At 41.7% G+C, this 144,179-nt stretch overlaps 1 protein-coding gene across 3 annotated transcripts; it reads right to left on the minus strand.

Moving 5' to 3' along the window:
• Positions 1–28,705: 28,705 nt before the first annotated feature.
• Positions 28,706–109,473, minus strand: SGK1 (serum/glucocorticoid regulated kinase 1). Of its 3 annotated transcripts, XM_068938376.1 has the most exons (14): positions 109,390–109,473; positions 82,830–83,045; positions 58,426–58,501; positions 33,182–33,257; positions 32,638–32,713; positions 32,090–32,194; positions 31,519–31,602; positions 31,283–31,414; positions 30,888–31,000; positions 30,567–30,690; positions 30,131–30,226; positions 29,852–30,007; positions 29,664–29,753; positions 28,706–28,923 (listed from the first exon to the last, which is right to left on the minus strand). In XM_068938376.1, the coding sequence occupies exons 1-14, from the start codon at positions 109,456–109,458 to the stop codon at positions 28,756–28,758; spliced, it is 1,581 nt and encodes a 526-aa protein (XP_068794477.1). In that variant the 5' UTR covers positions 109,459–109,473; the 3' UTR covers positions 28,706–28,755. The 3 variants fall into 3 exon arrangements, with proteins under 3 accessions (XP_068794477.1, XP_009687153.1, XP_068794478.1); XM_009688858.2 differs by lacking the exons at positions 58,426–58,501; positions 82,830–83,045; positions 109,390–109,473 and adding an exon at positions 36,473–36,950; XM_068938377.1 differs by lacking the exons at positions 58,426–58,501; positions 82,830–83,045; positions 109,390–109,473 and adding an exon at positions 33,419–33,592.
• Positions 109,474–144,179: the final 34,706 nt, after the last annotated feature.

Raw genomic sequence — 144,179 nt, forward strand, 5'->3', positions numbered from 1 at the left:
GTTAAAGTAATAGTTTGCTGTTTGCAGGTGAGGTTCATGAGACAGCCTGCACAGACAATGAGGGAAGCTGAAATGAGGAAAGAAAGAAAAAGGCAAGGAGAGAAAAGAAAGAAACAGAGCAACAAAACAAATAAAAACATACCTTCTCTTTCAGAAAACAAGTACCGATCTAAAAAAGCATGAGTAGCCTTTCCCATCAGTGCTGACGCATTCACACCCACACACAACAGGGAAAATGTGCCAAAATTCTAATCGCAGAGACATGAAAAATAGATTAAAAATACAGAGAGAACTGTCTCAAGAAAATGAAGTAATCCATCCTTGAGAAACCATGAATATAGAGAAGATAATTTTTATTACTGTTATGCACTTAATTAATTTTAATTCTGGAGTCAGCTATACACAGAAGCTTTTAAAAATGTAAAGATGTAAGATAAATTTCATAAACCCAATATTTAGGCTATGTCGTTTTCCTCATTTTTCAAAACAAACTGTAAATACGTAAACAAATGCGCAATACTAAATAAATAAATATAAAAAAGTCTGATGTTGAATACCAAATTTATGTCGCAGCTGAGAACCCAAATTTCTTCATTCTGAGTCCTATGGTTTACTTACGAAGTCATGTGCTTTGTGCCTTGCCTCTCTTTTTGAGAGGCAGTGAGTTATACCCACGTATTTTTATCTGACTGTAAAAAAGTCTTTTAGAAAAGTTCTTAGCCTCTTTCAATAGAACAAATAGTAGACACAATCCAGAGTTCATCACACTTCACAACTCCCTTCAGTGCCTGAAAAACACCTACTGACTTGCTGCACAACTGCTTTTTCCTACTGCTCTACTGTTAACATCCTCTTTAAAAGTACTCTTTAAAAAATGTGGCCGGAGTCAGTAACTTTAAGAATTCTGTTTTGGCAAAAACTTAAAACCAAAAAGAAGTTAAGAATGGGGAGATTGGAAAGTATAATACACAAAGAATTGAGCTGAGAAAAGGCAATAAAAACTGAAATTTACTTCATGTTTTTACTTTCATAGCAGTGTAGCCTTTCCATCAAGACAAAGGAAAGGTCGTCTAGCTTCTGGGTAACCTGAAGTGCCACATATCATAGTTACTGAATAACATGTCTGTGGTTTGCCAACACGCGTTGTTCTTTCCTATTTGCTTCAGATATTTTACTTCTTTTTTTTTTTTTAATAAACCACAGAAACAGCAGTTCCATACATCTAAAAGAAAGCTGTCCATTTGAAATAGAAGCAGGAGCCAGTGATAACCAAATGTCAAAAAGTTTAGTAAAAATGACTAACCAAATTTTATTCTGTCCAAATTTTTTATCCAATTATTCTTGATGAAAAATGGCAAAACAGTTTCTCTCCTCAAACTGAAATTATTATGGGCTTGATTTTTTTCTTAGCTACCTTTAATACAACTTTCTGGAAGCGGCAGAGAAAGACTAGTACAAAACAATAAGAGGTATATCAGAGTCATATTCCAAATATCTTTATTATTAGCTAATATTCTGCTTTATATGATCAGAGTATTTTCAGCCAGCTGTTTCACTGGTAGAGGCAGATACTCGAGCCTGAGCTCAGAGAGGAAGCACTTCAAAGAGCTAGTAGGAGAGGCACAGTGGGCACACGGTCCTTATTTTTTCCTTTGGTTCCTTGCAAAGGTTAAGTGCGCTCTGATCATAGCCGCTTTGCAAGGTCTGGGCCTGGATGGGTGAATTAGTAATGTCATCCACTGTCTGGAATTAGGCAGTTATTAGAAATTTCAAAACAAGGTGCCAAAAATGGAAGTCCTTTAGATCACTGCTCACTGGGAAAAGGTTTCTGCTATGCCCTCATGTGATGAATTGTTACAAATGTCTAAGCTGTAATTCGCTTTGTCCATTCCTGTTAAAAAAAGGGGTGTATATTGCTAAGAAAAGTATAACTGCTAAAATGTATTTTTTGTTGCTGGGGAACATTTACTCCCGCATGGAGTATGTCAGTCACACAGGAAATGCAGTCATTTTAATTATTTCCACTGAGAAAGTGTTTTGTTTTCTCCTGAAAATCTTGTTGTTGTAGAAATAAACGATTACATGTCATTAATGTGGTGTTTCGGCTTCTTGTTTTTTGACCACAATTGGCAGCCTGAAAGGAATTCTCCATGCCTTCATTAATACCAAATGTCTGGATAAAGGTTTCCAAAGTCCACAAAATTTTCAAATCATTACAGGCAAACAGGAAATGAAACCAGCTTCAAATGCACAGGTCATTCCATGTTCAGTCAGTGCGTGTGAAAAAATAAGCAGTATGCAATCATGTTGTGCAATGGATGTTTAAAATCATCCATTTTTCAGAATGCTTCTTACCATGGCTTGTTAATAGGTAGCAAAGATAATATAGGTTTGGTTTTTCCCAGGGGAAGTTCAGTCTCCTTCAAGGTCTCAAGCTGGGCACTCAGAAACTTAGTTCACCTGAAATCACTAGCCACCTCTGAACATTTACAGCCGCAGTTTTGAAGAGCAGTTACCAGCACTCTGAGGAGAAGAAATAGAGCAGGGCAAAAGAGGCAGAGGGAAAAGCCCTGCTCTGCGCTGAGGTGGCAGAGATGCGAGTGCATTCGTCTCACTTTTAAAATGCCAAGAGAAGCCCCCTCTCCCTCCGCCCCTCTCTGCCCATGCTTTGCAGGAGCTGGCAGTGCCAGTTCCAGCTGGGGCCAGGCCAGTTACTGGTTAATCTCAAGGGAGGCAAGTGTTAGGGGCATCCTCCTCGCCAACGGAAAAAGGAAAGTAGCTCTTATTCATCCAGACTTGTCAAAATAGATTAGGAAGGATCTTGATATGATCATTCCCATTTTGCAATAGGTGAAACTGAAAGCTCACGGGTTGGAGAGATGTGTCTGATGCTACCTAGCACAGTGTACGAGAGGGACCTCCAAAGAAGTAGAGGCTTTCTGGCCCAAAATCACTTCTTGGTTTCTGCACTCACTGCAGAAATCCCACCATTTGAAATACCAGGAGGGAAAATACTGCACTGGCAGCAATCTCACACCAGGCCCCAGAAAAGTTTCCTTTTCTGACCGCATCAGCCCCATGTGCCAGCTATGCACTTTGCTGGCAGAGAGGCAAGGGGAGGAGCTGGGAAACGGTTTCTCGCTTCCCAATTTAAGCAAGAAGTTTTCTCTCAGTAACTATAAGGAGAGCCATTTGGCAACCAGAGATTTCAATTAAGGAAAGTATCCTTCAGCTTTTCTGACTTAGTTCCTGAAGGCAGGTTGTGTGTATGAGTAGTATCTGCTTTGTTATTCGACATGAATTGGTTGGGTGTGTGCCCGTGGGGCATATTGGGAAGGAAACTTTGGCAACACCGTGGCGTCAAACCGGATCCCCACTACACGCCCTCTGAAAACACTTGGCACCACTCACAATCTGCTGCAGTTCAAGAGCTGACATTTGCTGTTCAGTAGTTTGCATTTTTATTTGCTTTTCAAAAGCCCAAGGTGCTTATCACCTCTGGCAAAGCTGATTTAGTGATCTTCAGGGAAGAAGCAAACTGTCTTCAGGGAATATTAGTGTAATTTTCTATTTAGTTTGCTCGCATGATTTTTACAAGTGATTTCCCTGAGCTGCTGAGCGTGCCGGTCTGGAAGCTGATGTAGCCCCTCTCCCTGTCATTAACACAGGCAGACTTAGTCTACGGTCTGCACCTCCTGAGGAGGCAGCCGCCACCCCTCACAGTGATCACCAGCTGCTGAGCACGGCTGCTTGGCGGCATTATTTCTGTGGAACAAGAGACATCAGCTTCAGGGCTTGGTCCTCTCCTAGCATTATAAAACTCCTGGTAAACTCATTTGGCTTCTTGCTGTCTTGGCCTTCCAGCCTATGAGCAACTTTGTTCAAAATACACCCTTCTTCCTCCCTTCTCATTCAAATTCAGACTCTATGCTGCTAAACTTGGCTTAAAGCTCCCTATTTCAGATTAAGCACGGACGCATTAATTGTTTAAATACATATTGAAGAAATACACAGTAGCAAAGGCCAAGGTACTGTCAATGGTACGCTGCTTGCTCTGCAGGAGACACACGGTGCCTTGAAGAGCCACGATGTCCTATCTTAGTAGGAATACTCTGCTTTTCTTCTCCAAGAAGTGAGGTCTGAGATGAACTTCAGAGCAAAAAGGGTGCACATAGTGCTTTAGCCTTCTAACTATAGCTTCTAACTTCAGCAAGACTTTCCAAAGAAATGTGGGCAAAGCACCGTTTTGTAGTTATCTGTCATAAAGTTTAGTTAGCTCTTGCAAACTTTCCTACCATGGACATAACAAATGAGAAAACTTATGTACAGATGAAGTCTACAAGCTGGAGTTGTCTATCTTGACTGAAGGTTATTTTCTTACCACAGAAAGTAACCAGAAACTCCAGAGCAACACTAGGGCAGCTGCTGACTTGCACCTGCCTCTGTGAGAGCAAGGGAACTCGCTAGCCTCTTCCTGGCTTCTCCGGGAAAGCGATAGACCTATTTTTCTTCTCTGACCTCATCACAGAGAGATCATACAATTTCACTGGCTTTTCAAGAAGTTGCTGAGGAACTTTAGCACTCCCCTCAAATTCTTCCTGCTAGACAAGGAACTGAACATTTCCCTCATGCTCCACCTTCCTCTCCTCCAAATCTTACTCTTTCCTAGATAATGAACAATATGCATTCCACCACTCAAATGAAAAATCTTTTTCCGTGTTTGTGACTCTCCTGAGATTGCACCTTGTTATCTTATTGCCGTGGGTCTCTGCCCTCTCATGATGTACAGCTCTGAAATGTATTTTCATTGTGCTCCAGGGAACACATCCTCACATACACATGCCCAACGTCATACACACACAAATTCACGCTTTTTTACTCCTAGTTGTCTGACTCTTTTCCCTGCTGTCTTCATGGCTCCCTCAGCTCGTGCAAGAGAGCAGAGCAGCTACAGCAGTAAGAAAGGAAACTTACTGAAGGGAAACCTTCTGTTTCCTTCTAAAGAAAGTCCCGTTTAACTGGAAGGCATCTGACATTTACGTGGTTTCCCTCATCGTTTAGGGTTCTCTGTGACTAGCGTGTTTAGACATGCATATCTGTAGTTATTATAGCATCTGACTGCCTTGCAAATTCTAAAAGCGAACACACTTCAGCCAGCTATCAAACTGTTGGACACATGCCACTGCAATCAGGGGCAAACTATTGGGGCATTGTGATTATCACATCTGCACAACCAACCCTCTCACAGTTATAAAAACTGGAAAGCTTGAGTTAGTTGAGCCTCATTCGTAAAACCTCAAATATGAGAAGGTGAATCTAAAGAACTTCACATTATTTAATTTTGAAAGCCACATTTTCTAAGCCAATCTTTTAATTTTGAGGGTCCTGGCTCATGATTTCTGAACCCAGAAGGTTCGCTGCAGGTGGCAATTAAAAAAAAAAAGTTGTTTTTTATAAAGGTCTCAATAACTCTAAACTTGCGGTTGCTCAGAAAGACACATGAACAGTTTAACATTTCACCCTCAGCTTGAACATATGTTATTTTAAAATTGAGGAGAAGACGCAAGCTAATAAACAGAAGAGATTTAGTCCTTCATGTTTCTGACTGGCTGCTGGGAACAGCAGGGTAGTTCAGCCAGATCAGCCCCTGACCCGTTGGCACGGACAGGCCGGAGCTAGGCATGCATCCCAGGGACAGCACTCAAGTGTGCACTGCATTTGCAGCACCCCCTGACAGTCCATTTACTGTGAGGAGGAGGGCCTGAGAGCAGCTGGAAAACACTTCCTCCAGCTGAAATCCTCTCCCCCAGCTGCCACCGGCCGTGGTGGCAAGCTGAGCAGTGAGGGCTGGAGGACACAGCCACAGCGATGAGCCCTGGGTGCATGCCCTCCTCCCTCAGAGCTGGTCTCCTGCCTGCAGCCCTCTCACACTGCCTGGAGGCATGAGGAGCCAAGGGCAAGGAGGGAGGCCACCCTCCTCATGACTGTCCGAGCACCTTTGTCAAATCCTGCTTCCTCCTAGAAAAAGGGTGATATGGAGCAAGTGGGATATGGAGGAATTTTCTTGGAGAAAAAGTAGTTGGGCCATGCTGCGCTGTGTTGCACTGCATGGTAACTCCTCAGATGGCTAGGTGCAGCGTATAGCTTGCAGGTAAGAATCAACCATCTATGAGCATCTAGAGTTTATTATACCTACACAGGCTGCAATTACAGCAGTACGACAGTATTTTAGTTCTAGATTTGAGCTAGCTGCTTTCAGAAACCTCCTGTGCCGTCACTCCAGCTTTATTCCTGAGAGACTGGTGGGTCAAATCATGGCGATCCTGATTGCCATGAGTTCCAGAGAGGTGAGATTGCTGGATGGTCTCAGGCCCCCCGGGGCGAGTGGCGCGGCCGCATTGGTCCCAGAGGCCATCGCTGCCTCTGTGTGCCTGTGACGCCCGCCCTGGCTACGCCACCGCTACACAACTGGGCTGCTGCCATGGGAAAAGACGAACTTGGAGAGCAACCTCGTAGTTGTCTCGGCAACAGTTGTATAACTCCCCCTTCTTCGGCCCCTTTAAACAGAACAGGAAAAGGAAGCAAATAGCTTTTCTTGTTTAGGCTGAGTCTCTTAATGGTGAGACAGGTCTCTCTCAGTGAATTTTATATATATTGTTTGAATACTGCATAGCTTTATTTCATGCACAAAGATACCTAGTAAGACTATTATAAAAGCAATTATGCAGAAGTTGGGAAATCCCAAAAATAAAGGTTATTCGTAGCTCTGTAATACAGGCCTTTTGTGCATACACACAATATATTGTTTAATATCAGTATTTCACACAGTCTTTTTTGCATGCCCTCACCTTGTTCAGTACACAGAAGAGAGAGGGTTTAGTTAATAATCATTTCATAGTCTCTGTTACATTATAGCTCAGACGGCAAAACCACAGCAGTCACTGCTGCCTTTATAACCTACGGTTCTATTCAGTGTTTTGATTTTGTTTTGTCCCAATATGTGCTCCTAAGCCTAGAAATGGAGCTAATCTGCCATGGAGAGAGGACTAACATTTTCCTTATAAAATGCTAGATGGTACTGTAAAATATAAAAGTTTCACAAGCCTCAATTAATGTATCTTCACATCATGCTAGTAAGATGAGTGGATAACATTATCTCCACATTGAGGTTGGGAAACAGAGAAATATATAGTTTTATATCCAAAAACATCCCTAAATTTCAGGTGCTCTGTCTGAGAAACCTAGAATTTATACTTGTCATTTAACAATATACACGTCCTAATACATTCAAAGGCAGTTTCCATTGACTTTATTTTTTGCTGTTGTCTTCAACACATCTGAAAATAAAGCTTCAGGATCTGAGATTATGCAAAGAGAAAAAATAGGTCTGACAGCATCCTCTGTAGGCCACCTAGTCCATCTTCTTGCCTGAAAAAATGGTCAGCTTTATTAGTTTCCCCCGGATATCCCTACAACTAAATCATACCTTGTCAAACCAGTTCTTAGAAATCTGTTATGGGAGGAGTCAGTAGGCTGTGTAGCATCCGAGAAGATGAGCAAGAGTTAGGGTACTCTCAGAGACCCTGCAGCTCCAGGAGTCCCCACCCCACACAGCATTGGAGTTGCTGGAGGGCTTTGTACTGTGTGAAACGGTACATCGTAACACTGTTAAAGAAGGCTAGAAACTGGTTACTTCTCATAGAAGGAGAAAGGCTCTTGCTCCTCCTGAAGACTTGCCTTTGCGGAACAAGTTTAGTGCCCTCCAAGCTGAGGAGGAGCTGGGCATGGCTTCAAGGGAAGCAACTGGCCTGGCAGACCCTGTGCCGTGCAGGAACCCCCCGGAAGAAGCAGCGAGTGATTGTTGTGGGTGACTCCCTGCTGCAGGGGACAGAGGCACCTATCTGCCAACCTGACCTCTTGTCTAGAGAGGTTTGCTGGCTGCCAGGGGCTCGAATAAGAGATGTCCTGGAAAGACTGCCAAGGCTTGTCCATGCGTTGGACTTGCTGCTCTTCCATGTGGGCACTAACGACAGCAAGGGCAAATTGGATACCATCAAACAGGATTTCAGAGCTCTGGGGATGGTGGTGAAAGGTCTGGGAGCCCAGGCCATTTTCTCCTCAGTCCTGCCAGTGAGGGGAAAGGATGGGAGGAGGAGTAGACAGATTTTCCAAGTTAACAACTGGCTGCACTGCTGGAGCTGGCAGCAGGGTTTTGGTTTCTATGAACATGGAACCCTGTTTGAAGATCAACAGCTGATGGGGAGAGAAGGGATCCACCTCACCAAGCGGGGCACACGTGTCTTTGCCAACAGGTTGGCCAGCCTGGTAAGGAGGGCTTTAAACTAGGAAAGATGGGGGAAGGAGTGTTATAGAAACAGGGTAGTCAGTAAAACACCGCTCAAGTCAGGATGCCTCCAGCAGGTGCATGCAGCCAGGGGAGACAGCATGCAACATGGCTATGGAGGATCCTCTTGCACCTCTCCTGAGAAGCCTGCATGCTCGATTGGCTCTCTGTAATTCTTGTACACCAATGCACGCAGCACGGGGAATAAGCAGGAAGAGTTAGGGATCTGTGTGTGGTCACAGGGCCATGATCTCATTGCAGTTACAGAAGACATGGTGGGATAACTCACATGACTGGGATGCTGTCGTGGATGGCTACGTGCTTTTTAGGCAAGACAGGCCAGGAAGGCGAGGTGGTGGAGTTGCTCTTTATGTGAGGGAGCAGCTAGAATATATGGAGCTCTACTTAGGGGTGGATAAAGAGCAAGTTGAGAGCCTATGGGTAAGGATTAAAGGGCAGGCTAACATGGGTGACACTGCTGTGGGGGTTTACTACAGGCCACCTGATCAGGAGGAAGTCATCGATGAGGCCTTCTACAGACAGCTGGAAGAAGCCTCACGATCACAGGCCCTGGTTCTCATGGGAGACTTCAACCACCCTGACATCTGCTGGGAAGAGAGCACAGCTAGGCACAAACAGTCAAAGAGGTTCCTGCAGGGCATTGATGATAACTTCTTGACGCAGGTGCTGGAGAAGCCCACGAGGAGAGCTGTGCTGCTAGACCTTGTACTAACAGACAAAGAAGGTGTGCTTGGAGATGTGAAGGTTGGGGGCAGCCTTGGCTGCAGTGACCATGAGGTGGTGAGTTCAGGATCCTACGAGGAGGGAGCAGGGCAATAAGTAGGATTGCAACGCTGGACTTCAGGAGAGCTAACTTTGGCCTCTTCAGGGACCTACTTAGGGGAATCTCATGGGGTAGGGCCCTAGAAGGAAGTGGGATCCAGGAGAGCTGGTTAATATTCAAGCATCACTTCCTCCAGGCTCAAGACGGGTGCATCCCTCTGAGTAAGAAGTCCAGCAAAGTGGGCAGGAGACCTGCGTGGATGAGCAAGGAACTCCTGGCAAAACTCCAACAGAAGGAGGAAGTCTACAGAATGTGGAAAAGGGGACAGGCCACTTGGGAGGAATACAGGGAGAGTCAGAGTATGCAGGGATGCGACAAGGAAGGCCAAGGCCCATTTGGAATTAAATCTGGCAAGGGACGTCAAGGACAACAAGAAGGGGTTCTTCAAATACATCAATAGCAAAAGGAAGACTAGGGAAAACGTGGGCCCGCTGCTGAGTGGGGCGGGTGCCCTGGTAACGAAGGATACAGAGAAGGCAGAGTTATTGAATGCTGCCTTTGCTTCGGTCTTTACTGCTAAGGCCAGTCCTGAGGAATTCCAGACCCTGGAGACAAGAGAGGAAGGCTGGAGAAAGGAAGACTCTCCCTTGGTGGAGGAAGATCAGGTTAGAGATCTTTTGTCCAAACTTGACATCCATAAATCCATGGGCCCCGATGGGATGCACCCACGAGTGCTGAGGGAGCTGGCGGATGTTATTGCTAGGCCACTCTCCATCATCTTTGAAAGGTCTTGGAGATCAGGAGAGGTGCCTGAGGACTGGAAGAAAGCCAATGTTACCCCAGTCTTCAGAAAAGGCAAGAAGGAGGAGCCAGGAAACTCCAGGCCTGTCAGCCTCACCTCCATCCCTGGAAAGGTGATGGAACAGCTCCTCCTGGAGGTCATCACTAAGCATGTGGAGGACCAGAAAGGGATCAGGAGGAGTCAGCATGGATTCACCCAAGGGAAATCATGCTTGACCAATCTGATAGCCCTCTCTGATGGAATGACTGGCTGGGTAGATGAGGGCAGAGCAGTGGATGTTGTTGACCTGGACTTCAGCAAGGCTTTGGACACTGTCTCCCATCACATCCACCTAGGTAAGCTCAGGAAGTGTGGGCTAGATGAGTGGACGGTGAGGTGGACTGAGAACTGGCTAGATGGCAGAGCTCAGAGGACTGTGGTCAGTGGCGCTAAATCTAGTTGGAGGCCTGTGGCTAGTGGTGTCCCCCAGGGGTCAGTCCTGGGTCCAGTCTTGTTCAACGTATTCATCCATGACCTGAATGAAGGGACGGAGTGCACCCTCAGCAAGCTTGCTGATGATACTAAACTGGGAGGAGTGGCTGATTGATACAGCAGAAGACTGTGCTGCCATTCAGAGGGACCTCGAAGGGCTGGGGAGATGGGCACAGAGGAACCTCCTGAAGTTCAACCAAGGGAAGTGCAGGGTCCTGCACCTGGGGAGGAATAACCCCATGCACCAGGACAGGCTAGGGGTCTGACCTGCTAGAAAGCAGCTCTGCAGAGAAGGATCTGGGGTCCTGGGAGGGTCCTGGTACATAACAAGTTGAGCATGAGCCAGCAATGTGCCCTTGTGGTCAAGAAGGCCAATGGGATCCTGGGCTGCATGAGGCAGACTGTCACCAGCAGGTCGAGGGAGGTGATCCTCCCCCTCTGCTCAGCCCTGGTGAGGAGGCCTCACCTGGAGTGCTGTGTCCAGTTCTGGGCTCCCCACTACAAGAGACACATGGCACTCCTGGAGCGAGACCAGTGGAGGGCTACTAAGATGATTAGGGGACTGGAGCATCTCTCCTGTGAAGAAAGGCTGCGAGAGCTGGGCCTGTTTAGCCTGGAGAAGAGAAGACTGAGAGAGGATCTCATCAATGTGTATAAATATCTGAAGGGAAAGTGTCAAGAGGATGGGGCCAGACTCTTCTCAGCGGTGCCCAGCAACAGGACAAGAGGCATCGGGCATAAACTGAAACACAGGAAGTTCCATCTGAACATGAGGAAGAACTTCTTTCCTGTGAGGGTCTGAGCATTGGAACAGGTTGCCCAGAGAAGTAGTGGAGTCTCCTTCTCTGGAGATACTCAAAACTCTCCTGGATGCGATCCTGTGCAATATGCTCTAGAGGACCTTGCTTGAGCAGGGGGATTGGACTAGATGATCTCCAGAGGTCCCTTCCAACCTTGGCCACTCTGAGATTGTGTGGTTCTGTAAAGTTTAGACAAAATCTACAGTTTTATCTACAATCAGTAGTGCTACTAGTCCATCTTTTCTTGCTCTGTCAACAGTAGACATGGAGAACTGTATATACCTTTCCTCTTTGGACCTGCTGTTAAAATAAATGATGACCACTGTTATTTCTTACCAAAGTTTCTTTTCTAAAGCTTTCTTGCTAATACAGATTAGTGAGAAATTCTACTACAGAATTATTCCCAATTCCCTCAGTCTTTTCTAAAATACATTATTTTGAAGACGTGTGAATGTCTGCTGCTCGCTGATGGACTCCCTTGCTGGCTCACACCTCTCTTTAGGGACCGGTGCCCAGAACTGGATGCAATGGTCGTGCTGAAATCTCAGGGATGCTCAGTGAGGGAGGAAAATTTCCTCATGCGTCTTATGTGTTATTTTTCTGCATATGTGTCCCAGATGTGATTCTCACATTTTTTCACGTTTTTGCTCATGATTAACTGAGGGTCTGCTGTAAGCCTACATCCTTACCTGCAGAACTGTTATGCAGGATGACAGGCCCCATTTTGCAGTTTTGTAATTGATTACTCTTACTTCAATATAGACCTTAGTGGTCTTCCTAACTGAATTATTTCTCACTTTTTTTCAGCTTACTACACAAATTTGTTACTCTCCTGCCCTTCTGTGTGCCTGCACCTTCCCTCCCAGCTGGGTGTTGCTGTGGTATCCCACACAAATTTAAGATGCATATCCATTATGACGGAAGCAATGGAGTCAAACATGTGGAAGAGAAGTAGCCCCAGGACAGATCATTGTGGAAGTGACAGCGTATGTTCTTCCATTTTGACAATGCATTGTTAGTAATTCTTTAAGTAGATTGCCTACTATAATTATTTGTCACACGTCTAAGAAATGAGGCACATGCAAATGAACCAATTCCTGGGGAAAGTCTAGTTTAAGTAACTTGCCTAGAATCACGCAGCAACTCTGAGTCACACATTGGGGTTGGACCTTGGCTTTCATCCAGCTCTGTGATGACTTATGTCACTTCTTTTAGTTCACTACCTCCTGGGGCCTTTGGATAGGGGAGGCTTTCTCTCCCTGAGGAGAGAGAAGGGCAAGTTGCAGCCAGGTCGGCACCTGGCACTGGGAAGGGAAGGACTGCATTTGTTGAGGATAGCGCCTTTAGGGACTTCAGCTTTTAAGCTATAGCATGCCTCTACATGCCCTAACTCCTGATTTAACCAAACCTAGACAGGTTTTTAAAAGAACAGGAAAACATACAGGAAAACATTCTTAACACAAAGGTTACCCTTGCTAGATTTCAAGCAATTGGTATGAGGCAAAATAGGGGAGGAGGATGCTGCAGCAATATTTTAGAAAGTGAATATATTTTTTAGCACTGGCAAAATGTGATATTTTTCCTACCGTTGTTTGTGCAAAGAGCACTGTTTACACTGACATTTGCTGCAAGCGGGTCTTAAATGTAGTGCACCTACTGATCCCAATGGCTGCGGCTGGACCGGGTTTTTCAAAGCCAGGGCAAACAGAGGTTAGGGATAGGCGTATGCAGGTGTTGTATGAGGCTGACGGTCTACCGTCTACCCTGAAAATATTAAAAAGCCAGGACAGGAAACCAGAGAGTCCAGGACAGGATGGTCAGACAGAAGGAAGGATGACAGAAGCAAGAAGTCAGTGCTCAAAGGGTCGTAAAAGCAAGATGTAATATAGTTCAGCTACAACCAAATGGCATTTGTTACAGCTGTGGGCAACTACTGAGATTGCCTCATATATTTAAGAACGGGAGGAAAAATAGCCAGTCCCCAAATCTTCTGTTAAGTATGTTAGTCAGGTTGTTATGTACTTAGTCATCAAAAGCCTATCGCCAGCTGCAGCATGGCTCCTCAAAGCAGATATTGACAATTCACCTCAGGAGAAGTCTTTTTTACTTTTTTTTTTTTTAATTTCAACCAAAGCTGTTAACATTTGGTAAGACTACAAGCAGTCAGAAATAAGGTAGCTATCATAAAGCACTGGACTTAATACATACTGCCATTTATTGTGTACCAATTCAGAGTGTGTCCTTGAGAGACAAACTGTCCTTAAGTGCTCCACCCTCTGGTCAGATTGAAGAGCAGCAGCAAACATTAGAATTCCAAAGAGTCTTTGCACTTATTTTCCTTTCCAAGCTCTTTTGCTCAGATTCCATGATTAGATGTATTATATAAATTGTAAAAACCTCCTTTATGTTAATAATGATATCCTAATCTTAATGATAACATAAATACATCAGAACTATGAGCTCAGAGACAAAGGTTTTGTATTGTTGTTTCTGGGTTCTTAAGCATAGATAAGCAAAATAAGTTTCCATTTTATGGTGGTTCAGATTGGCACAATTGGAACAAAATTCCGCTGCTTTCGATGGGGATTTTTGACCCATATTTGGAGGTGCCTTGAAAGAATAGAGAATAAAATATGTCTTTTTCTTCCACTAGATGTCACCAGCACATTATTTTTGGTGAATCTGGCCGACTAGTCATTCTGGAATAACTATTTATTGAAAGCTACTTCAGAGAAACTTCTCACATGGATTTCTGCTTTGGAAGCTGAGTGTTCTTCTGAGAAAAAAAAAGCACTTTCTAAGAACGAGTGTTAAAATGAGATTTTAAATTTATATTCTATGCTCCTTCTTTCCTGCTGTCAGCACAGTAAAGGACCAGAGAGGATGTTTTGCGACAGGATTGCCCAGGATTGTGTCCAGACGGGTTTTGAATATCTCCAGGGAAGGAGACTCCACAACCTCTCTGGCCACCCATTCCAGTGCTCTGTCACCCTCACAGTGAAGAAGTTCTTCCTCATGTTCAGATGGAACTTCCTGTGTTTCAGTTTATGCCCGATGCCTCTTGTCCTGTTGCTGGGCACCGCTGAGAAGAGTCTGGCCCCATCCTCTTGACACTTTCCCTTCAGATATTTATACACATTAATAAGCTCTCCCCTGAGCCTTCTCTTCTCCAGGCTGAACAGGTCCAGCTCTCGCAGCCTTCATCCAGCCAGTCCCCTAATCATCTTAGTAGCCCTCCACTGGTCTCGCTCCAGGAGTGCCATGTGTCTCTTGTAGTGGGGAGCCCAGAACTGGACACAGCACTCCAGGTGAGGCCTCCTCACCAGGGCTGAGCAGAGGGGGAGGATCACCTCCCTCGACCTGCTGGTGACAGTCTGCCTCATGCAGCCCAGGATCCCATTGGCCTTCTTGACCACAAGGGCACATTGCTGGCTCATGCTCAACTTGTTATGTACCAGGACCCTCCCAGGACCCCAGATCCTTCTCTGCAGAGCTGCTTTCTAGCAGGTCAGACCCCTAGCCTGTCCTGGTGCATGGGGTTATTCCTCCCCAGGTGCAGGACCCTGCACTTCCCTTGGTTGAACTTCAGGAGGTTCCTCTGTGCCCATCTCCCCAGCCCTTCGAGGTCCCTCTGAATGGCAGCACAGTCTTCTGCTGTATCAATCAGCCACTCCTCCCAGTTTAGTATCATCAGCAAGCTTGCTGAGGGTGCACTCCGTCCCTTCATTCAGGTCATGGATGAATACGTTGAACAAGACTGGACCCACTGTAAGACTTCCTAGTACCCTGGCTGGATACCACTGTCTCCAGGCACTTCCGCTACCGTCCTCACTGCAGTGTGGGTATCTAGCCTGTTATTGCAGCAATAAGTTCAATTCACTAGGGACAAACTCAGTTGGTCCTCAGTTTTGATATAGTGCTGTGCCCTCTGTTCCCTGCTTCTTCAGTAGGTTTTGGAGGCTCAGCTATTTGTCATCACATCCCCATTACCAGTGGTACCTCAGCTGCTACTATCAAATTCACTGTGATATACTGTGTAACATACAGATGTTCAGAATCAGGCATGGCAGCAGCGGTGGTTACATTGTCCCAGTCTCTACACCATCTCTAGTGACAGGAGTATTCTAAAGACAGCATCTCACCTGCCTTTCACCAGCAGCAATCTGAGGCCTCCTCATAGCAACCCTTCACATTTCCCTGCAGCAAAATTGCAGCCTGTTTTTCATCTTCCAGAGCTGCCCCATGCAGTTATCTCTCCATGTTAAACTTTACTTAATCCATTATCCCTAGGTCTTTACATGGCCTCTCCTTGACACTTCATTCTATAAAAGGATCAGTTCGTCGCACAGAACCACAGGCTATGTATGTTGGTTCAGTTGCTAGCAGGTTGTATTTTTCCATGAATAATGAAATTTCAGGCTTGAGTGTGCTTTTCCAGAGGGGAGTAGGGCCATCACACATCCTGCTGCTCCATGAGATAAGGGAACACAACAATAGCCCGGAGCTGGCAGTGCACAGCCCCTCGCACATGACAGGGAATGGACCTTTGCTGCCGGACCAGGTCAGGGGCCAGTGAACGGGAAACAAAATGAGTCTTTTCCCAGAAAGTCATACATTGCTCATGAGTCACCTGATATCAAAGGCAAATGGAACTGCCACTGTATAGCTCCATGAGAAGTCTTATGTAAACCATTTAATAAGTTCATATGCATATTTGCAAACATTTCCCTCTTCCATGTTCTGCATCCAACTCGTTGCAAGGTCCTCCCCCAGTTATCTCCTTGTTGTTCCGTCAATTTTTCATTTTTGGATCTACCCAACCCATTAACAGCGCCCTCTCCGTGGGCACCATGCTCACTATGCTCCACCAAGGGACTTCAGGAGATGAGGGGCCATCTGCACCTGCCTGAAACTAGGTGCCACCACAGTCCCCATCAGCTATGGAGCAATTTGGCTTCTGTCTGCCAGAGAGCAGGACATGTCAGGCAGCAAGCGATTCATGACAAGGCACCAAGTGTGTTGAATATATTGCATGGGTAAATGGAGCATTTGCCAAAATGTAACAAGTGTCACTCCTTGCAGTCTTCAGCTGTGAGGGGCACATGGCAGAGAGCTAGAGAAGGTGGCTGCGAAACTTTCAAATGTTTCTGGGAGCAAATTGCATTGCAGTGGTGTCGGAGACAGTGAAATCCCACACCTGTTTAGCAGGGTCACTAATGTCTGGAATGGCTGAAGCAGGAATTACAGCCAATCTCTTTGCAGGGCTCCATGTGCACCATGCTTTTAGAAGGAACAGCTGAGCCACTGTATGTGTGAATAATTTTATTCTTCACAGCACTTGACAGGAATCAATTACTTTTGATCCATGGCAGCTAGCACCTCTCAGCAGTATTATCATCTGCAAAGAAGCCTATATACTTAAGGAAGAACCTGCCAAAGAACATGGCATCCTCCAATTCTCCTCTCAGTTGTTGCCAGCATTTTTTTTGCCCTTTGCTGTTTAGAGACAAAAACAATGAGCATGGCTTAAGTGAGATGCTAGGGTAGACCTTTCCCAAAATTCCAGATTTCCAGCCCTTTGGTAATTTGCTTTTGCTCAGCTCTAGCTGCCTGTTTAAAAATCACAAGTAGCATGGAGAAGGTGAATAGGGACTGATTGTTCACTGTCCCCTGAAATACATTAATAATTCTAGGACATCAAGGAGAAGAGAGAGAAACGGGAAATGTGGAAGAAGAGCTAGTCAAACGTTGGCACAGTCACCACTGCTGTCCTCCTATGACAGAAACTGACAGGCCAGGTGTGACCTGTGGTGTATGACTTCACACCATTTTTTCTCACATATCAGAAAAGAAAGTGAGAAGTCTGCTGCCAGCAGAAGGTGTGATGACAGGACAGGGAAATGCACCTGGACTACACTTAATCTAGCTAGCATGAATATCAGGGTAGTGAAGAACACAGCACATGTGGTTTCTGCATAGGCTTAATACCGAAGCAAACACCTTATATCCCCAACAGATTTGTGGAGCCTGACCCGAGCGCTGGGCTGTCACGTCTTGCTTGCTGTCACTGTCAGAGTTAACTAGACCAAGCATTGATCAAGCTGGCAGCGGCCCTGCAGCAGAATTTAACGCAGGCTGCCATCCCCTAAAAAGCAGAAAAGGCATTTGACCAGGTAACTGCCCTGCTAGCAGTCCCCGGCATAGGATGTGGGAGGTCTACGTGAGGGCCTTTGGTGAGAGCAGCGTGCAAATACTTTATACCTCGTCAGAGGCTACCTGTGCAGTTGCAGGCTGATTGCAGGGTGTAGATACGTGCCTCCTCCTAAACGAAGAACTGGTGGTTTGGTCATTTCGTTTTGGCTGAATCCAGAAGGGAAGAATATATTATCTCAGTTACCTGGAGTAAGGAGAACCTATCCTATAGAGTTCTGAATGCAACAAAGGTTGAAGATAGAAGGAGTATGCTTAGAATGAGAAAATATCAGAGTATATCTCTGCAAATTTCAAGATGCACCTGCTATTAATGTTTGGTTTTGTGTGTCTGTAAATTCACTTTTGTTATACTTGGATCGTAAGTGCACTTGTGACTCAAGTCGTTAAGGAGCTGTCATTAATTGGCTTAATTTGAGGAAATCAGAATATTTAAAACAAATGGAATTAAAATGTTTTTCTACTAAAGAATGTATAGCATGAAAGATCTATAATCATAGTTCCGGAATATATTGGCAAGCTGATGCTATATTCAAAGGAGAGGAAGGGAGTATGATTTGCATTTGCTGTCATGAATTAGCTTCTGAAGTGACTCTTCATTTTAGTAAACGTGCTTTTCCAGCTGTTTTTTTCAGAGTGCGGATTTCAATAATAAATCCAAAAGAAGGCACTCTATGGAGAATTAGGCTTCCTGGAAACACCACATTTGCACTCACAAGATTCTTTACATCCTTTTTATACCCCGATCATGTAATCATTGTATTCTTTGTCCTTAGCCACAAAGTAATTTAGCATTAGTGCCTCACCTGCAAAAGACTTCAAATTTATGGAGAACCTAAGTGGAGAATCTAAGCCTGTAAAGACAGACACTCTAAATTTAGGAAGGATAATGAAAAGCATTGTACTTAGAGCTAAAAATGAAAGTAGGTAGCACTGTAGGAACAGGTTAGTGTTAGGCTATCTGGTTCTTTAGCAGAGCTTGCCTACTAGCTAGTAATAAATACGGTGGTCAAATCTTGCTTTCAGTTTTACCTACGTAAAACCAAGTAAGCTCTGATGACTCATTAAGGTAATTTATGTTGACATAAACAAGAGCAGATTTTGCCCTATTTTTTGTATTTTTTCCCTCTTTTTTAAAAACTGGCCGGGATTAAAAGGACTGAAACAAAGTTTGCAGCCTTTCAAATAGGACAGGGTTTAGAGCATCCAGGACTAACATGTAACCTAATGATTCTGCAGCAAGTATCTTTTGATTCTGTGAATTCAAAATCTCAGATAGGATAAAAGCGTTCCCATAAATAAAAAGTGGATGATGTTCCCCACTTTTTACCTCTGAAAGCATATTGTTAGAGCATTTGTTTGCACTGATAAAAATTTGAGGTCAGGCTGTTGGGGCCTGCTATGCCAAGAGCAGTACAGGATCTGAATCAGAAGATTCAGAAAGCAAGCTGTATACTGTATATTTTAGTACCTTGTAGAGGAAACTAAGGCACTGCTTATGATGGGAAAACAGAAGGCATGAAATTTCCTGGCTGCAGAGGAAATACCCTGGTCTGAATCTGCACAGAGACAGGCATGTGGTAAAGGGCAAACAAATAGCGTCATGGATAGCTGGGTCGACAAGTTTTCAATTGTCATCCTTGCGGAACTGAATTACAATTACAATTTGCTACTCGCTGATGGATAAATAGAGAAGTATGATAGATCCTATTCTTAATATACAGTTACACAGATAAATGTTAAATATTAAACTATAAGCAGCTTACATTTTATCTCCACATGTAATGGGCTTGGGTACTCCATGTGCATGCATGACTAATATGGTATACGTAAGTGTCATCCATCTGCAACAAACACTGTGTCAGAAGTACGAGAGCACTGAAAATTGGGTTCCTGAATTCTCATCCAGGGAAGTGCATTGATTTCTATTTGTAAATGGTCTCTTCAAAAAGGCAATTCTGGGACCTATGCAGCCTTTCTATTTTTTCACTTGAAGAGAGCTTACAGGATGACACGATAATATAAAAGTATATTTTATATTAGTATAAAAGTCTGCTGCAGCAGACAGAAGAGCTTAACTGAAATGGAAGCACTGAATAGAAACTATATGCTTGGCTACACATGGGAAAAATATCCACTGCTTTGTTCATGTGCACTTATAAAATGCTGGGAAATAGACGCAAATAGTCTGTTTGTGCTTCCTCACACTTCATAAATACTTAGGGTTTGCGTTATATATGACAATTACCTGTGCTTTAAAACAGTCCCTCAGAAGTAAAAATTAGGTACTTATTGGCAAAAATTGTTCTTCACTATAACAACCTGTGTGTATCTTTAAAACTGTTACGGGCTTAATTTTCTTTTAATTAAACAGCATAAGCCCAGACTAATTGTAATGGAATCAGACTTGATGTGTCAGAATCGAACTGTCAGAAAAAGGTGAGAACGGGCACAGTCTGTTTTCTTTTTTTTTTCTTACTTCACAATCAGTGATCTTTCCAAAATAATTTTATCAAATTAAATTTTTCAAATTAAAATGTATGAACTGCATTCAGGCCCTTTAATTTGAGCATTCCCAGATTTCTTAAGTAAGTGACTTGAGACTTGACTACATAATGGGAAGAAAAAAAGAAGTATGAATATACGTAAGGGAAGATTACCTAGATTCAGTTTAGGCTTATTTGAAAGATTGAGTATTTTCTCTCAGAGCCTTTGTATGAACACTATGGCTCAAACATAAGACCTCTTCAAAATGTCGCACAGCTCACAAACATTGTAAGTATGTGCTGGAACATTGCTGTCATGGTCTGTAGTCCTGGGCCATGACATGCAGGGTTATGTACAGGCAAAATAACAAGAAAGACCCTTTTGCCCATAGCTAGCAGCCCACGTGCATCTTCTAGTCACCACCTGTAATCTGCAGTTATGGTCATACAACTCAAAAATGATCAGTTTACCATAGCCCAAGTGAGTGACCATTGCTGGCCCTGCCATATCTATAAGATACAGTGAGCTGAATTAAGTCTCACTTTTGCCCAAACTGGGGTCCTGCCACTCTCACATCTTCCCTTCTCCGGGTCCCTGCTGGCCATTTGCTCAGTGCCAATCCCAGGGCAGGACAGAAAGGGGCAGAAGGGGGACACCCTCCCATTTTGGTTAAATGAACTTCTACTTGGGCTCAGTTGCCTCTGAAAACACATCATCACTATTGGCCTGGTCCAGCTGTGGAGTAAACCTCCGTGTAGGTAGCTTGAACCTGAAAGTTTTACTTGGCAGCCTTGGCAAGGATGCATGGTATGCATGCAGTTCATTACCACTACTCTGCTGATGGGTAGTAACTCATTAAGGTGAGGTAACTTGTAAGTTTTGCGGTCACTTTTTCTTCTTCAGCTCTGATCAAGATGATGTAGAAATCAACAGAAATTATACTTCTGGACAACCAAATGTAACAAAAGGTGCATAGCTGAAATGGACTGAAGACAACAATAAACGGCATGAAAAAAAGCTCATCTGAATGCTTTGGCAATGTCTGTAGTAGACTCAGTGGCAGAGCAGGTATGCATTCAAATTAACTCTTATGCATATAAATAGTCCCACTGAAAAGAAAGGGAGAACTGGAGGGAATATGTGCCCACAATGTGCTGGAAACCTCTGTAACCTGGCTTAGAATGAATACAAATGTATTTTAGTATGAACATTTCATGAATTATTTTTTAACCCAGGTGGTAACATACCTTCATCAAATGTTTGGCTTGACCCATGTTAGCTGAATAGCTCCACTAACTGTGCTTTCATGTTGTATGAAAAAAATGCCAGGAAGAGTTTTACAGGTTTACATGATTTAATACAACTCTCTGTAGATTTTGGCCTTATTTCACGCAAGAACTACTCCTCCATTAGACGTTCTGCAAATAATTATCTAATGGAGTGTCCCGATATCTTATCTATTTCCAGCACTCTGACATTATCTGTCACTGTATTTTGCATGATGGTAACATGCCAAGAGATACAATGTTATGGCAATCATTTTTAATGTATTGTGTATATTTCAGGACAGACAGTCAAGGTGATAGGTGCTTTATAAATACAATTTTTTTTTCCTTTGCTTTCCGTACACTTCATTCTCCAGCATTTTTCATTCTATAAACTGCTTGCTCTTCTTCTGTCTTTGTTCTGAGCTGCTGAAATATTTCATTTTAGTGACCACAAAATAAGGAGCAATATATCATTAGTCATCTGTAAACCGTAATTTAAAAATCTGTGCTTTGAAAATTTGTTAATAGTTATATCCAATAAGCCTTCAACTGGCTTGCAGTGGTGTTTTAAACAAATATATTTTTTTCTTTGCTGATTTTTTTTAGTTGCTTGCAAGACTTATCAGCATCTGCAGAGGTTAAATACTTCAACTATCTAGTTAGCTGTGTGATTTTCAATTGGTTCTGCACACTTTGGTATCAATTCCATGTGCCTATGATGTTACCTGCTAAATATACATCTATGTTGAGCAAAATACGTGCATGGTAAGTGATCTCTTAGGAGCGATAAGTCTGCTTCAACTTCAGCCTTTACTAGTTGGTTAAAACTCCCTTGAGAGTCAATAGGAAGAAACCATCCCCTCCAGAAGTCACATTGTCTCTGTGTAATGCAGATGAGATCAGTTGCCCCCCAGTGGTACCTATTTCTTTCTATTGACTGAAAAGGGAGGCCGGCTGACTAGCCCATGTCTGACCCATATTTAGAAAGTGATATGATTTAATTAAGTTAGCCATAGACTGTTACCTGAAGTGTGGCTTGATGTGTCTCAGTGAGATGATATTCCATAATCAGGGTTGAATATAGTAGTGGCTGGATAATCACTTATTTATTGGGCAGGAGTGTCTCTTATAAGGTTTAACCTAAGTCTACAAATTTATTTTTAAAATATATCCACAAATTATAACCTTATAACTCACCTATCAGCTGTGCTTGATGGATAAAATTGCTTTTACCCACACCTCCACCAACCTCTGATTCTTCAATTTAAGGATGACCTCTCGCCCAGGCTATGCAGTATGACGAGACCCCTGAAGCTGATGCTTTCTAGTTCTAGAGTAACGAGAAACTTCAGACCCAGATCTGGAAACAAAAGTCACATCTGAGACCCTCTTTACCACTACTAAATGAAGCATGTCCCATAACTTGTGGGGCTGCCATCACTTAAAAGAAGCAAGTGGGTTATTTGTCTCTTCAGAAAAGGTAGTTATATCCACATATCATCTCTATTTCTTATTTCAGTGTAGCTCAGCACAGTCAATCATTAACTGTGCAAATCTACACAAAGGCTATTTTTAGCATGTGTAACTGAACTGATACAGCACAGGTCTCAGCAGAAGACTGCTCTATATGCCATATATGTTTTAACTGGAGAGAGATTAGCTGCAGAGCTATCTTCAGAGCCATGTGTGCATTTACTTGAACTAATGAGTTGGCTTACCTGGGAAAAGCAAAAATGGTAACTGACCTGCCATATATTTTTTAAACAATATATGACTATGTACTATATCTCTATTGAAATACACTATAAGGAATATTAAGTTTTCTAGCCTACGGAAGACGAGTATAGAAAATCTGAGGATATCACCAGAAAACAGTCACAAATATAGACTCTAAAGAGCAGAAGGAAGGATGTTTACGAGTGCTGAAAGAGAAGGATGAAGTCTAAGAAGGCTTAGGCTTTATCCTATAAACCACTTATTTGTGTGCTTCATATATTACATTCATAAGGGGTAGTTTGTTGGTTGGGATATCTCCTCTTTGTAAATGTGTGAGAGACCATTAACCGTACATCGAGTTTCTCAGATCCTCCCAGTGAACAGGTCTTTAGTGAACCGATTGATCAAGGCTATGGCCTTGATCATGGAGGCCATGGATGGCCATGGATGGCCATGGATGGGGGAGAGGGGAGGTGTTCATGTTGTTCTTGCCTATCGGTGCTCATTTGCTACAGCTTTGAGATGGCTCTCCCCACCTGCTAGAGGGAGGCAGTAAGTAAACAGTGAGGCAATCTACACAGTGAATAAGCAGTACTAGCGTAAACTACTGGAAACTGTTGTGTCAGCTGGGTGCATCTGAAAGGTCGGTGGATCCAGCGAGGGATGTTACAGAGGAGAATGCATTTGACAGAAGGAAGGGTTTATGACCCCTTGATGGGTTGATGAAGGGTTGATGAAGGCTCGCACAGCTTAAGGAAAGAAAACTGTCTCTCCCTGGGAAGTAAAGTCTGAGTGGAAGAGGAATTTGAGTTATGACATCATTCTTGTCTCATAATTAATAGCAGTTTAGAGCAATCCATATTGTAGATGCAGAAGGGCATCATTTCCCAGATATATGAGCTACCAGACCTTCATGTCACCAAGTACTCAGTCACTCTGTCTTCCTCCTCCAGAAGGAAGCTGAACTCTGCACTGCTGTGACCACACGATGTCACTCTTGGTCTAAACTGAATTTCACGAGCACATGCCACCTTCCTGCACTGAATCTCTGGATGCCTTCAAGGGGAATGAACCCTGGGTGATCAGAGGACTCTGAGCTGGGCAGTGCAGCAGGAGGGAGTCTTTCACCTGTAGGTAGCTATAGTTTGAAGATAGTAACTAGCAAATATTGCCACTACTAGTGAGAGCTCAAAGGGTTTTCAGTTCCAGATCAAATGTCACACATACAAGTGCCACCAACACAACTTTTGGGCAGCGGTACCCAGTAGAATGACTAGGGACTGAAAGGACATGGAGGCTGATTACCTTCTTTATCCCTTGCTGCAGGCCTTCAAGAGCAGAGCAAAGGCCCTCTGGCAAGGCAGTGAAACGCAAGTTTTGCACTCAGGCCATCTGTACTGTACCTATCCTGCAGACAAGTGGAGAGATCCACTCTTTTTTTTTTTTTCTATTTCATTTTATTTGGCCACGTAGGAGCAGGAGGAAACTCCTGAATAAACAAAAGACCTCTGGTCTCTTCAGGGCTTGTAAATATCAAAAGTTGGAAAGCTTACTTCACAAAACTACAGGTGACCAAATGGAAATATGTAATGATTATGTAACATTACTGTAGTACCTATATCTTTACAGAAAAGCCACCAGCTATTAAAATTTAGTTACTGGAAAAAAATTTTCATTTGGTGCCTTACCTGACAATAAAGTATTTCACTGGCCAGATTATCTCTGAATCAAAACATAAATGCAATGCATCTTCTGCACTGTTTAAAGTTTTCTCTTTCAAATGGCAAAACAACTTTTTTTTTTTTTCTTGGTCTGCTCTCATTTTGGAAGCATTTTGCAGAAACTTTCCACAGACAGTTCCAGCCAGCATGGAAAATTTTATCCTAGTTTTTATATGTTGGTCTTGGTACCAGAAACTATAAATGTGGGATGTGTCAGGAACCCTCTTTAAACCATTTTTATTAGCTCTGCAAGGGATAGCTATAGCCATGTGATAGCACATAAACATCCATAGAGCTTGTGCTAGAGTAAAATAGGAGCGTAATGCTGTGGAATATTTTAATTCACTTTGTAGCTTAGTGCAGATGGGCCAGGATTCATCTCACCTAACTGTTGGTACCTCAGGTGAGATGCCTAATTAGGACCATCATCCAGAGCTCTTTTCTGAGCAGTGTCCTTCATTTGAGATATTTTTCACTAGAGATGTAAAGCTGTACAAGAGTTCTGCTTTTCTTATTTAATTTTAATAGGCTTCTTATGAGAAGTGTACGGAAGAAGGGCACAGACTAAGGTTTGAAAATCTTTTGGTGGAGAAACAGGCACCTCCCACTTATGCCTGCTTAAGAGCCGGACTGCCTTATGCTGCTCTGTTGATTTTAGAGGGAACAGGAGAAAGATGCAGTCCTCACTTAGAAGCTTCACTTAACTTCTTACCGATCATGAAATGAATGTGGCTTGTAGTAGGCAGAGCTAAGTCGTACAGACTAAACAACATGAAATGCCTGAATTTGTGCATTTAAATGTTTATGTGTGTGTATCAATATACTCTTTCAAAGGTATATATTAGGGCCCATGGTCGTCCACCATACAATACACAGCACAATGTTAGTTTCAGTTTCATGGGGTCAGCTGTTCTGCTGACTAAAACTACCCAAGCTCTGTTACAACACTGCCACCCGCAGAAAATTTAGATCATTGCTTCCATCTTACAAAAGGGTGAAATTGAACCTGAGATGCAGCACTTAGTCAAAAACACATAAAGCCTATGACAGGTAGGGTTTCAAGAATCCTAGACCTTTGCTTTTGAGTCCAGAGACTCTTCTCCAAAGGAAACCTAGACCTTCCCGCCGGGCATGCTGTTAAAACAAACACACACACACACATACGCATCCAAAAACACACAACCCCCCTCCCCCCTCCACAACAACAACAAACCATGGACTACCATAAACTCAGCATCTCCCTTTCTGTGTGGCTGTACTGCGTTAGATTCAGAGATTTAAAATGTTGACAGATCACTCACCTTTCCGTGAACACACTGAAACATGGCGCTGTCATGTGCTGAATATTCATTGCTAATAGTGCAAACTTGTGCACAAAACAGCAACCGTACAATTAGTTAAGGCATGGTAAAAAAGTTAAAATTACAAATGGAGTGATTGCTTTTAAAAGTAACTCATTAAAATTATACCATTTACTTGTCATTCATGAAATTCATGAAGGTCGACCTCTGAGTCGCTGAAGTTCCACGCTACTTTATCATTAATGCTGCCCGTGTTTTTTTTCTTAAAAAACGTTAGAAAGTATTTAATTTTTTGCTACATTGGGGCTGCAGTTCTCAACTTGCATATCTACACCTAGCACCTTGCTAATGCCTGGGAAATGCTGTAGGGCAAAGATAATGGATATCACAAAATTTAGTCACTTAGCAAGTACAGTTTCATTTTCTGTAGGTGCAAATTAGTACTTTGAATTTTAACAACTCCGGCCTAGAAATCATCATGACAAAAGATGTTTCAGGCACATTAAAGCACTGGAAGATCTTGCATGTCTTGTCAGTACAGAATTAAAAGGTTTATTAACTCATGAATTTGGAGCTGTTTGAGGATGAGGTGGCTACCTCTCTTTAATTATACTAACATGACTGGAAAGCAGAGGAGTTTCTTAGCTGCTATAGATTAGTATTTTCAGCTAAAAATGTAGTCTTCCAGAGACATGATTTATAGCTGAAGGCATACAGTGTTTTTGTTCATATCTGCAACAGATAATAAAAGATGGGAAGTTGCTGTAAGCTCCTGTCTCAGAAATACAATGAACAAAAATCATCCGTACAAGAGCTTGGCTTACACACAGTATTGCAGTAGCCTGAGTTGCAGTTGATTCTCTGTCCAGGTTTTTCTGAATAAATCATCATTTTGATTCTCCAAATTGCCGATACCACCAACTGCACTAACCAGTGGATGGTGGGAGCTGTAAATAAGATGCTCAGTCCCGCAAAGAAAGAAACCATTCATCAGCATGCAGAAAAGGAAATTGAGTGGGCTCACCCAAAAGAAGTGATAATTTTAATTCCTGGCCAAAAGCTGATCCCAAGTCCCTCTTACAAACCACTCACCAGGACTCAGTAATAAAAACTTAGGGTTAACAGCTCGATTTTAAAACGAGTGTGTACCCTATCCAAGTAAGTATATTATTATTGGTCAAATCTGCTATCCCAATACAAATTTTGTTACCATTAGAAATTCAGGATGCAGCGCATTACTCCTGCTGCAACAGCTATAGCAATGGCCTGTGCTCCAGGAGGGACAGGGACAAAGGGTTTCTGTCAGCCTTATGAAAACCTGCTTTTATCATGTCTGCAGCATAACAGTAAAATTATATTGTATAACAAGTCTGTTATACAATAGCTAACTTAAGGACTTGATTCCACAACTGTAATTATGTTTTGTCTACACCAAAGAGCAGTACTATTGTTTTGTTAGAGGTAGAGAAACCCACAATAATAAGTGGGAACACTATTCTACTGCATAGAAAAGCATATACCCACACTGATATCCACGTCTGGAAGACCAAGGACTCTGGCAAGGCGCATCTGTGTTACGATTTGTATAGGTGTACCTCAATACAATAACTTTTACCTACCTAAGTAAAATTACACAGGCATTTTATCTGATTGGCAGCTCAGATTTGTTCTTAAAACTTTTTGAAAACACTACTTGAAACTCTTCATGGAAAAAAGGCTAAGTGAAAAATGTTTTAAAATGAAAAAAAATGACACAGTTTATGGCAATATTTTTCAAGATTTTACTGCAAACCAATGGGTTTGGTCACAAAAAATATGATACATATAACCATGTTAATTATATTACATTACAATGATGGTATACATTACAAGTAAGTCTGTAAGTTTAAATATACATCTAGAGTTACAACTGAATGTACAGATATATATATATATATATTTTTTTTTTACAGTACATACAATCAGGAATGAAAAACCCCCAAAACCATAAATAATGCCCATTTTACAGATGACATCTTTTAAACTTTAAAAAGAAAAAAAAAAGAAAAAAAAAAAGAGACCAACAGCTTTGACCGACTGCAGCTGGGGCATTTTGGTCCATAAAAACCCTTTCTAAAAATAGAAATCTTTTTTCATAGCAGCAATGCTTTCTTCAAGCATTTGGATACAAGTAATTGTGAGCCCATTTCAATAATTTTAGTTGACTGTATAGAATTACAAAAAAATTTCAAAATTACACTTAATTTATCTTCCAAATATGGAAGAAACAAACAATGCCCCACATTGTGGTATCCTGCAAGTGTCACATTGATGCTTTAAACTAAGTCCATCTGTAGTACGCAGACCACACACATACCATTTGTTCACATAGTAAACCCACATAAATGAACTGAGAAACACACTCTGCAACAGGGAAAGCTTTGGAGCTAACAAGATCTCATCAGAAAAAGGCACATTTCATAAATCCTTATCACGTTTGGATAGATCTTCAGGCAAGGCTTTTCAGAACATGATTTCAAAACGGCTTGTTCTTACTCCTACAATCTGCCATAGCAGTCTATGGCAGCAGTCACTTCTGTTTGTTTTTCTTTCCCAAGGAGAAAGCACCACTTTGGGGGAAGAACAAATGGAAATGAAAAGCCTGTAAAGCTCATTTAGAGAGAGATGTGCTCTTCAAAAAAGCTTCCAGCAAACAGTGTAGTTGAAATTAAGGCTGCAAAGCTGCCATGGTAGAAATGTGCAAATTCTGTTTCAAGATGACTGGTCAACTGGCAGTTCAACCAGAAGGCCAAACAAAAATAAAAAATAATAGTTATTATTATTCAAAAAAGAAAAAAACCACACAAAGTGTTCACAAGAATGAGTCCACAGGTGGGGCATACGAGAAGCCCAAAAAAGCCTCAGCAGCTTCTTTGACGCTGGCAGTAATGAGGATGCTGTCTGGAGACTGGCCAATGGAGTTGGGGACTGGCTCATCCGTAAACTCAGGATCAAAGTGTCGCAGGTCACTGGGGCCACTCTGTGGAACGAGCAGAGAAGGAAAGACAAAATGTTTAGACCAAACCTGCCTATCTTGCATGAGTTCACAGTTCAATTCAAAATGGGGACAAAAATCCTTGTATGGAGACTCACAGTGTTATCACCTCAGGCTCACTGTTTTACAGCCTTTGCCCGTTATAGTTTGACCTTTTTTGTATCCTGCTGCATATTGTCTCACTAAAAACAAGATGATTCAATTTAATACACTACCCTCCATCTAAGCTCATGCAACAAAAGCCAAATGCAAACATGCCACTCTCCCATGCAGCAGTTTACAGGGCAGGACTTTGATCTCTGGGCAAGTTGTTATATGTAGTTTTAAAAGCGCTCAGAAAATAGAAGAGAGTAACCTCTGCAACAGATCCCTGTTCTTGCATGTTAGATTTGACAAGCCAAATGTAACTCTATGGTTGGGAAGCCACTTAGTTTCTACACCTTATCTTCCCCACATTGGTAAAATGGGGGTGGCCAGGATTATTTTAAAATAGCCATGCAAATGAAGCATTTGTGTGAGGCCAAAAGAACAGCTAAATTTAGACTAGCCATCAACAAAGAGTCAGCTACCGCTTATTTTAACCTTGTCTGGACAGCAACAAGGAAAGAAAAAACTGTATTCCTTTAACACAGCAATACGGCCAGTTCCCTTTGGCTCCTAGGCACCTCACAAAGACAACAGAAAAGACACTCTTTATACATTCCATAATTAGAAGTGATACATACCACATTTGGGTTAAAAGGGGGTGTAATCTTCTTATTAATGAGATCATCCCAGTTAATTGGGGAGAAGAAGATGTGATTCTTAATCTCCATCTGTTATAGACAGAAAAATAGATTAATTCAACCAAAGCACTTTAAGTAATATGTCATCTTCATGCGCTACATACAGGAACTGGACAGTGTGCACTTACAAAGTCCTCCTTGGCACCAAGCCGCTTTGTCCTATCCTTTTGTAAAAGGCCTTCCAGGAGATGCCTAGCAGAGTTGGTGATATTTGGCTTCAACTGCAACGGCTTGTTCAAGATGTTATCGTACATTTCTGCTGTGTTCCTGCTGTAGAAAGGTGGCTGTGGGAAAGACAGAGGAGAGACTGAAGTTAATAAAGCTGACATGTGGGCACACGTTTCCTGACAGCACAATAACCGAGAGGAAGGTAGTGTGATCTGCCACTAGGGCTGTTCATTACTTACCAGGCCATAAAGCATCTCATATAAAACTGCTCCAAGGCACCACCAGTCGACAGTCCTGTCATAGGGCTGCTTATGAAGAACTTCAGGAGCAAGATACTGTATAAAAGAAGGAAGAGAGCCCTTTTAGCCAAAAGGGGCTTTGTAATTAGGAAAGCCACTATGTTCTTGCACTAAAGGGGACGCTAACTGTATAAGTGCAGTATCTAAGCTACTGGGAAGTTTTATGTTCTTCATATGCAGGGAGACAGCTTGAAAGCTGTTCTCTCCCACTCTGCCTGTTATGCATGCATTCTACACGTCTTCACCGGCAGTCTGGCATTGAGACCCATAATATCGTCCCCTGGTCTAGTCTGCTGTAAATCTACATCAGAAATGGCAGTTTTCGCTAACAAGGGCAAGGCTCGTTACCGCTGTGTGCGCCTAGGGCTGAGCCTACCTCCGGCGTGCCACAGAAGGTGGAGGTCGTGCCATTGTGCTCTATGTTCTCCTTGCAGAGTCCAAAGTCAGTCAAGACAATGTGCCCCTGAGAGTCAAGCAGGATATTCTCTGGCTTCAAGTCACTGTAGCAACAGATAAAGAATACAAGTGTTAGAAGAGCTACCACGAGAGTATTTTAGGTGTAGCTGTTGACATAACTTCATCAAGTTGCAAGTTACTCAAAAGCGAGCTAAAACTAAGATCAACTTTTTAATGCATATTAAACAAAGTATGCATTTTTTTTCTTTTTTAGTTTGACAAATTGAATGACGTTGCTTACCGATAAACTATGTTCAGGGAGTGCAGGTAGCCCAGTGCACTGGCTATTTCAGCAGCATAAAAACGGGCTCTCGGTTCCAGGAAGCAACGTTCCCTCTGGAGATGGTAGAACAACTACAGGAGACAGAAAGAACAAAGTTCTGTAAATGGCGCCAAAGCCTGTTAACAATGCATTTAATTAGACTCAACATATATAGCTAGAGAGAACAATAGCAGGAAGTGGCCTAATGATCCTTTGGTAGTTCAAAACTTGGCAGGCTGGAGACGGTAACTCTAATAACTTTTCCCCCATGACTTCTCCCCTGGGAACTCTTTATTTAAAAGAAAGGGAGAAAAGTCTACGCTACCATCATGTGCACACTGTAGGAAATACTACCTCATTTTCTTGATGCTTACCTCTCCACCATTGATGTAGTCTAGGACAAAATACAACTTGTCTGCTGTTTGGAAGGAAAAGTGAAGCCCGACCAAGAAGGGGTGTTTCACATTCTTCAGCAGAACGTTGCGCTCTGACATAATGTGTTTCTCCTGAAAACATAAGAAATCAGTATTTAGTGACACTATTTGCTTACCAACAGCAGTAAAAATTTATTTCACGGACATTGCAACAGCATCACTCAGAAGCAACTTACCTCCTTCTTTTTCAGGATTGCTTTTTTCTGCAGGACCTTAACAGCATAGAATTGTTCCTCTGCCTTATGCCGTGCAAGGAGAACCTGAAAGAAGTTAAAATCCCACAACTGAAAAACACTGAAATACAGGACAAATTGTAAACAGAACTGGAAACAATCCTTGATGTTAACTGCTGAGTACCGTTAGGGTCCTCTGGTTGAACGTGCAAACACTTTGCTGTAAATGCCTGACACTATTACCACCCTTGTGAATAAATCTAGCAGGGATTTATATGCCTTGTTTCCTTCTCTTCCAAAAGCAAGTCATATATTCTTCCAAGCTGAAGTACCAGTGACTTCATGCTCCCTTGCTCTTTTGTGACCAAGCAGGCACCTTGCTCTTCTGACCACCCCAGGGCAAACACCTCACAGCTACGAAGGGAGCCAGGCACTAGGGAGTAGGGGATGCTTTGGCTCCATTTTAAATGTTTTAAATTTCATTTAATAAAGCCCGTAAAAGCCCAACCCGCAAGCATGACATACAAGAGCTGAAGAGTGATTAAACTACAGGGGAAAAAAAAAATTGGTTTACCTTCCCAAAGCTGCCTTTTCCAATTACTTTTAAGAAATGAAAGTCTGATGGTTTGGCATGTGGGTTGGATGATGGGCCAAGATTGATCTGCTGTGAAGGACTAGGCTAGAAAAGCGAAGAGACAAACATTTACTAAAACAGCTCGGTAATAAGAGTCTTGACCATAGGTCTCTTTTTTACATATAAATCAAGTGATCTTGAAAGTGAATATGAGAACTCTGTTCTACTAAAAATGTAATCTAGGTCTCTGCCAGTTGCATTAAACTGTTTTGTACTACCTAAGAAGAGTATAACAGCAATAGAGTTTTTTTTTAAATCTTATTGAGCTCTTAGTGACATTCCATAATGAAGTTACAACCAATTAAACTTATTTTTTAAATATTGCTCTCAGTATGGGGAAAAATATTTATTCTAACCTGATTACTTCTTTTTTCTAATTGCATTAGTGAACTAGGAGCTGAACTAAAGTAACCCTTGTGATGCTAATTTAACTATGTTTCTACTACTGGTTCGTTCTAAAAATGCTTCACACAGTAAAATCTACTTACTGGAGGAGAAGGATTAGCATTCATAAGTTCAGGCTCTTGAGGCTGGGAGATTTTCAAGATAGACTGAACTTCAGGGCTGCAAGGATAAGAGCATCCATTATTAGAACAGTTACCATAAGCTTCAGACATGCAGATCTTTCCACTAGAGGGCAAGCAAGTATCGCACTTGCAAAAAAAATGAATTTCAGTTGCAAAAAATGAATTTCAGTTTGGTGTATTACAGAAGGCAGCTGAAACAACCTATTCGACTTAAGAAGTCAAATGAATCTGGTGAAGGTAAATTCCGCCATACAGCAAAATGTATATATACTGTAGGAATAGCTCAAATTAGGGGACTGAGCTCTAGAAATCCAGTTCAACTGACTGGTCCCAAACCGAGCCCATGAAGATCTGTGATGAAATGAGTAATACCTGAGGAAGAGCAATTACCTCTTCTGTAATAGTCATGCTGGAGGTATTACAGTAAGCAAACATTTTGTTGCTAGGTCTCACAATAGATAGCGATATTTGTTAGTGAAATCCAGCCGAAATTTTTAATACTTACTGCTTGCATGCATAGGAGTTGGTGGCTATCTTCTGAATGAAGTCGTTCAACCCCATTCTTCTTTGCTTCATGAAAGCTAAAAATAAAGACACGGAGGGGAAAAAAATCATTAAGCCACCGGTAAGCGTTAAGACCAACTCGAGTCAGGCTGCGCCGTCAAAAACCACACTCGCCCCGCTGCTTGTCGGAAACCCCAGCATCCTCCGAAAAGCCGGTCGCCCCTTGCCCGCCGCTCACCGATGAGTATCGCCACCATCCCCCTCATCTTCGCGTAGCTCAGCGCGGGGCCCGTGGTGGCGGCGGCGGCGGCGGCGGCGGCGGCAGCGGTGGCCTTCACCGTCATCGCGGACAGCGGCGGTGCTCGGCGCTGCTCGGCTGCCCGCGCCGCAGTGCCCCGCGCCCAGCCCGGCGGCGCTTAAGTGGCGGCGGCGCGGAGCGGGGCGGGGCGGGACGCGACGGGACGGGACGGGACGGGGCGGGGCGGCGCCGTCCCCCCGCCGCGCTCGGGGGCGGCCGCCCGCTGCCGCCGCCGCTGCCCCGCCCGCGGCGCCCCCCCGGCGCCGGGGGCTGTGCGGAGCGGAGCGGGGCGCCGCCGCCCTCCGCCCGGCCCCGGCGGGCTGCTTTGCATTGGGCAGGGCGGCTGCGTCTCCCGCGGGCATTTTCGTCTTTGCTCTGCCCGGGGGGGAAGGGGGTGTTCCTGCCCCCGGCGCGGGCAGGACGGGGCACGGCTTTCTGTTTCTGTGCCTCCGGCCCCCCGCGGCGAGGCTGCCCCCCCCCCCGCCGCCCCCTCCTCCCGCGGCCCCCACTACCTGCCTCTGCTTTCTTGCCCGGAGCTCGGTGCATTTCAATAGCAGGAGGCAAAAGAATGACCATCGAGTGCCCCCCTTTAATTGCTTGCAAATGCTGGCACTCCGTCGCTCAAAGCCCGCAGCTTCAAAGGGAACCTCTGCGGCCTGGGGCACAAGCGGGGCTCGCCAGCCCCCTTCCACCGCCCCCACCCCGGGCAGCGGCGCAAGCAGGACGGAAAAGCACCAAAGCCAACAACTCCCCAGAGTTTCTTACCAAGTCCAGAGAGAAGCACCAACCCCCTCTCTTTGGCACAGCACACTCCTGCGGGCTCAGCTCTCTCTCTTCGCCTTCCTCCCCCCCCCTTCTTTTTCCGGCCTAAAGACGCGGTTATATAAAGTTCTTATCTTGCTCTGGCCTGGACGAGCACCTCTTCTGGGTGCCCCCAGCAGCCCGGCTAGGGCTGCGCCCGCTGCCGGGTGCCGCAGCTGGCGGAGCCGCCGGCCCGCCGCCCCGGTGAGCAGCGATAAGGGCCGCTGACGTTTCCTTGAAGGAGCCGCAATGACTCTGGAGAACAAGATTTCCTGCCCGGTTTTCAATAATGACCATAAACGAATGTCCCTTCAGTGCACTGCCCTGATCCTGGCTGGGACATTACAGAAGGGGAAAAGGAAAAAAAAAAAGAAAAAGAAAAAAGAAAAGTCCCTTTTTAACGCCGAAAAGGGAAACAAGGGACGAAAAATGCAGTCCCCTGAACTTGGAGGGGGGTGACAGGGGAGGACAGAGTTCTACTTCTAGAAAAGATGAGAAGCTGATCGAGGACTGCACAAGTGAAGAAAGCGGAGGAAAAAAAAAAAACTTTCCGCAATTTTTGTTTCCACTTTACACGGTCATTTGGGTACACCATGTACCCAGGAGTTAATTGCTAACTCACTTCCTTACGGACGCGCAGGACGCGTGAGGCGCCGGTGCGCGCACAAAGCGCGAGGGGCAGCGGTGCCGCGACGGGCGGCGGTGGGGGACCCCAGCGCTGCCGCGTCGTGCCCGTCCCCGCTCCCAGCCCTCGCAGCCGGGCTGGTGGCCCGGGGGGGGGGCCACGGGCGAGTGGAACTTTCCACGCGACGGGGAGTTATTTCTGCATTTGTTTCGCCCTGCAATCTGAGCGAAGAGCACTGGGCTGCGGTTAGCAGCTCCAGCTGCAACGTGCCCCCGTCCTCCCCCCGCCTGGAGCCCTTTTTTTTTTTTTTTCCTTCTTTTTTTTTCTCTGCACCGCTGCTGCTGCCTCCCCCCGCAACTACAAGACGGCCGCTGGGCGGCATAACTTGGCAGCTGTCTGTATCGTCTTTTCCGGCACGCACACAGGCACACACGAACAGCACCCGAGCACAGCAATCATCAAAGGCTACAGCGCATCCTGAGCACGGCGCCGCACAGTAACAGAGATGACCAGGAGTGGAAAGATGCCCCTGGGAGGTGGGCGCAAGCCTTTAAAAAGCGCTGCTTCAAAGCGAGGGAAAACGCGAATTTGCCGGCTCCACTCCTCTCTGGGAAGAGCTGCCCGTGTGCTTCCCCACGCCGATGGGGGAGCTGCCCTGCGGCCGCAGCGCGGGGCACTGCAAGGGAACAGGAGCCCAGGGAAGGGGGCCGGGAGAAGCATGGCAAAGCTGGCTGTAGCTGGCGGAGCGCTAGCTTCTCCCACTTGTTACTTCCTTCACTTTGTTGCAAAAACTGCCACTCTCGTTAACAGAAGCAGATACAAAGAAAAAGCCTAGCAGATAGGAATAGGAGCAGTCAGTTTCTTCTGCCCCCCCCCCCCGCGCTTTCAGGCTGCTGCTGTCAAAAATACTTGAGCCTCGCAGTTTTCCGTGTACCCAGAGTTTCAGTCCTCCCAGTGCTTTTTTCCTACTCGCCGTTCCCCTGTCATCTCCCTCCTGGCTGAACAACAACGTGGCGCTCCGCAACCCCTGCGCCGGCGGCGCTGGCTTAAACGTACCCACATGCCAGCTGTGCGTAGGGGCAAGCGTTTCTCAACGCGGCACAGCCTCCCCCGGCCTTTCGGACAACCTGCCACAGACCCCCTGCAGCGGGCCGGACCCCGCCGCCGGCAGATGCCCCGCGGCCCCGTCCGCTGCCGGCGCCTTCCCCTTCCACAGCCCCCGCTGCTGCCCTCGCCCGCCGCTTGCACCACAGCCTCTGCCCCCGCCTTGCAGCAGCCTTTTGCAAGGGCTCCGTTGCTGTTGCCAAATCTCCTGGCCCCTTTGCCCCATGTCCGTGCCCAAAACTGCCCAGGCTGTACCACCCCTCTCCCCCCCGCACACCCTCTGCCTCCCCGTGCCCCACTCCTCCGCCAGCACCCCCTCCTCACCCAGCGCTAGCTACACTGGGCGGTGCTGGATGTCTTTCGTTCTCCCGCCGAGAGCAAGAGTTTAAAAACCCTCTCAGGCGCTGCCCTGCCCGGGGAAGGTGTCCCCGCCGGTAGCACCGGCGTCACACAGGCGAACTCACCTTTCAGCGAAGATTTCTCCTCTTTGCCTCTCATGGCGCTCCCTGTTAAGATCCCAAGCACGGCAGCACTGAGCCGTGCACTGAAGCTGTGACTGGGCTCCCGGCCGTTGCTGTAATCCCAAATAACTCCCCTTCCTGGCCGGCCCGGAGGCTGGAGGGAGGCGGTGAGTGAGGAGAGGCCAGCTGCGTCCCTGCTGCCCCGTTTATGAGCGCAGTGTCGAGGGCGATTTACATGCAGGAGCGTTATAAAGTTCAGCACGGGCCGCCCCGCACACTCTGCCCCATTGCAACATCGCCCAGAAAATTACTGTAATCAGCGGGAGTTTGTTGCGCGCACACACACACACACACACCCGGCAACGGGGGGGAGGAGCGGAGCGGGGGGCCGGTCCGGCCCTAATTGACCTGCCGGCAGCGGATAACCCTTCCCCACGGAGGAGAGGACGCGACACGGCAGCGCGAGTGGCCTTGCAAGGGGAGGGGGGGCAGGGGGTGGGGCGGGGGTCTTCCACTCCCCCCGAGGCTCAGTGCCAAAACGCCCCGAGGCGGGGGCAGGGGGCTGCCGGCCCTGCCTGCTGCCGGCGGGGCGGCTCTGCCCCCGGCGCGGCGCCCGGCGGGGCTTCCCTGCCGGCCGGATAGCGCCGGGCTGGGACCGGCGCCCCGCTCCGACCTGGCACCCAGCGCCTTCCGCTCGGGAAGGCGGCGCGCACAGCCCCGACGGCGCGGCCCGCCCGCCGGGCTCCGCTCCCGCCGCGCGCAGCCGCTGCCCCCGGCCCCGGCCCCTAACCCCGGCCCCGGTCCGGCCGCTGCCGCAGCCTGCGGGCCGGGAGCCGGGCTCGCCGCCAGCCCCCCCGCGCCCGCCGCCAGCGTCCTTCCTCCGTCTCGGGGTCTCGCTCATCGGCCGTCCCGTCGACGCGCTCTTTCACATCGCGAACGCTTTTTTTTGTAATGCGAAAGGGGGGAATTCCTCCCGAGGGACGAATTGTTATTATTTATAATACAGGCAGCGTTGCAAAGTCCTGAGTAGGGTTCTCGGAAGTCATTGCTTTGACTTAAAAACCTCAGTTCCCTTAGGTTACCTTTTCAAACTTTTCCCTATAATGAAGGCAGCGAAAACCTTACAACTGAGAAGATGGAGTGCAAGTGCGCAAAAGGTGCCTAGCGATCCCATTACTCCAAGAGCTGAGTCTTCTAGAAAAGCATCAGTTTTCTAGAAAAGTATCATTACACCTCGTGAACTTTTCGAGACATTGCGAGGATTTGCATCAAGAATTTGTATAGTCACTGCTACTACTGAGGGTTAGGAGTGTACTGCTAAAAAGCAAGTACAACAGAAGAATTGAATAATTACTCTAATATTTCGCACTCTTACATTGCACTCCTCCCTCAGTCTTAACATTCTTGACAAATTAAGAGTCCTGAACTTGTAAATTATTTATTTTGGAAAGTAGTACAAATAAAAAAATAGAAGTTGGAAGTTAAAAAAAAAAGGAAAGGAAAGGGAAGCTGTACACTAGAAATATTTAAGTTATAGGACTCCTTGCTGCAAGATCTGTGGGGGCCAAAAAGACTGGATGGCTTCAAGAATGGCTAGACAAAGTAATAGACAAAAATCAGTTGAGGGCTATTGACTACAAAGGCAGCAGATCTGACTTGAGAGATTCCCGAACCACAAATTCCTGGGGGCCACAAATTGTCTGGGGACACGTCACTGAACTGTTGGCTGTTCTTTCCTTTAGCGTCCACTGATAGCTGGTGCCGATAACACCATACTGAGGTACACGGGCCTTGGGTCTGACCCCATACTTCCATTCTGAGATTATTATATTGTATTTCTAAGTGGTGTGTGAGTGGTTTTGTACTTACAGAATTCAACCAGCTCACAGAACCCCAGAAATTGCTCATTACTGGCAAGAAGAGAACTCATTAATAACCTAACGCTATAAATATGCCGTAAAACATAACTGTCAAATGACTACATTTCATGTAAAAGTAGGACCAGGTATTCATTGCACCAGGGTCAAGGCTGGCGCCCCAAACTGTTGGGTTCTGCGAAAAAATGAAGCAAGACACAGGCTCTGTTGGAACCACTGGCAACTGGGGCATAAGGGCAGAGCAGGCACACCATGCAGGCTTAGCAATACGAGGTAGGTATGGGTGACCATAGGATGCCGCTGATACGGAGATTAGGACATGCCCAATTTAAAGCCTGTAGGGATGTGATTCGATTTATCTAACAGAATGGCCACACACATCACCAGTACGGGCCTGTTGGCCTGTGCAGTTCAAGGCATCTTCAGCAGTCACTGGCCTGTGCAAATTCATCTCCCTGGAGGATTCACACTATGTGAAGGATTTCTTCATCTGGGGTGGTTGTTAGTCCTGTCTGATAGCGTTTACTAGCCACAACGAAGCTTTTCCCTCTTGCCCTTCAGGAAGGCCAAAGGCTTCGACAGCCCCATCTGATAATTTCTCTCTCCGTGAGGATGTGAACTCTCCTCCTCTGTATTTGTCCCAGTACTCATTGGTAGAGCAAGATTTCTAGGTGCAATTCAGTGCTTCCATCCTTAGATTCTCAGATAGTTCCTGGACTTCAGTTCAGCCATGAATTCAATGCTAAACAAACGAATACCTGCTTACTTACCTTTCTGAATCTAGTCTTTAGGATATAGTTTGTAGGCAGCAGGCTGACCTGTTCCTAGAATTACTTGGCTGACCCTGGAGAGAAGCTTCCCAAAATTCTGCAAATATTTTCAGCAGTATTTGGGTTAATTACACAAAGATGTAATTTAAACACTGGACTGCAGGAATGACCCTGCCCCCAAATGCAAGAGGAGATTGCATGCCTAACATCATCTATGTTCTGAAGTAAAACCTCAAAAGCTTTAATTTTCCCCCCTACAAATCCCCAACAAACAAGTTCTTGTCTCTGACCTTGTAATTAAGTTTCACATGCAACAGCCAAAACTTTCAGTTAAGACCTTCCGGCTGCCCCCACAAATGATGTCTACAAGTTGCAGCAAATAGATGGGAACTAAGTAACAGCTTTAATAATAACCCCAACAGCAATTTAAAATTCAGAATGCTGTCAACAGATCTGCTAGACATTGTTCTGACAGGAGGGTCATTGACTGAAACCCCTATTGGTCTGGAACCATCTAATTGATTTCAGTGTTATTTTTTTGCCAAACGTAAATTTGGAACATCTTTTATTTCACTTTTCAGATGCTTATGGAGCAGGTTTACTGCATTGTCAATAAGAGGCTTTAGTGCCAAGGGATTATGCTCACAGGATCACAGAGTGATGCAGGGCTGTAGTAAAGAAAAAGTAATTCCTTTCCTTGTAGAAAGCAGTGGAAAATTACAGCATCCTTTAGCTGCACTGACCTAGAGTTAAAATAGCTGATAAATGATGCCACTAAATTCCTTTTTAATTCTAGCACACTGATTCGAGGCTAACCTAGTTGTTGTCACTACGATTGTTATGAGCAAATGCTTCTGGTGTTTCAGCCAGTAAGAATTAGACAGGGGTGGCTTTTCAAGAAGCACAAGTGTATGCCCTCCTCGGAGTTGCCCCCTGCCAAGATTAATATAATTAATTGCACTATTGTGTAGCTTCTCTAGTTTTGAGTCCTCATAAAGGGCATACAGGTTGAATGACATATACTTGAATTCATTATTGTTGTTATGAACTTATAATACGCTGTGGCTGAAGAGAGTTTGGTCTTATCAGAACTGAATAACACTAGCATGGCAAAGGAGACGAACAGCAGAGAGGTGGAGAGGTGATAAAAAGAGGCTTGTGAGAAAAATGAAGGTTCTTAATGAACCTGTTACGAATTCTCCTGGCTTGTCTCCTTTAGTCACAAGGCAACCTAATGTGAGTAGCTGGTATGCAGTTCCCAGTGAAGCATGTGCTATCTGATGATTCCAGCACTCAGGTTTTCTTTTGAAAACTGTAGCTTTTGAGGAATAACAGCAGAGATGGATTTAGGCATTTTCTGCTGAGGTTATGGCTTAAAGATGTTTCCCCGTACCTCTCACTTGATACACATATGCTAAAATACTCATGATAACTGATCTAAACTAGTTATCTGTTCATCTGTCTTTCCCTTATCTCTTCATCTAGCACTTCATGGGATGTTTGCAACCATGATATCTCAGTGCCTTTTATGTATATACAAAAGCCCCATCATCGCCATTGTATTCCATTATCTTAAAAGAAAGATCTCTTTAATCCTGTAAGCCCTCCAGCAGCCTTGGAGTTAAGGCACCAAATGCCATAAATAGTAAGCAAATTAGTCAAAGAGAGGAATTTTTTGCTAGAGATAGGTTCAGTTAGCTGCTAACTCAAGACAGCAACTTGGATTTTTGACAAGCTGGGTATGAAAACAGAAGCATACTAAAAACAGGCTTACATCAGATCTTGATGCTTTTCCTCTTGGTGACACTACCATGTCCCTTGCCATTATGCCAACTGCTTTAATATGCCTCAGTATTTCTAGATTTTCTTTCAGGAAGTGTAGGAGGCTTCCTGGGCAGAAGAATGCACAGCATGCATACAAAACAAGGCTTTATTTATGGATATGTATTTGTAGTGATCTATCTATTTTGGCCACATTTACCTTTTAGCTACCTAGGTCCATTACTTTCAGTGGGGTTACTTCTGAGAGTGGAATAATGAGTCTAAACTAGAGGGAAAGGGAAGAAGTGTTAATTCTACCCTAAGCAAATGGTCCAAAATGGAGTCAAAGTATGTATGTTATATATGAATTCATTCATTTATATATTTCGTCTTCTTAAATGTTGGTATTTGAAGTAGTATAGTCACCAATGGTAGAAGAGAGAAATAAGCACCCCAGAGGCAACTAGCCCACCGGTGGCCTGAATTAGACAGTGTCTAGTGTTCAGTTGAAAGAATCTGTGCCTAAGCCCCTCGGACAGATAGCAATTATTTTGAATCATGGATGACTTTTTGGTATTGCTTAAGCGTCACCCATAAAGAATATGGAATTATTTTAGAGAGTCATATTGCCAGCATATCCCAGCAGAGCTGAGACTCTGACTTTTTTTTTTAAATTTATATCTATTTATACAAAAAGATAAAATCTTAGGGCAAGTTTAAATACCACACCCAATATTCAGAGATCCCTTACCTGGTTCTGTCCGGTCTAGCTGTGAGCCTGCAAAAAGACTTGTAACATCAGTACAATGCCCCAAAGTGCTCCTCAAGGATTAATGATACAGCTTGGCTTCAATCTAGTAACTCGACATGGTGTTTTATTGTGCTGGATAGACACAACATGCCAGCTTTCTTGGAATTAATTGATGTATCTCTACACAGTGTTGCCTTGCTCTTGTAACAGCTCTGTGAGGTATGGAAGTATTAGTTCTGTTTCATATAAGTGGGAATTAAACTGTAAGGTAAACAATGTGACTCATTCAGGGAAGTCTGTGGCAGAACCAAGAATTAAATGCAAAGTTAACATTCTCCCATTCCAATAACTGGATAAAGATTTCTGTTCAGCAGTATATATTTCATATCTGCCAACCTCATTTGTGCAGCTACATGCATTGCAAGCAAATATAATGTTTAGGATAGCAAGATTGGTTTCAGTGAAAGCACACACTGCAGGCATCTTCTCTACTTTGGTGAAATCCTATCTAGTTACCCACTATTACTACAACCGTAGCTCACTTCTGAGCAGGAGGTACCAATCACATTGAAATATGTGGGAGTTAGAAACACAGAAACCTAAAAATAGTTCTTGTGATTCAAGAAAGGACCTGAATCCACAACTGTGGGGAAGGGAAAGAAGTGTAACTGTGTCCTAATTCAGCTGATAACTCGTAGCATCACCTGTTGTCATTCAGCATGCCAGTAATGCCAGGAAACTGCTTTTCCCACAACACAAGATCACCACAAAGGATAGTACTGTAAAACAAAAAGTCCCTTAGCTATTTCACAGGCACACACAGAAAGAAACAGCCACAAATGTCTGCACCATGAATTTCTTCTTTTCACTTTCAGATGCTGTTTTCAAACCTGTTCAGTCATTCCCTACACTGTGAAAGTAATATATCAGTTAGCTCAAGATTCTTAACACCTTACACCCTAATGTAAATTGTAAACCTTTGATACGAGTTTCATTCACTGCGATAGAAGCTGCCTTTACTTTACTGTAAATGCTCTACGTGATTCCACAAAGAAGAGCTTAACTCTGGGCAGCCAAGCTTGAACATTTTGGCCACAGGTTTTCTAAGCTGCAGGACCAAAAGGAGCTACTAAAACATCCAGCCTGGGCATCCGCACAGCACAGGCTTTTACTTGCTGCTACATATACCAAGTCCAGCAACTCCACCTCTGAGGTTTCTTGGCATTTTTCACTTAACTCTGGCTTGACTATCTCAAAATTTTCATCTGATTCAAGGAGTCAGGAGATTTTGACAAGCACAGACACCCACGCATAATCATGCAATGAGTAGATGACCTCCTCAGCCTCAGCGAGGCCAGCTGAAGAGTTTCCTCCACCCAGTGCGCCTGCAGCTGCTCATCCTCCCCCACATGCTGGCTATTGCCACCCCTTTGGACCGGCTGGTGGACCTCCACATGGGAGCTCCCACCGACTCCCTTTAGTCAGCCAGCTGACGAGCAGCTGGGTACAGCCTCTTCATCTGACACAGCTCAAGCTGGATGCAGATACACAGCCGAGCCTACTTAGTGTGTGAGGCAAACAATAAGGATAGTACCACTAACCTTACGTACATGGGCTGCCCTGTCATTTTAAGTTCATGAAAAGGCATACAGATCTGGAAGCATGCCAAGTTCCAAATAGGTGCTGATACTTCTGTAACAGTTCCCATCAGTTTCTATCCCACCTTATAACACTATTTTTTCAGGAAATATTTGCATAGAGGAATGGGGCAGAGCAGGTCTAGCATACTGCAATACTGCCGGATGCGGTGTGCGAGTGCCTAATTTTCAGCATAACACTAATCTCTATACCTGATACCTGATGTGAGATGAACAGAACACCTTTCTGCTCTGCTTAGCTGAATATCGTGCATTGACCAGAAGATCAGCATTATTAAACCTACAAGGCAGGTTTAATAATACTGGAGAATATTCTGTTAAGAAAGAAAAAAAAAAGAACAGAAGAAAGAGAATCAACCATCACCATGCATTCTTAATAGGACATTGGAAAAATTAACTCCTGGAACTATAGTACCTCCCAAACACGTTTCAGTATGCTGCAATATTGGAAATATTATCTAGCATTTCCTATTTTGTTGATATCAAAGTTCTTTAGAAATATAGGTGAGGTTACAGATGACGAAATTAAAACATAAAGAGGTTAAGCAAAGTACAGTCGGTGAAATGGAGGACTGAAAAGCAGACTTGGCATTTGGTATTATACCACTTGTGTAACCAGATTAATCAGTGAAAGCAAATACATATGTTAATTACGGAAAGACTATGCATAGTGTAGCTATCAAAGGCAGCTTGAGTTACTTGCAAAGCATAGCACTGAGATCTTCTTTGCGGTTATATGGAATTTTGTTACTAGTGCTATTAGTAATGATCTTCACTTAGTAATGATTTTCACTTTTGCATGCTTTTATCCAAAGATCTTAAAGTCCTCATGCAGGCCAATATGAACAGTGACATTTTAAAGAATGAGGACATGAGGAAGTTAAAAGTCTTGGGTCGTTGTCATATGATGAGCCTGAAATAGAGCAAACGTTTTGTGGGGCTTGTGACTTTTAATCCCATGCTCGGTTCATTAGACCTACAACCCACCTCCTACACGGCACTGAACTAGCATGAAAATAGTTTTGCTCATTTAGTGACTGTCCCAGATTGACTGACTCAAAAGAGCAGCTGAATCTCAACTACTGGACCCTGAATCAGTCAAATGGCCTCTTCTCCCAGTTTCTACGAGGTTTTCAAATCATGCTCTAGTTTTGACCTATTCTCTAACTTTGAGATTCTTAATTCTTTTCACAAACTGCCATAGAGGCAAACAAGGAAAGAGCAGAGAGAGGAAGGAAATTTTTCAGAAAGGAAGAAAATCTGTTTCTGTCGATGTTTGATATATGAAAGAATAAGATATACAAAGAACCACATGTACAAAATGCAGCTGAGTAGTAACTGTATCTACATAATCCTTCTTTTGATTTCACTTGATCTGCTTGCAAATGGATAATATACAGTTATAAATTATGCTCAGGGTAACACTCAAGTGTTTTTTACAGAACCCATTCTTCTCATCTTCATTTTTATGTGTGTGTATATATTTATGGCTGTGGTCATGTCTTTCATTTAATATATATTTGTTGCAGCTTCTTGAACTTTCCTAGTTTGAATGCTATATACAGAACTTCTAACTCTTTCATCTAATGTGAGGTCACCCTGATGAGAGATCTGTAATCATACAGTCCTCAGAGCATTCACCCTGGTTATTTCAAGTATTTTTCTTTAGGTGCTGCAATCACAACTAGTAAACTTTCGTGTTTCTTTGGCCATGTGACATGAGTCATAGAATAATATAAAAAGACTTCTATTTATGCACTTCGGTGTTCGCTGAAACATACCTATATGTACAATACTGCCTAATGAATTAGTGGACACATTTGTAAAAGACAGCTTAACAAGGAAATATTATTTGCTCTTGGGGAGAAGATGTTATGATGTCAGAAACTGTGAGAACCAACATTAATCCATTGATATAATGAGGTTTTGTTTCTTTATCCACGTTTTTATTCTCGGATGATGTGTTTTTTTTTAAATATAGAAGAATCTTGTGAGACTGAGACCTCAGATCTCATTTTGCTGCATAAACCTATTTTTGCCTTACAGGACAGGAAAAACAACTTCTCTGACTTTTTCTGAGTTTCTTGTACCTTCCCCTTTAGCAGTATTGCTCAACTTCTGTCAGTGCAGGGATTACTTAGTTTTTCTGAAAAAAAGTTACCCATGGAGCACCTTGTACAATACCTCTATAAAGTTTTAATTCCTAACCAACTAAAATTAGTCTAAGCTTTTAATGTTCACTCACTTGCCTTTTTCAAGAATGTTTCAATATCGTTACTTTTATTTCTTCATTTCCTGTGATGATTACTTAGAGAAAAATTGTGATAAGTTTTCCATCCCACCATCCGATGTTCAATAGGCTACCAGTACTTCACAGACTCCAGGCTAAGAAATTTCTCTGTGTGGTATCTGACACTGATCATTACTAGAGATGAGATCCTGGGCCAGCTGTACCAGTGATTGTATCAAAGTGGCAATTCGTATGTTCTTATAGTAATTTAAGAACACTGAACTAATAAAAATATTTTATTTTTCCAGTTTTATCACTATATCGCAGCTATTGACTTGTGAATTATCGTCTTTCATCGCTTGCTATCATTTTCCCAGAAGATCTTTAAATAGATTTCGAATTCATGTTTTACTTTGAATTGTCTTTACAGGAAGAAAAACAGTCTTCCAGGCTATATGCCATCATTTACAAGCATGTCTCAGCATCCTGACAGTTCTATAGGGCTGAGTTATCCAAATGTGGAACAAGTGAGATTCTAAATCCTTTTCACCGCACAAAATATTTAGACTACTAGAAGAAAGGAACTTGTGTGGGAGTAAGTGGAGAACTCCATATAGAAATAGGAAGTATCCTGTGACTGATCAGGAAATGGGTGCAAAGCATCTGTTTTGGTAGTATTTTCACTTGTGTTGGGGGCATTTCCATAGTGAAGTGGAATTTGGCCCTGTGTATAGGTATTACTTCACTCATGAGTGAAAGGAAGGCACTAATTTGGAGTGAAACACAACAGCTGTTAGCATTAGCGCATAGCAACACTGCACAACAGCTGACGACAGGTCATGCAAAACACAATACCCTACTAAAACTGGTGATGATTGTAACATTATTCTGAACTGTAAGAATCATAAACAAATACTCTGAATTCTATAAAAAAGATAAAGCTATTTTTCAGACTGCCTTTTCTGACAGGAATTGATTCTCCTTTGCCTCCAAAAAATCCGTGACACAGTCCCATGGGCACTATGAAAACGGCAAGGTGCTAACATGATGAAAGCACTTTTTGACCCTATCTTTCAAAATACTGCTTTACCACGCACAGATTTAACAGGAGGGAAATTTCTCCCCCGTCTTTACATAAGTGTTGGTTGGTAGGGAGTATGCTCCCAAGAGCTGTGATGTCAGGGCTGCATGCTCCTCTGGTTTTATCACATGACTAATTTCTTCTTTTGCAGAAGTTAAGTCCAAAAATATGACAGTTTTTCTTGTGTAAGCAGAGTTCTGCTTAGGCATTAGGTCTTGAGCAAGTTGTTGTTAGTAAGATCTTTGCGGAGTTGTGAGGAAGGTAGTGTCATGTCCTCAATGCAATGAAGTCACTTTTAGAGGAAGTCCTTGTATGGACAATCTACTCATCATTTTGGAAGATTGTAAATAGCATTTCTAGGAGGACAAATTCAAATTTCTGATTTCTTTCTCCTTGTTCAGTCATTCCTTAATCAGTTGGAAGATGGAGGCAAACCTGGATGCACTAGGGTGAGTTGGCAGCACAGAATACTGGCAGAAAATCTCTGATATAAGGATATTTTGGACCTCCTCCTCCATAACCAAAATGTAATATTCTTACATGGTTATAAAAACTTAATTGAAACAAATGAAAGACACATTTCAATGGCTGTCATGATAAAGCTCCTGAGTAGGATATTTAGTGAGAGGTAGAGTGGGCCAATTGTTTGGAGGACTCTTTTTGCCGTTGGCTTTCCCCTCTCTGGTGGATGAAACTTGCTAGATTAGTTGATTTTAAACATAGCTCATCTCCAATTGCTAAGTAGATCACCTTTGTCTATACTGGTCTTGGATCAGAGTGTAACAATATTGATAGTGCATAATTTTCTATATTGCTCCTTCCCCTCCTTTTTCAGTTTTGTTTTTCCTCTATCTTCTTTCCATCTTTTCCACTCTTCCTTGGAGTGATCTTTTTTTCCTTAGTTTGTTCCCTGCATTTTACTTAATCTTCTCTTTTCATGCCTTCTTTGTTTCCAGCTGCTTATAGTCAAAGTCAGCAGTCTTAGAGGAACATCTTCAACTAAAGTTATCTTCAAAGGAACATCATCAGCTCAAAGTGATCTTCAAAATTGCTCAGAGTGAAAGAGAACAGTTTCTAATGTTTTTATTTCATAGGTTGGAGTCAAATAGAATATGCAACATTCTGTCCAGTTTCAGCCCCTAAGTTCAAGAAGGTTGTCAGGAAACTGAAGAGAGCTCAGTGATGCTAGCTACCGGGACGGTCAGGGGTCTAGTACACATAGCCTGTGAGGAGAGGCTGAAGAGCTGGGTTGTTTAATCTGATGAAGGCCAAAGGCAATTGAACAACAGCCAATGACTACTTAAAGAGGAGCTACGATGACATCAGAGCAAAACTCTTTTCATTCGTCACAGAAAGGGGCAATGTCACCAAGCTGAGCATTCAGACTGGACAACAGGGAAAAAGTGCTCACCAGGAGGGTAGCACAGTCCGGGAAACAGCTTCCTAAAGAGGCAGAGGAATCCTCATCCGTGGAGATCTCCAAACCTCAGCTCAACAAAGCCAAGGCTGACCTGCTCTAGGGCTAGGCATCATCCTGCCTTAGCTGGGAGGCTGGACTGGATGAACCCCCAGAATTCCCCCTAAGCAGCATTATGACCCTGTAAAATGATTTGCTTGTCCTCTCAAAGCACTTTGTGTAGAGTCCGTGATGCTGTCCGTCAGTTAGTTAGTCCCTCTTGAACTGCAGGGGGGTCTTTTATCTAGCAGAGGAGGAATTTTTTGTTTTACTTACTTTTTTTTAAGGGAAGGGTGATATAAACTCACCTAAACAGTAATTCCGGAAGAGGTGAAATACCTGTGAATGCTTTTCACTCTTTCTTTAAACTGAATGTCTTTCATGCAGACTGTGTCCCTTCAATTTTCACTTCCCTTCCCAACACTGAACTCTGCGCTCTCGGCTGGTGTTGAAAGATGTTCAACATAGAGCAATGCTGAGTGCCTAGTAAACATGTGTGCAGCAGAGCAGAACCTGTAGTTTTTGTGGTTAAAACCGTACTGCAAGTATGATACCTCTGTAACGTAACAACAAGCATGAGAGAAAAAGGTTGAGGCCGGGGGAAAGAAGTATCTGTACCTCTCAGTCAGGCTGCTCCTGAACTACCATCTGGTTATAAGTGTATAAATACATAAATATATAAAATTATATAAATATATAAATATATCCCAGATGATGTTTTACTTCATCGTAGGGGATAGGAATAGACCCCAGGGTACAGCAGATTACCCTGTAGAATTAGAACATAAAGTCTATAAATTAAATATTTAAATCTACAGACTAGCATCTTTATTTTTAAGGAGGTAAATAGCCTCCTTACATTTAGTGTGATGATTCACATGCGTGTGATCATGCATATGTGTGTTTATAGAATAAAAGTTCTTTATTTGTTGTTTCAGTATTTACAACTTTTCTCTGAGTTATTTTACTAAAATCTTTGTTCAAGTTTTACTTTTTTCCTGGTGCTGTCCACAGGCATCCAATGTCTTTTATGGAGAGTTTCAACTCCTTCTTAGGAATAAAGTCATTTACTTTAATTGGAATGCATGAAATATTTTGTTTAGGACATACATTGTAAGCTGCAGTATTGCATTTGCTGCAATTACTTTCAGCATACTCACAAAGCTCATTTTTTGTGCAACTGTATTAAAAGTAACAGCAATTTTCCATCTGTTTTAATTTGCAGCCAATTAGTTTGTGCTTCTGTGTTTTAGTCAGACAAGAGCTTGTCTTCTCCAGCAATTATCTCCTGACAACGCTGTTTTGCATGATGTGATAGGCTAAATGAAAATGATAGTATATCTCAGGTAAACTGAGCAATTTGATTCTAACAATATTAAAGTCTGATTATAATAAAAGGTATTGGATGCAGTTCCCTAACCACTGAACTGATATGCACAAATTGCCTTCTGAGGTGTACACTGACAAAGTGGGTATAAATATCTCCTTTAGGCTATGGAGGATATCAAGAAATAATGAGATTGTTGACATCATTTAAAAGGAATCTTTTTCATATAGGCTACCAGGATGGCACTCTTTACTCTCCTAGTTCCTGAGAAGTGGAAAGATTTTTGAGCTTTTAATAATGTTACAGGCAGCAGTCATTACTACACTTTACATAAAAATATTTAATGTATAGTTTCTTCTTTTTCACATGAACAAAGCTTTCTCTCTCCTAAAGGTGGTCGTTTAGGTAGGAATACGAAAACCAGCAGGTTTCTTTCTGAAAGATTTACTCTTCTTTCCCCCGGCAATCACATTGGGGACAGTCTGCTGCCTGCCTACAGCTTTGAAATGTAGCTAGAGGATAATGAAAAGCAAACCTTAGCTAGTCCTTCTCTTTTCTAAAATAAATACACCTCAGAGTATTGATGTTAGTGTGAAAAAAATTAAATGTCTCCTCAATCAGGTTTTTTTGTTGTGAGATACGTTTCTGCTGCGTGGTGCTAAGGGCTGATGGATCCAAATGTGCTGGTGTATGGTATCCTGCCTTGGTTAGGTCCCCTTTCTGGACACCTCACCTTTAAGGGTTGTTGTCACACAGATTTCTCCTACCAAATGTATTGCAGAAAAAAAACAATACAGAGAGGCCTTGAGTTCTCATTACAAAAGACAGAATTTTGTCTTTTTTGTCTCTTCATTGTAAGGAAGCAACATAGGCACATTTCCAATTTCAAGGTCACCTTCAGAAACAATAGCAAAAAAAATGCAGGAAAAATATAGCAACGGATTATTTTCATTTTTTTACAGGAGCATTAATCAAAATGGCCTTTTTTTTATAAGCTTTTTTTTTTTTTTTAGTCACTGCTTTAAGTTTCCTTCAATGCCTATAGAAACATATAGGGCAGGAGCTAAACAATACAACTGAACATCCAGGAGACTCCTGACTGAACTTCCCTTCTGTGCCACACTATCCTAGAGTCATTCTCTGTTAATCTACCAATAACCTCTGCTTCTGTGTAATGTATTGCTCAGCCATATTACTACGCAATGCGCATCATACTGCTCTTCAAAAATATAACGCTTGCATATAAAGTCTGGAGTTCTTTTCACTGGCAAGACTCCAGGTGGAAGGTTTTCCATTAGGTTTTGCCAGCTAACGTGTGGATCCCTGCTGGGGAAACAGGACCTCAGATAGAATAGAGTTGCAATTTAGATACTGGCTGGAAAATATAAGGTGGCAGAGGAAATGTTAGTAAAAGTCAGGTCTGGACATCCTTCTGGTGTCTGGGAGAGCCAAGAGGAGGCAGGAGTGCAGCAGCGGTAGGGGACAAAGAAGAATGAGAGTAAGAGGAAAGAAAAGAGGTCACTAAATCGAAAAGGAAGCAAAGAAAAAAAGATTAAAAAATTACAAATACTTAGCTCTATCTTGTATCTGGATTATGGCACAAGACTCTCTAAGAAAGTGGGACTATCAGGATAGTCTGTGGTACCTAGTGGCACACCACTGCTCTAGGACTCATTATCTAGGACTTGGTTAGCTGAAAACTAGCTTGCTGTTAACCCTTCATTCCCTATCAGTGTCACCTTACCAAAATGCAGTGTTTTGCCCATGGACTTTAGAGTTAAGTGTTTATCTTATACTAGAATAATTTTTTTCGGAGAATGAACTTCAGCAGTATATATAGCGATGCTGGAAACTGTTGCTTTGCTGCCTACTTTGTGCTGGAGGAAACAGAGAGCAGATGCTTTGTGTGTACCCAAGGTGGGCAAGCTGGAAAGCGGGGCAATGCATTGTTTTATTCTCAGCTTGGGGCTGTAAAATTCATTCTGCTTATCAGGCTAAGAAGTCCCAGGCCAGTGCTATTGTTGTCTGTACATTTGGCATTGGGATTCATCTGACTAAATCAAGAAGTCAAAAGAGTAAATGTTTGCATTTGCCCAACTCATCTAGACTCCCTTCACAGTCAGGAGATAGAAAAAGGCACAGCTAGGATTTGATTCTTGTCCTCCTCAGGTAGGAGATCTCTTGTAAGTCAGATAGATAAGCTGTGATCGTTCCTCTCAATTCACTACCACAGAAAATAGTGGCAAACTGTGATACCAACACCCACTTTGCAGACATCTGAAGTCAGGTGAGATTTTTTTTTAGGGTTTATATTTGAGAAAAAGCATCGGGAAAACATTTTTTCACCAAAAATTTAAAATAGACAGTCACCAAAAATCTTCCAAATTGCATCATTCAAGCTCCAATCAAGCCTTGCTTATTGCCTGACACTGATCGCTGCTGAAAAGCATGAGATTGTCCTGCAGGTAAATCTGGAATCACTTCACACACCTTCAACCTGGACTGTGACATTTCTTTTTCAGTGCAAGTTCAGTTTGAAACACAGAGAAGCATTTATATTAAGTTTAATTAAACTCTATTAGATCTTTGGTCTGCTACTATATTGTAATGTATAAACGCATATATGAAAAGAAAAATAAAATATGAAATAATTAGTTTCCACAGGTTGCAAAGCTGAGTTTCAAGCTGTGCCTTTTGATCAGTGCCACCACATTTTTAATTCTGCTAGCTTTTGTGTCAGGAAAAAAACACTTTATTATATAAAATGAGGGGAAAATAGAACAAAAGTTGAACATAGAACAAACTAAGAAATGCCACTGGCTTGAAATTGTAATCTTTAAAACCTATCTATTAAGAAACCAAATTCCCAAATTGCTCAGTTTTGGGAAGTGAAATTTTAGTTTTCTCAACGAGATACACATTGGCAAGAAAAATACCAATGGTGCTTTGGAGATTAATTTTAAAAATGTTGTGTTGAAAGGACAAAATTAGCCAAATACAATGGTCAGCTGATGGTAGAAAGTGGGGAAAAACGACTCTCCTGCTATTTAGCATGAAAAACAAGCTCTTAGTTTCCACAGCCAGTTGAATCAGGCTGATGGTTTCTTTGCCAAGAGCTGTGAATTTTATTGTTTAGTGGCCTATGGAAAACTATACCACAAAGTGCCAAGAGGCAGGGATGCAGTAACTGGGGAGAAGAGCTAGGTTAGGAGGACGTTCCTCTTCCATGCACTCAGGTTAGGTCAGGCAGCTTGATATGGGAGGAAAAACTGTGCTTCTCCATTTTGAAAACAGGTGGATTTAGGCATACAGAGTCTGCTTCTAATACTCATAGAAAACAACATAAATCTAGGGTTATGTGCTGTCAAATGTGTGTTATCAGTCCATTTTTTCTTAAGTGTAAGCTCCACAAGTGCAAACTGAAGCTTTCTGGCACTTCAGGACAGGAATATTCACCTGGGACATCAGAGAGCCATACTCGTGCTCTAAATTTACACTCAATAGCACTCTGTAATAGCATCATGCCGGGCATTAAGCAACAGGTCGCCTACAGGCTCTTCTTAACCCTCAGTGAGGAACAGGAGAGAGAAAGAACAGTTTTTAACGTCCCTTATGTGTTTTATAAGCACACAAATACTTTACATATATTAACTTTGCTACAGTGGGTTTTTTTCATTTGTTTTACAGTCTGCTCTTCAGTGTGTACTGGGTCTTTTCAGTTTCATGCTGTATTACTGTTTGCAGTGTAATCTGCAAAAGTATGTAAAATGGAGCTGCAAGATGAGGTGCCACATCTAGGGATAATTTCCAGCCAATAGTAGCATTTCTGTGTCTCTAGCTGCTGACCTGACAGCTGCCAGAAATTCTCTTCACAAAATGGAATATTCTATCCATTCCCACTGCAAAAGTGGATCTCTCCATGCATACGCTCTGTAGATAAACTGACAAAAATGGGACGTAAACCTCTTTTCTCCAGAATGTTCAATGGGCTACTGACTTCAAAGTGTAGTTGAGTGCATAAAATTACCAATGTTATCAAGTACATTAAGCCTGGAAAACCAACAGATTGGTTATCTGTTGATTTGCTTCTTGGATAACCACTGATACCCACCAGAGTGAATACCATAGTAGGTGCAAAGTGATATTAAATCCAAACAGTAGCATTCTGCATAGCTTAGACTAGGCAGTAGAAAATGAGGGCCAACAGGTGCAAATGCATGAAAAAGGATGAGGGGATCTGAGTCTCCTAAAAACTCTCCGGTTTTGCCATGACTCTTGGTGGTTAATTGAAAGCTCCTTTTTTTTTTATTTTCCTTCTTTTAACTTTCTTTCTTTCTCTCTCTCTTTCTTTCTCTCTTTCTTTCTTTCTCTCTCTGTCTCCCTTTCTCTTTCTCTTTCTCTTCTCTTTCTCTTTCTTTCTCCTTCTCTTTCTCCTTCTCTTTCTCCTTCTCTTTCTCTCAGCAGAGAGTTTCTAGCCCTCGTGGTGAAATATGATCCTAGGAACTCCGAAGCCTCAAATTCAAACAAAAAGCCCACCATTTTAAAACTCACATGTGGAGAAGGAGGGAGGAAGAGAGGAAAGGGAGAGGAAAAGTTAACTCATGAATGTTGAATGTTTGAAGTTCATAATACTATGCCTAACTTTGAAATGCTGGTTTGAATTAATGCTATGGACATAACAGAATGAGAAAGGGTATTTCAAAAGCAGAGTAGCTTTAAAAAATATATTCTGCTTTGTAGCCTGCAGAGAAAATAACTGGGAAAGATCCCAAATTAATATGCTAAAACTGGTTGAGTAAATACTGTAGATCTCATTTGCATGACGATGAATGAATGTCGTTACTACAGACCTGTTCAGTGTGATGGTCAAAAATCACACCAGTTGCAGAAATCTTGTCAGCCTCAACAGTAAAACAAAACGAGAAGACACAGTATATTGAAGGTCTCCGTCACCCTTACCAGGAACTGACAACTTCATAAGCTCTCTCTCCTAAGCACCACGCAGTGCAATGCAGAGATATTCGAGCCAGTTTGCAATGACCCTAGGAGCTGGAGTGGGAGTCACATTTGTCTGCCCTGGGTAGTTTGCCAGTGGAGCTGGCTGAGTGGCGTTGCGCTGACCTGTATAAACACACTCCATGACTATGACTTTTTCTTACACCAGTGATCAAAACTGTCCTGTCTTCAGAGGCCCACGTGGATGCCAGAGTGCAGACTCTGTGTTGTTGCTCATTCCCCGACACCCCAAGTTAGTTTATCTATCTATCTGCTCTGTTACCTTTTACAGCTGCTTTGCTGGACTGCTGTTTAGCTGTACTTTGCAAGGCAGATAGCACTGAAGGTCTTGGTTGTCACAGACAGAATATTTGCTTCCAGCCTTAGCTTTGTTAAGTAAACAGGGGACCTGGCTCACTGGGGTGAAAAGCACCCCATGGGAGGGAAGGGCAGCATCCTCACCTCCACAGGGCTCCCTGTTTGAATGTTTCGCTTGAAACATTTATCATCCAGTCCCAGCTTTGATGGTTATAATCACACCTTGATGATTTTGTTTGGGGTATTTCTACCTAAAAATTCCCTCCTAAATTACAACATGTTGTCCACCTCTAGTACAATCCTGCAAGGGACTGAGCAAGCAAGATGCTTGACCTGGGGTGACCTGGCTGCGATGAATTAAGCAGACACGCACATTTTTACCATTGCGAGGTTACCAAGCATGGAAGTGAGCTCTTGAGTTGGGGGCCAGGGACAGCTGCTTTCCTTCCGGTTTGAGTGGTGTGCAGCACGGGTGAGTGCTCACTGCTCAAACTACAGTAATCCTGTACTGGATAGGAAAGCAGCCTATCATCTCAGTTATTCTCTCTATATTGAATTAGGAGTAAATAGGCACAGAGGGCTGGGGAATGAAATGGCTGCTAATGAGAACAGTCTTCCTAACCCAAAGCATTCCAGATCATGAGTCCACGCTCCCTCTCCAAGTTATAAAATCGGTTTACATATCATTTTTGAATAAAAATAATAAATAAGTTCCTTCTTCTTGCTCTCTGGTTTAAGAGCTTCCAGGTGCTTCACAGGCTCAGATTTTCTCTTCAGCTGCAAAGATAAAGAATCTAAACATCCGTCTCAGTCTCTTAGTTCAAGCAAGTAGGAATATGTAAAGGAAACTTGAAATACTGTAAGACGTATCATCAAGCTGTAAGAACTGGCAAAACTGCTTTAAGCCTGGTACTGCAAACTAGTGGCATTAGGTATCACAGATGTGACAGATTTTTAAGATGCATTTAACATACCTTTTAGATCCAAATTATTACAAACAATTGGAGATAATTGACTTAGAAAAGTAAGAGCTGGCACTTAGTGCTAACAAAGTATCTTTGTCTTCAATGTAAGGATGAAAATGTAAAACACTGTGGGGGTAGTCTCCCAAGTCCAGCAATTTCCCTGTTGCGTTGGCACTAGTGGCTGAAGGGAATTTCCTCTGCACAGTTTCAGAGCTGGTGGAGCTCCGAGAAAGGTAGATTTTTCAGGGAAGAATAGAAGTGTCTTTTCTGCTGTGCCACAACTTACTCTCATTCACAGCACTTCCAGATTATCCGGTGGTAGAAACCGTAGGTGACAGCCCTATGTTTCTGTTTCAATTTCTTGTGCAAGCTGAAGAGGTATATCATATGAATTTATACAAGACAAATAATGGGAGAAGTCTATAAGTGGTAGCTGTGGTTTGAGACTGTAGGCAAAGCATATACTTCTAGCAAAAAGGTCATAGTAGGCTTAGGACAACTGTTCTTCCATTAAGGCAGACAGATAAACCTTTTAAAGACCATCCCGAAAAATTATTTAAAAATTGCTTTCCCAATGGTGATAGCCTGCCCTTTCCTTTTCCTCAGCCTCTGACTGAGAAATTACTTTACTTGTTGCAATCATCTTTGAGGATGAACAATTTTGTCATGTAAACACAGCACAAAATCATAAAACTCACAGTCAGGTCATAAAACTCACTCTACTTTGGGCTTGTAACTTAAGAATTCAAGCTTTTGCTTTCAAAGTGATAAAGTACTCTGGAGTAATCAAGAGCCAGTATGTAAGTAGAATAAAAATGTATCACTGTAGTCCTGACTGAAGGGGTCATGCAGGTGCTAAACAAGATTACCTTTAATTGCCGTTGTAGAAACCTGCAGAGAAATGTCTCTAATGACATTTCTACAGATGCCTAGAAATTGGCTAAGTTTATTATGGCGAAACAATTTGCTTTTAGTCAAGTTCAGTTTACTAATATGGTGTGCAGTACTTCTCAAGTAGAACCACTGAAAAATGTTTAAAAACTAAAGGTGAGTTAAAATATTATACTATATGTCCCCATTCAACCAATGTAATCTAACATTGATGGAATAGTTTATAGCAGTGGTGCAACGGCAGAAGAGGCCTTAAAGCTCAGCAAGCCAAATTTTTCTTGAGCTACTCTGACACTAATTCCAACTATGAGCACTTCTGCTCTGACTGAAGTTATTCTGGATGCCTAAACAATCTACATAAGAGAAAGAATATCACCTACCACCACAAAGAAATGGCTGCTAAATGTTATTATATTTTAAACTGTGTCTTTCCACAGGTCTGGTTTTATATCTAGCCAGCTATTGACGTAACTGAGGGGGCAATAACCTCAGAGCAGAAACATGCAAGAACATTGAAAGCTCTGAGACTGCACATGCTGCTGACAGAGGGGTACAGTGGATCGTTGGCCTGCTGCATTTCAGGCAGAAGAAAGTGCCACTCGAATTAGTTAAATTAGTGCAGTTGTCCTGTGTGGACTCCCTATTTCAGAAAAAGGATATTATGGCTATAGCAAAAGTCAGTTAGGAATCAGTGTAACCTGAAGCACCCACACACTAACCTGAAGCACTCACAAACCACAGTGAGATCTCACAAAAGTGTAAGACTGTTGACTTAACTAAATATATTTCTAAACCTATTTCATAAAAGGTATACAACTTTATCATATAAATTAGCACTTAATCTGTATGGATAGAAGCTCAGACTCACTATAGGTCAGGGGAATTATCCAGGAGCATTAAGCATTCAAATCAAAGTGTAGAAGTAAAAGATTTCCTCCTAATGGGGACAGAGGTTTTTTGGAGTGTTTCACAGGGGACCAGTGGGAAAAATGGCAGAGTGCAGGCAGAGAATCCCCAAAGCATTCAAGTAAAACCTGCATCAGGATCTGACATATACTTGTTATGCTAGGGGCAATTTCTGTTGACCAGGACATTTGTGTAGTCACAGCATTTTTTTCAGACATCTTTTTCTTGGCTTAAAGGCAGTTCTGACATCTCATCTAACCACAGTATCAACACTCTAAGTTAAACTAGTACACTTTTCCCTTAAAAATAATACCCAAGCTTATGATAAGACAAAGAGAACTAAAAATAAACAAAAGCACAGACCATTTTCCCTCAAAAAACAAAACCCCAAAACAGGAAGGAGACAGAGTAGGAAGGATGTGTGTGAGCTTAACATATTCAGTTAATTCTACCTGTGCTAGCCTTTTCTCCTCCTTTCCTCATGTGTACGGTGCTCATGTCCTTAGTCCTGATGTGTACAGAACAGGAGTCACCAGAGTGGCCAGGTTTGCCCTTGGAGGTACTCGCAGGACTCTTGCTGGTAGCTAATGAGAGCTCTGCTCACATAGCACACCAATGCCGAAACGTGGCTGACAGCTTATTAAACAGATTTGCTATAATACTTTTGTTTCTTCTCATTATGCCATGGCATGGTTCCTCAGGAGCCTTTGTGCAGCACATCGTGCACTTTAGCCGTCCTGCGCGCAAGCAAGTTGTTGTTATTGTTGTCGCCCAGCAAACACTCAGTGGGTGAGAGCCTACATCTCATTTTGACATAAAACCATCCTTCAATTATGCTTGGCATTGGGACAAAGCACTTCAGCCCTGAATAAAGCCGCATCAGAAATAACCTCCCTACAGCCTCCTGCAGAAATCTCTCCCTGCTGCCCCGGCCCTGGCCGGTGCCCGGCATGCTGCACGTTGGCCATACCTGAGTCATCACCGCCCCAGAGGTTCCCAGGATCAGGCTGAGCCAGCAAATCGCCTTTGTTATAGGTCTCCTTTGTCTGAAAAACAGAAGGAACAAATAAAGTCACGAGAGCTTCCTATTGAATGGTGTTAGTGTTTTACAACATTTCAAACTGAAATTTTTTTTCATCTAAAGAAATTGTGTCAGGCAGCAGTGCAAGGCCCCTTTCCAGCTGCTTCGATAATCAGGGGCAAACTTACAAGGTGCCAGGTATAACCATCCTTCCGAAAAGAAAAAGTCTCTGTGCTTTACTGTACTTTGAATCGCATTTTCCATTCAAAATATGCACATTGATTTTACATCCGTGGCCCAGATGGCTAGCCCAGCTCTCCTGCCTTGGCCTCGCTGAGGTGGAAAAGGGAAAGAGAATGGCGGATAGGGTCCCGGAAGAGTTGTCTTTTGAAATGGTGCTCTTTGCCAAAGGCAGAAAGCCACTTTGCCTGCTCTGTCACCCAGGCAGAAGCAGAGCCTTAATGGGGATGGGCTTTGGGGTGGAAGCTGCCCAGCTGTGACTCTGTGACACATCCTTGGCCACTCAGGAGGGGAGCTACAGACCCTTATTCCCCTCTCTGCTCAGCACGTACTCACTTTCACCACTTCATCCTTATTCCTGCTATAAAGGTATATCTAACCTCTTACCCTCTTGACCTCTCTCACTTGTACAAGCGGCTTGAATCAGAACTGCACAAGAATCTGGGAGAACAGTGAGCATGACTGTCCTCTGGCATTGCCCTTAGGAGGGTACCAGCTGCCAACCTCGGTGGTGTTGCTTCTGAGTGATAAATTGAGTGTAAGTGTGAAGTCAGCCAGCAGGATTACGCATTTACAAACCCCGACTGTCCCAAAGTACTTCAAAGACTGTACATCCCACTGAAATGCTGCATCCAAAATTAGGACGGGAGGCTGCAAACAACGAATCATTTGCTACTGCAGTTCCATTAGAATCAGAACATACACTTTTGGTAAAAAGTCTTGGTGGATATTCAGTGTCCAAAGACAGGATAAATTATCTTGCTAACATCAGGACTTACTGATTCTTCATCCAAATGCATTGTTCTCAAAGTCTGCAGTTGTGAAGGATTAAAGAGCTTGTCAGTATGAATCCAGGGCTCTAGCGAGTCACTCATCTAGATCCTTCAACTCTGATGGTGTTCATCGGTAAGCCACGTGTTTTCAGTTTAAGGAATGCTTTCATTTAAAAGATTCCCAGCTCAAATGGCAGCTTCACCCACTGTTACGAATACTACAAGAGGGTGTGAAGTTGCCTGGAAGGTTTCCAAGGTTCCAAAGCATTGAAAATGTGGCTCACTTTTCTGATGAGATATTTCTGACTATTTATATTCAGGAGATTAAGCACCTGATGAAAGCACAAAAGAAATAAACATTCAAGACAGCCGCTCCTCTAGCTACTGTAAAACTCTGTGATTAAAGTTAATAACCAGAGTGACTGTAAGAAAGAAGCAGCATGGGAATAGAAAGCAAGTGTGGGATGAAGAGAGAGAAGGAGAGAAAGTGCTTAATTTGATGTGCTCTGTGCAGAACTGCGATTATGCCCAAAAGAATGCAAGCTCAGAAAACAATAAAAATCATTTAAGAAAAAGTACTCTCTCTGCTTGGATCTGTAGCTGCAGAAAAATGCATTTTTACATATGCGCACAAAAAATATATAGAAGAGACACCATGCCAAGGTCAGAAGCATAATATGCATAATGTCCATACAGCAATAAAGGGCTACATGCTGAACACTGCAAAACCTGAACACGGTTCCATAAAACAGTCCAATATAAAGAGAAACTCTCTCGGTCTCCCTGCCATAAAGCAAGAGGCATCACAGTCAAAATTCTGCAAAGGTGAATCCTACAGATTATGATGTAAATATCAGCAATTTGTTGGCCCTTTTAGGGGCCACAGAGCTATGGCGATGGCCACACTAAAGCAACGTGCAGCAGCTAGAGGGAGAGATAGACCACTTGCCACAAGCCCCGGAGAAACTAATTTTACGCTGAATAGGTACTAGAGAGGAAAGAGAGTACAGGAAACCATGGTTACGAAAAGTAATGACGCATAGCAGAGTCACATGTATATCCCACCCTCACCACATACACACCCAATATAGTGCATATGCAAGTTAATGCAGGGCAGGTTCACGACAAGGGGCCTAAAATACCGACTTATCCATCAGCCAAGAGTAGCACCAAATCAGAGTGAAGGCATACATTTGTGCAACCTAACTGAAGGAAGGCTCATAACAGAAACTCGTGATTCTGCTGACACCGCAGCAATGTTACCCTACGTCTCATATATAGGCTTTATACGGACAGCCACCTCGCAGACCTGACGACAACCTCGCCACACTCCAGAGTGTGCAGGTCTGGGACGGCAGCCAGGAGCACTTCTGTAACTCGCAGCAGTGGTGGGAAAGTAAAAGCATTAAGTTTTATGAAACAATGAGAGCACCAGTGACAGAAGTCAGACAAATAGATAGGGAATCTAGTTTGCCTGGAACAGTTTGGTGAGTTTCTATATGACTAAATATGCACAAGCAACAGTATATTAATTATATATAATATTTCTAATAAACATATGCATTCCAATAATTTTGCTTTGCTTGGCTCCTCCTCTTTTTTCTCTTTTAAATGCTTCACAATTATCTGTGTCTGCAGTGGCAGACTCCCATTTTTATGTCTACTCTGCTGTTTCAGTTGAACCCATCACAGGTTCTTAAAATGGGAGGTATGCTGAAGGAGAGTCCACTTGTTAGTGTATGTAGGTGAGCTGTTTCTTTTGTATGCTCTCCTGGATTATTACATACTAATGACTCAGTTGAATAATACTTTGATTGTACATGGAAATTCCATATATAATATAAGTGTTGCTGATTCTTGTGTCTTAATATGTAAGAAAAATCACAAGACCACCATATTCAAAACAAAAAGTGTTTTGCAGGTGCTGCTCTTTATCATTTGTCCCTTTAAAAATATTTGCACAGGAGAAGTTTTGCTTTTTGTTTGTGACTTGGTGAATATGCTTATCACAGTACTTACAAAATGCTGGGTTAAGTTTCTTTCCAAGCTGACATTGCTCAAGCCTAAAGTTCAATGATGGGAAAAGAGACAAATAGTTTGATGCTAGTCACCAAGCCTTTGTGCTGGCTGAGTACACTTAAGCCACAGCAGATAAGACCTCAACAGGTCAAATATTTACAAGCAATATCCATACAATAGTGACTCGATGCAGAAAACAGCACATTCTTTGATCCCATGAAGCATAACTTCTCCATTCCCACATTTCTTGTACTCAGATAATGTGACCTTGAAAGGCCAGCCTCACTGATTTAGTGGGATGGCTCCCACTAAGTTTTACCAGGAGCTAAGTTTTGCCGTAGGAAAACAGCTTGTTTGTAAGAGATAAAACCATGTAAGAGTATCCATGTCTGAAGCAGAGTTTTAAGGCACTAATCTATGTTTTGGGATTGCTCTGCTCTCAGTGTTATTTTGAGAAGATAAGGGGAAATTGAACTCAGAAGTCCATGTCTCAGTGCAAGAAACACTTGACTTGAAATACTGACTTTTGCTAAATTTCAGTGCTATATAAATTTTGTGTACGTATGACATTAATTGCATGCTTTTACTTCTGCATATTTTTGCTTTTTTGTTTTTAGAAAAAATAAAAAAGCAGCAATCTTTATGACTTCTACAAAAGAAACAACTCCGTCACCTCCTTCTCTACTCTTCTCTTTGACTTAAGCACAGTACTCTTCAGTTGCAGCACCTCTCGATATGTCCTAAACCTGGACACTACCCAGAAACACGGAAAAAGAGACAAAGTAGGCACCTTGATTATCTATTCTTGCAAAGGTTGATGTAGGCCAGGAAATGGGGAAGGTTGGTGAGATTCAGATGTTTTATAAGATTCTTTGAAAAAAACCTCATCTTCCTCATGGCAACCAGTACTGGGCTCATTGAGGACAGATAAGCGCTTCCCTCCCGTTGTGGAAGCTATGGAGGAACTGAAGCCTGCTAGGGTTGTTCTGCTCATTCTCGCAATGTAGGTCCATCTTTCTCCAAACAGAGCTCATCATGCACAATAGGGTGCAATGGGACAACCAAAAAGTAGGAGAGAAGACAGCATAAAGAGGTCCTGATTAGTTCTTTGAATAACAATATTAGTAAAGTAAGTAGAACTTCCTGCCTAGAAAAGGCCTATGGCTCTTTTTTACGCATGTGCTTTTACTTCTGCTATGTTTAAAGTATAGCCGGTTCTCACCTGCTTTGCAGAACCAAGAGTCAGAGAAATGCAATCTGCCTCATTCATCTCAATGGCAATTTAAACTCTGAAGCCTAATTTACACATCAACATTGTTAATTATTTCATTGCTGAACATCTTAACAGAAAGAGCTCATTAACGGCTGCATATGCTATTCCCTTGAAAGGACATCAATAACAACAGTGGAAGCAGAATACGTTATCTAGACTAAATACCACAGCCACTTTGTATTAAAAAGAAAAAATGTTGCTCACCGTTACCAAATGATACTTATTCATTAAGGTCACCTGTCTTCACTGCTGCTTTGTAGAGCACCGTAGAAGGTCTACCCTATTCAGCAAGACATAGCCTTGGATTCTGCCCCTCTGCTCAGCCCTGGTGAGGCCTCACCTGGAGCACTGTGTCCAGTTCTGGGCTCCCCACTACAAGAGACACATGGCACTCCTGGAGCGACTCCAGTGAAGGGCTACTAAGATGATTAGGGAACTGGAGCATCTTCCTATGAGGAAAGGCTGAGAGAGCTGGACCTGTTCAGCATGGAGAAGAGAAGACTGAGGGGGATCTGATCAAAGTGGATAAATATCTGAAAATATGGGTGTCGAGAGGAGGGGGCCAAACTCTTTTCAGTGATGCCCAGCGACAGGACAAGAGGCATCGGGCACAAACTGAAACACAGGCAGTTCTGCCTGAAAATGAGGAAAAACTTCTTTCCTGTGAGGGTGACCGAGCACTGGAATGGGTGGCCCAGAGAGGTTGTGGATTCTCCTTCCTTGGAGACATTCAGAAACCATCTGGACACGATCCTGGGCAACGTGCTGTAGGTGATCCTGCTTGAGCAGGGGGGTTGGACTGGGTGATCTCCAGAGGTCCCCTTCAACCTCCACCATTCTGTGATTCTGTGACTCTGTGACTCTCTTAGTAAGAGGGTAAGAAGTCTGCCCTAGAGCATCATGGGCAAGAAGTGGATTTATTCATGTCTGAGGAGATGAAGGTTACCTTGCTTTGTATTTTACTCTAACACTTATTTTTTCCTCACAACAGCCTTTATACAGATACCCCAGTGGAATCTGAATGATTCCCTTCCCAGTAGAAGCACCAAGAATGGCAAGAATAATATTCTTCAGCTGCATTACTGATTTATTCAATCATTTCCTATCAAATCTTTGTTTTATAACCAAAAAGTATTTGGCACAGGTGGTTGTTATTCAAAAATGTCTTCCATTCATAGGAGGACTCTTATTTAGGCTTCAGTTTTCATTTTGATCAAATATCTTGGCTTCACCCTGGCAATTGTCAAATAGTGGCAACATTTTCTTCTACTGAGGTTATTACCTCATCAGAGAAGAGAGAGACAGAGATTATGACTGCTTGAAGAACTGAACTAAAACCTAGCACAAAAGGCTATCTTTGGATCTAACAGGAAAATTACTAAGCGCACAAGACTGTGTAAAACTTGCAAAATATCAATGCAAGTCCAAGATATTTGCAAGTAGCTCCTATCTAACCTGCAAAAATTTAACCCTCTGCAAGAGCTTCCTTGACTGTTCTCAACCAATGGAAAATATATCAGTCTTACAGAACAAACAGGGTTAACTGTGTTTTACATTTGTTTCTGAATTGCGGAAATCGTATCCCAGTCTGAAGCCAAGCTCAGGGTCATAGCTGAACAGACCGTTGTGAATCACACAGCCTTTGTGATTCATTGCCTTCAACAATGCAAAATAGAGCTGTATTTAATGATGTTGGGAAACAAATCTGCTTGAATGGGACCAGCTGATGTAACACGTTGAAGGACGATGTTGCGGCTCGCAGGCTGGGCATGTGGGGACAATGAAACTGCAAACCTGCAGCGCAATGTGGATGCTGAATAAAATAGCCACAGATTCATTAGGGGTGCATGGGATGCCAGAGCCACATCACGTGTTCGGTTACTGAAGGAGTTCTTCATCTTGTGTGGACAAAACCATGAGGGAGCAGCGGTGAAAATCAGCAATTTTCTTACCTGCACTTACATGAAATTTCAGCTGTGCTTCATCTACAGTAAAACTGCACCAGTCTAAACAATGTATATAAATGTTGTTTGTGTAGCATAAAGCCCTTGTGAATTGCTCATTATAAACAGAACAGCTTTTATTATGATCAAATAAAGGAAATACAAGAGCATAGAATTTCAAAAAAATCCACATTTTTCTCTAGTAAAATCTTTGTTTTAAAAAAGCACTGAAGCCAGAATATTAGATCCAGAATATTAGATCCAAGAAAAGAAGATGCTGAGAGAGTTTGGGTTAGAATTCAGATTCATATTTGTGATTTGTTCCATGAAACTAAACAGGAATACAGAGTGAAAACCTTCTTGGATTTTGAGGAAAGTCAGGGGCAAGTGTGAATTCAGAGATATAATCACAACAGTTGTAATGTCAGAAGTAATCAGTGCAATAATCTTGTAATTCAGGCTGCAGAATCTTGCCAGGTTAGTTGCTACATCCCTTCCCCCCGCTCCACCTCTGATACCATTTCATATCCATTTTTGAGTTCAGGATTTTAAATGATGGAAAATCCACCCTTCCTTTTGTGAGTTATCCATTCAACATTTTTTTATACTTTCTTCTCATTGATTTTTTTTACTTGAACTTCCAGTCATAAAAGTTATGCCTTTTCTTTGAAGATCTCTGTAGCTGCTTCACCAGGGAGACATCTATAGGCTATAGTCAAGTTACCCTCTCAAACTCCTTTTTGATGAAGTCATCATACACTTTAATATGTTTCAGTAAGGGTTTAACAATCTTGCATTTAGCACAAGCAAAGAACACATACACAGTTTCTAGAAAGAGCAAATAATGCTATAAATTTGAATGCTTGCAGTTGCCTCACAGTAGCATGTACCTATATCCTAAATTAGGTTCAGAAAAAAAGAAAAAAAGCCTTTAATTAACATTAGCTGTGTTTTCCAAAATAAGGCAAACTGTTACACAAAGAGAGCTCTTGTCTAGACTAGCAGAAAATAAGATTTATTGACACTTATCTCTTTTCTGGTAGATTTTAGCAGATCAGTCTAAAGACTACAATGTAGCTATCTCACAAGAACTAAAAACTAAAGCATCCTATCCTATCACACAAAGGGATAAAATGTGCCTGAAACAATCGTAAGTGACGGTTTTAACTAAGTTAAATAACATAGTGTATTAAAAAAGTAGCTCTATAAGTAGTCGACACAAAGCCCAGAATGAATGGGGCATGTTGATAAGATAGGGCAGAGCTTCCGCAGGTTTGCAGGGTCAGCCTGAACTGTGGATATCTTCTAAGGCTCATAATATTCTTCACTTTTTTCCGAGAATCAACCTGGAAGTGTCATGAGACCAGACTTTCTGGCCCCTGCTGGTTCTAACCAGGTCAGAAATATAAACTGCAAGTCATTCAGTTGCATATTATCTTGATCTCATCCACAAACGATGAGTGCAGGGAAATGAATGTTAACTGAATTTACTTCAGGTTTGGTTTAAGATTTGGGCAAAGGTTGGGGTCAACTCTTACATTGTTTGAGCTAGTTGCCTGCCGTGGGTGTTAAAGCTGCAGAAATAATCAGTGACCTTTGCATGCTCCCAGCTTACTTGGACTTGCTTCTGGCCTGAGCAAGGAGCATTCTTCAATGGATGAGCAAGTGAGCTGTCTCAGCAGCAAAAATGTACCTGATGCAGGCACCCATTGTTCACTGGCAGTTCCAGGCATGTAGCACGTATTGCCGTGGAGAGTATACTACTGAATTTGCCTCCAGATACTAAGTGCACTTTCTTTGTAGGCAGTTTACTCACCATCAGGACTGTAACCTTATTCTCTTTTAGGCGCTATAATAGAAAACTAGTTGCAACATTCTCTCTGCTTTTCTGTGCCTAGGAAGAAATAAAAGCAGTGATCACTTGTGCAGTGATGGATGTCTTCTACAAGCCAGTGATAACTGATAATTTGTGGCACCTTGTGGGACTGTGCCCACAGATTAATTACATAATTACTATCTCCATTTTACTGATGAAAATTTTAAATAAAAAAGAGATTGAAGATTTGTTCAAACTTAAGTCTCAATTCAAAGAATCTGGAATAGACTCTAGTTCCCCATCTTCCAACTAATTTTCATGATGAAGTGACATCCCACAGTATGTTCTTGTGCAAGTATGGCAAGCAGCTTACATATACAATGGATTTTGTGACTAGTGGAGAAATCTTACTTTTTCTGTGTGTTTTTTTGATGTTCATCATACAATTTGGGATCTTTTTTTTTAAAGCTCATGGCTTTATCATGTATTCAGATAGGAAGAAATTGCACTCCGTTAACAGAGCCAGAGAAAAGCCTGTGCATCTCATAATTCCCACAGATAAGACTCATAAGCCCAAGAGACTTGATGTATACGGAGTTTATTCAGAAATAGGGGAGAATTACTCAAGAATAGAGCTTTTTTTTCCGGAATTATTGCTTCTATGGTAGCACAAACTCCAGATCTTTACAGCCTAGTGAAAGGATCAAGCAAAAAAAGGAGGTAAGTGATAGCAGATCAGATTGTGTGCTGGGCACACACTGAAACAGCTGTGATTTGCAGCTGTTGACAGAAACAGGAGAACGTTATCTGAAGGATGCTGTGAGTTATACAGGTCTTCCTCAGACAGGTAGTGGCCAGGTTTCTAATTCTTGTCCAAAAATACCGTTGTGATACCCTCCTTACACTACACATAGCCACGTGCAGTACCTACACTGATGGTGGTGGTGGGGAGGTCTCTGCAGACACAGTGCACAAGGCAACTGGTTGGAATGCAATAGGGGAAATCCATCCTACAATCTTAGCTGAAACACAAATGTATTTATACAGGAGAAGAAGAACATATGTTTCAATAAGGATCAGAAGGTGGAGAAGGCGGAGAATTAGACTAATGTCCTAACCCATCAGCAGCAAGCACACTGCACTCCATCAACTACCCTGCAGGATCTAGATTTCCATTTTTATTCCCTGAGCTGTACATTCCCTAAGGAAGCCTAAAGGAGTTCCCTGTATGGACAGCCTACATGTCCTATCAACTTTAACGCTTTGGTATTGTCTTAGTATTCCAGTTCAGTGCCATGACAGCTAGGTCAAGCACATATTTTTATAACAAAAGAGTGTTGTTAACAAGCCATACTTATATTTGATCCTTTTGTCTTAGTACTTGATCTTTCTCCCTTTTATTTTCATTTCTGAAGAATCATTTGACCTGCAAATAAAAAGGAAATGAGGCTGTTTAAAAGCTAAGAGTTTTTGGAGAGTTGCTACCTACCTGTGCTATACTTTAAATCATATTTCCATTAATTTCTGACAGCTCAGTGACATAGTAAGGAACTGATTCAGTTCTCTGTTTAAGCCAATGGCAAATCTCACTTCATCTTCCGGGGAAAAGAAAATGAAAGGACGCATTCTAGATGTCACAGGCAATAGTTTCATTCATGATGAATGTGAAAAATCAATTGACATTTTAGCTGCCTGACCTTTGTTACAAACATCTGCAGGGAAAGAAAGCAAATTAGCAAAATGTGTCCTTTTTTACTTAGGTTCATTTAAGGTTGCAATGTTAGTCCTAAGCTTGTTCAGAGACAGAAATGAAGCTTTATATCTACTGCTACAGTTGATTTGTATAGGGGATGGATGTTAAGCATCACTGTCTATTGTGTGTGTATATATGTGTGCACAACTTGAAATTAAATTGTATGTAACTGGAACAAGCCAATGATATTCTACACCCACATTTTGCAAGAGGTGGTGTAGGTGGAGTGATACTAGCCTGATAATGGTAATAGTGATTGCTGTTGGGCATTTAGAAAGAGGAACAGAAACTGAAATAACCTGAGCAAATAAAAGCGTTTAAGTTACAGCTATGTCAGGGACAGGATTAGCTCTTATCGATGGGTTTTTCTAGCTGGCATGCCAGGAGCTAAAAGTGTCTAGGTCACTCATGTAGGTTATACAAATGTTATTGTTAATCTTTTCATGCAAATTATGCTCACTGCATCAGACCCAGGCAAGGAAATATACCCTACCATAACAATCACTCAGTCCTAAAGAAGCTCCTAGCGCTGGGCAGTGTAATGGGGTGGTGCATTCTCAGCGCTGTGTTAGATAATCTCTCATGATGTGGGTAGGGGGTCGTGTAAACCCTTGTGACAACTTTTGAGTGCCTTCAGGACAGGCTTACCCAATATGAGCAAAACTGGTGTCGTTTTCCAACATTTTCTCTCATTTGGTTTACCAGGCAGTGTAGGGGTCTAGCATCCTATCCCCCTTTGCTCTTGATGGCAGCTACCCTGGTTCCAACTCAGTACATATATATGCTAGTATAAACATACATGCTGGCATAAAGATATGCCTTGGGAATATTGCTGGTAGAGGTAAACTCTAACATTCATTCCAGCCAAGAAATAAACTGATGGTCTTAAGCTAAAAAGTGCTATATATACATAATTCTTTTGTTGTTTGATGTTCACACTGGCCAGTAATGCAGCAATCTTCAGTTTGGTTGGAACCTTGTTTAAACTAGATTTAAATCATTTTTTTTTATTCTATTTTCTTCCCACAAGACAGGCTTTAAGGGATGAATGAATAGGTCCTATATTCTTTGCTGTGGTCCTTGCAGTCTGGCTTTCCAAGCTACATATTTTGATTCTAGAAGCTGTTAACTGTAAAATGTAGCTATATTTTGTAAGTGTGAGTTTGCAAAGTCTTATTCCTGAACACTTCACAGTTTGATATGTGATGGTGTGATTATTAACAAGACTTGATCTTGCACAAAATGGCTGGCACATGCTGACCAAAGGTTCAACATAAAGGTTCAGTACTGTTTAATACACAACGATTAGCACGTCAACTGAGCATATGGTTTGGCCTTTTACCTCTGCTGCTGCGGAGTGTCTGCAGCCATAAGCCTTGAAGAGCAAGGGAAGAACTAGAGACATTTCACTGTTTATTGAGAATCATAAAAACACCAAAATGGGTCTTTTAAATGTGTTTATACTTTCTCTTCCAGCTTACTTTATCACCAGAACCTTCAGTCATAGCACCAAGAATAAGGAGATTTGCTTAACTGGGAAATTTTTAACACACTTGTAAGTGTAAACGGTCATAGAAACTCTGCAAAGGCACTGGCTGTTGCTTTCGCAGTACAAGTATTTGCTTGCATTCAGAGTTACGTAATTAGAAATGGGAACGATGGTTTGCTGTGTGCTCTTTCAGAGCTGTATATCTCTCTGATGCAAAAGAAGATTCCCAGCTGTGCTTAGATAGCCAGAGGTTCAGTTTTCCGTTCCTTCAAAAGAAGTGTGCATCATGTAGGTGGCATTCTTTCCAGCTCTCCATAAAATATTAAAGCTCATGTAGCGCAAGCAGTCTTCCACCATTACCACCAAGGCCTTTAGCAGGATTAATTGATTTGAACATTGTGATTTTGCTCCATGAAAGTCTATGCCTCTCACCCAAAGTACCTGAAACAGTATTCTTAGTGAAATGATAAAAAATGATTCTAACCCACACAAATTTGTCAAAGGTAAAGCTGGAGCTAAAAAAAATTGTGGGTGAAGTTTGTGATAGAATTGAACGAGTCTATTACCATTAGCCTGACCACAAAGCTGCTGCAAGAAACACAGAAGACTCAAAACCAGTATACACAGCAGTTTCACCGAAATAAAAAATTCAATAAATGTTCCATGAAGGACACCAGGCACAATATTTCCCCCAAACTTCTTTGCAACACTTACAAATGGGTATCTTCCAAAAACCTGTGGATAACTGGCTAGGGAAACTGGTACAGAACTTCATAACTTCTATCTATCTCCAAATATCCCTGTAAATTTTATTTCCGCTCTTCTCAATATTGCTAGAATTAAGTGCAAGGAAGAATCAGGCTCCTAATGAGATATACATCACTAAAACAGTCTGAGTTTTGCAGTGAGAGACCTGGGGAATGTCCAAATTGTCTTTGTTCTGTGCACCTCCAGTTTAGGCTAGAGCTGGCAGTGGGTTCACCATTATCTTTAGCATGTGCTATTGTGGTAAAAGCATATATTTGTAGACTACAGTAACAGCTCTGTAGCTGTAACAGTACAAAAGGGTGGAAGACTGACAACATTGCTACCATAGGCAAACTTGGGAGGATAAGCATGAACCAGATTTTTCAGTGTAGTTATCTTCTGAACTGGGCGTGACGCTCTGCTTATGCAGAGACGAAAGCGCTGTGCAGAAACAATGGGATGTGTTGCAAGTAGATCAGGAGATGGCCAGTTGGCGGCTAAGTTTCGTGTTCCAGTTCTGTCTGTAATGCAGGTAGGATCTACAAGAGGTGTGTTGTGAAGGAGGAACAAGTGGTGCATAACAATTTTTAGGATCCTAGTAGAGGCACATTGTGAAGGTGGGACTAGTTGAGCACAACAGTTTTTTTATTGCTGTATCCATATCCTCCAGAGATTAATGCAGGGTTATGTATTTTCAAAGAGTCCCCCCAAAACTGCAGTGTGTGGAAAGTTTCTCTAGGGTTCAGATGTGATGTGATATCCTGAATATGTGAGGTATCAAGAGTTATATAACTTGTGATAAGAGCTTTGCTTGCTAAACTGTTATGTCAGCCCCATTTCACGTGGCTTTCAGAGGTTGATTTGATAACAAAACCTCTTCTCTGCAAGAAGCTGCATGCGAAGCCAGCATGCATGCAACTTCTGCTCTGCAGATCACACTCACAGTTGACACAGTGTTGGCAGAATTTTACCTATTTTCCCTTCAGGACAAAGTTGCATTGATCAAAACTGAAGTATTTGAAAGTCCACCTTCCCCCACCTCCCAATGCAGTTACTAGTTTATCTAAAAGGAGTGTGAATCAAAAATCGTCAGTGAAAACTAGTTATAACTAGGTAACTACACAGTGGAACAGACTGGTATTAACCAGTTCCCTTTTCACAGTACTGTCTCATGCAGTCCTAGAGAGGGTATGATACAAAGAGAATATATTCTTTTAATATTTAGAACCTTTGAATGTCACTGTGCTTCAGCGTGTGTTATAAGACGTAACGAGTGAGAGTTCCTCGAGGCACTAACAGTTCTGAGTATCCCAGGTCCTGAGGTTCCAGCCTGAGGAACCTACAAAGATCCCGGAGATATGAAGGGTGTTTCTTACTCGGCTTCTGCAATGTTTTCTAAGCAGATCTCATTGGGTGTGTGTCTGAGAGAGGAGATGCCTAAAATGGCTGGTCACTTCTGAAAACTTCAGCCAATATCAACATATACAATTAAACCAAATATTTATATAAAATGGTACTTTGACACATTAGGAATTCATATAGTAGGCATAGTTCACTGACACATTGAATTTAAAAAAATAAATCCACCTTCAGAAAGAGATGAGATGGAAAACCTGTAACATTTTGGTGATATATGACAATGGCAAAGCTAAATAGAAGTAGAGCGGAAACCCTGGACTTTCAATTCTGAAAAAAAAAGGTAGCTGTGTGATAGAAGATTTTCTGTGTACATAAATTTCTGAAATTCTTCCAGTGATAGTAATTGGATTTTAAAAGTACTCTTCTTTTTAGATACATGATATTTATCTTGACAGAGTCTTATTCAACAGCTTCATTATTTCACGAATTTTTCTTTGGTGCTTTGAAAAGAAAGCAAGTTTATTCTTTTCATCTGTAGCCATTCCCTCAGTAGCTGTCATTTATTATGTAGAAAAAAGGATTGTGTTGCATTTCTGTATGCATTTGGCTTTGTATGCAGCTATATTTTTCTTTCAGTAGATGTATCTTGGGGGCTTGGGGAATTGTTTTGATGAAAGGGCAGCTTTTTAAGCCAAAATATCTTTATCTCTCAAAAAGCCTCGGTTACTGTGGGCTATATTCAAAAAAAAGAAAAGTGTTAAGAAACTGAACGTTGTCATCTACAAAAAGCTAGCTTTTAGATGTCCGTTTTCTAAGATAAAAATCTGCAACTCTAGGTGTATTGAAAGGTACACAGGTACCTCTTTAGGGGAGCTAGGCGCTAGAGCTGAGAGAGCTAGATGCTTCACAGTGAGAGTAACGACAGCCGATACGCCCAATGGAGAGAGGGAAATCTGTTGGCATTAGCTCTCTAACTTACTCCTTTCAAGAGTGATTTTTGAAAAGCTTCTCAAGGAAACAAGTCCCTGTTTATGTCTAATAGCTCAGGGCTGATGACAAATGCTTGAAGCTTGACAGATCTTAGTTTAATGTCTTTCTCAAACCAGGAAAATCATAAATGCATCTCCTGCTTCCCACAAGAATACCCAAAGTAGAGATGCCTGCTGTTAAAACCAGGACACTCTCAAGAATCAGGCCTTCAGCAGACAGACAAGAGATGTTGGTTCCCTTCTCAACTACAGCAGTGCTTCATGCAACAACTGCTTAACATAGAAATGCTCTCTGGAGCAGTAAATAGAACTGAAGGATCATCTAACCTGGAAGAGCATTCAGGCAGGCTACTGAATTTTGTGCTCACTCTTATAGAGTGACACAGCTTCAAAAGGAGGCATTAAAAGTGTCGTCCACTTTGACCTAGACAAGCCTATTACAGAGTAGTTAGAAGATGGGTTGGGAGTGAGGAGTTTATCCTCCTCCTACTGGACCTGAAAAGGTACAGAATGTCTCAAGTCTTTGCTTTCTTCAAACTTCTAGCGCTTGTAAGTTTCAACAATAATATATATAAACTACTCGCTCTCAGCAGCTCTTCCAGTGGATCGTACTGCATTCGTCTGAAGACTATTTCTGCATGCTAGTCCTTCTTGAGGGCTCAGGGAAATTGATCTAGCCCCTTTTTGTGCTTTCTATTCACTTGCTCAGCATTATTTTGAGGCACCTTCTCTGCAATGTAGAAGACCAAATATTTAACAATAGGCAAGGGATTCTGCTTGAGAAAATAGATGTTATAGTCAGGTGCTATCACACTCCTCTTAAACTATTTCTTAGGTTTGTTATATGAGCCTTATTTTTTTTAAAAAATCTGTTCCTAAATTGGTTTATCTGCAAAGAAAAAGCGTCTCATGTTGCATGGGAAAGGAAAACCCACATTGTTTTACATGACAGCTCACTGCTAAGGGTTTCTTAATTGGAAGATTTGGAATCGTTTTCAGTTTCTTAAAACTGTTCACTTCTAAACTAAAAAAGTCCCATGAGCCTGATTCCCTCTGCTTCAGGGTTCAAGTGTCTCTTGTAGACATCAGATGGGAGAGGGGATGACCCCCTCAGAGAAAAGGTGATGCTTTTTTCCCCCAGATCAATTCCCCCACTTATGCAAAAACTGGGAAAGGATAGTAAAATCAGTGTCTTCATTGCCCATAGGGCTCCAGAATAATTTTGAAGTAGTGTAACTGTTTTGAGTTTGAGCAGACTTTTTGTTTTAACCACAGTGCCAATATGGTATGGTTCAGTATAGGCCATACAAACTATTTGTGCAGTTGTACTGATGTCTTGGAAATAATTATCTTTCTATTAATGGAAATGGTCAAAAAAGTCAACTCATTGTGCATCTCAAATCCAGACAGTGCATTACAGAAACTCTTTCAGAATATCCTGTATTGTCTATTCAGTGGGGGGAAAAGATTTCACAAAATGGAAAGGATATAATTGTATAGAGAGCGAGTATACTATATTAAGACAGGAGCTATCGAGAAGTCTTGGGATCTGGGAATTGCATTCAAGTACCTAAAATGAGCAGCATGCACTATATTAACTAATGTTATAACAACATTTACGGAATGCATGACTTTATCACCGAGGTCTTAGCCAACTATAACCTCTATGTGCAAAGTGGAAAATTCTAAATAAAAGGTTATCTGGAAGTCCTAAATAGAAGAATAGTAATAGTTATTTATAAACGGCAAAGGAATGCCATAGCTACAACACGGTTCAAGAATTGACAGTAACAGTAAGACGACAACAAAATTAGTCATTATATTACTGATACTGATCAAGACACTCAGATGTCTTGTAACATCTGCGGCCTCTTGTGATAGACAGACTGGTGCATACAGAGTTCCTGAAGGAAGAAACAAGGTTTTCTTTACAGAACATGTTTTTGAATCAGAGATTTATTTCTAGAGACGGAAATGATATGCAAGGCTTAGTCTTGCTGATTCTCAAAAGCACAGTCTAGGCAGGCTATCAAATGACCCTGGGTGAGGACACAAGTTGATCCCAAGGAGGAACTCTTTAGGAGGAAGAAAGCCCAGGAGACTTCTGCTCACCCCTTCTTCTCCAACAGTGCAACTGCTGAAGTGGCCATGGTCTGGCCACAGTCAGGCGGCATGGAGGGGTCTTGTAGCTGCTCCTGCTCTCTGCATCCTCCTTTGCTTTATGTAGCCCTGGGCCCCCTGACCAGGCTATATCTTGGCTTATTGCTCCTTTTGAGGATTGGTTTGAATTTTAAGTCATGCTTAGCTATCACTCAACTATTTTACAGGCCTTGTGTTTAGTTACCCGTATAAGGTCTTACATGTGCATATATGAGAGAGTTGCTTTATCTTTAATGATGTTATCCTTTAAGAGAGTAGTATTAATTGCCTGCCGGATTGTTTTCATGACCTGGTCACACAGCAGAACAGATCCCTGTATTTATCGACTCCAAAGTACTAAATTATCTTTAAAATGAGCTATTCAAGGCAATGATTACAAGACGGACAATAAACAGATTTGAATCAAACTCCAATATAAAAGTAGAGCAACTCCAGTTGTCATCATTAAATATAGCCTTTCAAAACTAAACCGATTTAGCACAGTGTTAGGAATATGTTCTGTCCTTGCAAAGTACGTTTTGGTTATTCTTATTCACCTTCTGCTTTGGCATGTGGTATTAAATATTGCCAGAAGCAGGTTTCTGAAGAAACAGAGATCATTGTTCCATTCTGTTTAGCAAATCTTTTGATCTTCTGTGTCTGATGACTTGCTAATTAGAAAAAAGCATAGTCTGTCCTGCAGGACAGGACAAAATTAAACAGAAATTTGGCCTACTGTCTCTGTGTCCCAAATTCCTCGCACTTACTGTGCTGCGTATTGGCTGGTTACTACTGTCAATGTAGAAATGATTATTTTTCTCTGATCCCTACCACTATTTGCAAAGTTGTTTGGATCTTAGAGTAGAAAAGGTGCTACATATACACCGTACTAATAAAGGGAGAGAGAGAGATGTCATTTCCAATCCAGGTATTGCGGAAGCCCAGTGGAAAGTACAATGAATCATATTCCAGCTGCAGAAATCCTCAGGGAAAACATTTGACAATTAGTTTCTTTGAAGTATGAAATATTTTAATTACTTTCAGTAGTGTTGAATCAGCATTCAAAAAGGATGAAAGCATGTTTTCAGTTTTTGATATTGACTGTCCAATTAATTTACCAAATGTATGGCTCTTGAAGAGACCTGTGATAGATGTACAAATGGCTGAGTGCCTCACTGCATATTTGTAAGGCAGATGATTGACATATCACATCATTCCTTTGAGTCATGGAACTGATTTATATGCTCTGTGCTATAGACATTTGCTTTGTCAGTTGGGACTGTAAAAACCCCCACAGGCAATTGTCTGCTATTCAGTCTTTGCCATTCACTGAAATTATACATAATTTTAGCCTGTGCATTTGCAAACTGTGCTTTGCCATTTCCATTTGAAAAAGCTTTTGTGTTAAACATTTTTGACTCATCTAAATAAATATTATCCATAATAACCCTATATCAATCCATTATAAAACCATGAAAGTACATACTGCATTTAGATTTAATCCTTGAAACAAAGCCTGTTCCCCCCTCACTCGCTGTCGCTTTCACAGCTGATTCTCACAGCTGCTGAGATGTGAGCAACAGAGAAAACTAAGATTGCTTTTCATCTTGCTAAAGCTATAGGATCTGCAATAATATCACATTTGAGTCACCGGTCTTTGGATATACACATGAACAAATTCCCAAACTACAGACACCTATTGGCAGACACATAAGCTTGTGTATACTGGTGGAGATGTATATTCAAATGCACTCAATTCCAAATTCCATCAAAAACCCGGTAGTGACATATTTCTATCAACAGCTAAAAGAGCTTTAGTGCAGTCAGCTACAAACAACTATTTAGGAAATAGCTGTAAGCTATGTTAGTGAAACTGAGTTTTTCATTTGAGACTGTCAGCTTGCAGATTTAAGCTACAACTTTGACTTATGATGACCCAGAAATTATAAACTTTCTGCAGCCAGAAGTTGCTGAATGGAAGGAGAAGAATAAAATATCTTCTTTAATGTTCTAATTGCTCATATTGAGCCACTTACTTTTCTAAATCTCTCTTTAGTTTTCAGGCAGTGTTATAATACATTTCTGGAGCACAGTATTATGGCTGGGTTTACTTGTACACGAAAAAAAATAAAACGGAAGCTATTGAGCTCCAGTAGCTATGAATCCTCAAGTGAAATTACTTGTCGCATACAAATATTTCCTTTACTGCTTTCAACATCTTGTTTGTTTTGATTATTTTGAAAGTATCCTTGCCCATACGGTAGAGAACATCGACATCACGGTTGCCCAACTGACTGTCCTACTACACGTCGCTCTCATGAATAAGAGATACAGTTCCCAGACTGAGGCAAAATGTACTGTGAAATCTCGAGTAACCGAGTGTACAGGCAAGATCATCCTACTCACGAATATATTAAACTCCAGCTTAAAAGCAACACGGCCCTTCTGCTTTGACGGACAGTTCCAGACCCCTGTAACTGTTACGTTTGAAGCCTGCTTATGATGTTTAGTCTTTTACCCCTTATTATACAAAATTTTGTCATTGCATCTGCGCTATATGTTAGCTTGAATAGAAGCCCTTCAATTGTTTTTCATTTCTGCTTCCCAGGCCTATTTCTACTCTTTCATTGTTGAGATAGAGCAGAAAAACCCCTCCTTCCCCAGCATTCAAGGGGAGAAAGGACCATAATGTTTTTGAAATGAGTTTAATAATATGATTATTTTCTTACTGCCTAATAGCTTTTCCTGGTTGCAGTAAGAGACAAAAGGGAAACTAAAACACAGTGAGATGATCTTTGCAGATATTTCCTGAATCACTGTACAGGGAGATTAAAAGTCCCACTTGATTCCAACACAAGACAGCAAGGTTTCCTCTGCCAAAAATCAGCTTGATCTATGGGTATGCTGGACTATGGTGTCTTTGTCTCTCCTTTCATTCTTGACAACTCCTTTCCAAAGGATCCTACGTACCGAGGCCTCTTCCTGTCACTTCAAATTTGACTGCATTGCATAGATTAGAGGAAACATTTCAGTTTTGTCTGCAAGGCCTTTCCTAGGCATTTGGTGCCCTGGTATCACTGGTCTGTTCTTGTCCACACTAGGTGTATTTACTTCCCGGCCCTCGGTCTATAAGACTCTCCAGGCTTGTTGAGGGCAGTTGGTGGAGCCTAAGAAGGAACGGGTAAGAGTCTGCTGCAGCACGAGCTGCACCCCTCCCAACATACCCTTCTCTGTAGGGACAGAAGTAAATTCAGAGAATCCTGTATTCCTGGTCCTGTGTTCCTCCGTGCATGGGTAGAGGGATTGTTTTGCTGGGTGAGGGTTATACCTGCTGAGCTACACTGAGATGAGTTCTTTGGTACAGCAGCCACAGTGCACCAGGGCTGCCTTCTGGAATAATCACAGTTAATTTAAGACCCTGCAGTGTGTATTGAGTAGGTCTAATTATTCCATCAGAGTGCATTACATTGTTTCTGTCTCTATCAAGTGTAATCTGCCATCAGGTTGTTAATTTGCCTAGGTGTATTAAAGCCTCTCGCAGTCCTCTTCAGTTTTGATTTCCCTGAACCACTCTGTGTTATCTGTACTTCCCCCCACCCCACACCTCCTGTTTTTCTTCTTTCAGATTATGTTTTATTGCAGCACTTTTCACATATATTGGTTCTAGGATTAATTGTCCCATATTAGGCCCTCAGGATTTCCATCTTCTCTTCTGTGCATGTGCATATGTTTGTATACTAACTATCACAGATCGTGGCATAAGACATAAGGCATCAATGTGGATGATTAAATGTCCATCATTTTATTATTTGTTAAAATGTATTTATTTTTCATGATGCTCCTTTACACAACATATTCCAACTGCAATATATTCTTACCCCATTTGGTACGGAGATTTCTAAAAATTGTATGTTATTTGTAGAAGAGAACCAGTCTGAATTAAGTAGAACTCTCTCAAATAATCACCTGTGCTCTTGTATTAAAACAAGCAAACAAACAAGCAAGTAGATAAGTAAACCTTCTTTATGTTATCATTGATTTGGATACTGTTTTTTAAGCATTCCTCATCTCTGTGGCAAGACTTGAAATGTGTTAAGTGCTGAAATCAAGACTTCTCCTATCTATAGGAGCTTTGAACAGTTTTTAACAGTAAAATAAATCTCTGCTATCATGTGATCGAAAAGTGTCTTTGAAAGTAATTATCTTCCCATAAATCATGAAGAACCTGTCCAAAAAGGGTGGCAGCATCCACTTCACTGCAAACCTAAGCAAGGTTTTTCCAGCACTGCTTCACAAGAGATACCGGGCACGGATTTACAGGAGGAGGGGAGGAAGCTGAGGTTCATCCCCTCTGTAGAGAACTCCCTCTGTCTCTTTTCCGTGTGGGTTCCCAGTGCAGTGCCACCACCAGCCCCACAGCCACCGAGGCAGAGGATGAAGAGAGTGGACCCTCTTGCTAGCTTTGCACATCAGACCTCACACAACCTGATCTGGGAACATTTGTCCCCTCAGATCATGGGGCTCAGTGCCCCACTCAGTGCAGCTGAGCCCCACTCCCACTGAGGCTGCACTGGGCGCTCAGTGACGCTCCCAGCAATTTGAAGTCACATTGCTCCAAAACCAGGTAAATGCATTAGCTTGCTCTTTCCCCCCTCTCATTCCTTAGCTAGGGGTAACACAAGGTTTTGTTTGGAAAGAAGAGACAGCTCTAAACATTCAGGGCTTTGGTCTCCTAGATAGAGAAATTTCCGTGATGCTTCAGGACAAATGCCAGCTGATACATAGGCCAGTAGGACTGTGCTTAGCTCTTTAGAAAGAGAGGAAAGAACAGAACAAGCCTTAAACGTAGCTGTTGGGTCTCTCTGAAAAAAAAAAAGAAGATATTTTGAGCTCACTAACAAGGTCTGCTATCTTGTGCTTATTTAAAGAAAGGTCTGAAACAAGGGCATATTATTACAGTGTGACGTATAGGTATCATTCAGAGTATGAAGGATTTTTTTTAATGAGTATGTTTACCTCTAATAATACAGCCTGGTAAACCTCACTTGAGAGATTTAAAGCACACCCAAATTTCACCTCTTCCAGCTTAGCAGAAAGTTAAGCAGATCTTAAAGGTTATTTGCTTGCTCTTTCAAAAACAGCTTATTTACACAGGGTATTTAACATACAATGCCGCAATTTTGTTTTGCAAGGAAATTTACCCTTCTCATCAAGCTGGTGAATTTTACGTAATTTGAAGTGTGTAGATACACATGCAAAAGTGAGGAACAGTTTATTATAAATCATTACCCTGGCAGTGGTCCAAAGCCTAAGGGCTTCAGCTGCTATACTAGTAGAGCAGATACAAGCTTCCACAGAATTAATCCAAGATTACAAGAAACACGATGTACAAGAAACAATAATATACCTATGTAAGTCTTGTGAAAATTCACGTGGTTTTCTGGCAATGCTTTGAAAATTATCTATTCCACTGTATATAATGCTGGAAAATATCATCACATACACAGAGATAGTACTGTATCATACAAATAATAGAGGATAGTTAGTAGAAGTTATAGCAGTAGTCATTTATAATCTCCAAATGACACGTGCCTTAATAGAAAAGCCTGGGGAGGAAGAAACGACAGCATATCATAAGATAAAATCTCGTTATTTTAAATATTTTCAGCTTCAATATAATCTTATTTATACTAAATCAGTTTTTAAAGACTCTACTACAAAACTAGCCTCACAGCAAATAAGCAATATTGATTTGTTTCTAATTTTTTGTGTTGGAAACAAGAATAGAAACACAGACTCCTTTTCCCTTGAACTTTGATATCCACGTATAACATCTGGTTTAGTTGGGGATGTTTTTTATAGGGCCCCTTTCAAACCAATCAGAATAGCTTGAAACATGTCAGAGAAAGCTTATTGCCTTGGATAAACCTTTAATAATATTTCACAGCTGATTATTTTGTGAGTAAATTCGCCCTTGAGTGAAAGGACAGGGTCAATGGTATCCTTACGCATGATTGTGTTGGGCATAGCACAATGGAATTAATTTGTAGCAGTACCTGGTGACAGTATTCGGAAACAGAGAATGAAGAGTAATGGCGAAAAAGAAACAACAATTACCCACTAGAGAGAACTGGCACACTCCAAACTACCTGCAGATTTAATGGAGACCACATTTTGTCCTCCCTGAAATATGGAGTACCTCTGTTCAAGTTCATTGGTTTAAAATGAAGGAAGTTATTTCACATTCATACAGTTTATGCTGTTTGCAATCCCTGAACAGAACCTTACCCGGCAGCTCTCTTTAAACCTGGAAAAGGTCGGACACAGAGCTCCTTCAGTCTTTATTATTAAAAGCTTCCTGCGTGGTTTTACTGTAGAGAAAGAGGCAGTGACCTTACATTTAATCACATCAAAAGCTTGCGTACCATAACTTAGTTAAAAGACTCCTTATGCACGATGGCTTTATCCAAGGAGTTGTTTGCCAGACAACGTTATTTCTAAAGCAGCATGCAACGTATCCCTCTGCTGCAGACTCCAGCTGCTGACTAAGCAACAGCTCTGCAGCCTACAGGCAAGAGATCCAGAGACAGGTCTGAGGGAATCATCATTCAGCGAAATCTATCCCATATGCATGTGCAGACCCAATGGAAATCAGCTGTGAGGCCCTACAGCTGTGCAGGACAGCATATGATTTAGGGCAAGGCAAAGATTTACAGAATCTCCCATCTTTGGTGCTTTCATTTTTTAATATTTCAGCCTGAAAAAGGTTCAATCTTCTATTAATGAAGGAAAATGGAGGAGTAATTAGTTTCTCAGCTTGTGCACGTTTCACCAAAATGTCTTTTCTGGGTTTCTGAAGTGCACGGTGCTTCCTTTTTTACCTCTTGCTTGAATTCCTCTATCCGTCTGTTTAAAGATGCAGCAGATGTATCACGAAAATGTGTTTCTGCTGTGAGCTTTGTGCTGATGCTCTGATAAATGCCTTGTCGCATTTGCTCTGCTTTGTACTTGGAAAGATGCATATTTGTTTATTTGCAGTCCTTGCTTTTATGTTTCTACAGCTCTTTACTTTTTGGTTTGTAATTTCTAGACATTTTTATTAGGGACAATTGGTTCTGAGCACTGCTTTCTTTTCTGGTATTTGGCTGGTCTCCATGGGGATTAGGTGGAACTGAAAGAACTATGAAAGGTTTAGACCTTTCATAATTTGTCTCAGAAGAGCTCCTTCTTGGCCATTTCATCTCAGCTCTACTACCTTTACATCTGCGTGCAACTGCCCAGTACTACAAGCAGAATTATGTTGTCTTTTATAACATACCAGCACGACTGCAGGCAAAACTGAGTTTTCTTTCCACTGAAACGAATCACTACATCATCAGCTCCTGTCCTAGAAAACTCCCTGAGCTTGGAGAAGCTAGGAGGAAAAGAGGGTGGTCTTGTAATTATGAAACCCAGGGAAAAAATCAACTAGTCATTATTCTTTTCACTCTCTTGGTAAGGTCACCTCCCTGTACCTCCTGTATTTCTGTAACACAGAAATAGTACTTACTTTAGTGCTGTTACTAATCTGCTCAAATACTGAGAGGCTAAATCAAATGACTTTTGTGAAGAACCTTTTGTTTCCCATGTAGTACTGGATATCAAGGTTCAAGATAGAAAGTAGGGTCTCGATGAAAAAAAATAACCTTTGTCAGCAGCATCTCAGATTTCGGGGAATTCCCTCTCTCTGAGGGAAGCACAAGCTTGTAAGCACAGGTGCATTATCAATGTGAAACAGGTAAACAAAGCGCTCGGTGAGGAAAGACTATCTTACTTTGCTGCTCCGCTGGCTTTCCCAGGAGCAAGACTCAGCCTCCTGAGGGACGATCCCTCGTGGAAAAGAGTGGTCGCTCAAGCACGTCTGGCATAGGGAGGACTGGAGCTCTGCATCCCCTTGCGGCAAATGCATCACAGTGGACCCCGGGTACTTGAGGCTGGCATTTGGGTGTTTTTCGACGCTGACCATCGGGCTCTTAATCCACCTTCGTACCTGCCGACACAGAAAGAGTTTATGGACTCCCTCCATCTTTTTCCACTTTGTGGCAGAGGCTGGGAAAGGGTAGCAGGGTTTCTAACGCAGATAAAGGCACAGAGCAGGGAAAACAATCAGATACCGTGTAGGATCCACAAACAGTTTTGTACAGGAGGAAGTAATAGCCATGTCAGGGTGCATGTGTGAATACATACCATAACGAGGCACTTTTATGTCGAGAATCACTTGCTGCTTTGGGCAAATCTGCCATAAGTTTTGATTTATCTATGATAATATGTTTTCTGAGTTTTAGAGCTATTAATGCATTTAATAGGCAGATAAGGAGAGGAAGACAACCACCCAGAGCAAGTACTCCCAGCTGAGACAGCTCAATTACGCCTTGTTTAGAGAAAGCAGATTGTTTTCACAGGTATACAATGGTAATCCTATAAGCTTTCTACAGCCCTTTTTCAATATAAATCATCTCTGGTTTCTTACACTATCTCAGCCTTTTCTGGGCCTACCTTCAGTGCATTTAAGAGTCAGTTTCTCAGGTTGACCGACCCAGAATTTTGACCCTCTGACTCCTGCAATCTGTCTTCCCCTGCTTTCTCCTTTTCTCTGCAAGACTCTGTCTAGGACTTGCTGCAATGTAGCCCCAGGAACACTATTTACAAGTGTAATACATTGTGTTCCTCAGGGCATGATGGTAGCCTTGTGCACACTGTTTGCTCTTCCTTTCATTTCTGTGATTGTCTCTTCTCTGCTGTGTGAGTTGAAAGTACCAGATTTTCTGATAAGGGAAGTGAAGAATCGGAGACTTTTCTGAGCTGTTTTTCAAGTTCATTTTTGTACTATAAAACCAAAGAGACCACTACATGATCTGTACTATACTTACACTTGATCTGTTCCAAATACAGTTGACAAACACACATTTATCACCATTCCTATTTACTCCCTCTTTTAAATGCAAAAGAGGGGAGTATATTAGGATATTTCTTATCAGGACAGAGCTGGAAGGCTGAGACAGTCAAAACTGACTGCAGAACCAGCCTCCTATTGCAATGAGGCAAACTATTTGCTTTGCAAGTTTAAACCTACATATTTGCAGGGGAGTGGGGTGGGTCAGCGCTCGCTAGTAAAACTGCACTGACTCATTCTCCAGTGCAGAGTCCGTCTCACTCAGCTTCCACAGAGAGGAAGCCAGAAAAAGCATTTGGCTTCAGCATAGCCATGGTTCATTAGCAGATGATACTTGCCATTAGAGGATGCTTTACATCAGGAAAATAAACACTTTACATTGCATTAGTCATGAGCATGATGCCAAATGTTTGATTAACAGTGGAAGTCCACATCTCAGCAAATGGTTACCAAGATCACTTACGATAAACAAACAGAATGAAACATATCTAACCAGCCTTCTTCTGGTAACTCCTCTATGAGTGATACGCCCGCAATAGCCCTGCTGTGCTGACCTGCTAGAAATCTCAAGGTTAGGAAAATTTTTATTTTTCTCTATGGAAACCAAGCAAATATATGTTCTTCTGTGGGCAAATGTGCCACTTCCCACTGCTTTCTCCATTTGCATTTTCTAGCAACATGAGTTCATGTAGACTATATTAGCCCTCACTTCCATACTGCAGAGTATATTACTATAACCTCGGCCCCCTTTTCCCCCCTTAGAGCTCCTTGGATGCTGATATATGGCAGGTGCCATGTCTGCATGCTTTTGTAACAAAGCGCAGAATTAAAATCCAATTGCTCCAAGTTCTGTGGAATCATTTTCTCTGGGATGTTAAGATCAAAATGTATTTCTTACCGATCTTCTCTGTTTTTTGTAATTCTTAAATTCCCTAGCAGTGCAGAGAGATTGTTTGCTCACCATTTGCCTTATCCAGACATTTTTGGCTTCAGGTTGGTGGGTTGAAGTTGCAGGGGGAGGGGTTATTTTTTGGATTTTTGTTTCAATAAACATAATTTGAAACTGATCTTTTGACTCTAGCAGATTTTAAACACATTTATTTTGCCAAGCATAATTGATTCTATGATTGTTAAGCACATCATTAAATATATTACTCTTCCCAAGTAAATTCATGGTTGTATGTCTTGATCTAATTCCAAGACTTGGTATGTTGAAAAGAATAATTATGTTCCTGAACAAAAACCCATGCTTGATTTCCCAGTGTGGTTTTATTACAGGAAGCATATATAATGTACTGAATGTAATTTTGAGAGGAGTAATTGACTATTCATTTTGTCTTTTTTTAAGGTAAGCCTAGTGATCACTTAAACATTTTTTGAGCTGATTCTGCCTTTTTTCCATGACAATCTTCATCCTTAGCAATGTAATTATAGGTGAGCCAATAAACATGCATGAAAGCAGAATCAAACAGACAGCAGAGAAAAACCTGGGCTGCAATGAGGTGGAGGTTCAGCCTTTCTCTGAATTCAAGGCACGTGTTCCAGTCTTTTACTCAAGACTTTATAAAGCATTGGCCCAAGCCAAGGTTCAAAAGCACATCCGGCTCTGAGGTTTCCTTAAGTCTCAAAGACGTTCAGTTTTTTTATTTCAAATTCAGCCTATTTGCCATGGCACGGGTAAATAATAATTCTTGTGGCAGCTTCGTCTGCTCTTTTACTGTCCGTGCTTCCATTTATAAATCTTTAGCATGTCTATGTATTAGGAGGTGTTCAAAATGTGAGCTGGGTACTCCTGATGCAGCAAAATCTGTCTGGATCAAGTAATCTAATTGCTGTTCCTTTTAGCAGCAATGAAATCTACATTTAGCTATTTAATATTCAAAAATTAAAATTCACCCATCAGTGCTGTTACTTCTACGAATGGTATCGATGAAAGAAAGTAACAGGGCATGCATTTTATCAAGCCGTGCACAACTTCGTGTAGGTGGTGTCTTCTGGGTATAGCACCAGCATGTGGTTCCTGAGTTCAGGGTGAATCCTAGCTAAATTTTCTTATTACTGTTTATTCCAGGCTGACTCCCGTTTTTCAGTTCAGATACACACCTTATTCTCTGACTTTTTGCTGCTTAGAAATGTTCAGTTAAATTGGCATTTTCACATGATAATTGTATATTAATTACATGTTACAAGATAAAAAAGAAATATAATGACAAAGATTGGTTTCCTCAAAATGTTGTCCTGTTTAACACAAGAAGATTTTGGGGAAATCTGAGGTAAGAATATTTCTGTAGCATGCTGCTTTGAGACCGAATAGATTAGCAGGATTTTTTTTCAATAATTGGAACCAGTTCAAATAGGTTAGCACACACAGAGTTCAAATGAACTTGCAGACAAAAGTCTCAGAACAATTGTAGTTTTCCTGTTTTCAGCCGGGCAAAGTTCAAGTTTGTATACATTCAGCCATGTTTGCTCAGCCCATGATGGTGTGTTAACTCAGAGAAACTCAATGAAGCTCCACGTCTCTGCTCTGCACTTACTGCCCGTGTGACTGTCTCCTGCAGTCACTGGGCACATGCCCGAGTCTATCTCAAGGCTACTCAAAAGGACATTGAACAAGTGCTGTCATTTTCAGTGAATCTCAATACCCTCTGTCAAGAGCATGTATGCATATTATTTTCAGAACTTGCCTACATTGAGGGGACAATCAGGAATGTTAATATCAATTGACTTCAATATGAATTAGTTAAGCACACACTAAACCTTTGTGCAGACAGTTTGATTCAGAATTAACACAGATTTAATTAATTCTGTGATAAATTCATTCATTCACTTCATTAGTCTAACCTAAAATTTCAGTTGTAATTCTGAATTAGAAGGCCCGTAAGGACTTTAATGACACTTTACTAATCCTCTCTAATTTCACATTTTCAATTAATTCAAACTAATGTCCCCCAGTATCCCTCTGTAGACAAACCCTATTTCTGCCTTTTAAGTACCTCAGATAATTCAAAGTAACATGTATAGATGAGTTTGGCAATTATTACCAATACCCAGAGTGGAAAATGAAATGATTCACCACTGACTTTTGACATTTATGCCTACCCAAAAGCGTTTAAAATGTTGATTTGGAACTGGAAGTATGAATTGGCAATACCTTCATAGCAGCAAGGCCAAGAGCAGACTTCTGAAGAAAAACGACTTCCCTGAGCCTAGCTAGGAAGGTCTCAGGTTTCTATTGAGATTTATAGATTATATATTACTTCTCAGAGTGACTCAATAAAGTTTATCGAAATGTTATGTGTATGTATTAGTCATTGAATTGTAAGTTTACACTGTAGGGTTTTATCTAGCTTTAACCCTAGCACACTTCAAAGATTTTTGCATATTTAGTATTTACATTTACCGCAGACAAGTGCCTTAGATCTATTGCTCTCTGTTTGACTTGGGCTATCTTAAATGTCACTAAAGATTTCAAAAGGCAAAGCTGCATTCCTTTGAACTACTTCCACTAAAAAAAACTCCCACAAAAATGAAAAACAATTTTGAAGAAACTTCTCACGCAGTTACTTTCCTGATTGACGAAGACCGAAAAATTAACAGGGAGCAGATACTACTTTGTTATTTAGGGCATTACTGCATGATGCTCAAATACCAAAGTGGTAGGTATATCATTCTTCATGACAATATAAGGAGTGCTTTGTTATTCAAATACCGTTTTTATTACTAGCATGATATCCATCTACCAGTAAATAAACTAGAGTCTGCTCCTAGCTACAGGAAGCAATTCTATTTTGAACTGGAATCTGAAGATTTCCATATTTTCATTTGAAAAGCTCTTAAAATTCCCCAGGCAACTTTATTCACCATTATAGAGTTTAACCTGCTGAATCTACATGTGTCTGAAATAATCTGAATAGAATGGAGTGGAACAGAAAAGAGCCCCGGTGACCAGCAGGTCATCTGTGGTGTGGTGGCTGCACTTCAGCATCCACATACAGTCAGAACTGGTGGCTCCTGCTACTTTCTCAGCCAAGTAAGAGATCAGCTGTATACATTCATGTAGCTAGCCTTGGGAATAGTCAAATGCTGCCTAAGAACTATTAGCTAAAAGTTGACTCAAAATGTCTCAGTGAAGCCTTGTCTCGCTTTGCCTTGCCTTCTCTGGAGAGAACCAAATACAAAACAAAAGGGTACTTCACAGAATCACAGAATCACAGATTGGTGGAGGTTGGAAGGGACCTCTGGAGATCATCTAGTCCAACCCCCCTGCTCAAGCAGGATCACCTACAGCACGTTGCCCAGGATCGTGTCCAGATGGTTTCTGAATGTCTCCAAGGAAGGAGAATCCACAACCTCTCTGGGCCACCCATTCCAGTGCTCGGTCACCCTCACAGGAAAGAAGTTTTTCCTCATTTTCAGGCAGAACTGCCTGTGTTTCAGTTTGTGCCCGATGCCTCTTGTCCTGTCACTGGGCACCACTGAGAGGAGTCTGGCCCCATCCTCTTGACACTTTCCCTTCAGATATTTATACATATTAATAAGATCTCCCCTGAGCCTTCTCTTCTCCAGGCTGAACAGGTCCAGCTCTCGCAGCCTTCATCCAGCCAGTCCCCTAATCATCTTAGTAGCCCTCCACTGGTCTCGCTCCAGGAGCTCCATGTGTCTCTTGTAGTGGGGAGCCCAGAATTGGACACAGCACTCCAGGTGAGGCCTCCTCACCAGGGCTGAGCAGAGGGGGAGGATCACCTCCCTCGACCTGCTGGTGACAGTCTGCCTCATGCAGCCCAGGATCCCATTGGCCTTCTTGACCACAAGGGCACATTGCTGGCTCATGCTCAACTTGTTATCCACCAGGACTCCCGGGACCTTCTCTGCAGAGCTGCTTTCTAGCAGGTCAGCCCCCCAGCCTGTCCTGGTGCATGGGGTTATTCCTCCCTAGGTGCCCTGCACTTGCCCTACTTCATCAAAATTATCCGTGAGACACAATCAGCTTTAATGTATCTACTGACCTATTTTTGAAGTTGGCAAAACAGCTGTTTCAACATTTTCAAATATAAAAATTTGGTGTTTTCAAGTCAAATGGCCTTCTTTTTTTCCTAATTGCAATACCTTTAGACTAAGGGAGGATAAAGAAATTGAAACAGAGATGGCATGCTCTGCAGTGATTAGAACATCTGAATGAAAGATTCAGTTAACTGAAAAAAACATTTTGATTTGTTTGAATTTTGATTTGTTAAGATCTTTTCTGGTTTGAACTTCTTCCTCTGAATCTGAGGTGGGAATTATATTAATAGATGCATGTGAAATGGTAAAATTGCTTCCCTATATATTTGGAACAACCACAGTCAACTTCATGCTCACAGAGCTTCATGGTTAGAAGCAAACTTAAGTATACCTCCCCACTGTCTTAAGATTTTTCTGCCCTTCTGGTTTTGCTGGAACAAAAAAGACCTTTGCAGCTTGTCAAAGCTGTTCAATATTTCTCATATTCTTACAAAGACAAAAATTGATGCAATTTCTCCACCAAACCCTCTCTTAAAAACTTTTCAAAACAAATGAATTCAAGGGAGCGTTGTACACATTTCTAGAATGTAATCATCACTATCACTAATCCTAAACTACATTGAAATGTGATCATCTTTGCCATAAATAAGAAAATTGCTTTAAATACTCTTTTTCTAAGCATGGCCCATAGTAATCCTGAAAGGTGCACAAGTATTAAAAAAAAAAACACTTTATTTTCTGAATCTTGTTTGCTCTAGTTTCTTTGTTTTCTCTACTTTCTAAAAACATGATATCCAACAGTGGTAATCAGTCAGACTAGAAAACTGCCAGATGTGATTAAATAAGATTTGCCAAGTTCAAGGGTTTGTTTGTTTTTTTCCACTCATGGCTTTTCCTCTTATATAATAGTAAACAGATACGGCTTTCCATTTCGTGTAGCTCAGTTGTCAATGGCATCAGTTGACTCAGCACATTTTGTACTTTCATTAGGTATTCGTAAGTCAGTCCCAATCACTGCAATCATGAACAATATTTTCCATGAGAGAAGCATTAGCCTGTTCCTTGGGGCCTGCTACCAATGCAGGTGCTGGCTTTTGCTAGAATCCAGCCAGTGTGGTAATGGAGGTGCCAGTGGCCATCCTGGGGCATCCTCCCCAGCTTGGGAAGTCATGGAAAGCCTAGCATCCTTGCAGACCTGTTAACTGGCTTGCCAGCTTTAGTCTTAAGGTTGCTGAGTACATTAGAAAGGAAGAGGCACCTTATGTAGAGACTTCACGTCTTGCTGGATTAGGGTCTTTGTGAATGTGAGAGTCCCAGTGCCTAGTGCCGATCACTGATTTTAGTAGTATTTAGCAATGTAAAGTGTAGACAGAATCTGGAGCAGTAAATATTAATACAAGTGAAGGAAAGCACAAGTTTTTGGACAAATTTTATAGACCGTTAGAGTGACTAGGGTTACAAACATTCACTGAAGACTGAAGTGAAACTGGAATGGCTTAAGGGAAACTGTTTAAATCCATTCTGCAGCCCGGTGTTATCAGTCAATCCTCAGTGAAACCTCACGCCCATCAGCACAATCATATCACATTTAATCTGACTGCCTATGCAACGATATGGTCTGTATGACACGATTTTCTTCATCTGAAACTTTAGACAGGCTTTTTTCCTATTTTTGTGTGGGATTCGAACAAATCACTGTGAACTCTGCTATATTAAAACTTCTATTCTTCATAAATGTTCTTTTGCATCAGTTTATATCAGTTTTGTGGCTCTCAGTCAGCTACTCTTTACTTTGCATGTCACAACTTAAATGTCTCTGAATATTCATTTCCCTGCCAGACATATCAAATACCTTGGTGAACTAGGTCTTCCTGTGTGTATGTGTATGTGTCTGTGTTCTAGTGATATCAAATATACTTTTCTCTGACTCCAGTTGCAGTTCATCTGATCCCTACTTTCCTTTTTCTGGCATTATCTAATTGCACCTCAGACCAGGATTTGAGTTTTCATCCATTATGTAGGTTGTACAGCGGACACAGAGCTCTTGGAATCATCTCCCTGCAGCAGCCTTGAGAGCGACTATCAGGAAACCTATTTAAATTGCAATTAGGGAGATTATAGAATGAAAAGATCCATTGTTCAAACTGTATACAGTCATCTACTTAAACGGAAAGTGGTAAATGAGAGGCAGGCTGATTAATGCCCAGACTGAGATATATCACTGCTCTCTAGTTGACTTTAACATTTAATTCGTTACGTCCCATGGGAAATGGAGCACAGCAAAAGATTTAGTTTGTCAAATCATCTCAAACTATTTTTTTCCTCCAGAACACAACGTATCTCTTTGTTGATTAATAATCAAGCTTTATTTTAAAAAGGAGAGTGAAGAGCAACTCTCTGCTTTGTCATCATTTGCCACTGTCTCTGCAAGCTGAGAAGCTGCTGGTTAAATAGCAGGTTGAGCTCAAATAACAGAGCACATTGTTTCCACTCAGGCCTAGGTAAATGTGGCCTGGATTCCTGAGGAATTCAGTCCTCCTAGTGCACCAGGAGGAAAATTGCCTGCATTTGAGGAAGATCCTGGGAAAAGATAACTGATCACAGCTGGGGGAGGGATGCAGGGAATGCCAGTGTTGTTTACAGGAGTCTCCATGCACTAGGTCCTCAGCATGGAGTATTACAAGACCTGCAATTGCATTTCTGGCTCTGACATGGACTCCTGTGAGCCCTGGGAAAACCTGTGCCCTTCCTCTGGAGTACTGTTTCCCTTCTCAGCCTTCGTCTTCCTTTGCTGTTTCATGGTAAATTCTGTAACACCTCTTCGTGGTGAGCCTTGCAGTAGGAGCCACCACCCCTGTGGTAGCCTCTGGATATGACTCTTGTAAATATTACAAAGAAAGACGAACATATGGAGATGTATGTGATGGTCTTATCTGGAAGCTACTCACGGTACTTCTGGCATCCCAGAGGCTGCTGAAAGCATAAAGGCAAGATTAGAGTATTGACCTATCCTAGCTCTGTTTTTTTGTATTTTTAATTTGTTTTGTTTGTTTTTTATGCATAATAACCCTCTTTTCTACAGTTTTCATTTGCCTCCAGGTAGATGGACTTGTGCCATACAGCCACTGGGCAAGCTAGTCTGGTTTAAACCACCATCTCTCCTTTGAGCTCAGTGTCTGAGCTTTGAGCTCAGACTCTCAGAACCTAAACAGATGAGCCTGGACTCCTCTCAGGGTGCTTTGGGGTACTTCACTTTGCAGTATGGAGATGGGCACTAAATCAAAGAGTAGGACCATGATTCCTCTCCAACCTGCGTGTCCAGGTTTCATCCTGCAGGAACTAGCATGCAGGGAGGAAGATGCTGTGGTCACACCATGATAGAGCTGGCTGGGGCATCCTGGGTCTGAAGGCTGGGAAGTGCTGGAAAGCCACAATCCTTGCCAAGGATTTGGCCTGTTTTACGCCACATCTTTGCTAAGGTTTGTCACATTGTGATGAACATCTCAAGGCTTTCATCACAGTTTCTAATCAGTATTTTATTGCTTCTTGCACACATACACACACACATAGAAACCCTTTCCTGCACCCAAGTGTTTCACTTGCCATGACAGCATCTGGCAGAAGTTAAATGTTGCCATCAGTTGAAATGTTAACACTTGAAGTAAGGAAGGTGTATTTTTATGATCTGAATGGCAAATGACACATCTCCAGGCCACAACAGCATGTCAGTGAAGGTTAGATTCAGAAAACATATAGTCCCCTGACTGTAATTAGGCACCAATCCCAAAAGGTGTTCAGCACCAAAATGACTTGAAGAATTTGGGCTCCTCTGAGCATGCATTTAAATCTATTCCTGCTGAACAAGTTGCATACATATAAGTCAAGGCATGAAGCACAGCTGAAAACTTAGGCACGCCAACGAGACTGATAACAAGTGTTAATAAGCAGACAACTGCCTGCCTGATTTTCCTATTCCACTCAAAGGAAAGTTCTTGCCAGCTCAAATGGTGCAGGAGAAAGTCTATAATGCCCATGTTTCACTTGGGTAGCTAAATTAGCTTTTACTCTGTCCTCCTATTGAACTGTTAATTTGATTGAAATGTGGCATAAAAAAATCCAAACAATTGAACAAGCACCACTTAGGGTTTTCCTCTCTTCCTTCCTCCTATGTTGTCCTTGATAATAATTGCTAGTCTCATGGGATTCTTTTCCCTATGAATAAATAAATAACTGATGTGTTGGAATCGGGTAACTCTCTTCTTGGATCAGCTGTAAGCACGGATGGCACTTGTTTCTGTAGGAGATACAATAGATTCATTGTCCACACTGATGTATAAACACCTCATTGTCCACACTGATGTATAAACACCCTCTCTCTATGTATTATGTCAAAAGGGAAAACAAAACAAAATGGGTTTTATTGTATACGTGCAAATCTAATCTTTCCAGGCTACCAAGTTATGTTTTTCATCTAGATCAAATAAAAGCAACGTGAACAATACAACCCCAAATCCTATCTAAATAGTCTGAGGCTGCTCACTCATACCTTCTCCTCTCTTCTCTATTTTCTATTTTGTGTGTGCACAGCTAGTTGTCATTAAGCCTGGGCAACATTTTTTTAAACTCCTACTCTGATAAATACCACATCCCATATCCATCTATCAAAGTCTAGCAGCAATCTGCAGGGCTTTGTGAGCATATGAACTGGAGATAGGAGCCAGGGGATGAATGTTCAGAAGGGCATGGCCTGCAAGGCTAGCTGACTGAAACAAACCAACCAACCAACCAAAGATTTCTTATTATGTTTTCTCCCTAAAATGTATTTTTCCAGTTTTTTTTACCCAGTAACTATTTTGCATCCTTCAGTAGTCTGGGCTGAAATATCACAACATTGTAAAGTATAACTGCAATAGAGGAATAATGGCTGCAGAGACAGAATGTAACGGATGACTGGATACAGTGCCAAACCCTGTTCAACAGCTGTCCTTAGCTATTCAATCAAAAGCATCATCCTGTTCAAATTAGTGAGGCACATTTCGTGCGGCTTTAAGATAATAACTTTCTTATTCCTAATTTGAGCCTGATACTGCATCAGACTCTTTTTGATTCAGTAGGATATTTGAGCATATAAAATAGTAGACTGAGAACCTCACAATGTGTTATATAATATTGTATAACATCATAAGCCTATATAGATTTTTAAGGTCAGCTAAGACCATTAGATGAGCTAATTTAGGGTGCCCAGGCTTTCTAGCCCTGAGAGATGGACATGCGAAAACATTTGCAGAGCTGAGAGTTATGACTCATACCCTACACCTCAGAAAGCTGCAGTGTTCCCAGAGTGGCTGCCAGGTGGGAGAGGAGAGTGGTTTTTCACAGGTCAGCTTCTTTGCAAGACGAGGCTGGGCTGACCCTGGCAGCAGGGACCTTGCAGCCAGGCTGGCACACCTGGAGTGCAGGTTATAGGCAAGCCCTTGGGCATCATCGCAGCCCCACTGGGGGCAGGTGGCACAGCCTCATTAAGGGACCGCACAGGAGAGCTCAGGAGCTCTGGGGTGATCCACTCACTTTGCAGACCTCTCGTACAACGTAGGCAAGAGAAATGCATTTCGTTTTGTCTACTCAAAGGCATGCCCTCCTGGTAAATATCCAGTGCTTCTGTTCATAGTTTGTTCTAGCGGATAACTTGTCATTGCTGTTGAGTCACTAAGACTGGTGAATGAGGAGAAATAGAAAATCTCAAGCAACCAAGATAGCCATTTTTAGTACAAATGCTATCCCAGGTGAGATGCCATACTGAGCCGTCTGTGAAGCATTAATACACTACATTCAGGATTTAAAAAGTTATTTTATTTTGAACTACAAAAGAAGTTCCATCTTAAACTGCCAACTTCTGTGGAGATTTAATCTAACCTGTGGTAGTCTAGGAAAAGAGGATTTTATAGTTCAGGTGTTTTGACAAACCCATCCAGTGCCAGATGTGACCAATTCCTTTACGATCTTTCACTAATTTGTTTTTCTTTCTTAATTTTTCCCAGAAGGGCTGATAAAAATGAACTGGAGCAGCATCTTTTGATACATACTCTGTCACTATAGAAAAATATATAGTCCTGAATAATCTGAAAAGAAAACATACGTCTTCCTGTAGCAATCACACAGAGTGAAAGTAAAACTCCTTAATAGATCCAACTCTTATGAAGTTGGTTGAAGCTGGAAGCTAACATTTGTTGGTTAATGATTCAAAACTTTTTGTGCATGATATTCTTTTAAGATATGTAATGAAATCTAGCTAAGTCTATCTGCAAGGTGGACCTAATGTTTATGGCATTTCCTGCTTTCAAAGCCGTAAGTATAATTTATTTTTAGTCCCATGAGAAGAAAAACTATTATTTCCTAGTTATATTTAGATTTACCCTGAAATTTGTTTGAATTTCCACCAAGCTTCCCCTCGCTCTATGGAGACAAGATGTCTCCACCCACTTGAGAAATATGTCTTAGAGTCTCCCTTGGAGAGTGGGAAGTGACTCACTACTTTGAAAACAAAACAGCAGACACTAGATGAACAAGCAAATGTGAAACCCCATCTCATTGCAATTTCATCACCTGTAAAACTACAGCTGTTTCAATCTGTGAAACCAAGCAGTTTCTCCCGCACCTGTCATACCTGCCTGGCATTTCAATAAATTTTTCCGCATGTTGTTTTTGCTCATGTTTTGCCACAGCTTGAGAAATAGGGTCTTAAAAAAGGCTAACTGCGGGCAAAATATAGAGTTAATCAGAGTAAAGCCACATTTCAAACTGCCAGTAGTAAACAGTCATTCATATGTATAAAAGAAATATAAGTTCTTCAGTGAAAAATGTAGTAACAGATGTAAACCAGACATACTCAAAAAGTAAGGAAACAAGGGAGGCTTTCTTTCTGCTGTTTACATTATACCCCTTCTTAGCTTAGTATTTTTCCAGGGGCATGCTCACATGCACAAGAAACATACTGCCCAGCACTTTTATTCCTTATGGTCCTCACTTTATTCCAAGATGACTGCAATAAAGATCTTTGTTTTAGAAACACAAGCTAAAGCATAAGTCACCAATACTGAATCATCAGCTTGAGGGCTGGAGTCTCCCACATGTGAAAGTTGTTAGTTTTGGGAAGCCTGTGACTGAAGCGACTTGTTTTGAGTCTCTTATTCCACAAGCTTGGTTATGTGTGTGGTTTTTTTTTTCTTTTTTCCCTAATTCTTGCAAAAAATAATAATTCTGAAGTCATTTCGGGTAAAAGCCATTGGAACTTAGAACATTTTTCCTCTTAGCAAGCCAACATTTTTTGAGGGTTCGAGGCTGATCCAGTTAAACAGTAACTATGACATCAGAGAAAAATATCTACTGTTGAAAATACTCTGCAGGTAGGAGGATATATATGATTTCAATTTGGCATGTAAATCATCTCACCAATGCAATTTACTGGGTCAAGCAATAAATGAAACAGAGAAAGAGGGACCACTTTGCTAAAAGAAAAAAGCAAATAGAAAATAAAAGGAAGTAGAAGAAGGAAATGCCTGAGACAGATAAGTTAGCCAGGTTTTTAATGGACTGGATAGTTTTTCTAGTAATGTGACTAAAGACCATGAAATAAAGGAAATCAGACTGCAGCCTAATGCTGCAGAGTTGGCAAGCGACTCCTTCGCTTCAGGGAACACTTTCAAAGTAACATATGCACCTAAGTCCAAGGCACACAGCTCCTTCCAGTCCCTGTGACTCACTGCCCTCCATGGCTATCCAGGGAGCCTGGGCACGAGGTACTGTGCCTTGAATTAACCTGCTACGGCAAGGGGAATAATTTGTAGGTGGCATGCCTGAACTGGAAAAACCCCAGTATGTCTGTCTAGATCCCATATTAAAGCACAGATCCGCAAGGATAGTTTAAGTCTAGAAGGGTTTCTGAGGCTTGTACAAGCCTCTCCAAGAACTTCATAAAGTCTCAAGTGCAGTGGGCGGCTGGACTTTCAAAGGACATATGGCTCCCTTTATATCTGTACAGCCCTATTCAGAGCCCAGGTTGCTAAAGTGGGTAGGTCCAGGGGGGTAAGGCCTTGGAGGGGAAAAAGGGAGGAGAAGTATGATGAAGAGAAGAAATTTGGTGAAAAGAAAAAGATTTATTTATAGAGGACTGCCAGTGTGCTTGGAACTGTAGAAAAAGAGACCGTCATAAGGCTTTTGTCATATCTAATTACAGCTCTTTCAGGCTTAGTATATACTGAATAACTGGAAGATGGAATGAACAATTTCACAGTAGCTCAGATCTTTTTTTCCTTCAGCATTTCTTAATTATCTTAAACAGAAGGAAAAAGAATTTATTTAGTCCAGGTAATATATCCCAGAAAAGTCACCTTTGCTTCATCAGCACTGTACTCATAAGTGTAGAACAAAAGAAGCAAAGCCCTGAAAAATAAAAAAGCTTTTGGAACTGAAATGAGATCTATTCCTCTCATAGAGGTCTGGTGGAGGATGTATGCATGGAAACTGTGGGCTTAAGAAGGAATGAGCATTAATGTAAGCTTCTGACAGCATGAATCAAATTCACAATCTCGTTATCAAAAACACAGATCTCCCATCTGCTCCAAGTGCATTGTAACTCCTAATATTATGCACTGGGGAGACACTATCAAACTGAAATGCTGGAGATAAGAGAGAAATGTCAGGACCAGGCTAATGAATTGATATTCCAAGACTCCTCCTGAGGACTGCGTTGCTTGTTGGCTGTTCACTTCCCAGAGGGGCTTGGCAATATCAGTGGCCTTGAGCTAGGGGATGATTTTATCTGATATGCTACATGAAGCATTACACCTAGAACAACCAGAAAGAAAAATAAAGAATTTTTAACAAAGCCTCGTGCATCCCTTTTTTATTCAATCAGGCAGTGATATAGCACAGAATTTGTCCGTCCACAACACATGACATGGAAATATGGGCTTGTTCAAATAAAAATAAAGATTTGACATAAATGTCCTCCTAGAATCACTCCAGCGTGCTTAGATATCACACATGTATGACGTGGCAAGAAAACTCACCCTGTCACCTGAGGCAGGAAGAGAAGTGGCAAAAGGACAGAGTATACATACATACACATACATGTATATGTGAATACATATTGTGTGTTAAAGTGCTTATACATGCACGGATAGGTGCAGATCTTGGACCTCTTTGTAAAATTCAGTGGGATGTTTTTTTTCTGGAAACATTTTGGGAAAAGCAGAAAAACTCCTCCAAAACTAGTTGTGGAACTTCATTAGAACAGCACTAAAGTTGCTATTCACTTGCCTTGATGAGATCCAAAAGCTGGGTCTAACACCAAATCTAGCAGACTTCTTCCCAGTCTTTTTATACACTTGAACTTAATTTTAGATCAACGCATGAGTATTTAAAATGGAATCTGTCCTCTTTTAAAAATTATACATGCACAAATACCGCTTCCACTGTGTGATTGTTCTGAAGTGGAGAAAACTCTTGGCAAAGGAAAGACGGAGAAGCATGTGCCTGATATTCTGTGTACACACTTAGACTATTGATGTCCAGGGATGCTGCACTTAGCATCCTTTCAATGAAGACAAAAATTTGGTTGCAGGGATCATGGGCAGGTAAGACATCTGGGTCTTGCTCTGCTTCCAGGGCATCAGGAGAGTTCGTTTTTGCCCCATCACACAAAGATAAGTTCTGCAAAATCCCTTTTCTTGAGGACCCCGGCTGTCTAATTAAGGCGGAACCAGGAATGATGAACCAGAATAGAAACAATGAACTTGACAGAGAAGTGACTGTGGAAAGGTAAGCTATGGATGGATCAAAAGTCCTGTTTTTAGAAAGGCAATGAAAATATTGACACTGCTCAGTTCTCTGGAAATTCCATGAAACTACAAAGCCTTTAAAGCAGTACAGACAGTGCTGACCTAACCACATGCCCATTGGGCCTTATTCAATGCTCAAGGGAGCACGGTTACTCCAGCCTCAGAGCCTGTGATTCAGGTGATCAGAAAACACCTCTGGCTGAAGGATACATCTTTAGAAGGAAAATCCACAGCGCTGCTCGGCATAGAACAGCATTTGTGTTCAGGTGTTTTCTGAGAAGTCAAAATCAGCCCTGACCAGTAGTTCTAAATAAAAGGCTTGGTTGTTAATTAGCATTGTCTACTGAGTTCGTAGCCCAGCAAGAAATCAGGCTGAAGTCAGTGCTATCACTATATAAAGGGACAGGGTGCCCATGAAGCAGAGGAAATGATGACGCATAGCCAGTATCCAAACTGAACTGGGGGGCACCGAAGACTTTTTATCACAGCTCCAGTTTATTGTCATAAGAAGAAAAGACCACACTACTGCGCTAAAGAATGCTTTGGTTTTGTGCACTGGAGTTGAACGTGAGCTAAAATACCTGACCAGTTCTCTGAAGGTACTTATGGCATAAGGATTAGCTAATGCCTACTGCTTCCCCTGCTCCATTTGATTGCTCATAAATAGTTGGCATTTTGGGATGATTACTTCTGTGTCATTGCTGAGCTCACTCACTAAAGCCAGTACAGACCAGAATAATTATATCTATATATTTTAGGCAGAGAAAATACGTCTGCATTACTCCTTTCCCAGGTGCCATACAATGGGACAAAATCCTGGTTACATGGACAGCCAGCGAGGTTAGTGTAACATGCAACAGCATTAAGGAGAATGAGTTAAAAATAAAATTTGAAAAACTGTTCAGAGTTTCATTTTGACCATAGTATAAGAGTGATATACCTGAGGACCTGCTCAGAAGATAAAGATCCTGAGAGTCGGATACATTTCTGTTGATTTCAGTGACCTTCCTCCAGTAAGAGATCAGGCCTGTTTTCAATGAACATACATATATCCTTGTAGATCACGGAGATATCACTTTATTTGAGGGTTAGAGACGACATTTTGAGCTCTGTGCTCTGAATTATTGTAACTATAATAACTTTTATTATGAAAATAATCTACATAACCTTCAATTTCAAGGATTCTTACAGGGCAACAATAGAAGACAATTTTACAAGAGTTCAAACAGCAAATGAATCACAGTTTGTAATCATTAGCTGCAGGTTGTAAGTTCTTAATACTGGCCTTTCTCCCAGCTACATATCTTCAGCAGCAGCACAGACGTTAACTTTATTATAGGTTTTTTTGTATCACAGGCTGTCCTCCTCCAACATTACTTTCCATTATCTGCTCTTTAGATGCCTTTTCTTATTGCTATTCTTTGCATCCTAGCCTAGCAGTTATTCAGAAAGGCTTTACGTAGAGGATTCCCACATTGATTTTGTTCCCATAGCATAGAGGTTTAGTTCAGCACTTCAACCAAAAAAGCACAGCTTGCTATATCTGTTCTTATAAGGGGCACTGCTCATGCTCTGTTTTAAGGTGACTTTTTAGGAAAAATGGACCCACAGGTTCGCGAGAATCAGAGTTTGTCCGACAGTGATAATGTGTTTCAAAATGACATTTATTTTAAAACCAGAAATAAATTATCTTTAATCAAGTTCCAACCTACTTACAATTAAGTGCGCTAAAGTTTAACATTCTTTCATTGGACATATGCAGGGATCTTTTAGTACAGAAAAAAGATACTGAAAGAGCTATGCATTTTTTCACTAATTGGTAGTTACTTAGAATGGAAAGCAGGATTTCAAGGCAATTAGTGCTGCATCTTTGGAAGAGCTTTTTGCAATACATCTCCAAATGTTATTGCTGACCTTCAGGTCAAGCATTTGGCTTAGTAACCTTTTTTACTTTCTTCTGCTACAGTCCTGAAGACCTTTAACTGACATGGTAGAAAGCATACATAGTACTAACTGAATGAAGCAAGAGAATCTGGCAAATATCTAGTAAAAACAGAGCAGGAAGTAACATAAAAGATATCTTTTCCACTTATAGTCATCAAAAATGAACTCTCAGTCAGTCAGTCATCTAAAAAATCATTCTGATGGATAGCAACAGTATAGCCAATGATTTTCACTATTATCTGTGTTCACAAAGCCTCAACTGAGATTCGAACCTGGCTGGTACAGGCTGTGTAGTAACAGATCAGTCGCAGACCAGCATAGCTGAAGCTGGAAGCGCATTGCTGCGGTGGGGCGAGAGCAGAGCATTTCCATAATGTGCCTCCGTAATGTGTACTACCTAACTAGCAGATACTTTCAGTCATCACGTTAGTCCTCTGTTCTTTACCTAGGAAGACTCAACTGCCAATGCGTGCTTTGTAGAAGTATATATGGCCCAGAAAAGCACAAGAAAATAGGTTATTGGCATCTGAGTAAATTGCCCCTTGTCTGCGAAGCTGCAGTATCGACCTGCATGCACCTCTCCTGACTCACTGCAGCTGGGAATTAAAATGTGTTACCTTTGGTGATGGTACATGGCCTGGTTTTGAGCCTCAGTGGAGAAGCAGCAACCCTCTGTGCCATGTTACAGATCTCTTACTACTGTCTGTCCGTATCTACAACAGAAAGAGGTAGCCCCTGCCCCTGGACACCACTTGCCATTTGTGCTTCTGATGTTAGGCAGAAGCTTGGTCGAACAGAAATTAGGGGGTTTCCTGTGGAAGGCACGAGGGCTGTGAAGCAAGCACAGGGTTAGGGAGCTCAGCAGGCTCCAGTCTCAGGCTGTCACTTCATCAGCCGTTTCCTGGTGTATGCATCGCAGTAAGGGAACAGGCTTTGGCTGGGCTGGAAGACACTTCTAACACAAACATGCCCCGTGGCACTCTGGAACTTGTAGGGCAGGCAGGATCTCTGTTTGTCACGCTTCTTTTCTTCAGCAATTTCTTAATGAGTTGAGTGGGCTGGAAGTAATAGCTTTTCCAGCTTAACTCAGAATCTAACTCCTTCTGTTGCCACTGCCACATGAACGAGATTGGTTCCCAGTGCCAGGGCCTTGCTTCTTACCATTTGACAAAAAAATTCTTTTTGGTACTTGCTGTTATTTATCAGCTTAAAACTCCTGAATCTTCCACCAAAGCAGACGCTTGCTGCTGCTATTTCAGGAAAAGGAAATACTTTATTTTCTTTTAAGAGGGAAAGCTACAGTAAGGGACAGGAAACAGGAATGACTTCTGTTACTGACCTAGAATCACCTAATTTCTGTATCCCACCTGTGAAATGGGAGTGATATTTCTACCTTATCAGGGTACTTTGAAATTTGGTTAATTGCTTGTAAACTGATTTGGAAACCTGTTGGTGCAGTGTCTTCAATAAACATTATAATTTATTGCTCTCGGAGTAATTCATTGTTTCCCTACTGTCAATATTTAATTTGTCAATATTTAATTTAATTAATGCCCTCTCTGCATCTCTGTGTGCATCACCTCTTCCTACACAGCTGAGGGTGTTCAGATCCCTTGGGTTGCTCTCCTTGCTTGCAGTTTTTACATCATGCGTAACATTTTTCAGACAATCATCTGGATGTTTGGACATATGGCTGAGCTTAAACGATACCGAGGCTGCTGAGCTGAGTTATAATAGCAATGACATCATTGCATTTGGGGTAGGATTTAATTCTAGGCTCTGTGGCCTTTAAAATAGTGTTAATATGCAATTGGCAGAAGAGTTAGAGATCTCATGGCGGGCCCTTCCCCAAACAGAAGCTATACTCAACTGCTAAGGCACGCAAGGAAGCAAGACTGAAGCACTTATTCAGGTTCAAGCAATATCTCATCTGCTCTTGAAAGGAATGAGCCAGAGCAGGCTCTGAAAGGAACCTTCCCCCCGTTGCTATTTCATTAGCACTGGTGTATAATGAGACCTAAAAGTGGTAGTAGCTCTGAGTGGGTCTGGAAAAATCCAATCCGATTCTGAAAATGAAAAAAAAAAAAAAAAGACGGAGGCAAAAAGAGGTCTGTTTCTCAAAAGGATTGAGCTAAGATAAAAAGTAAATCTCAAAATCCATACTTTGCTCTGTTTTTTCCAGGAGGAGAGTGAAGTATGTCACGGGGGGAAAAGAAAAGTGCCTTATGAGACTATGTGTACAGAAATAAAACTTACAACATCTGAAGTGAAAGCAAATCTCCAAGACTTTAATAGAAAATGAGATAACATGCAACATGCATTTACCAATATGCTAGGCTTGCCTGATGTCTTCCTTTGATGAGGCAAATGTAGAAAATCCAATCCATATGAGCTTCAGTAACTCAGTAGGACAGCGATAACACATGGGAATTAATTAGTTAAAATGGAAAATAGGAGTACTATTACAAAAATGATGAGAGAAAGGAACTAGCTAAAAGTGGCTTGACAAGAGGAAGGTTATTACTGGACTCCTTCAGAGCTGGGTTTGATACAAAGCCTAGGCTTGTGCTTATAAAATTTGCCAGTGACACAAAGGAGTCATCCTCAGCAGAAGGGGGACTAGAGTGGAAGGACTGGAATGGGATGGAGGTTTAAAAGTGTGAAGAGGACTCAGTGAGAAATAGCAGTGAAAGAGGAATATATGGATGCTTTGATAACCCAAAAGAAATCTACAGGTCAGCAAATGTGAGAGCTGTCTTTGTCTGCTAGGATGACTAGGGAATGGGAAGCCTGTCCTAAAAGAGTCTGAAAGAAGTTGGCTTATTTAGCCTAGCCAAACACAGCCGAGAGAATAAGTGACTGCTCTCTATAAATATATCAGTGGTTGTACACACGAGGGAAGGGGAAGAGCTTTTTAAGCTGTTTCTTAATGTTGGTGCAAGAGCAAATGGGCATAGACTGCTCCTGTATAAATTTAGACCAGAAACGGGAGGAAGATTTCTAACTTTTCAAGCGGTGCAAATTTCCCACAAGACCTGGGCAGCTACAAGCAGCAGCTTGCCACATTTGTGGAAGGGATTATGAGACATGTTTAGTGATGAGAACAAGAGACTAGGCTTAAAATATTAGGAGGTGGCTGCCAGTCTCATATTTCTATCAAAAGGGAAGAAAGAGGGTAAGGAAGGAAGAAAGGAATAAGAAGTCTTTCCTCCCTCCTGTTTTATGGGGTTGTTTTGTTTTGTTTTGTTCCTTAGCTCTCATTTTGCAGTTCTTCCCCCATCTTTTCTTGTTTCTTTTCCTTTTTTATTCATCCTTCCAAGCTTTTAAACTTAAGATTTAAAGATCCTCTCACATTTGAGGTTTAAACAAGGCACTCAAACAGTCTTTCTTGTTCAAGCTTTACCAGTTTTGCCTCATGACTCTTGTTCTGTATGCCAGTTCAGAAGCAAAATATTAGCTATGATCCCAACCTTAAACACATCTTGGTTAAATTGGAAGACAGAGGGAAGCAAAGTTCTCTATGTAAAAACAGCACTTAGTCCTTACTCATGCAGTTTCTCATTAGCTCTCATATTTCACTGCTTGTGTTCAATTAAAAGGTTTTTTTGGAATGCGATTGAGAGGCAGGAGGTAAGAAAATGATTGGTAAGCTCAGCACATGTCCCTAGCATGTCTGAGGTCTGACTGAGCTGTCAGACCACCTTTTCCTTAGTTACATTCAACCCCCATGGCCTCGGTTTGGTCTGGGCAGAAGTTGAGTGCTTATAGCTTCGACTGATGCCAAGCAGAGCTGTGGCTGCTCAGCACCACTCCATGCAGAAGAAGGGAGATGGCAAAGAAGTCTGTATGGCAGCAAAACTCTGCCTAGCTTGTAGTCAGTCAGAATCCCTGTTTCCATAAATCAACTTTAAAACTTATGTACTTTTGTGATAGAGGCTCAAGCAGCTAAGAAAAGCAGCAGTCATCCCATATAAAGCTAGCATTTTCCTAAGGTTCAGTTAGCTTCAGTTCTCATTTATTTTCTTCCAGGTAAACTCCCAGTTAGCTTAAAAAAAAAAAAATTCCAGTTGTGGAATGAACTTCTAGATCTGCAAAAGTGATCAGCACAACCTGCTAGAAAGAACATAATCTGTATGAAGTCAACTGGAAATACTGATTTCAGGGGCTTTCTGTATTGCTAAATTACTGCAATCCTAAAATGTTATGAAGGGAGTTCTGCTTCCCTCAGCTTCTCTCTCTCTTGAGTTCTAATGAAGGCTGAGCTGTCATCTTCATGTATGATGATGGTTTAGCCTTTTCAGCTTGTATGGAGAAAGCTGCTGGTGCACAGTGCCCTGAAATACCTGCCTTCAAAGGAGAAGGGTACGGTTTCTATAAACTACATATTTGGAAAAACTGCATAGAAACAAAGATAGGGGTTTTGTCTTCATCCTTTGCATGCTCATTTTAGCCTGACCTAAATTGCTAATTAATGTAAATTTTCTCAGTGAAAAAGGATTATGCATATTCTTTCCCTTATCAGGTTTCAGATTAGCAAATTCTGAATCCATACAATAAACTTCCTCTAAAAGGCATGCCCTGGCGTTTTTTTTCTGCTTCTTTTTTTTTTTTCTTTTTTGGAAAAAATAGCTCCTTTCCTTGCCCATTTATCAGTCATTTATCTTCTTCATATTCTGAACAAATTTGCATTTGCTCTTGGTCCAGACCTAAGAGGATAATGAATTTCCAGGTTCACTGAGGTTATCATATCATCAGCCAGTTTTTAAGTAGCACAGACAGTTAATTTATCATTCCTCTAGTTTTAACCATTTTGATTTTCATGTTATACAACATGGTATGTTATTTCAAGATGAGGGGGGTTATATATTGCAAGATGTTATCCAAAACTCATTATAAGGCAGAAGAAAACTGTGCAAATACTACAAACCACTTCCCAAAGTGAGCTGGCAGGGATGGCGGCAGGTGCCAATGAAAGGTTCCCCTGCCCTGGGAGGCCTGCTGGCTGCCTGGCAGAAGCATCTTTGCAGTTTTAGTGTGTTTGAAGATCTTATGAAGTCCAGTTCACTTGGAAATACTGTGTGGCTCTGAAGAGTGAGAACAGTGACCTCCTCGTGTCAGAGGGACATGATTCGTGTTGATTAACAAAACCTGTTCACTGAGCCGTGGAAAAGCCAACGTGCTGCTAGTATATGAAAAGAGAAATTTCACAGCTGTTTTTCTCTAAACCAAACTAGTGTACTATTTGTACTGGCACCTAACATCTGTGAACAGGGCAAGGGATGACAGAGCAAAGCGAGAACACTTCTAGTCAAGGCAGCTATGTGCCATGAGATGATAAAGTCTTCTAATCTCCTAGCTTTTCCAGATGATCATTTTATGCCATGACCCAAGATTGCACAAACAACAGCTTGTATAAATTAGCTTTGTTCAAGTAACTTCAGATTCTCTTCTTGTTCCTATAAACGTCCATCTTCTCCTCTTTCTCCTTCACCTTCTAGATTTCTCTGCCATCATTATTAAAAAAAATTTCATTATTAAAATATGATCCTGATCCTAGTTGTGAGTCATTGTTATGCTTTTTGAAAAAGGATAGGCATTGTAAACCATTTGTTTTTCTTCCACACTGAGTAGGTTTTGAGTGGATAGGGTCCCTACCTGCTTGTTCCAACACCTTCAGCACTGATTTCTAGAGGTTATCTCCATAGCAATAGCTTCTATTTTTCCTTTTATTTCTATCAATCAGATGTGTTGCCTTTTAATTTCAGCCTTTCCTTCCTAACCTCGGACCTCCGGACGTGATTAGCCCATACTCTGAATCATCTGACAAAGCAGGCAGCATCCCAGAGAGTCAGTGCTTTGTCATCAGAGAATAAACCAGGCTTTAAAAAAAATCTGGTTCTGAGATTCAAGTCAATGTTTGAATGCACTTTCAGCCTAGCCTAAATCCACAGAGCTCTGCCAGTCCTTTCTGCACTCTTGGCCAGAGCAACAAAGATGATTGCAATTTAAGGAAAACATAAGGCTCTATGGAAAACAAAAACAATGAAGATTAAGCTGGTTCTTTCTTCCAAACAAATCTAATCTAGTGGAAAAATAACATTCCCTGAAAACTGGGGTGTTCTAATCCAGATTGATGTGGATTTTTAGAATCAAACTAGAAATCATTTGTGCTAGAAATGTGAGCCTTTTTAGGAGACAAACACAGGGAATTTTAAGTTGAGAGACTGGGTTTCCATCCCCTGCTTCATCCTAGACATGGTGAGTGGTTTGGGGGAAGCCTATTCTGTACACACACAATGAATCTGCTTCTCTGGGTTTCAGTAACCTGTCAGGAAAATTAGGATAACAATATCTCATCCCCGAAATCATACCTATTAAGCTCCTCAGTGCAAGATCTGCCTCTCACTATTGATACAGGATGTGTCCAGCTGGTTGCTGGTGTTCGTTATGGTGCCCTGGTGTTGTTGTGAGGCAAATAGTCAAATAAATAACAATATCACACACTAGATTTGAATCAAGAAACCTCGTAGCTGTGCTTCTCTAGATGCAAGATTTTGGTGGTTGTTCAGATAGAGTGTCCAGAGCGTTGACAGGGAACCAAACGGATTATATTTAACAATCCTGTCCGATTCTTAAAGCAGTTAAATGCAGCATGTCACCAGTCCAGTAAATGCAAGATACATTACTGGAAGCTAGTAGCACATCTGGAATGTGTAGCTTTTCTTGCTTGTACACTTCGCAAGCACTGATGTAGGAACAATATGGTTAACATTTGGATACAGAGGATTTTCTAGGAAGAAGATAATGAGGGTAACTGAAATGTCAATGAACACATTTATCTATTGACAAAAATGCATACGGAGGGAATTTCCTACCTTTGTGTCTCTAAATTGATTTCACTGATTTCATTTATCTTCGTCACCATAGCAAAAATGCAATATCTGATAACAGAAAAATCCCCAGAAACTAAAAAATGACTATGTCTCCTGAACCACTGCACAGGACTGTCCTGATATGCTAGTTTATTCAAATATAATTACATTTGACAGCCTTTTCCAAAGAGAAAATCACTGATCATCAGCGTAGCTTTGACAAAAACAACTTTCCCAATTTTCTAGAACAAAGTGATGTGGAGCCTTCCTGTGATAACTTGTCTTAGCACTAAATGAGATAGAAAACTACTGCCAATAAACAACTTCATGCAGGAATTGCAAGTCATTTTGTTTCCTCTTTAAGAACAAATTTGTCTTTAAACCTCTGAGTAGTTTTGAAAATCAGATAAAGCTTTCTGGTGAGCTATGTATCAAAATTACAGGTACCAAAAGTAATATACTTAAATTAGAAGCTGCCTGGGTCAAGGACAGTATTTACAGTCTGAGTGTGAGTAGTGTCTGGGCTTCCACCTCTACCTGAAGCTTCCACCAGCCACCCCTGAAACAACAACAAATGTCAGCAAAGACCACATTTTTTTTCCTCTGATTGACCCTGCTTGTGTTTTACCAGGTCTGCCCTTAAATTTGGCATTTTGTTGGCCAGAAGGGGTTGACCCTGGCTTATAAATCTGCATTTGGTGTCAGCTTCACTTTCTTTGCCTGAAGGGTTAAATGGAGTGACCATATTCTTGGCGTAACACAGAGAGAGAATGAATGGGATAAATGAATGAATGAGTGAATGGAGCAGCTTATCTGCTCTTACTCCTGTCTGTTTAAAGAGAGGGCTGTCATTTTAATCATTCAGGAAATCCTTTCCATAGGGGAGTCCCTGCTACCAATCTCTTTAGGATGCTCTGCTTCTCTGTTCTGGTATCCAGGAATACCCAGGTGTATTCAGAATACCTGTCCTGCTGTCACATGGAAATGACTTTGTTGATTAAGTTAAATGGAGTGTGTTCAGCATCGTCACTGTAAAACGGTCAGAGAGCAGACTCAGCTAAGGTGTTGAGGCAGAGTGTTTCATGTATGCTTCCTTCTGGAAATCAGCAGTCAAATACAACATACAGCAAATTTTTTCCAAACCCTGACACATCTGTCTAAATTAAAGAACATAAAACAGAACCAAATCCAGGTGGACCTTACTCTCACTCTTTTCTCCTGCGTTAATTGTGATTACAGGCAAATTACAAGCTGTGAAATATTTTGCTGATCTCACAAATGCCTCTTTGTTCTGTGTGGTTTTTTTTTTTTTTCTCTGTGAGATGATGAATGGAGGTGGGTAGCGCTGCGCTTCTGGCAAGTGAATGAAAAGGTGTGGAGGAAGTCATACCCCTAGGTGGATGTGGAGGAGGGAGTGAGAGAGGGAGGCAAGCTGCAACAAACCCGCACTCTGATTTGGAGTGTATTATCCCAATCTGAATAGCTGGTCGTATTGCGTCAAGCCCTGTGGTCAGCTGTGATTGAGATACACGTTCCACAGCAAAGAGTGCTTACGTAATGCCGTTTGGTGCCTCTGCCCCGTCCCCCTCCCCAGGTCCCCTTCTCTTCTGAGATGCCGGTGCCCTTGGTGTTCGCCAGAACTGCCAGCTCAGGGGGCTCATTATCGGAGAAGATTGTTGTTAAAACACTCTCCTTCTTCAGTGACTTACTCTACTGTGGCACGTTAACAAGCAAACAAAAAAAAAAAGAAAATGGAAAGAAAGAATTAAAGGAAAACCTTACCCTTTTTTTAAAAAACTGAAAGGCTGAGCACTTCTTGACTGGAAATCCATTCATGTCTTTGTTGACCATTTTCCACAGTGAAGAGTACACAGTGATAGATCCAGTGTGGCACTTGCTTAATGCATCTGTTTTCCTCTGTATCCCTCCAGTTAATGAAGACAGAGTAGGACGGGAGGCTCACCGGCTCGGCTCAGGCAGCTATCCTTTACACATTCATTCTGCACCAGCTACTGCAGCAGCAGCAGCGAGCGGCAGCCTTTTCCAGCTTTCAGTTGCAGCAGGCTATTAGCTTCTTAAAAAACATCCCCTAAATGCACACACTCCTAAAAAAACCTTGTGACAGCTTTCAAATCACAGGCAGCAGATCTCAGGCTAAGCGAGTCTCACATAAAGGCAGATCCTTGCGTACGGTGGGTGCTACCGGTACCTCATGCTTTATATGCAGTCAGGCTAATGAGCTCAGTTTGCTGTTCTTCTTCAGGTGAGGTGATTCACCGCTGTTTGAGATGAGAGCTGGTTTTGATTGTGCAAATGCTGGTGGGAGCTGCAGTTCAGCAACAGCAGAGAGAGAGAGAGAGAGAGAAGGAGAGAGAGAGAAAGAGAGAGAGATAGAGAGAGAGATGCACAGGAAGAGCAGCAGAACACAAATAAGCGTACAAAGGATAGGAGGAAGGCTCAGGGAGAGAAGCGCTGAAAGGCAATATGTTTCCCTTGGGAGAGTGACAGGATAGCTCACATTTTATATTTGGACAGTTTTTGTGTAAAAAAAAAAGAGACCCAGGTCAGTTAAAAAATGTTTTTTTCTTAAGTTGTTCTCATCACAGTGATTTAGAATGTGGTACTTGGGAAAAAAAACCCATCCGATGACCAATGGATGGGTTATGTGACAGGGCATGTTGTAGACAGAGAAGCACTGGAGCTTCATTGTGAAGTTCAACGAGCTTAAAGGAAAACAATGGTTCCCATATAGGAAATTTGCCATATATGATGCAGATAAATGGAAAGCAAGAACATATAAACAAATCTATTCAGATATTTTCGCCCTTTTTCTGCCGAAGAAACATAGATGTACTACAACTCTCAAAACTCAAGGACTATCTAATTACAGAAAATTCAGGCTGAAAAGGATCTTGAGAGGACAAATTGTCTAACCTTCTGTCTTTTAAATTCTATTTAGGTATTTTTCACCAATCCCAGTGAATCTAATAACATGTGTTTAGCAAAAAAATAAAATATCATTTAATTAAGGTAAATTCTGCAGCAAGATCTTCATCACTTTTTCACTTCCTCTCATTCTACATCCCACATTAATAAACCTCAGTTTAAAAAAAGGACCTTATTTCTAAGATTGAACTGGCTTCCCGTTCTAGCCATTACTTGCTGTACAACCTTTCTCTATGGGACTAGTCAGCCCTGTAGTACAGAGAATCTAGCGCCTTTGAAAAAGCTGTTCTACTGTAAATCACTTACTTCTCAAGCATCTCTTCGGTAAGGTTAACAAACTGAGCCTTTTACCTTTTTTAGTGGAATGTATTTTCTCTAGTCCTTGAATATGCTCTATTATTCTTTCTTGTCCCTTCTGTCCTTTTTTCAAGATTCTTGAAATATAAGAACACTTAAGTTCTACATCCTGTGTCAGCACTGGTTTCTGCACTACCTCATGCTCAGGTGAAACACCTGCTGCTATAGTTAGGAGAACCCCCCTGGTCCTTCTGAGCTGTGCTTCTAGCTGAGACTCCATGTCAAGGTGCTTGTAGGCTGTAGCCTTTTTACAGACTCACTAGCATGAAGCCTGTGTTTCCCCTTTTTGTACCTCTAGTCTTCATTCTCTGTAAACACCTGAATTTGGCTACACTCTTATTAGAGCCAATTGGAATTTCTTGAGGAAAGAATTTTTTAGTAAGTGCTATGTCATTCAATCAAAAATCCTTTCCTTTCCTTTTTCCTTCCCCTTCCACTTTCCCTTCCTCTTCCCCTTCCCTCCTTTCTCTTTTCCTCTCCCTCTCCCTTTCCTCTCTTTTTCCCCTTCTTTTTTCAATGATAGCAGTTGCAGCTGTTTCAATAACACTTTTATAGAGGAATACTTCTTAGGTCCAGGAGAAAATCCTGGTCAAAACTGCAGGGTAAATGTACAACCCCATCACAGGTCAGAATGTTGAGTGTTCACTTAGGGAAATGCAAGTTCAAGGTCCAAGTCACACAAAAGACATAACTCTGAGTTTCCAAGTTTTAAAGGACTGGGCTGAAGAGCCAATATCTTGTCAGAATTGTTCCATTTTGTACAACTAATAAATATGCACTGGACCAAGGAGAGAGGGAAGTGTGGAATTTTCCACTCTGCCTCTCTATCTGAAGCTAATGGATTTTGCCAAGCAGCAGTTCAGCCCAGACTCCAAAAACTGCCCAGCTAAAGGCACGTTGAGGGATTTGCAGAAAATCTGAAATTCTCAGCATGTCTCAGTCAGGCCGCTCTGAACTTATCACCCTCCGCACCACCCTGAACACTAGCCATATTGGAAAAATCTCTCATTAATCCTTTCCTGTGCTTTAGAGCTGTCAAGTTTGTATTCTGGTGCTTATAGATAGAGAAGTAGATAACAGTGAGTGTCTAATTTTTTACCAGTGGCTATTCTCAGCACCACGTGCTTTGTCGGCTGATCTGATACGCAAGGAAACTATTCAAAAATGGCTTTCATTCAGGCTAACTAGGCTGCTTGCTGTGCACATACGTTTATTTTTGCGATCTTTGATCTATTCAGCCACAGCTTTGATCTGTCTCTCATCCTCTGTTATTTCTCCTGAGGGCTCAGCACTATCTTCTGTTTCACAAAGCATTTGTGTTGCCTCTACCTCCTCCATAAGATTTCCAGATGGCTGGCTGAGACGCTGTTCTCCTTCTAGCCTTTTAAACCTGGCATCCTGCGTACTGATGGTGGTGGCAACTGCCTCTGTGAAAATATTTCATCGGTCCTGGTGCCAGGGCCTTGGCCTCCAAAGCCTGATTGGAGGCATGCCTGTCAGGTCTTTTTGGTATTTATTTCTATTTGGGTTTTGGCCTATTTTTAGCTGGACAAAGTATGCAGTTAAGCTAAGCATATTTCTACCAGAGAAACAACTGTTTTCAAAGCAGCCTGGTAGTTTTAAAATACTGCAGAAGTTGTTTTTTGAGGCAGGTGCTATCCTGTGAGGGGAATGTGCTGGGACACTACCACTACATCATTTGGAGCCCTCTTGGCCTCTCCAATATAATGATATTTTGGTAAGAATCCTTCTCAGCTGTCATGCTTTTGGATCTGTGGTCTCAAAGGGTTTTATGTGCTAACTTTTTTTACCAAGGATATCAGAGGTGCGACTCAGTGGCTGCAAAGTTTACATTTAGCACAGGAGAGTAAAAGTCATAGAAAGGAGCAGAAGGGGTGCCACATACAACTGTTTTTACACCAGCAGATAAAGATTTAAAGCCAGAAAGATTTTCCTAAGAAAAACTATTCTGCTTCATTATGGTGCCAAAAGCATGGCTTCATAATTAAACCTGAAATAAGCATAAAACTCTATGTTCACTGCATTTAACTGCAATCAAAAGGCATTAAAAACTGAGTAGGAAAATAAAAATTTGAGCCAAGCAAGCCAATCGCTCAGCAGTGCTTTATTGTGACTGTCATGAAACACCAAAGGCTTTTGTCGACTTGGTGGCACGCCAAGGAACAAGGAACTAGTTTCTCCAGGAACAGGACTAGCTGAGTCTACCTGGTGCTTTCATCTCACCTCTGCCTTAGGCTAGTTCATCACACTTTCCTAAGCTACTGGTTGCTCCTGTAGCTGCCAGCATCTATCTTGAAAACCTATTGTCTGGACACCCCTCTTAAGATAACTCTCATGTATTTTTTATCCTTATACCACTCAAATGCAGCACTTTTTGCTCAGCTCCTATTTGTGTTTACCTCTGTGCTCCACTGTCACTCCCTGCTCTCGAGCACATGGACTGCAGGGTGCTCCTTATTAGCCAAGTTTTTGTCCAGCTCTTCACCCGTGCTTGTTCCTTGCTCTCCGGGTCACTAATAGGAATGGGAAAGTGAGTGATGCACTAATAGCCCCAACATACAATCACCACGTTCACATACCAGAAATTAAGTCTACCAATACAATACCTAGCAATAAACCACTAACACAAATAAAGGTCTTATAAATGAAGAAAAGCATGGATTGCCCTTTGGAAGCAACGTGTCCACTGTTGATGTATCAGCCATTTCCTGTTCTTCTGTATTTCTGGGGCTCTTCACAGTGCTGACAATGATTAGCAATAGCCAAACTTGGTTAAAGTTAGGGAAAAAATTAGACATGATGGGAACCTAAGGGAAGTATGGTACTTTCCTGAGGCAACATAACACCCACAGTATTTTAGGAAGGCAGAAGAAAAATAATAGGGGGGGGATTTCCTCAGTTGTGAGAGATGAATAAGGAAGAGCCTTACAAAGAACACTACCCAGCAATGTGGCACCGAGTGGGATGCTCGTCTGGGCTCCGTCACAGGACTCCTGGTCTTCCCCTTGCCTGAACTGACCAGCTGCTCTGCCCTTTGGCAGCCTGTGCTGACTGAATTGAAAAGTAAATCCAACAGCTCTCCAGCAGTTAAAAATTCTTACAAACGGCTTGCAACAGGTTTTATTCATACACAATATCAGAAGCAATTTGAAGTTTTGATAGTCTGAAATCCATGCAGGCCTAGAAGCAATTTTTCCATATTCCACTGGTGAGCTGAAATCCCTTCCTGTGCAGTAGCACATAGTTCCCATTTATAGCCTACAGTGAACTGGAGATATAAAACCTATTCCACAGGAAAAAAACATCCATCTCTATCCTATAGGCCACAAAACAATCACCAGAAAATAATGAGCTTTGCTTGCTGCTGACCTGAGTAGAATTCAAACAGTGAAAATTTCCATGACCAGAATCAATCAGTTTAGCTAAAGAACCTAAGTGTGTAACCGATTTTTAATTTTACATACTTAACTTTTGCTGTTTGATTATTTCAGGCATCTCATTTCCTCGAGTATTACTTAGAGGAGGGATGAAAAGAAAATGAAATATGAAACTACGAAATAAAATAAAATTGACATTGACAGAAGAAAGAGGAGGGAGATCTGTTTTTAAAGCAAGCAAAATTTCACTAGAAGTGACAGAGATGCTTTGTTTATGCCAGGACTCCGTGTGTCCCAGAAAAATCTGGTCTAGAAAAAATAGGACAGAGGAAGGTCATGGTTATTACCACAGGCAGTTAATTAGATTTCCTAACTGTATTTCAGTTGATCTGTAAGGTTTTTAAAGAGGAGGGGGAAAGAAGCATTAGAAGAAAAAAACCTGAATTTTGTGGAAACCTTATCGAGTAAGTAATTTTCCACGACTTCTTTTTCACTCCCTAGAATCCATTCACAAAGCGAGATGTCCCTTCAGTCACAGCACCTCCTTTCTGGCACAGCCCATCGGAGTCAGCACTGACGCTGAATGAAGTCTCAGTGAAGCTCTCCCCGCAGCTCTCCCCCATTCATCCACAGTTCGCGGCCCGGGGCACACGCGCGGCTGTATGCCACGTCCGTGTGACACGCTCCAGCATCAGGGAGATTTTCCTAGCTGCTATCAAAGTGCTGCTAGATGTGTAAGCACAGACTAATAGACTAATAGGTTGACAAGCAGAGTAGGAAGCCCATGGGGAATTAGGACCCTGATAATACATATTTCCATATGATGAATGAAAAAGCATTAATATTGAAATAAAGGTCTTATCACTTCCAGTTACTTTTCCTGCTAGCCACTGATATAGGCCCATGTCATAACACTTCCAGAGGGATTTTTTTTAATGTATGGTCCATCTATGCAAACCCCTCGGTTCCAGAACAGACAGATATCGACAAAGATCCAAGCTGGGATAGAGCCAAACAAAATCAATAATGTTTTATTGGGTTATAACAGCTGCCCTGTTTCTTCATATCTAGTTGCCCACAGAACAATCAATTTCCAGTCCCACCATTGACACCTGCATCGAGGAAGAATTAATGTTTTTAGATGACATTGAAAAAGGTAAGCTCTGTGGAGCACAGTCATTTTGCATGGATTTGATAGTTTAAGTTTTCTACCACAGATTTATTTTAAAGTGTGTATTTTGTTAGGGAAAAAAAATAGACAGAATATATGCTTATTCAGGATATTTGCCAGTGCTGCTAAGGTTAGTTTTAAGGGAAGGTATATATACAGGTCCTATGTCAAGATGCTGTTCGTTTTACCCAGCAGGCTCAGCATGTACACTGGAGTACTCACGCTGCGGAAATCTGCTGCGGAAATCTGCTCGCTCTGACTAGCAGGTTGAGGAACGAATTCTGGCAACCGTTCTCCTAGGCCAAAGAATCTACTAATTTTTAGAGCAGTTAGGTTTGAGCTGCCACTGGCTTTCACTGTTTTGGGGTTTTTTTGTCTGCAGATCAGCTAATGTTATTGTCTACTCTTTTCCCCAGGTGCTGTATCTGCTCTAGTCACCTTGCTCACTCACATCACGGAGCCATCAGGCATCAACTGTATTGCCCTTATGAAACTCGGTGATTAGCGTGCTCACATTTTGCTGCCCATTCTCCTTTTACAGCTGACCCTCAGGGGAGTACCTCTTGATGTCTCCCTCTTAAGTTATCTTCATGGGAAATTCTGGGCCAGTGCCTCTGCATTCCCATATAAGAAGCAGGCTCAACATATGTAAAAGCTAGCAGTGAAAAGCTGTCTGTCCTGCAGTCTGATCTATACAGATGCGCCATAGTACCCTGTACTGTAGCTAACTTTCCCCAGTTTAATTTAGAAAGTAATTAAACTAGTACAGAAGTTTCCCTATGTATCCAGTCAAGTAAATAAATAAATTTACTTTGGGACCTAAGATTCTTTTGTTTCACTCTGACTTGCCTCACGGATATACCCAAAACAAATACCCAACAGGTACAAAGTCAATAACATGTAGTTCGCCTAATATGGACTTACTTAAGACTTTTTGGCACTAAGCTGGGAGAAAGACTCTAGTGGGACCAACACCAGCTTAGAAATATTCCCAAGAAACATGATGCATCAGAAATACCAAATGAGTCACTATTACTCATTTGCTCCTTCAGGTTATTATGGGGGGAGGTGGAGGATTAGTTCATTAATATTGGCTCATATCATTTAAAAATTGCAAGAACCCACATGTAGTTCAGCCACTGTGGCTATAGAGTAGGGGAGACAGAGCCGAGATTCACCCAGACTCCATCACTTCTCACCCAAACGTGTAGCTTTGCTGGTTTCTCTTGCAGTCAGACCCAAAGTATGAGTTGTCTGTGTAGGAGTGTTTCCAGGTGGTATTTCTCCAAGGCATAGTCTAAGCAACACTCTGGCACACACACATAGTACAAATCACTATCTAGCCCTGTAAAAGGGCAAGCTCAGTAGCTACACTGGCTGGTTTTGGAGTATATCTCAAGATCTGTCAACCAGTCTTTTTGTGTTTTGAAGAGCTGGGCTGATCAGCAGTGGAGTTCTCTTAAGTACTCAGCATATTTTCAGGTTAAAAGGGGGATAAGCTGGCTGTCCAGAAGAACACGCTTGTGGTTGTTAAAAGACAAAAGAGGCTTTGATCAGAAAATATGTTTATATAGGCAATTTCACATCGTTCAGGTGAGATTATGACTGAATTACCTGACCCTATCTTCACAGCAAACTCAGCTGTAGCGAATCTCCGTTTATAGCAAAGCAAAATTAGAGTCACCAATTGTTTCATATGTGTGATGTGGGAATTGCAGTTTCATTTATAATGAAACTTTGATTACACCATAACTGTTCTGTCAGAAAAATGTCTCTCCGCTTGCAGAGGCTTCTGCTACATCCTGATGCTGTGTCCATGTTTGCAGCAGTTTTTCTTTTTATATTCCTTGTCTAGCATCACACAATCTAATGTCTTTAGACCTTCCCAAAATTGTGGTTCATATTGTCTGATTCTCAAAATTCAGACAAACTCAGCAGAAATGCCCTTCTTTAGATGGAAGAGTAAACAGAAATGCAATGTTTTGGATAGCCTGATGCTTGATGAGTCCTGGCTGTTCTGTGCAAAATCCCAGAGGAAATATCAGCTCACGTATTTTTTACTTTGCTCTTCAGACTTCTGCACTGAACATATCCTCTAAAATTTTTCCTCTGACAGTATGCCACCATTCCTTTGCAGAAGGTCACTTTCTACCTGAGCTTATCTAGAAATTGCCTGTGAAGAATGAACTTATCTGCTCTGAACTTCTAGAATGACAAAACAGAATCGGAGAGAGCTTCATGAACTTGTGCCTAAGGAAATGAAATGCATAAGTCGGATTCTTTGCGATTTTCTTTCTCTTGCAATAATGCAATAATTCTTTCTCCTGTGTTTTGTTTGACAGTCATCCACGACGATCACTAGCAAAGTAGCTATTAGCACAACTCTGTGTGTTACAGTTATTGAGCATTCTCACACATATACTCACTGAGATACCAGTTTAGGACTCTAAACCATTTGTAGCCAGGATCTCATTTTCTAAGTTTTCTATGTCCAGCATCTACACTGCAGCCTGAAAGCTTTACAGGATAATACATAATAATAATAATAACCAGAGGTCTATCAGCTGTGTGTCCTTTACCAACCTTTTCAAAGTCCTGTCCTGCCTGTAGCTCTCAGGTGGAGCGAAAGGCAGCAACTCTACAGCTGTAGTTCCCTAGAAGCCCTATGGTAGCTAACTGTAGCATGATAAAGGAAGTATTTGCAATTGCTATCAATAAATTTGGGCATGAAGTGACAGACAACATCATGTAATTTTGGCCCAAAGCAGGGAGTCTTGCAGCTGAGATCAAATGTGTTTTTTCCATGTCACTGACACCAGGACTGAACTGTGAAGTGAATATTCACTACACTGGAGTGAGAAACACTTGATTTCCTCAAGATCAACACTCTGCAGTCTGAAACTGTGAGAAAAATGTGTCAGGCCACTTTCTTCACATTCTTTTGTGAAAATGAAACAGATTTCCAAGATATGAGGAAATTAACACCCCAAATGAAGCTGTTTTGCAAGATGGCTTCAGCTTTTTCATATTAATCACTGTTCCACAGTAAGACTTGCATTTTTCTGAGTAACAGTCGTAGGCATCAACAGTAATATGCTTTGGCATTTAGCTAGCATTACTAATCAATTTTTATGTGTGACACACCTCCAGATAGAGAAACTATCATATTAACACCAAGAAGTGAAACCATTTTTACCAGGATAACGTGGAAGCTTTTCTTCTGTTTACATTTTTTAAATGCTATTGGGTAGGTAGCCTGGCAAAAGATATATTTCACTGCTCGTGTTATAAACTTTCCGTGTGATACAAGCATTCGGTATATTTGAGCACAGCACAGCACTGAAAAAAACGGGTCGCTATTTTAAAAGATCTCAGGGTTCTCAGTTGGAGAAATCAGTACTTTTAAAATCTGTTCATTCCTATATTGGATTTGTAGTCTTCTGAAAATCTCAATGCTGGGTGTTTTGTGGAACCAAAAAATCTATCTTCAAATTTCTTTTCTTATATTTTGGGCTTTTCACTTTTTCTATGAAGTTTTTTCAGCAATCTTATATTTTTCTCCATGAAATTCCAATAATGTTGCAGTCACAGAGGTTGAATTTATGGTGAATGCATCTGCATCTCTCAGTATGTCATAGAGTTCCAGGTAGGCTAACAAACACCTTTGACCAGTTATACTAAATGTCTTGGTTCAGATAAAGTCAAAAATATCCATTAACAATTAACATTACTGCTGATGCACACCCCGTAAGTGATTATGGCAATTTGCATTCTTGATCAAACATTCGGAGATGTCTGATGATGATGGAAAAATAGCAAATTTGACTGTAACCTATCATAAACCAAATTAACATATGGAAAATCTTTCACTCAGGTAATGCCTTTGGAGTCTAAAGAGCATTCTTATTATGTTAGAATATCATAAACCAGGCACAGCCATGAAAGCCGTGAAAGAAAAGAAAAGTAAAGCTAATTAAATCATTTCCAGTAAAAGCACTTTTCATTAGAAAATTCCATGTGTCAAAACTGAAACAGTTTACGGAGAAGGGTTGATTGTAGTAAGTCTCAGGTAATTTAAATTTCAAATTATCAAAATATGCTCTTTTTGATTTTTTAAAGAAGTCTTGTTTTCTTACATAAAATCTCTGTTTTATTCAGCAATTTTCATTAATCTATCATGGAAAATGCAATAATTAAAGCAATCTTAATTTCTATTGTTATGACAACACATGCAATTTAATCTTTTTTTCTTTGACTTAACTCAGCTTTGAAATTTCAAAAAGTCCTACAGATCAAAAACTGCTTTCCTTTCAGCTCTTATACAAAGATGTCAGCATTGATTATCTCAACAAACAGTACCACAGATTTCAATTAGGAGTCGCAAGACAATATCAGCATTGGGAAACCTTTCCAAAATTTCTGATTCTTTATTTTGTCATGTTTTTTTCAGTATGGTTTTTTTCAGATAGACGTTTCAAATGTTTAACATTTTGCCCTCTTTTTTTCCTAGTGACCTTATTACGTCGTATAACCAGCTATTGCATGATGTTAGATCTTTCTCATCCAGGGATATACAGTTTCTCCATCAGTATGTATTTCACGTGAAAATTGTTTGATTCTTTGTTATATGCTTGCATTGCTGGCTCCCTGATATTTTTTAACATATAGTCCTCTTAGTGATAAATAAATTATCTTGAAACCACAACTAATTTACCAAGCTCCCTGCATAAAACCCATTAAAACACTGATTTTGATCTGTGCCCTCCCAAATGCCAAGAGCTATGTTAAAGTTCATAACACATTTAGCAGGACAGCAAGCCTGGGCTTGGGCTCATCCAAGCAGAATTTTTTAAAATAATGTCCAGGCAGGTAGGCTGTCAACTGCTTGTTAGCTTAGATGTCTTTAGTTAATACTACTGTGCTGTCACGGCCAAAGAGAAACTGCCTCTCTAGTAACAGCTCCGAAATCAACGCAGGGAATAGACAATAAATTCAAAACCTTAATCTTCGTATGAAACCTTATCATTAGCCAAACCTAGATGTCAAAGCACCGCTTCAACGTAACATGATTTCTGAGTCACAGGCAGCTACCTGCTTTAACAGCTTCAGTAACTCAGGGCATTGGGTGGCAGGGTTTTGTTATGAGTGTGAGAGCAGCCTATTCCCAAGGTGACAAAAACTTTTGGCAAGTGAGGGTGTGCCTACTCTTTGTATTGGAGCTAGACACAAAAATGAGTTCAGGGTTACTAGCCAGCAAGGAGACTCTGATACCGACAGCCCCTTCCCAGCTCTACGTCTCAGTTTTGAGCTCCTGACCTAAGCACAGGTGTTCAGTTTCCAGTTAATTCAAAGCACAGACAAAGCCATCTCCCCATATTCCAGGTAGACATATCTGAAGTGACTGCAAGGAGGGGTTGCACCCTTTTCAGCAGCAGCAGCTGAAAACATGCTTTTAACTCTAAGCGAACAAGATGCTAAATGCTAAATCTGCGCTTCAAATGGCTAATGTCTTTTGATCAGCAGTACAGGGAAGTGTTGCCAGGTCTCTCAGCAACCCTGTTCATGTTTTACCTAGATGGAGACTCAGCTAGCTACCGCTCATGGAGAAAACACCAGATTTGTTCAGACACTGTGTCATTCATTCCACTGTATCACGTGGGTCAGAGAATATGGACATGTGGAGCCAGTAATCATTAGCATACTGATATATGTCTACCTCATGTTATTATTAATGAAGTAAGACTCGTATGCATGTTCAACGGGACAGTTGAGGGGACACAGTGCCTCATTAGAGTGCTCTTAGAGCAAAAACATATAGCCTGTCAGACTTCTAACAAAGAAAGGAACAGAGGCTCCATATCATCAACCATTCACCCTGCTAAGAACCAAGAAGGGTCACCAGTGCTGCCTTATCGCTCACTGATAGGTCCTACCAATGACTAAACTTACAAAGCAGAATTGACCTAACTCTGACTCTGACCATGCTCTTCATCTCTATCACCTATAGTAGAAAACTGCAGATTTAGTTTGAAAATATTCAAATCCAGTTCAATTTTCCTTAAACTGGAGCTACACATAATTTAGGCTAACCACTAAATTGCCTTCCAAAGTCTTTCCACAAGTCACTCCTGAGGGAGAAAGATGCTCTTCTGACACTATAACAAGCAGTGAAATGAGTAACAGATGACCTCCATCTCTTCTAAGTGCTGTTGAAGAAAAACAGGAGAGGGAGGCCAAGGGAAGAAGTGCAATTGCGGGGATGTTCACTTCCAAGAAATGCTAATTTAGGTGGTCAGACTTTGGCTGCCAGCATTCAGGATCATCCTAAGCCCATTAGGCTCTAACCTTGCTTTGCTTTTCTGAAGAATAGATCAGAAATAACTCAATAATAATCAATAGATTAAGTGTAGCATATGTGAGCAGGAAATAGCATAGTTGCCTAATCTATCACTAGAAGCACAACCATCCAATCCATTTTCTGGGACGTTTTCCTGATGGATAGTACAGGAGTTCTGAACTGTCCTGAATATCTCATATATTTCTAGTTCACTGTATTCTCAGCTGAATTTCTCTGAAAAGAAACAGCTCTATCTAAAAAAACCTTACACTTTCAATATACTATTTTATAGAAAGAAGCACCACAACAGCTTCCTTCGTATTGCAGTCACCTAGCTTGTGTCCAGAAATGTCCTAATACCTTCCATATCTCCACAGCTGCTGCTGCTGCTTTTTCTGTCTCACTAGCTAGAAAATCAGAAAGAAAAATAAAATCAAACAAAAAACACACTTACACTTATCTTAGTGGGATGAAAATGAGTTCAAGGAGGATGTTTATCTGCAATGACATCTGCGACAGTGAAAGCTACACAATAATTTACACAACACATTAACAACTGAATTCAAAGGCAGGCATCTTCAGCTTTGTGATCTTACCATAAATAAGGCCATCATCCACTTCTAACCAGCTAGCCTACTATCAACGGAAATAGATTTTGCATCCTTACACTCAAGCTGCCCTCAGGACAGGTGCCTCTTCTACACTAGCTTTGCCACGGTCCTCCAGCTACTTTAGACATAAGAAAATAATTTCAAATATGTAGCTGCAAAGGAGCTGTTAAAGGGCTGGTGTTCACATTAGTATCCAAGAGTACTTACTTCCAGCTGATAAATGTCTAAACAGAGCAGGTTCTGACCAGAAGCTGCGATCCACCTCCTACCCTTTAATCTCAGTATGTACAGGTCTGGCCTTCATCCATACTCAGTGTCTCCTCATAAGCGGAGATACAAGGTCAAGGGATAAGGAGAGTGAGTATTTTTCAAGATAATACTAGATGGTTATCTAGAAAACCAGATGCTCAATGTTTAAAGGTTAAACCTGTCTGAAGAACCTTAGAAGCATGCATCCAAAATTGGGATTAAAGAGGGCCAGACTAACCTCATAATGAAAGTGGAGTTTTCCATCTGATACAGATCCGAACATCAGGGCAAGAAGGAGTCAAAAACCAATAGCAGAAAATATCAGAAACTGCACAGGCTTCATCCAGAATGGACAATTTGTGCTATGCTGTGTTATGTTTAAGACTAATCAAATATCTACCTGTGGTTGGGTGAAATATGCAAAAATTTGACCATCTGCTGTCATTATAGGTGAAAATTCCATTTAGTGATGGCAAATATTGAACCATAAACCATTGCAAAGTTCAAGAAAGATTTCTTGTTTTCAGAGTGTTCTGACATTACAACAATGTGACTTGGGACTTATTATCCCACTGCTATTTCTTTTAATCTCGTGTACTTAGTTTCAATGTCCATTTTAGACACTCCCCCTGGAACTACATGAAAAAACAGCTTCATTGCCCAGCTTTATGGAAATTCAATGTGAGCAGTTATGAACTGAATCCTGAGGAGGTCACATTTATAAGTAAGAGCAAATAGGGGAGCTTAGTGAGAGTGATTACTCAGTGAACAGCACAGACAAGATAAAATGCAAATATGCTCAGCTGGTTCTTGCCTTTATGGTGCTTGCTGAACAGATCCCTTCTATATCCCATTCCCCAGCAGCGGTGCTCCACAAAGTGGGAGTCAGACATATTCAGGAACTGAGGATTTCAATCACCTTTAATTTGGGTGCCATCCCAGCTGACAAAGATTCTTGCCCCATCTCAGACTTCTCCCTCTCCATCTTTGGCAGCCTAGGGCTTTTGAAGGTTTTGGGATGGGGGTTTTGGTTGAGAGTTAAAAAGCTATCATTTCAGTGCTTATTGGGTTTTGAATTATTCTTGCAGGAAAGCACTTATTACCTCTCCTCCTCCCATTTTATGTCGTTTTTCTTTACCAATGAGTGAAATAAAAAAATACAAATAAAAAATCTTGCCTATATTTCCCTTCTCTTCCTCTGTCACATTTTCTTTTTTGCTTTTCTACATTGTGCTTTTAAATTCTTGCCTGCTTTTGGAAAAGCTACCTAAAGGTAAAAATTTAAATACAACATTGCAGCCCTGCAGAAATGTATTCCTTCCAAATGAAAATACTCTGGGTATGGTGCATTTTTCACAAGAACTATTTTCTGTTTTACCAGCTCCGCTATTAAAATTACAGACTTGAAATGAAAAAGTTGTACAGTTTCATATGTGTTCAGTCCAACGTCAGGAGAATTAAGGTAATTTACCTTTTGTTATTTTAATTTTCTTTCATCTATTCCATTGGTCTTTAAGGAACATTCTGATAACTCTCCTATGTCCATAATTTATCACCATAAAGAGCTAGTGAATGGACAAAGGTATCACTTCCATCTTATAGACTAAATAGTGACTTTTAGATTTAAATGGTAAAAACTTCTGCCTTTGTTTATGGACAAGCTGATTTCTAGCATCACTCGCACTGAGAACTCTTATGGTTCATGGTAAACTAAGAGAAAATTTTCTTTGCTCATAAATTTACGACATGAGGCTTGTTGGTTATATCCACAAAAACAACAAAAAATACCCCATACACAGCAGAGGTCTTGTTCAATAACAGGAGGCCAAATTCACATTTTCTTGTGCTTTTCTAGTCGTTATAGCTCTGCAATTTGAACTAAATCAGATGTAAGTTGCTACCATTCTGGTCTGGTAACAATTCAAACATTAACTAAGTGGGAAAGTGATATAACTATATCCAACAAACATTTGTTCCATGATTGTCAAAAGAAAGAGTGAGAAATTCAAAAGGAATGCTGCAAAAGGTGAGACAGTATAGCTTAAGGGTAACAGCATATTTATAAGACATAAGGTTTTGTAAAAAATTATGTATGTCATGCATTTTCTTTTTTTTTCTTCAAAGTTCATCCCATTGTCAGCTAGCTTATTATAGTCAGTAAATCAGCTTATCCTTCCTTATTCTTTTATTCTGGTATGTAAAATTTTTACAGTTCGTGCATATTTTGGCAACCACAGGGATAAAACTGAAAAGCAGGGAAAAGTGTCTTCAGGTAGTGTTCTGTGCCAACAGATTTGGCGCCTAATATCAGACAGACAATTTGGTATTTGACAGAGAGCAGTGATGCCTTAAACCTAGCATCTCTCAACCCATATTTGCCCATTAAAAAACTGCAATTCTTTTGTAATGCAAATTATCTGGATGATAGTTTGTGAAGCCTACAGAATTGCTCATTATGTCACCATCAGTATCTGATTTGGGCTCTTGGCTGTGGCAGTAAAAGGACCTGCAACTCCCCTGTGTGTTAGCTGAGCCTTCCTTTAAGGAGGAGAAGAACGCAAAGGGTCTTTTTACTTCCTTTAGTCTTTGCTTTTGTTGCTATCACTGAGCAGTATCTTCAGTCTCTGTGTAATAACAGGAAAAGGTAGCTAATTAAATCCAAGCAATTGTAAAAATACTCATGGCTGAAGAGGAAGCTGCCTCAAAATCCATTTGTGCAGAATATTAAAAAAAGAAGAGCAAATGTAACTCAAGAAATTAATAAATTTTGACCAGTGGAATCTCTGAAAAAAGATTCAAAAGGCTACTGAAATTCTCCAGGCCCTGATACACTGAACAAAGTGAATTTCTTAGCTTATGACTTGGCCCTGAATGACTGGGATAATTAAAATTGTGATCTTATTTTTTTCAGCATGGATTCATTTAATTTGGAATAGGCCTTGGCTGTGTATAAGCACTGTAGAACCAAGAGCGGCGGGATACGCTTTAATAAACGAGTTTGGGAGCTAAGTGCTTTTTACGTTTCTTTTCAGTTGTTCAAGCATGCACCTTCCTCACTACACACTGCGCAGGCAGGACGGCTCCATGCCAGCTCGCATGGCTAAGCAGTGGGCAGCCAAGGGTCGACTCAGTGCGCACCTGCAAATTGCAGTCGGTACGCCAAAGCTGCCGGTGCATTCAGCAGATGTCTGTGGGCATTTGGGGCACGATGGAGACCGTGGAGCCACTGTCAACACCTTTTAGACAAAGGCAGATAACCGATACTTGCCCTCTCACACACAACCAGTCTATCTGGGGAATTAAAATCCCCATTAAATGTTAGAGAAAACATGACGCTGACACCAGAAACGCAACTGTCAGGAGGCTTATATTTAAGTTTACTCCCAAATAATCAGAAGAGCCTCTGGGTTGCATGGCTATTCCCACATTTGTGTTCACAGTCCTCTAAGATATTGTTGCCTCTTTGTCTTCTTTCAGTTCAGTCACATGCCTGTGAAATGTTCTGCCTGACTTGGTAGCGAAATGCACTCTTCTGCTCTTCTGTGCTAGATTATCAATTACGTTAAAGATTTCTCTGCCTGCTAATGAGAGGAGAGGATGAGCTTTCCCTGAGAACTTTGGAGTGAAAATCTTTAGTAGAGCATTCTCATTTCTATAATCATCTTGACGGGAGAAAAAAGGATTCTTTCTGCTCTTTCCCCTTCATGTTCCCTCTCCCTCCGCTATATGCACATGCGCATGCACACACACACACACGCTCTATGGGCTGTGGAAGAGGAAACCTACAGTGCATGCATTTCCTGACCTGTGCCTTTACATTCGCACAGGCATAGTCATTTTTCCAAAATGGCCCATGCCTGTAACACGTGCACATCAACACACTCACACACCATACCACAGGGACTTTACTTTTATTCTTGCCTTTACTCTTATTCTTTCAGTTATTCTTTTCTAATTTTGGCTTTTATTTTCTGCATACATCCTGTGAAATCTTTTGCAAATGAATTTTATAGTCATAAATATTTGCTGTAAAGAAATTTGGAATTACAAACACCCACACTCAAGGAAACTTTATTTTAAACATGAATGCTTTGGTGTGGAAGTACTTGCATTCTCCACTCGAGGAGTTAAACCTGCATCTTGTCTGACCACTGCACAGCTTGAGGTACAATTATGTGCCATAATTCCCTGCGATAGAAATATACTGAAAATAATGAATTCTAATGCATTCATATAAATATATTTAAAGGAAATGCATAATGCTGGAGGATGTTCAGCGAGGAGAAGAAAGAGGAGTACAGTAGCCTAATATATTATTACTTCTTGGGAATAGCTTGGTCTGCCCTTGTGCTGGTACATTCTTTGTGAACACTTTAATACAGTTCCCAGAATTAGCAAGTCCTTCATAATCACCTTCTTGGGAATGAAGTCTGTCCCTAATGCTCAGGATGATTTTGCAGCCATCACAGTGTAATATTCGTGTTCGGTATCAGCAGATACTGTAGTATCAGCAGATGGTAGGCTTAGGGGAGGGGGACTCTAAACCACTAGCAGGAGATAGCAACCTCAATTCCTGCAGCAGACCAGATTTTTTTCCTTTGAGAAATAATAGGGAACTCCCAGGCTCACTAAGTCTGTGGGCGTTTTGCCAGCTGCTTCAGCTGGCAAGTCAAAGGGGGAAAGTGCTTCATTTCCATTCTCCAGGGGAGGTGGGGGGGAGCGGCGAGGTATGCGGGGGCAGAGTCCGGCATCTCTTCGCTCCACGTGGCAAGGGTGCTGCAAGCAGCCGTGTCCTCCCCTGGAGCAAGGGGGCTCCGTGCAGCTCTCCCAGGTGTTTTCTTGTGCCCTCTCCTAGCAGAGCGCCTCCGGCCACTCTTGTTCTGCTCTGCACTGCTCTCCCAGTCACACCTTGAGGCTGCGATGTCCAAAGGCAAAATGTGTTCCTTAAATAAGATTAACTGGCTGTGATACTGAAGAGAGATTATCATGTGTTTTTTAACCCCTTAAGTGTCCTGGGATAAACTATCTCTACTCAAGCACCACTGGAGTGCTGGGTACTGCCAGCACTGTTTGGCAGCACATTTGCTATTGAGTCGATGCACCTGAGAAATGTAGAAACTGGTGGTTAAATATCAATCTATCTATCTGATGCATTGTCGTGCTTAATTATTCTGTCTCCTCTGGGAGAGGAGACAGCAGTAGCAAAAGCTGTGGAAAACTGGGCAAGGTTTGTTGTTCTTGTAAATTTCTTTTAGCTTAATATTCAAAAATTATGTAGATATAAGAAGGACCAGAGCCTATAGGCCTTATTTCATATGCTTGTAAAATGGGTCTAGGGAAAGAAATGTCTGGAAAAGAAATTGTGGGAAAATTTTAGTTCTGGCACTGTTTGCCTGGCATTTGAGAACTTAAAAAGAATAGATGACTGCAAAATAGAGAGTCTTAATGCATTTTTTTCCATCTCTTTTCTTCTTATACAAACTTGAATTTGATAAAAGAGGGGTGCGTTGTTACAAAATATATCAGTTCATTAGAGCTCACTCCTCAGACCCCAAGCATCAGTGCACCTTCTCCTGTTAGTAAGCATCCTTCATGAATTTCCATTTTTTCTCTTTCAGTTTGAACCAAAGAAGAATTTTATGACATTTCATGCTAAAATGCATTTACCTGAAATAATTATTCGGAAGCAATTTGTCTGAAGCCAAAGGACTTAGAATACAATAGTGCTCTATGTCTCAAAAAACAGGGCAAAGAACTTAGAGCCAGATGGCTCTGTGGTAGTCTCATTAGACCAAGTTTGCGCCACACACATAATATAATGCATAATAATATAGCTCTTTGATTTCCCATAGAATTTCTGACACACACATCTTGCAGTATTGTACCGCAATCATTGCAACACTTGAAGTGAAAAGTTGAAGGCATCTATACCAATATTAGGCAGTATTTTTGAGAAGCTCAGTCCAAATGTGGAAATTGAATTTAGGTGGAATTCACACAGCTCAACAACAAAATGCCAGCCAGTGAGTTTAGGAAAAGGAGGCTGCCTTTTAGGGAGCTGAGGATTGGGTTTGGATTTTTAATTTTGCTGTTGTAGTTTTTTTGATGGCTGCCAGTTTGTTCTGTATTTTCTGTAGATTCTGGTGAGCATTTTGATATTTGTTCAGTCTAACCTCACCCCATGATCCTCCTCTGATCTTGCATTTTAGTATATTGATATACAGCAACCATCATATGACCTTTAATTTCAGAAACAGTGGAAGGGGACTGTGTCTTTCAAGCACATGAAAGTAGCTGTTTAATAGAGTGATTTGCTCACTCTTGGGAAGGTGAGGTGAAGAGCATTTGTATGACTAACTTCTCATGCCAGGATAAGTTAGATTAATGGTTTACAAAATGTTCTGGGGAAAGTAACACTTTTACCTGCAGGGTTTTATGTGAGCATGTGAGAGACCTGCTGGCAGTACTGCAGGGTTGGCATGTACTGCTAATTTAGATTCATACCTGCAAAGCCAGTAGTGCTTTCCTGCCACCAGAATGAATTCGGAACAGATTTCTTTGCTCTTTGCAAGAAAGATAATTTGTGGGAAGGCTTTCTGAGGGAGGTTTGACTTATTCTTTCTTTAACCTTCACGTCAGTGCTTTCAAGAGGGATGTTAAGGGCATTGAAAGACTTGGGTTAAAGTATGAGAACAAAGATTCAAAAGGCCGAGATACTTTATCTATATCTAAAACAGAGATCCTCTGTGACCTAGAGCTGGTTATCTCACTTTTTCTTTGCCTTAGATTCACTTGCACTAACATTGTAAAATTTGTCTGTCTCTCAAGTAGGTAGGAGAGTGAGGAAACTTCATTTTACCACAGAATATGTGGTATGGACAAGAGGGAGCTGTGAGCTTTAATTCATTACTACTTGTATCGCACTTAGAAATCATCAGTCTAAGATGTAAGGTGGGATGGGCAAAATCCTGGGAGATGCCAACCATCCACAGTCTCCACTAACCTAGGTGTCAGCTGAGAAAACTGAACGTCTCCTGAGAGAGCCTGGAGCACCAAATCATACTATGGAATAGAGTCAAGGTAGATATACACATGCACTTACATATATGTGTATATATACATATAAAATATATATATATATGCATGTCTATACACACATATCAGTCAGTTAGCCTGATAAACTAGCTAACATTCAGGCAGATTTGTTTCCGCTACGTGTATAAACTGATTGTACAAATCAGACATTTCCTTTCCTTGCAATCCTAGCCATTGGTAGAGAATGTAAATGGAGGCTTATTTCCTTAATCATGTTAGAGGCAAAGAGTAGCTGGCACTTTCTTCACCCAGTTTCCAGGATCACCTTTCCAGTGAGTTCAATGTCCTGAAAGTCTCTGACTTTCTGATTATGCTTATCTCACGTCTGTTTTCTTCTTTTACAGTGTCTGGCACTACTGCTTTCCAGAGGTCCAAGGAGACCTCTCAGACTATGCATCTTGGCTGTGGCCATGGTTTGCCAGGTGGCCGATTGCCTTGGATAGCAGCTTCTAGAAACTCCCGTTATCTCTCTCTACAACGGTTGTATATTCCATTCAGTCATAAGCATGTATTGTACGTATAACAGTCCCTAGCTGTATGGCAGACAAATGCTCTTATGGGAACTGTCCATACATAGTAGAATACGATACTTCCCCACATTCTGTAACAACAGACATGACATAGGCTTTAAAATTCATTTAAAAGTCCCATAAAATGCTTTAAAGAATAAATTTTTCACAGCCACAGGGTCTGGTCTGGCCTGACTCTCATTCAAGTTGATGCGGAATAACTAACTGACGTCATGTGATTTTTATTTTCATTAAATAATAGCAGAAGGTGCAAAAAATTCAGGGACACATTCAAGCAGGTTCAGTAAAGGGGGTTAGACCCTACATAAAGATTTTTTCTGTAAGTGTTATGGAAAAGGCCCTTAGAAATGTTTCTGTATGGTTGCTTTTAAACACACTGTGATAGGAAGCCTTCTAATGTAAGCATTTCTGGTACACAGTTTTCAAGCTAAGCATCAAGGGCTGACTCATAATCAGAGAAAAACCTATTTAGGATTGGGATAAGAAGCCTAACAGTCTCTTGGACTGTAGCGCTTTCACAGGAAGAACACAGTTGTGAGGGCTTAATGGGGTCCTGAGTACGTATTGGAGACGAGCACCAAGAAGATGAAAAGAAAAATCAAAGGGAATCACTGGTTAACAGAGGGGAAGTCATGTAACACTACAGAATGAGCCCCTGAATGTATATGGTCCGGATTCATTACACTATATACAGCTCTAAAAAGTCTGCTCCTTGTAACTGAAGGAAGAACATGCTCCCTATTTCTTTTTCTGCAATAATAATTACAGTACACTAAGACACACCAGGCAGGTCACAGCAAAGCCAGTTTGGAGTTTGCATTTCAACTGTATACTATGCACTTACATTGTAATAAATTCAAACTGACAGCATGGTTATGGTGAATTAATCTAAATTAAGTCTAGACATGCATTTACAACAACAAGCGTCATAGAGAGCATTCAGAGACTGACTATGCTCAGAAGAACTATCCAAGGAAATCCCAGATTTAAACCTTACAAGCAAATGACTAGATCTTTTGTGATAAATGACAGAATAAATGAGTTTAGTCTATAACTTGAGGAACAATACCAAACCTTTTTCCTTAGAGTTTTATTTATTTATCTCCATGTCCATTGGTTTGCCAGTTTTGTCATTGCCTATGCTGGAGAGACATAGCCCTGTTGTAATGCTATTGCTGGTTCAGAAGGCAGCACGGAGAGTATGCATGGAAGTCACACCAAATCAGAGTATGCATTGCATAACTTTTATTTTTTATCAATAAAAGTGCACAGATATATCCACACTTTCAAAAATTACCATGAATCTTCCATGGTTAGTTAAAGTCAGGTGTGATAGTAAATTTAACAATCATTTTAACTGTAGTAAAGTTAAAGCCATAAATTAATATTGTTCTACCATTAGTGGTAATGGGGGGAGAAGGCGGCTTGCGGAAGAACTGGCCTTTCCGTTCACGTTGTTATTATTTATTATTTGTAAGAGCAAAGGGTTTAGGAACAAGGTTGATTGCTTTTAGCACTTTCCACCTATAGATAATCATTTCATTTCCCAGCTATAATAAATCCACAGCATGGCCTGGGGATTATATAATTAATTGTAATGTCATAGTCATAGGTGGAGTATATGAATTACTTCATCCTAAACTCACTGCAGGGCAAAAACTTGAAACGCGAGGAGCTGGACGGCAGTCACTGGAGCCAGGACTTGCAGGCCAGCTCTCAGGGTAGCCAAGCACGCAGGGAATACCTGACCCAGTGCCTGCATGGCGGGAGGAATCCTTGTGCGATGGCACTGAGAGGCTATGTCGTGGTGGCATTACTCTGCAGGGACACGGGGACAGCATATTCGCAGCAGAGAAATGAAACACTTTCTCCCCTAGCGTGGGATCAGTGACAGGAGAGGGATGGCCTCTGCCAGCCTGTTCACTTTTAAGATCTTGATGCATCAGCAGTGACAAAACCTTCATGGAGGACATCAGTGAGGGCTGGGGAGAGGGCGAGGGACGAAAGCAGGCTGAGCACAAGGAGAAGGGATTAGACACCAGGCAAGAGAAACACAAGACCCAAAACTGCTTCAGCAGCAGAGCTCTGAGTCTACCGACTGCGTTCTCTGGGCTGGGGAGCACTGGAGATTTTTACACTTCAGGAGCCCCCACAACAGTAAATTGAAGTCCTTGGCATGCCCTTTTTCCTCTGTGGGGAAACATTAGCATGGGCACAGCTTTCACTGACATGTCTAAACAGCTTCTAGACTGGAGAAAGCTTTCACCGTGCTGACTCAGAGTGCGGGCAGAGCTACTGTCTGTGCGGATGTGCCTAGATATAAACAAGGGGGAAACACAGTAATGCAAGTTTTGTACATGTTTTACAGAAATGGGGCTGAGGTAACAGCGGTGGCAATACAGAAAGGTCAAATTAATTTCTTGTGACTATGCAGGAGGCCTGTGCCAAACCCAGCATTTGAACCCGGGTACCTCTCACATGCTGGGTGTGTAACTGCAAGTGCCTCCCTGGGTAATGGCCTGGACTGACTTCCCAAAGGTGGAGTTTCACCTTTAGAAGCACCATTGCTCTTACATTTGATAAGTGCTTAGTGAAGTGCTCTGTCAAAAGTGTCTAAAAGTTATTTAGAAAGCAGAGTTACAGACATGAACTTACTTCTGAGTACAGCATTAGTTAGCTGCTGCTGGGATCTGGCACGCATTTCTGGTCCCCGCTCTTAAAGGAGGCTGAGGAAATACTACAGAGGCTTCAAAGGGGACCCACAAAGATGACCTGTGGGCTGTCAAGCAGGCTGAGGGAGATGAGACATAAGGACCACAATTTATCAATTTATTCAGTTTACTAAAAAAAAAAAAAAAAGATTGAGGTGATTTGGGTGTTTTGTACAAGTGATAACACATGGAACAGATATCTGAGAGTAGGGAGCTTCTGAACTTTTACTGGTAAAGGCAGGACAAGATGCAATCACTGATAAACGTCCTTCAGTGGGAGCAACCCCAAATCACAGCCTGCAATCAACACACATGATTGCCTTCAGGCTGTGACAGAATTCCTTATCTCTCTCTTCTAGATGTATTTTGATCACTTCCCCTACCCCACCTACCACTTTCTGAAGTATCAGATATTGGCTACCAGATGGAAATAGGACTTCAGAGGGGTTAGACCACTGACTGAAGGTGCTGCAAAGTCTCAGCTTCCTGCTTTGTGTGTCTTCCTCTCACACTCAGAGTCATGCTAATAGCCAGATATGAGGTTGGAAAAGAATTTTACTCTAGGATAGACTGGCAGGGATCTTGAGGGGTTTTGCTTTTATCTTCAGCAGGGAGTGCAGTTTGCAGGTTGGAATTTCTCACTGTCCCAGGCGGCCTTTAGGGTGGAGATACTTTGTTCTCTCTTTTTCTATGCACCTGGTGCATGGGTTTTTTTCTCCCAAGAGCCCAAATACTTTGTATAACTGTAGCCTTTGGGACAGGCAGAAATTCAAACGATTCTCTGAGGCTACTCACTATAAAGGCTACTCCCAATGAAGGGACATCCCTCCTCTTAATAACTTAAGGTAGCAGATGTTCTCAGGAGGCACCAAATGGAGCACACTGCATTCAAAATGCAATGGTAGCAGCTTTCTTTTAAAACATAGCTGGAGAAGATGGTCTTTACATAGCAGGTGAAGGGTGAAAATGCTTGGCTGAGCTGTGGTCCAACTGACCTAGTTTCCCCCTTTCTGTTCTTAGGAGAATTTAAACCCCGCATTTCCAGAAGAAGAAAACCTTGATTCTGCAATTTCCTTGAGCCTTCTAGATACAAGGGTATTTTACAAACCGGCAAATACTAAATTCATTCATTCTGATGCTTAGTTTATTCGAAGGAAGAGCACTGACATTTTTTTCCAAAATAAATTAAGGCCTGTGAATCCTGAGTGAAAGTACTCAGGTACCTACTTGCAAGAAGAAGTGGGAATATAGAAGTTAGCCACATTTTCAGCAGTGTCCCATTAGTTTGACTTTTCTCCTGTTTTGTGAACTCTGTGGCATGCAATGCACCCCTGCACTTTATGACGAGCCTAACCCAAGGCTGTCAATTCTGCACCTTGAGAGCAAATACCTATAAACATGTACCTGGTAGTGGACCTGAGGTTTAAGTATTTCTGAAATTTCTAGTAGAGGAAAGATAAGTCAGAAAAAGAAACCTAAAACTACTTTCAGTATATGCTCACTTCTGCAAACTGCCCATGAGGAATATCTGGGCTTTTACAAAACCTTTTGTCATAAATGAAGTTATTCTGTAAGCAATAGAAACAAAATTCCTTAGTGCAAAGCTAGAAGTGGTGACATACTTCTTTCATTCAAATTTTTAGCCCTCATTTAAGTGGAAAAGAAACCTAAGTAAGTGATCTATCTGTATATGTAACTCTATTTTCTCTTAGCTTTTGAACCTAGCGGTTGATTTGAATCAAATTTGACAAAAGGCTAAAGCCCTCAGAGATTTTTACTGCCAGAATATTAGCAGGGAGGGGAGCTGGAAGGGGGAAAAGAGCAGAGAATTTGTAGATGGGATAGAAAATCCTAATATTGGTCACTTAAATGAAAAAGACACAGCTCTGTAAAAAAACTGATTTCATGTTCTATACTCATTGCTTTTATCCGACTTTTCCTTTCTCTCTGAAGATACTATCCACAGTTTCTCAAGGTCTGAGCCTCACTTGTAAATCCCTCCAATAGCTGCCTGTTCCTGTGACCCTTGAAGGAACTCTTGAAGGAACAATAAATTTGAGGGTTGTCAAATTTGGTTCAGATCAGCCAACTTCTGTGACTGCTGCAGAGGAAAATATATGCAGGGTGCAGTCCTGACAGAAATAGGAAAACCTGTCAGCCCTGCAGCCATAAACTCACCACCTGACACCAGCCAGCAGTAATGAAAGGAGAAGAAGGGCTCAAGCTACTTTTCCCACTTCAGTGTACCCCCTTCTTAACAGAAAGTTGAACTTCAGGCTAGTAGAAACTAGTTTATTGCTTCTAAATACTTCAATTGCTGCTGTGATTCATCAAGAGAAGAGCGGGCTACAGCACGCAGGGACGTTTGTTTGGCCAGCTGTGAGCCTGAGCAAGTCCAGACTCATGTAACTAGTCATCACTTTCTCACTGTTAATATATCCATGCAGAGCTCTCTGTTGTTGTTCTTGGGAAGGGTGGGTGAGGATGAAGGAGACATGTGGATAAAATACAGTTCCAGGACAGTAAGCGTCATTTGATCAGCATGTGGAGAGGCATGGGAGAGGATCATCTGCAATATGCGATTACATATCAAGATCATTATATCTTGACTGTCTGGATATTGCAGACATAATTAACTTTCATGTCCAACCAACACCGGGGCTTGAACTCTGCTAATAACCATTCATTCGTGATGGCTAATGTTCATTAATTAAAAAAGATATGTGTGGTTTTCTTATCCAATTTTTCTGTGTTCTTATGTATTTCAAAAACTTTAAAAAACTTATAAAAATTAAAAACTGCATTTTCCAGGTAAAACAATAAAAATAATTATAGTAATTTTATTTTCACATAAATAAAGTCTGTTTCTTTGGTGTAAATATAACCCACCCCAGCCTACAATAGAGATTTATTTTTGTCAGTGCGTAGTTACATAGCTCATCTGAGGTTTCTGATTCTGTTTTCAGTTATTAGCCATGAAAGCTACTACTGTACAAGCTATCTGTTCAGTAATAAACGTTTGATAGGTAATTGCATAACTTACATTAGCTCAGTGCCACATGTCAGCTAAGGCACGAAGCGTTTGCTCAGGAGTAGCTAGGTGTCTGATTGCAATGTGCTGCTGGGCTTCTGCCGAGGAAATTTCTTCAGGCTCTGTTCTCATTTCCACCAATGCCTTTCTACACTGTTAAGGCAGGAGAAAGGAGTCTTAAACTGAGGATAGTTTTCTCATGTTCTCTCCTCTGGCTCTCTTCACACTTCCAGAGCTCTATAATTATGATCTGCATATCTGGATATTGGTCAAGAAAATCTATGTTTTCATCATTCAGATTATATCATCACAAGTGCACACTTGCAGCACAGCTGATCTCTGCATGCCTAGCGGTTGTATACACATGCTGGCGTGTGGGATTTACTGCTCAGCTCTGACTCACAGCAGAGTGAGTATATAGAGAATCAAACAAGCAGATGGATCAGACTCTCTGCACGGATGCTACCCAAAGCAGGTATTTCTGTCAGGGAAGTACCTGACCCCTGCTGGATGTCCTCAAGGTTCAGTGCTGTGACAATAGGTGAGAATCAGGACTTTGTACGAAGAAAGGTGACTGCCCATGGTGGTACAGCAGTTCCACAATGATTAACTCAATAAATTATTTCTCTCTAACATTTAAGTTCATGTGCACTCTGAACCACTGGAACATTACTTCTGGCACAATCCATGCACACTTCCCGCTACCCGTGCAGTCAGCCTGTGGCTCCCCATGAGGTTGACCTGGCTGCATGTCTGACACTTTACCTCATGTCTAAATAGGTGTTTCCATCACTCCCTGACCCAGTATTTTTCAAGCAGCATAGTAAGGAGATGAAAAAGCTGTGCTTTCACGAGTAAGGGAGAGACAACTGTAATAAAAGTTGCCCCTTTAACTTGTCATAAGCCTTTCTGGTAGACTCAGCTAATAATGTTGCAATGCTGAAAGGCTATACCTTATCAAAAGTGAAGAACTGTGCTGCTGAAGGGCTGCAGGCACCCCAAGGGGGAAATTATGAGTTAGCAGAGCTAGCAGGTAGGGCGACCTGAACTGTTATATCAAATGGGTAAGATGCAACTGGTAGGGATGGAAATGAAGTGTGAGGGAGAAGAGAAGAGAAACCCCTATAGAAATACCAGCAGTCTCTAATAAAATCTAAAACTATGACCCCAGGGCAAAGATTTGTTTTTCAGAGTCTGTGGCACACTGCTCAAAGGCTGCGGGCATGATAGGATTGCTGACGGTAATACCCACCAGAATTCAAAGAATTCCTTCTAGTGCTTCCTGGCAATTTATCCGGAGTGACTGTAGTGCCGGTTTTGTTGTCTGGATTTAATCGCTTGATCACTTGCCCGTTGGTTTATCCCTGCCTCTGGTCATAGTGATTTTAGCTGAATTCAACTAGTTGAGCTGCTAAAAACAACCATTTGATCAAGGAGAGTGAGCAATAGCTAAAGATCAAACAGTGCTACCTCCTTTTCCACAGGCCTTCAACAGCTAGGGGAATGCCCTGCTAAACAGACAGCAAAGCCGTTAGGGCCATAGGGAGGACGGTGGCTGTGGCGATGTCCTGCAGCTGCCCACCATCTGCCGGAGCACCCAGCTTCTGCCTGCGCTGTGCCCTGGCTGCCCTGCTCGCACCCTTCCTCGCCTTCGCCAACACTGCAGGCCACCACAGCATGTGACACTGTTATGTGCCATGCAGCACAGGTGTCTGGCCTAAAAGCAAGGAAAAATGGCATTGCTGAAGAGTTGATGCTACCTTCAGTGTCTGTGCAGCGGTACCCAGGACAGTCAATCATGGCTGGATAGCTTCCCTGTCTGGCCCTGGATCTAGAGGATAGCTCTAGTTTGCTGCAAATGACACTGCTTTCCCTAGAAGTGGAGAAACCAAATTTTCTGAGATGGGGCTCATATACTCCCCGCTACCAAGGTGGCTGAAGACATGAACTTGCTGTGGGAGCAATAACAACCTGTCCTAGAGGTGCTCAGGAGCACAGGGATAGGAGGGATCACAGGAGACAGGAGGGAGCATGGGGACAAGAGGGAGCACGGGGAACCAGTAGGGAGTATGGGGGACAGGGGAGCATGAGGACAGGAGGGAGCATGGGTGGCAGGAGGGAATGGAGGGAACAGACTGGCCAGGGTGTTCGAGCTGGCAGGGAGTGAAGCAGGAGGAGCTGCCAACAGAGCACGGCCAGATCAGGCAGAGATGAACAGAGCTTGCTGAATACATTTATTAGCCAGCTTGGGAACGGGTTGAAATTTTAACAGCCTTGTATATCAAATCAGATCAAAGCATTGTCACTGTGGTTCAATGGTAGGTAATAGGGAGTATTAGCAGGGGGGCTCAGATTGTGTATTGCTGCTGCTGCTGCCCCTGGGCCTCTGCAGAAGTCATCTGGACGTGGCTGAGCTGCTGCCGCCTCCTTTTCTCATCTTATCTTAGGCATCCGCTTCAAACTGAGGGAAATTATGTCCTGGGAGCAACCATTTCTCTCCATCATGTACAACATGTGTCTAAAGAATCGTCTCAGATGTAGAGGCATACAGCATAGGTGTGTAAAGCTGTAAGAATCCCAACCCTAATTTTTATTTTCTCTTAGGTTGACTGAATCATACTACCAAACCGATTTACAGAACAAGCAGCCGTATCTTTTAAACGTCTCCAGGCAGACTTTTTTTGACACAGACATTTACATTCAAATTTAGTCTACACAAAAACAGTGAACTCATCTGTAGCAGTATGGAGCGCTCGCAGCTCTTCAGGACCTGACCAGGGACAGCTGTTAAAAAATTGCCTGGCTGTCAGCATCGCATCAGAAAATGTTGTCATGTATGTACGTAGCCTAGGGAGGAGCGACTGTTTGAGACAGGTGTGACTGTCTGCAACCCTTGTCCAGGGATTAGCAATGTAGTACTGCGTCCCTGTATATGGTTAACGAGGAGGAACCTGCCATCAGGAATGCTGGGCAAAGCAAAAAGATTCAAGTGTGTGTGTACAGGCTGTATTTCTGTCCTAAACACTTTTTCTTTGACCTCTGCCCGGACTGCACAAGCTGCCCTCACTTTACACACCCTCTGCATACCAAATTGGAAGCAAGTCACACTAGGTTTTACTTTAAACCCACTTGAACCTGTTTACTCTTCCTCAGTGATTGTATTGCCCCTGAATTTAGCTTCATACCTCTCTCCTTCATCACCTCACCAATGTACCTGCCACTGCCATTCACAGCTGAAGGTAGTCTCCTCTTCCTGAAATGACTTTAAGAAACCGTTTGAAAACACAAAGCTTCAAAAAAATATTTCCTCTTCTTTAAAAAAAGCTATCTATTTTTCAGGGGTTTTTTTGGAGGGCCTTAGGGCAGGTATTTCAAAATGCTTACAATTTTAGGAAGATGATAGAATCTCACTGAAAACAGAAGTTGTGTTACTCATTTCCTAGATATATTTAGTATGCAGTGCTGACTTGTTTCTATTTAACTGATTCTACCTAGGAATGCCAATAGACTAAATGTATATGGCATGGGAAAAGATAATAGTTCTGACTGCAGCTTGCTTCCTTTGGTTTTCTTTTCTGCTGGGCAGTGGGATTACTTCTAGTGACAGGAGATTCAGACCCATGTCACTGCCGCAAAGGGCTCATCACGACGGCACCCTGGAGCGCCCTGAAGGGGAAGGCAGCTGGCCCTGGGGTTCACCGCGGCGTGGTGAAGCCATGCCAACTCATGCATGGGCTAAGGCTGGTAAGTGTCACTTCCGGGTGCCAGGGACTCATGATCTCTCAGATAGCAACCCCTGGCTGTCAAGATCTCTTTCCTATACCCTGACTTCCTATGCCGTAGGCATCTGCTCACTCTGACCTCTGATCTGGCAACTCACTGCATCTGCCATATGGCATCGGAGCAGCAGGGTGCTGCTCTCCAGATGTGCAAGATACAGACAAGAGTAGGGAAAGGGGAGGACTGTAGGGCCCTGTGGAAAGGTGAACTCGTCAGAGGTGGACTGTGGACAGCATCTGGGGTAAGGAGAGATGGGCTGTAAAGCAACCAATATCTAGTTTCCAAGTTTCACGTCCAGCATGTGAGACCCATCAGCTGTTAGCAGCATGATCATATAGAGACCAAGTGTAATGGTACAGGTACTGCAGGAAGGACCAAGTGAGACATGCTTCCCCGCTTCTCTCCAAGCAAACAGCTTTTTTCACTGGGAGCTGTTCTCGCTTTCAGGCAGTCAAAGTGGACTAGAGGGATTTGAGAACATTTAGTTTAAATGCCTAGTTTCTCCTTCTTACTTTAATAATAGCTTTGCTATGCTGCTCTAAAAGCTATTTTTTGTTCATCAGAACATTTATTCAAATCTATAGTCCACAAGATAATTAAAATTTAAGAGTTAATTAAATCAGAAATTAACGAAGAATAAGTTTATAAAGAAGGCAATCAATCAGATACCTTATATCTCCTCTTAGAATGCATGACTTCTATTACATATAATTACTTTTCCCTGCAGTGTGGATGGGAAAGACCTGCTTCTAAACGGGGACAGTTTCAATTAAAAACAGCAGGAGAAAGGTTCAGGTATTAAGGGCTTCGTCTGCAAGTTGTTCAAATGAAATCAGCCCAGTCTGTCAAAGCACTGAGGCAAATGCTTATTTATGAGTGTGTAAATAGTTCTGTTGCCTTTAATGTCGTCACTTCTGCTCTTGAAGTTAAGCACGTTCTTAAATGCTTTGCTTGATCAGCCTCAGAGCACTCACTGGAGAGTTGTTCAATTGGCAAAACACAATCCAAGCACCTAAGAGTCAGGGACTTCAAGACAAGTGCCTGCGGTGTACAGCTCCAAGGATCCTGGCACCTGGCTGTTGCTCTGACAGTTATGTGCCTTGCAAGCGGACTGTGAAGGAAGTAGGACTGGGGAGAAATAGGGTGTAGAGCTCTGCAGAGAGCTGCACATGAATTTAAGGGGAAATATGCTGAGGATGCATTCATGGGGTGGGAGATGTGAGTTGCAGGGTTGCTTATGGGTCTGGGACAAGGTGGACTGCAGGGCTGTGAGGAAAGGTGGATTCATCAGAGGCAGACTGTGGAAAACACCTGGGGTTGGGAGAGATGGGCTATAAGGCTTGGAGGAAAGTCTGTGTGGCTGTGCATGGGGTTGTGAGATGTAAGCTACTGAGTTGACTGGGGGAAAGTAAACTGAGGACTGTATAGAAAACTTCCTAGCTAGGAGTGGTGGCTGTGGGGCAACATCTGGAGATTACTGCTCTTAACATATACACTGTGAATTTTTTTTGTTCTTTGCAAAGTAATATTCTGTATGGATTGCAAGTTACATTCGACTTAGGTTATTTTGGTAGAATGGATTAATCATGCAGGATTCAGCTGTTTATGGGAACAGTTTCTACAGTCTCTTGCATCCTGGAAATGTAGCTGGTGTGGCAATCTGAGGACAAGATTGCTGTGGAATCTGCTTCAAGAGGCGCTTGCGCTGTAGATGAAGCAATGACCTAAATGCTCTTTAAGGGAACCAGGAGTGGCTTGTGCTGAAATCAAGTCCGTCAGTGAGGCTGCAATTGAAAATAGAGTTGAGAAAACAACACAAATTATTTCCTTAGTAGTCATTGTTTGATTTTTTAAAATTAATAGATTGCACCTCCTACTTCCTACAATCTTCAGTTTCTTACTCTTCAGTTTTTCCCACAGCCTACGTGGCAACAAAGGATGAGAACTTCTATTTGGCTGATTCCTCATTCCTCAAAGTGGAAGATATCTTTCCTATCCTATTCTGGATTTGAGAAAGAAAATGAGTAGGGGGTTGAACAGAGAGATGGTTTCAACTGAGCATCAGTTGAATGTGCTCTACTGCTCTCTGCCTTTCCCAGTGAAGACACGTCTCCTTCTGCAGAGAGCCTTACTGTCTGGACTCCTGGTTGTTTCTTTGGCTCCTTCTTGTTCAATTCAGAGGATGAGCATGTGGTTCGTCCAAGCAGCTCCAAGCAAGCAGCACAACACAAGTGCTGAATAGCCCTCATTTGTTCACCAACTAAAGAACTTGGGAAATATATGGCAAAAGTGTTTAACAGAAAATATGAATAATTCTCATTGCATAAAGCACTTACTGCAAATGATTTTTTCAGCTTTGTATGGGGTAAAGACAAGGTTTAGGTAGATGTATACACACATATGTGTATATTAGTAACAATATCAATTCTTTCAAAGTGCCTGCCCATTCACATGGTAAATCAGCCTGTCCAGCAGGCTAGAGATGAGAATGTTGCATTAATATCATTTCACTGAATGAACATTTTGGGGCACACATAATATCTTTGCTAATTTCTACATGTAGCAGATTAGAAGACAGCAATACATTTCAGAGCTCTCATTATTTCATGCCACAAGGAGAGAGAAAGGCTCTTAGAATATGCTTTTATTGCTTTTCTTTGGTAACTGAGCAGGGCAAGAATAAGGGCTATCAGGACACTCTACTTGGGATCACTTAGCTGAAAGCAATCAGCCAGTATCATTTGAGCTTTTCGGCCCTGTTGTTTGCATGCTGGTATACTCTGCTTTCAGCCTTTCAAGGGTAGTTCATGTAAGGCAGGACTTCACAGTGACGTTGGTATCTTTTTCTTGGAAGGAGCTGCCTGCCTATCAGAAATCGACTAAAATCCAGGCTTCTAAGGAAAGGCGGCGAAGGTGACAATGAAATGAACCCAGATGTCCCTTTAATGACTCTCCTTATAGGGTCCTATGAGACAGAACAGACTGATTTTTGTAGGGCTCTCATTTTGTGTTATTTTATAAAGGAGCTGGACATATCATTGCAGCTGAATTTGCATTTTTTTCACCTTTGGAGAGCTGATGGAGATGAAGATTACAGAGCTGGCTGAAACCTGAGTATGAATGTGGGGGCAAAGAAAGACTCTGCAGTCACAAGACTGCTGCATCGTATGACAGGGAGCGTGTGTGCAAAGTAGGGACGGGCTGAGGACAGGAAAGGACAAGAGCCCTCTTGTTCATGCCACAGCTCTACATTACTGTACCATTTGGTATCACAATGACCTTAACTTTCCTGAGGAAAGCACCTAGTTTCAAGACAGCTGGCAATGGCCCTCGTACTCCAGCAGTGACTGGTTACTCACTTGAACAGCCCTACTTAGATGCTGAAATTAACCCGTTGACTTGTTGGAGGTCACAAATGTTTACCTTCTTATTGAAATATAGGGACTCCTTTCCAGTTACCTGCATACACCCATGCACTTCCACACACAGGCATATGCACACACCTACATAAAGAAACAAAGCAATATTTTCGCTTTGTAAGATAAAGAATTGCAGAGGTTTGGTAGAGCGGGAAAAAAAACCCCAATCTACGCAAGTAACAGCGCAGGGCTGTGCCTGGCCTCTCCACAGGTGCTGTCATAGATAGATGCATAGATGGATGGATGGATGGATAGACAGCTCAAGGAAGCATTTACCTCTATTTACCTTCCTCCACCTTTTGATTCCCTGCAACTACCACTTATTCTGTGCTAGCAAAATCACTTACGCTAGCAAAATCACAGCTAGATTGGGAAGTTGGAGGGGAGAAGCAGAGATTGGCACCTATCTTTTTCTAGTTTTTCAAGTTAGCCTTAGTCGATATCACCTCTGGGACCTAGTTTACTGCGTGCTGCCTGGGTGCAGGAGACAGGAGGTGTTAATAAGAGATTGTATGTGCAGGAGGACGGGATCACATCTTCCAGGTGCATTTCTGCCTTAAAATAACCTTGAAATGTATGGCCTGTATTATAATAAAATTAATTTAGGGAAATGTATCCAAATGCACTCTCCAGGCTAAACTTACGGGAAGGGAGGTGAAGAGACTGACGAATAAAGCTGCACATTGGAATTTTGTAACCTTGCTATGCAGAAATTACTTCCACACATCCATTCACCCACCCATCTTTATAATTACTGTGGTATCTGACTACCTCTTACCACTATCTAATTCTCTGTTTTCACAGTTCTCTATGGACTTCAGTATTTTTTTTTCAGAGAATAGCATGAGTCTGTAAAATTTTTTCCCTGCTGCTGCTATGTTCTTTATGTAGAAAGACAAAGGTGGTGGTAGATGGGGAGGAGTAAGGGGTGCTGAGC

Source organism: Struthio camelus, chromosome 3, assembly GCF_040807025.1.
Source record: "Struthio camelus isolate bStrCam1 chromosome 3, bStrCam1.hap1, whole genome shotgun sequence".
In the NCBI taxonomy this organism is placed as follows: Eukaryota; Metazoa; Chordata; class Aves; order Struthioniformes; family Struthionidae; genus Struthio; species Struthio camelus.

Coding starts and splice junctions, on each gene's coding strand:
- SGK1 (XM_068938376.1), bottom strand. CDS start 109,458: ATGGTCAACAAAGACATGAATGGATTTCCAGTCAAGAAGTGCTCAGCC. Junction 33,258..58,425: donor CTGGGGCGGTGATGACTCAG/GTATGGCCAACG, acceptor CTTTATTTTTAG/CTTTCATGAAGCAAAGAAGA. Junction 29,754..29,851: donor TTGGTGCCAAGGAGGACTTT/GTAAGTGCACAC, acceptor TGTCTATAACAG/ATGGAGATTAAGAATCACAT.